The sequence below is a fragment of the Pongo pygmaeus genome, chromosome 21, assembly GCF_028885625.2.
Source record: "Pongo pygmaeus isolate AG05252 chromosome 21, NHGRI_mPonPyg2-v2.0_pri, whole genome shotgun sequence".
In the NCBI taxonomy this organism is placed as follows: Eukaryota; Metazoa; Chordata; class Mammalia; order Primates; family Hominidae; genus Pongo; species Pongo pygmaeus.
This window is the reverse complement of record NC_072394.2, coordinates 46,839,673-46,965,321: the sequence shown is the minus strand read 5'-3', so window position 1 is coordinate 46,965,321 and position 125,649 is coordinate 46,839,673. Positions and strand designations below refer to the sequence as shown.

Genomic DNA, 125,649 nt, shown 5'->3' with positions numbered 1-125,649 from the left:
AACTCCATTTCAAAAGAAAAGAAAAGAAAACACTGCCCATTTCTGATCTCACAGGCCTGTAGCTCAGCAGTCCAGATGTGGCGTGATTAGGTTCCCTGCTCGGGTTCTTAAACGACTGGGCTGTGTACCTACCTGAGGGCTCTAGGAAAGGATCCAAGCTTGTTCATGTTGTTGCCTGCATTCAGTTCCTCATGGTCATTGGACTGTCACCCTGTCACCATTTTCTTGCTGGTTGTCAGCCAGGGGTCTGTCAGTTTCTAGAGGCCACTTGCATCCCTTGCCAAGTGGCCCCCTTTGTCTGCAAAGCCAGCAACAGAGACTCTCTCTTATGTGGAATCCTTCTCACGTTTCTAATTTCATAGAAAGAGCCCAGCTCCCTTTATGGCCACACCTGATTAGGCCAGGCCCACCAAAGAATATCTCTCTATCAAAAAGTCAAGTGGTTTGGGACTTAAATTACATCTGCAAAATCTCTTCACAGGAGCACATAGATTCATGTCTAATTGAATAACTGAAAGAAGGTGTGTATGCACCAAAGGCAGCCGTCTTGAGAGGCATTTAAAAAATTTGCCCACTCCACAACCCTAGACCATGCTGCCATCATCTTTCACCTGGACCACTGCCCAGGCCACCTGTGGGCCTCTCTGCTTCCACTGTTTTTCCACATAGGCCATTCTCTATTCAGCAGAGAGTGGCCTTTTAAGAACATCAAGCGGATCATATCACTTCTCTATTCAAAAATGAAGAGCTTCCCACTATACCAACAAGAAAATCCAGGATCTTTCTCATGGCCTAGAAGGCTACCTCTGGTCTCACCCCTGCCTACCTCTCAGACTCAGAAAAATGTTCAACAGATAGCCACTCACTAAATATTTGTTGAATGAACGAATGAATGAATGAATGAAGGTCTCTTGGATTGGTGCTTTTCTCTACTTCACTGCCACCATCATGGTATGGACATTACTACCTCTCATCTGATTCAGTACACTTTGTCTTCATTGGTCTCCCGGCTTACAGTTGCACCCCTTCCATTTGTCTGCCACAAAGCAGCCAGGTGATGTTTTAAAGCTACAGGTCTGGCCGGGTGCAGTGGCTCACGCCTGTAATCCCAACACTTTGTGAGGCCGAGGCGGGCGGACTGCTTGAGCTCAGGAGTTCACAACAAGCCTGGACAGCATGGCAAGACCCCGTCTCTACTAAAAATACAAAAAAAATAGTTGTGCTTGCCTGTGGTCCCAGCTATTCAGGAAGCTAAGGTAGGAGGATCACTTGAGCCCAGGGGGCAGAGGTTGCAGTGAGCTGTGATTGCGCCACTGCACTCCAGACTGGGTGACAGAGGGAGACCCTGTCTCAAAATATATATATATATATACACACACATATATGTATAAATATATATATACATATATAAGTATATATATACGTATATATTTATATATACGTATATATATATATTTATATATACGTATATATATACGTATATATTTATATATACTTTATATATATATTTATATATATGTATGTATATTTATATACATATACACAGATCTGCCTACAACCTTCACTGCTCTCAAACCTCCAGTGGGCTGGGTGCGGCGGCTCATGCCTGTAATCCTAGCACATCGGGAGGCCAAGGCGGGTGGATCACTTGAGGTCAGGGGTTCAAAACCAGCCTGGCCAACATGGCGAAACCCCATCTCTACTAAAAATACAAAAATTAGCTGGGTGTGGTTGTGGGCTCCTGTAATCTCAGCTACTTGGGAGGCTGAGACAGGAGACTTGCTAGAACCTGGGAGACAGAGGTTGCAGTGAGCCGAGATTGCGCCATTGCACTCCAGCCTGGGTGACAGAGCGAGAACCCCTCTCAAAAAAACAAACAAACAGAAACCTCTAGTGGTTTCCTTTTCCCCGGAAGAAATTCCAGACTCCTCTGTCCAGTATTTGAGGTCCCCACTACTTGTGTGCGAACCGGCTGTCCTAGTGAGCGAGCTTCCAGAAGTGGGATGAGGGCCTCCAGTGGAACTGGGGGAAGTTTTAGAAACATACTGGAAGGTATTAAGTGATATTGTCCCCAAAGTCTGTCCTTTACAGGCCTCTGAAAGCTTTAAGGAGAAAGTCTCCATTGGGTACGTGTATGCCCTTAACATCTCTGTAATATTTGTCAGTTTTCCTTTTTAATACGAAAGCAAGAGCAGAGCTTTCCCTGGGGCGATTCCACCTGGCTGCAGCTGAAAAACATTGTTTTCTTTTCACTAATTTTGCAATCACCTCTTATTTACGGCAAATGATGCTGGTTTCCTATTTATGTCAGTGACCTGAAGTTTAAAGGGAATCATGATGAACTGATTTAACGAAAAATAAGTAATGGAAGTTACAGCGGTCCTTGGGCATAGAGAGGTCAAGGTGGCATGTGCACGAAGGTTGGAAAATGCCAGCCCTCGTCCTGCCCCCATGCACTGAGTTCCCGCTGCCTCCTCCCACTTGCTGCTCACGCCTCAGCCTCCAGCGCACTTCTGTCTTGCCTCATTATTGCCTCTGAATCGTCCTTCAAAGCATACACCACTCCCTTTCCCATAGTGCAGTCACCTCTCCCTCCCTACCACCTCACCTGCTGTCACGTTCACCCCTTTGGCTCTTGTCGTCAACTGCTTCTAATTTTCCCCTGTCTGTATGAAAACTGAAAGCTCTAGGAGGGAGGCGCCTCATGCTATTGCTTCTCCATAATCCCAGGGTGCCCAGCACAGGGCTCTGCCCATCAACATTTGTCATGAGATGAGCTTTCCACCATTCACACTACTTCTGTGCCCACCACACGGTGACGGAGTCACCAGTGTCTTCCTCAAGGCCTCATGTTGGCCCCTGGAGTCAGACAATGAGCATCAGATCAGCAGCCACACCAGCTATGGAGTGGTGACCAGCTGTGTGTGGACCTCGGACAAGTCCCTTCCTCTCTCCTCCTGAGCCTGTTTCCTCTTTGTTGTTGTTGTTGTTGTTGTTGTTGTTGTTGTGGCAGGGTCTCATGCTTTTGCCCACGCTGGAGTGCAGTGGCATGATCTTGGCTCACTGGAACCTCTGTCTCCTGGGTTCAAGCGATTCTCCTGTCTCAGCCTCCCGAGTAGCCGGGACTACTGGCACATGCCAACACGCCTGGCTATTTTTTTTTGTTTTTTTTTGTATTTTTAATGGAGATGAGGTTTCAGCATGTTGGCTAGGCTGGTCTCAAACTCTTGACCTCAGGTGATCCACCTGCCTCGGCCTCCCAAAGTGCTGAGATTACAGGCGTGATCCACCATGACCGGCCTTGTTTCCTCATTTGTGAAACAGAACCACAAGAATGACAGCCTCAGAGGTTGTGGGAATTAAATTATGTCCAGCCATGTTTGGCAAAGAGGAAGAGCCCAGTAAATGTCCTTGGCATCATGATTTGGTGTCTAACTCCACCATCGTCAAACAGCTGCCTGGGATCCTGTGATTCAGGCCTCTGAGATCACCTCCTGGAATTTACATATGATACGTGGATTTGAGAAGTGCAGATCAAAGGTTATCTGGTTTCCACAAATGAGGAAGTAGGACGATTTCACCAATTTGGGATGACGGGCCATTCACACTGCATGAAACTTTCTTTGGATCTTCAAGCAGCCTGTCACCCAGGGTCCCTTCTACTTCTGGTCCCCACTCTGAGCAGTGATGGAACAATGGAATAAGAAGCTTCTAGTAGCATGGCTTGGGGAAACAACTTTTCAGAGGAGCTAAAAATAGGTCAGCCTGGGCAACATAGCAAGACCTCATCTTTACTAAAAAGAAAAGAAAAAATTAGCCAGGTGTGCTGGCACACTGTACCCCAGCTACTCAAAAGGCTGGGGCAGGAGGATTGCTTGAACTCTGGAGGCAGAGGTTGCACAGAGCTATGATGGCGCCACTACATTCTAGCCTGGGTGACAGAGTGAGACCCTGACTCAAAAAAAAAAAGAGGCGCCTTAGAAATTCCAGTTTTTTTCCATTGTTTTGTAGCAGAGAAAGAGGTTTAATTGTAGGGCCACCAAACAAGGATATGAGAGGAAACCTCAAATCTGTCTCCCCGAGAAGCTTGAGAATTGAGAATTCTTTTTTTTTGAGATGGAGTCTCGCTCTGTCACCCAGGCTGGAGTGCAGTGGCACGATCTCGGCTCACTGCAACCTCCGCCTCCTAGGTTCAAGCAACTCTCCTGGCTCAGCCTCCCGAGTAGCTGGGATTACAGGTGTGCACCAGCATGCCCGGCCAATTTTTGTATTTTTAGTAGAGACGGGGTTTCACCATGTTGGCCAGGCTAGTCTTGAACTCTTAATCTCAGGTGATCCGCCCACCTTGGCCTCCCAAAGTGGTGGGATTACAGGCGTGAACCACCATGCTCAGCCAAGAATTCCCATTTCTTAATCAGGCTACCTGGGTGGTGGAAGCATGGGCTCAGGTCTCGGCTGGGGTCTCTAGCTGTGTGACCCTGGACAAGTTTCTTCACCTTTCTGAACCTCAGTTTCATCATCTCTAAAATGGGAATCTTGCTGTCTGCCACCTGAGCTGATGCTGTTTAGCAACTGAAATAGAAACCAAACCTGAAGCTCTGGCTGCCTGTACTGAGATTTGAGATTAACCAGGGCAAAGGGCTGATGAGGTGGAGGAACCAAGGGTAGAGGAATTTATGGCAGCCAAGGGTTTATGGTTTTGATATGGGTTTATTAAGCACAATTTAGGACTGAAATAGTCTCCTCTGGCCCCCATCCCCCATGTCCCCGATGGCGGCAGCATGAACAAGGGCTCCGTTGCAACGTTATCGAAAACATTTCCTGGTGCTGACTAGTGGAGGGAAGGCACAGGGGAAGGTGGGAGCGGCCCTGGAGATCAGGTAGACAGCGAATGGGTGCGCTGAAGCTGGAGAGTTTAATGGTTAACCTCTCGCTAGAAAGGGGCGCATGAAGAGTTCACTTGTACTCCTCATGTAATGGGAGCTCTCACAGTTACTGTGATCTCATCCCATTGAATCCTGACATCTGCCCTGGAGGGAGATATCATTCCCACTTTACAGATGAAGCTCGGAGTGGTGGAGTGACCTGCCCAAGGTTACACTGATCAGCAAAACGTGTGCTTCCCAGACCAGAACTTTTGTCCCCTCCCTTAAGGAAGAGGTGAAAGGATCACCCTGCTCTACCCTCATCCCCAAGGAGGATGTCCCCATATGTCGGTATCCCATGGTCCAGCCATCGCCGAATGCTGTGGTGTGCTGGTGAATGTTAACAACGGGCTCTCCAAGAGCAAAAGCCCTGATTTGTAGAGTTTGCTAGTCCTTGTGATGTAAACACTCCAGGAATAACCAATTTCAAGCTATCAGTGTGGCACTGGCAAACATGGAGTTGAGAAGAGAAGCTAACAGTCAGTTCTCACAAGCCAGCTCCAGCACAACCCCGAGTGAATGGAACGCTGTGGTCTGTGGTGACCGAGACACAAGGCCACCCTCCTATAATAGTTTAGCCTTGGAGAGAACCCCAGTGGCTACAGATCTGGCTGGAGATTCTCAAGTGCATCTCTTGCTTTTATTCTTTTTACTTATTATTTATGTTTTGAGACAGGGTCTTGTTCTTTCATCCAGGCTGTAGTGCAGTGTTGCATTCATAGCTCACTGCATCCTCGAACTCCTGGGCTGAAGCAATCTTCCCACCTCAGCCTTCAGAGTAGCTGGTACTATAGGCACACACCATTATACCTGGCTAATTTTTAAATTTTTTGTAGAGATGGGGTCTCCTTATATTGCTCCGGCTGGTCTCGAACTCCTGAGCTCAAGTGATCCTCCCGCCTCAGCCTCCCAAAGTGCTGGGATTACAGAGGTGAGCCACTGTGCACAGCCCTGCTCTAGAAAAAAAACAAAAAACAAAACAAAACAAAAAAACCACTTGCTTTTATGAAATGTCCCCACAGCTACTCATCTTCTGTTGCTGGCAGATTGAGGTGACCCAGCAAAAGGCTCTGTCTTGAACCTTGGTGAAGGATGACAGACCCTTGGACCCTCTTGCCATTCTTCCAGATCTTTCCATTGCACTCTCCCCTCATCACTCCCCTCTTCAAGAAGGGGCATCAACTTTCACTCTCTCCATATACTAAGTACTTGGAATCAAGAGACCAGGGTTAGATGTCCACCTCTGCCTCCCAAGAGATGTCAATTTCCCCAAGCCTCAGTCTCCTCATCTGGAAAGTGGGAGTAATCATGTCTAACTGCTTACCTCTTGATGTGAAGACTGAAAAATTATAATGGATACAAAAACATTCTGCACATCACAAAGAACTATAAAACTATTCTCATTCTTCCCTTAAAAAATTTTTTTTAACTCCCAAGTAGAACCAGAAGATTCAGTCTTATTTCTGATACCTGAAAGAAAAGATACTCATCCAAGGACTTAGAAAACATATGCGCCATTTATTTTGTTTTATAAACTTTTGTTAAAACACACAAGAGTAAGAAATGTTTTTTGTTTCTTTGCCCCATCAGGCGGCAGTGATGGGGGCTCAGGGGTCAGCGCAGGACCTAGTGACATTCACACCCACAGAAAGATGTGGGTCGTTCTGATGGGACCCAGCCCGCTTTGATAATTGCTTGGTGTAAATTTCACAATTCATCTTAATCGGGGCAGATCACAGAAAAATTTGGCAAAAGTAATTGGCTTGGTAATGACAAGAAATAGAAGAGCGTTCATTTCTGACCCTCTCCTCTCCTCTGTCCACTCTCAGGAGAGCCATGCGGATTTTTAGAAGCTCCTGAGACCTGCCTGAAGATCAGGGTGTCTTGGTGGGGAAATTGTGCCCACGCTTGTCCCCCCAGCAACCCTCTGTTTCTCCATCAGATTTTATGCTTTAGGACCACAACTCAAGTAGCCAAAAAAAAAAAAAGAGAGCGAGAGAGAGATTTTCTAATATCATGTCAGCTTAGAGTCAAAAAAGTAAACTTTGTTTTGTGTTTCTCACATTACAATAAAGTTATTAAGGTGGAATGGGTTTCTCCTCCAGAAAGGGGTACATTCCCAGCAGAGAACTGACCCCTGGCTCCAATAGATTGTTCCCATGAAGGGCCACTGTTGCCCACGGCACTCCATGGGACATTCTTATCTCAACCTTTCTCCCAAGATGGAGGTCTGAGCAATGCTGGGGGAGGAGGTGGAGGAACAAAGCAGGAATGATCACAATGCCCAGAAATGGTTCCAGCCTCCCTGTCTTACCACAGACCAGGCTGAGCCATCTGGCAGGGATTTCAGGGGCACTTGAGTGAGGTGGTGGGGGAAGGCTTGGGAGATCTGAGCAGGGCGCAGTCTCCTCTGGGATTGGGGGCTTGGCTGGGACTGCCGTAGGGATGTGGTGATTCCTCCCTGACACATTGCCCCAATACTTCTCCATGCCTCTTTCTCATAAAAAACAGTCACTAATGGTGGGGTTTCTGGGCACTGGGTCACCACCTCCAACCACTCAGAGGGGTCAGTGTTGAGTGGGAGGCAGGAGTCGGTCCAACAGTTTCCCTCCTACCTAATCACACCTCCAGCCCCATAACACATCCCTTTTGTTCACACTGGTCAGTGGCATTTTCCAGAATGTCCTCAAAGCCACCAAGATTCCACATGGATGACATGCTGGTTGCTCCATCCTGGGGTCTAATGCTTCCAGAATGCACCTGGAGTGACGGTCTCCAGAGCAGGCCTCAAACCCAGGCCTGCTTAGCCCTCCCCTGCCCCGACACTGTGCACACTGTCCCATCCCCACGCCAACAGGCCAGATGAGCCTGACTCCCAGGAAACAGACCCCTGCCACCCCTCCCCTAGACTTGGGGAGTGAAGAGAGAAAAGCTGTCAAGAGTCATGAATTCTCCTTAATATTTATCAGCAAACAGGATGCTCGACCCTAAGTGAATTTTAGTGCAGCCTCAGGCCAATCTTGGTCCTGGGAGTGGGCAGGGTTCCCAGAAGAACGAGTCTTGTTTCTGAGGCTGGAGAAGGGAGCCGGAAGCCCCTCAACTTGATCACGGTGAGAACACAGGGAGCCTTTGGAGAAGCTATTCAGCCACTGTGGTGGCTCCTGTTCTGATCCAGGGAGACCTGGGTTCAAGTCCTGACTCAGCCACTTCCCAGTTGTGTGAGTTTCAGAAAAAAAATCACTTCACCTCTTAGAATGCAATTTCTTCTTCTGTAACAATCTCTAGGTTAGGAGGGGGTGGGGCGGGTGAGGGTGGGGAGGGAGGAGGAGAATAAAAAACAAAAACAATCTCTAGGTTAATAGGGAGGAAGGGAGGATTAAATGAGATGATGCATGTCAGATGCCTTAAGACAGTGCCTGGGAGTAAGGAAGAGCTTGAGACAGGCCCTGGGAGATCATTCCTCCTGGATGTCACTCTGATGTGAGGGTTTACCCATCTTGTCCTCTCCAGCCCCAAGCCTCATTACTCTCACCTGCATTATATCATCCACCCCACCTGACCTCCCAGCTCCCAGCCTCCCATCCTCTGCAGAACTGCTGTGTTCATTTTCTGGAAGCCCCGTTCCCTGCATACTCCTTGAAGCTGATCAGGACCTCAGCCTGGCATTCCAGACCCTATGCTCTCCAGCAGGCCCTCTCTCTCTTCATCATCCCTCTCCCACACCATTCTTCCTCAGTTCTTGCTAGATTCTTCCTACCACGAGGCCTTGGCTCAGGCCGTTCTTTGGAATGTCCCGTCTCACCTGCTCTACCAGCCAGAACTCTACCCTTTCTCAAAGGCCTGGTGGATGGTCTGCCTCTTTCTGATGCTTTTTCTCTCCACTCCAAGTTCCTGTTGCAGTTGCCAACCTGGGCTTGTTTTCTCCGGTTGAAGGGCTGCAGGGATCCTCACCCTGAATACCCACCCAAGTCCCTGAAGAAGGAGGATGCGGTGGGGTTGGAGGAGAAAGGCGTCTTCCCTCACCACAGCCTTCGAGACCCTACCTGGTGCCTGGCCCCAGTCAGTGCTTACAACATGTTCCCAGAATGACTGGGGGAATCGTTTCCAAGGCCTCCTTGGCCTCTGGAGAGGTGGTGTTGGAGAAGACGGGATGGCTGAGCAAGGCAACAGCAGAGGGAAAGAGGTGGGGGCAGCAGCAGAAGGAGGAGCGAGGTGCCCCAAGTGCCGCAATTGGACCCAGCCTCACAGGGCTCTGTCTGGACACAGGGCTGTGTTTGGACACCATGACCGGGGCTAGGAGAGGAGAAGCACCAGGCTAGGGAAGAAGGGAGCTGGGTTTAAGTAAGGCCTCAAGTCATTTCCAGACGGCTGTCCTTTGGGGTGAAGGCGGGGGTTGGACATGGATGAAGGTGAAGGTGAAGGTGAAGGCAGTGGCTTCAACATGAGAAAAGTTGTCCAGGGCAGTAGAGGTCTCCCCAAGTCAAAGTCTCGTTATCCAGAGCAGAGCGTCAAGGGTGGCAGTGGGATGTGGCCCTTAGGCCATGTTCTCCGGCCCTTCATCCTTCCCATTCCTGCTCTGGGACCGGTCCTGGCATCACGTCTTCCTTTGCCGTGACCACGTGATCACCAGGCGCTCTCTTAGGGGGCTGGGGGGAGCCAGTGGAGCCCCCAAGCCCCAGCGGCTTGCTAGATAACTTCCTGCTTGGTGATGGTCGGCTGGGGGATGGCAGAGAGGGGCTTGACAATTGTGGCGACGGCTCCCGGTAGGAGCTTATAGGGCTCAGACCCTGAGCCACCTGGCGGTGAGGGCTGTGGGGTCTCAGGGGTGGCTGGAAGGACAAACAGACAGATAGGGGCTGCTCAAAATTCCAGCCTTTGTGGGAGTAAATGAAGAGCCCTGGGAAAGTTCTCCCCTCCCACCCCACCCCGCCTTGACTTAAGTTCTTCCTCTATAAAATGAGAGAATTAATTAAACCAGATAATCCCTAAGGTCTTTTATGGCTCAACCTTCTGTGAGTCCCAGATCATAAAGCCTAAGTTTTATGAGGTCTGGAAGGTCCTACCACCCATCTCCTCCATCATTTATTTGATATGCAGACTTGGACTTCTCCCAAACCAAGGCCCAGACCTGGCTGTCCCCAACGGCAATGGGATGGGTGACAGGGATATTCTTTCCTGGGAGAAGGAGCAGCAGTTGATGAAACCCCAGGCCAACTGGCTCAAAAAATACGATTTCTTGGATATTTAGGAGATGAGTAATAGAAACTAATTGGCTCACTCTCATGGCAGGTTTGGAGAGCAAATTTGACCCAATTGGTCATCTTTGTTCAATGGAAAACTTTCCCTGAGAACAATGTCAGTAAAATATCATCTCATCTCAGTAGATCACTTCATCCCATTGATAATCTTATCCTTTGAAGAACTTTGCCCAATGACAAGTTTATACTTTGGAGGTTTCAGAGGATGGTCTAGCCCAGCAGACATCCTGACCCAATGGATAGTCTCATCTAATTGTCTAATGGATAGCCTTACCCAATTGAGCAGCCTTACTTCAATGACCACTTTTACCTAACGGACAATGTCAACTAATGGAATTCTCACCCAAGAACATCTTCACCCAATGGATTTCCTCATCCAGTGGATTGCCTCATCTCAACAATGGCTTCATTCAGTAAAGGCTGTCAGTCACCTTACTGAATAAACAGCCTCAACAAATGGACAATCTTGCCCTTTATTCCCTACCCTGGAACCCAGAAAACTGTTGCATCCTGGTTCTACCTTCTAGACTCCACCTTCTCCTGCCTCCTCTCTTAAGCCCCATCCTCACCCTTTGCAGGGTAAAACCCCAGAGTTTGCCCACCTGCCTGTCCCCTGGGTCGGGGCCACTCACACATCTGTCCGTTGCTGAGGTGAGTGGGCATTGTGTTGGCAACGATGACGTTGGTTCCCATGTGTTCCTGCATCAGGTGAGGGTGCAGGGGGTGGTGGGCATGGGGTGCATCGCTGGAGGACCCTGCAGGTAGAGAAGTTCGATCAGGATGGAGAGTCTGGGATGCAGACCTCAGGCCTTGGGACGCCATCTTCCTCAGGCGTGACCAATCAACCTGCCCATCCAATATTGGCAGTGCCTGTTGGGTACCTATTTCTGGGTTAGTAAACTAGGGTGTACCATTCCCATCTGTAGACTTCATGAGGGTGTTAAGAGGACCCCAAAAAACCAAGAGAACAAAAGTGAGTTGAAAGGAACAAGGTGCATATAAGGAAGCTCTGAGATCACGTAAATGTTCTAATGAGTAGTGTATTGGTCGCATAGTAACATAATGGATGTAATCAATGGCTCTCAAAGCTCCCTGGAGTGCAGGTCCTTCAACCATTTGGTCCCGCCTCACCTTTCAGCCTCATCCCCCACATCTCTGCTGCAGCCAACCGACCTACTTATAGCATCTATGTGTCCCCTGTGTTTTCCTATCTCTATGCTTCTGCTCACATTGTTGCTTCCATCAGAGATGTTTTTTCTACCCCAAACCCGTTCCATGTCCATAAGCCCAAATCCCAGCTCATATATTTCCTCTCTTTAGAAGCCTCTCCTGATTCTCCTTCCTTGGATTTCTCATAGTAATTTGTCTGTAACACAACTTTTAGGAACAACCACTTCTGTCTATGAGCATTACAATTTCGGATGTATTTTTCTCTTTCTTTGAGGGCCTAGCAGATTGTCTGGAACACAGTAACCACTTCCAACATATGTCAGAGAGTAAAAATACCACATGGGGTATGGTTTAATAATAGCCTATGGTGAGTAATATGACGATGATGGAATTTCAACCCTTGCAAGAGATCTCTACAGTCCATCTATTTCAGTGATAAATAACAATTGTTGATAATTAACAATTATCATGTGCCAGGTACTGTTGTATAGCACTTTCCATGTTTCACATAATTTAATCCTCACAGCAATCCTATAGGATGGATACTATTATTAGCCCACTCTACAGATGAGACAACTGCGCCCAGAGAGCTCTTACTTAATTATCTGGCAACAGACCACAGGCTCCTGATCCTGATCTCAATGACACCTGATTCATAATAACCCCATGTTCACAGGGTCAAAGTGAGAATGAAATGAGCTATCACATAACAGTGATTCCCAACTGGGGATGATTTTGGCCCATCAGGAGACATTTGACAATATCCGAAGACATTTTTGGTTGTCACCACTGGAGAAGTGCTACTGGCACCTTATGGGTACAGGACAGAGATGCAGCTGAACAATGCACAGGACAGCCCCTCACAACAAAGAATCATCCAGTTCCAAGTATCAATAGTACCAATGTTGAGAAACCTCGCCCTTGCCTTGTCATCTCCAGTCACTGAAACACCTCCAAAATCTTGAATTCAACATCCCCACTTTGACTTCACTTCATGTCCTTCCACCTCCCGTAATCTAATACCACCACTGCAAAAATTCTTCAGCCCTACTGAGACTGTCAATTCACTGACACTCTCTTTTCACTATCACCCCATCGTTTTGTTGTTGTTGAGACAGAGCCTTGTTCTGTCGCCCACACTGGAGTGCAATGTCATGATCTCAGCTCACTTCAACCTCCGTCTCCCGGGTTCAAGTGATTGTCCTGCCTCAGTCTCCCGAGTAGCTGGGATTACAGGCGCATGCCACCATGTCTGGCTAATTTTTTTTTGTATTTTTAGTAGAGATGGTGTTTTGCTGTGTTGCCAGGTTGGTCTTGAACTCCTAGCCTCAAGTGATCCACCTGCCTCGGCCTCCCAAACTGCTAGGATTACAGGTATGAGCCACCGTGCCCGGCCTCTATCTTTATTTCTCTTTGAGTGCAGCCCAGACTCCATGACCTATCATTCTAATCACGCCCTTGCAGTCATCCTAACTCTTTCATACTCCCCTTCATAGTCAAACCATTTCAAAGGATTATCTACTCTATCTCCACCTTCCCACTCACTCTCTTTGGAGCACTCTCCAATCTGGTTTCCACTCTCCCAGCTCTCTGACATTGCTTTCAACACAATTGCCAAGAGCCTCCAGCTGTCAATCCAATGGACTCTTTCCTCTCTCTTCCCCTCCTCTCTTCACCTCTCCTTTCCTCCCTGCTTCTTTCTGTCTCTCTGTAGAGTTCAACACCATTAAACACTCTGTCCTTCAAACACGCTCTTCTCTTAGATTCTGGAATTGCCCTGGTTTTCTCCTACCCCTCTGGCCAGTCTTCTTTCCTTCCCTCCATGCTCCATCTTCCCCCTGATTCCACAGAGCTGCCTTTAATCTTGTGCTTGAGCAACAGACTCATACATTCAACTGCCTCCTTGATAACTTGGATTTGTAATAGTCATCTCATGATTAATGAAAGTCCACAATGAGGCTGGGCATGGTGACTCACACCTGGAATGGTGACAGAGAGAGATCTCATCTCAAAAAAAAAAAAAAAAAAAAAAAAGGAAAAAAGAAAAGAGAGTCCACGATGGATCTCTGAGGTCACCCCTCACTACCACCCCCAGACCAAGTGTCTTGTTGTTTATTCTGTCCTCCTCATCTCAGTAAATTACTCCATCATCATGTCTGCTACTCAAAGCAAAAATGTGGACTTTGTCCTTGACTCTTCCTCTTTCTCTCACTCCCTACATCTGATCAATCGGCAAATCCTGTGGGTGTGGGCTCTTCCTCCAAATAGATGATCAGGTTTATCTCCACTGCTCCATTGCCATGGTCCAAGCCTCCATCATCCATCACATGATTGGAGACAGTGACATTCTCGGGTATCTCTGCAATTCACTCTCTACCCAACAGAGTGGTTTGTTTGAAGCATTAGTCTGGGATGGGCGTGGCGGCTCACACCTGTCATTCCAGCACTTTGGGAGACTGAGGTGGGTGATCACTTGAGGTCAGGAGTTTGAGACCATCTTGGCCAATAGGGTGAAACCCTGTCTTTACTAAAAATATTAAAAAATGAGCCAGGCGTGGTGGCAGGCACCTGTAATCCCAGCTACTCAGGAGGCTGTGGCAGGAGAATTGCTTGAACTTGGGAGGTGGAGGTTGCAGTCAGCCAAGATTGTGCCACTGCACTCCAGCCTGGATGATTGAGGGAGACTGTCTCAAAGGATAAAATAATTAGTCTGGTTTTCACTCTCCTTACAATAGTTGCAATGAGAACAAAATCCAAATTTCTGGAAAGGCTGACAAAGCCATGTTTATGATTTGGTTTCTGCCCAATCTCCATCTTCACCTCCTACACGTCCTCCATCTCACAACCTTGCCCTTCTTTCTCAAACACACAACTCTCTCCTATCCGGGGCCCTTGAAGTAGTCCCTTCTTCTTGGAATATTCCTCTCTTGTCTTTTAAGCCTTCCAATTCCTTTCAGCCATTAGGGTCTTAGCACAAGAGTCACCACTTCAGAGAGGTCTCCTGTGGCCTCCCCTATCTAAAGAGGATTCCTTTTCAGTTAAACTCTATCATATTACCTGTTTATTTCAAAATCATAAAATGTGAGCCTTTATACACATATGCACGCGCATACGGGCATATACACAGATATCCACGCATCCATACATACTCACACACACACAGCCTCCCCGAGGGCAAAGATCTTGTTCTTTGCTGAATTGCCAGCACTTAGAACAGTGACTGGCACATGCTAGGCTCTCGGTGCCTGAACAAAGAGACCATTGCCTTGTTCCCATTTTTCTGGTGAGGAAACTGAGGCACAGACAGGTTAAGCAACTTGCCCAAAGCCGCACAGTGGGGAAGCCAAGGAGCTGAGGGGTGAGCTCAGGTCTGTGTGAGGCCTGTCTCTTGGAGAGTCCCCGCTCCAACCCCGCCCCTCCTGGGCCTGGCACGGACCTCCCAGCAGCATCTCCTGCAACAGGTTGTCAATCTTGGCCATGCCAAAGAGCTTGATGAACTGGATCTGCTCGATCATCTGCCAGGTGATGCTCTGCAGAGTGGGCAGCAGCAGCAGCAGTTCTCCAAAACGGCCACGCGAATCATACTGGCGGTCGTTGATGTAGTCCTCCAAGCTCACCTGCACCTGGGAACGCAGCCGCTTGATCTTCCCTGGATCGCTCAGCCCCTTGGCATCTACAATGGAAGAGGGTGGGCAAGGGAGGGCATCAGGGTCCAGCTGGAGCATCTGGGGAGTCAAGACCCAGATGTCCCCTGACTTGTGTCACACAAGGAGTCTTCAGCAGTGTGGGCACAGGGATTCAGGGACCTCAACAACCAGGGTACGCCAGCATGAATTATGATTTCCTAGACACAGGCAGAAAAAGATTTCTGCCACATTTCCTAAGGCACTAAACCAGAAGAGTGGGGAATAGGAGATGGAGGGCGGGACTTGAGGAATGCATCCAATAAGCATCTAGCAACCGCCTCATCTTACACACGGGGAAACCCAGACACAGTGCAAAGATAGGACTTGTCCTGGGTTGCACAGCCAGCTGTTGGCAGAGCCACAATGGGAACTTGGGGTTTTGGGCCACAGTTGAGGTCCCCTCATCCAGATCTCAGCACTTGCTGCTTCTACTGTGTTAGAATAGGCTCCCCTTCCCTGGTTCCTGCTTCCTATCACCTTAGGGACTCAGGTTAAGTTTCACCTCCTCCAGGAAGTCGGCCTTCTACCCTCCTATGTCTGCATCTTCCTATGTCTGTCCCTCCTGTTTCCAAATCTCTGTGGCCCCTCCATCACTGCTGACCACACAGGATGTAATTGTGCCATCCAACTGTGAGTTCGGCAGGGGCAGGCATATGTCTTATTTGCCATTTTTATTTTATTTTATTTTATATTTTATTTTGAGACTGAGTCTCCCTCTGACCCCCAGCCTGGAGTGCAGTGGCGTGATCTCGGCTCACTGCAACCTCTGCCTCCTGGGTTCAAGCGATTCTCCTGCCTCAGCCTCCCGAGTAGCTGGGATTACAGGCACATACCACCACACCCAGCTAATTTTTGTATTTTAGTAGAGACGGGATTTCACCATGCTGGCCAGGCTCGTCTCAAACTTCTGACCTCAAGTAATCTGCCTGCCTCAGCCTCCCAAAGTGTTGGGATTACAGGCGTGAGCCACTGCACCCGGCCTTTGCCATTTCAAACCCACCACCTAGCACCATGCATAGTCAATATTTATTGAATAGGGCCAGGTGTGGTGGCTCATGCCTGTAAGCCCAGCACTGTCGGAGGCTGAGGCAGGGGGATTACTTGAGGTCAGGAGTTTGAGACCAGCCTGGCCAATATGGTGAAACCCCATCTCTACTAATAATACAAAAATTCACCTGGCGTGGTGACATATGCCTGTAATCCCAGCTACTCAGGGGGTGAGGCAGGATAATCGCTTGAAACTGGGAGGCGGAGGTCACAGTGAGCCGAGATGGTGCCACTGCACTCCAGCCTGGGTGACAGACTATATATATATTTTAAATATATATATTTATATATAAATATATATTTATTTATAACTATATGTGTATTTTTTGTTAGATGGCTGGATGAATGAATGAAAAAAAAATCAGTGAATAAATTCTAGATCCTTAGCCTAGAAGGGAACTTAAGTGGTCATACAATATTTAATCTCAACCTTCATGGAGGTAATGCATTTATTTCCTCTTTCATGGACAAAGGAAGTGGCAGAAGAACATTCACCCACATTTCTACTGGGCTGTCTCCACTGAATCATGCTTGTTCATTAGTTCATTCAGTCCACACATGTTTATTGAGCACCTCCTGCATGCCAGGTCTTGAACTAGGTCCCCCGCCTCTTCAAATTGCTGGAGGCTGCTGCCTCTGACTCAGCATCAGTGATACTGCCCATTTTGCAGAACAATTCTGCCAGTCCAGCCTCATGCTGAGCGCTACAGAGGATACAGGCTGGGCCAGGCTGTGGAGGGAACTAGAACTAGAAATCTCACCCTCTGGGAAGGGATAGCAGGTGGTAGGTAAGAATGTGGGCTTGAGAGAGAGAGAAATTGGGATTGACAGGTGGTCTGAAGTTCAAATCCAAGCTCTGCCATTTTCTGGCTGTGTGATCTTGGGCAAGTTAATCATGCCTCAGTTTCCTTATCTGTAAAATGGAGATAATAATAATTCCTACTTCACAGGTACCATGTTGGTAAGTAAGACAATCCACACAAAGTGTTTAAAAACAGCTCTTTAGGGAGCATTCAATACATGGGGCTTACCTTCCACTTCATCACCATATATATATATATATATATATATATAAATATATATATATTTATTTATTTGTATATATATACACACACACACACATATATATATTTTTTTGAGACGAAGTTTTGCTCTTGTTGCCCAGGCTGGAGTGCAATGGCATGATCTTGGCTCACTGCAACCCCCGCCTCCTGGGTTCAAGCGATTCTCCTGCCTCAGCCTCCCAAGTAGCTGGGATTACAGGCATGGACCATCACACACAGCTAATTTTTGTAATTTTAGAAGAGATGGGGTTTCACCATGTTGGCCAGGCTGATCTTGAACTCCTGATGTCAAGTAATCTGCCTGCCTCGGTCTCCCAAAGTGCTGGGATTACAGGCGTGAGCCACCGCACCCAGCCTTTTCTTTACTATTATTACTAGAGGTAATCTATCTGCAGTGTGAAGGACAGTGCCTGGCACACAGTAGGTCCCCTCTAACATGTAAGCAGGGAAGGCAAGGAAGCCTCCGGAGTTCAGGCACTTTTGACGCTGGGAAACAAAAGCAAGTTTTGTACGAAGACTGATGACAAATGCATTCTGTATAAATGCAGGTGCAAAAGTCAGTGGACAGAATGGGGAGAGGACAGCCAAGAGCCACAGGACAGGGTAGGAATGCTTTTTCTTCATCCTGCAATGTGAAGGGTTGGGAGATACCATCTACAGTTGATAGAACAAGAAAGGAAAGATAAAAGCACATAACTTGCAACAGAGAACACAAAAATAGCAATAAAAATGTTTTGGGAAAAATGGAGAAGAAAAGATGGGAATGGTGATGGAGAAAAGCAAAATCCTCCGCCATCCTAGGAGGAATATTATGATCCAAAATGGATGCATCATCAAATATAAGGCTTAGTCTTTCATTTAGAATTGTTGAGGAAACTGCCAGAAGAAACAATTAAAAGAATCAGACATGCTTCTCTTGGGGAGTAGACTTAGAGCTGGAAAAGTAGGATGGGGAGAAGTATTTGCATTTTAAGTATTTTAAATAAATCTAATTTATTTATTTATTTATTTATTTATTTATTTATTTATTATTTTTTTTTAGATGAGGTCTTGCTTTGTCATCCAGACTGGAGTGTGCAATCACAGCTCACAGCAGCCTCGACCTCCTGGGCTCATGAGATCCTCCCACCTTGGCCTCCCGAGTAGCTGGGACTGCAGGTGCTCACCACTATCCCTGGCTAATTTTTTTTAGTTTCTATAGAGATGAGGTCTTGTTATGTTGGCCAGGCTGGCCTTGAACTCCTGGCCTGAAGTGATCCTCCTGCCTCTGCCTCCCAAAGTGCTGGGATGACAGATGTGAGCCACCACATCCGGTTCTAGATATTATTTTGATAAAATTTTTTGAGGAAAAGAAGCAAATATGAAAGAAAACAGGAAGATGGGAAGTAAGGAGAAAGAAGGATGGAGCGAAGAAGTAAAAGAAGGGAAAGCCCAGGCCTTTGGAGTCAGGGTGCCCTGTTGAGTCATATCCTCCCTTTGTTTTTATTTTTTTGAGATGGAGTCTCACTCTGTCACCCAGGCTGGAATGCAGTGGCACGATCTTGGCTCACTGCAACCTCCGCCTTCCAGGTTCAAGTGATTCTCCTGCCTCAGCCTCTCGAGTAGCTGGGATTACAGGCATGCACCACCATGCCTGGCTAATTTTTGTATTTTTAGTAGAGATGGGGTTTCGCCATGTTAGCCAAGCTCGTCTTGAACCCCTCACCTCAGGTGATCCGCCCGCCTCAGCCTCCCAAAGTGCTGGGATTACAGGTGTGAGCCACCGCACCCAGCCATATCCTCCCTTCAAATCTTGACTTGCCTCATCTGTTAAATGAAAACGGCCTCTCCTGGCTGTCGTTAACATGAGATGAGGTTGTGAACTCAGTGTACATAACCCAATAGGAGAAGTCTGGCAGAGCGTTCTGGAGAGAGAGTCAGGGATGGCTTAGGAGGTGTGCACTGTACCTGGGTCAAAGAAGATGATGGCTTTGAGGTAGGCATACTCATTGTCATCGATCTGCAGCTCCTGGAAGGGCAGCACCAGCTCGTCAAGGATGCGTATGGACACCCGGCTCATCTCCGCCAGCTCCGGGCAGTGCCGAGGGACAATGTAGTCATTGCCTGGAAGGGTTGGGAGGGAGGGAGGATGGGAAGTCACCTTGGGTTGACCCCTCTCCTCTAGTTTTGGCTTTTAAGTTGGCAAGATAGCTGGTGCCTGTGGGAGGAGGACCTGCAGGGATGGTCACTCCCATTTCACAAGTAAGGAAGCTGAGGCCCAGATTCAGAAGATGAGTTGCCTCGAGTCATCTGGCTGAGCTTGGAACTTGGCTTTCTAGGACCCCTTTCACATGACCCAAGCTCCATTTACCAACATGACTCACAAGATTGATGACATTCAAAGGCCACCTGGTAGGCACCAAAGCATCAAGGTTAAAGGACCAGATTCTGGAACTGCACTGCCCTGCTTAAATGGCTCTGCCCCTGATAGCCGTTTATAGTTAGATAAGTTACTTAACCTCTCTGTGCCTCAGTTTTCTCATCTATAAGATGAGGATAAATAATTGAGCTTCCCTCATAGCATTGTTGTATTAAAATAGGTAGTGTTTGCAAAGCAGTGAGCACAGTCCCTGGCACATAGTGTGTGCTGTACAAGCGTTTAAAATAATAAATATGCCATGAAGGCACAGGTGACACGGGCTGGGGCTTTGTGCCGTTCTTAACCACCTCTTGCTCCTACTCCTGAAAGAACATCAGAATGCACAGGTAGGCCGGGTGTAGTGGCTCACACCTGTAATCCCAGCACTTTGGGAGACTGAGGCAGGTGGATCATTTGAGGCCAGGAGTTTGAGACCAGCCCGGTCAACATGGTGAAACCCTGTCTCTACTAAAAATACAAAAATTAGCTGGGTGTGGTGGTCACGCCTGTGGTCCCAGCTACTCTGGAGGGTGAGGCAGGAGAATTGCTTGAACCTGGCGGGCGGAGGCTGAAGTGGGCCGAGATCGCACCATTGCACTCCAGCCTGAGCGACAGAGCAAGACTCTGTCAAAAGAAAAAAGGATGCACAGGTAATTCCAGGGATAACCCTGATTGTGCTCTGACTTTAATGCTGGGAATCTGATGCCTTGCATCCACATTTCCTTGCATCTGAGTGGGGTACCCAGTTGAGAACTGAGTCCTGGAGCCCTCCAATGAAAGCCTGAGGACAGGGCCACTCCTGACTAGTCCCCCTCGCCCTTGCATGGCACCATGTGAATCTCCTTGCCTGGGTGAGTGCCATGCTAGGCATGCCATCCCTGGAGCCCTGGCCAGGGCAGGCAGCCACCTCACCTAGGAGCAGCACGTCCTTGAACACCATGGATCGCTTGGTGGCTCCGAGCAGCAGGTGCTCGCCAGCATGGGCTCTGAGCAGGGCCACCTGAAAGAGAGAAGGAACAGTGTTTGCCATCTGTACCCTTGGGAAGGCTGCCCGTAGCCAACTCAGTGACGCTGGGCAAGTCAGCTTAATGCTCCCCTCTGCCTCTACCTGCCTGAACCGTGAAATGGGCATCGTAAAACTACTACTCATAAAACTAGAAACCTGGAAGGGGAAAGAACACGCGCTCAGAGCTGAGAGACCTCGCGCCGACTCTGTCCTTGAACTGCTGTGTCCTTGGGCAAGAAGCTGCTTCGTCCTGGGCCTCTTCTGTTGCCTGATGAAACTGTAAGCAACATTCTGTGTGCTTTTTTTTTTCTTTTTTGAGATTCTCAAAAAGGTCTATGATCCCAAAAAGTTCCAAAACTGTGGGTCCCAAATTCCCACCCATGGACCAGCTATGGAGAATTATGAAGGGTGCTTTGTAAAAATACAGATTCTATTTTTTCTTTTTTTTTTAGACAGAGTCTCACTCTGTCGCCCAGGCTGGAGTGCAGTGGCATGATCTCGGCTCACTGCAGCTTCCGCCTCCCAGGTTCAAGTGATTCTCGTGCCTCAGCCTCCAGAGTAGCTGAGACTACAGGCATGCACCACCATGCCTGGATAATTTTATTTTTAGTAGAGATGGGGTTTCACCATATTGGCCAGGCTGATCTCGAACTCCTGACCTCAGGTGATCAGCCCAACTTGGCCTCCCAAAGTGCTGGGATTACAGGCGTGAACCACTGCGCCCAGCCTGAAAATACAGATTCTTAGGCCCTGAGATTCTGATCCTGATTCTGTAAGTTTAGGGTGGGCCATGGATCTGTGTTTAAAAAGCCCCACAGTTGACTCTGAAGTGCAATTCTGTTTGGGAAATCATTGGTCTGGCAGATCCCTCCAGGGATCGACATTGCAGGACTCCAGGATTCTGAGAGGGCATTACGAGAACTTGGATGTGGATGTTAGGTCTCAGGGCTGGTCCTTCTCAAAGCAAAGGTATGAGCACTGGCCCCTGGCAGAGAATCAGCTTGATGAAACCCTTCTCTGCAGGGGGTACAAGGCAAGACTTCTAAGACTGGAATCATAGGTAGTGGCCCAGCAAGCTCACAGAAGGACACAGCCAGCCCACTGAGAGCCATCTGCTTTAGTGCTTGCCTGAGGACCAAAGGATGGCCTGCACAAAACAGCACCATGCTGGTAGCCTCAAGGATCTCATCTTCAACGTTGGGTTAGGGAGTTTGGAGGTTCTCTAGCAAGCCAAACTAGAAGGTTAAAATGCCTTTGTTTGTTCATTAATTTGATTGTTCATTCTTTCAGTTATCAAATCCTAAATGCCTACTAAATGCCAGATACTTTTTAAGACAATGGAGGCACAATGTTTAAAAACGAGAGACAAGGTCTCTAATCTCATTGAACTAACATTTATAGGAGAGAGGATGGAACAGATAGTAGAGAACAAATAAGTACACAGGACACAGGGTGATCACAGCATAAAGGAAAGAAGGAAGGAGAAAAGTTGGGAGGAAGGGAAGAAGGGAGGGAGGGGAGTGGAAAGGATGGTGAGAGCAATGGGGCAAGAATGGCTACATTAGATGGGGAGGTCAGAGAAGGCCTCTAAGGAGGTGAAATTGTTGTTAGAGGAAAAAAGACATTAGCCTGAAGATGTTTGGCACAAAATAAGCCTTCAATAAATATTTGAATGAAGGAAGGAAGGAAAGGGGAAATGAATGAATGAATGAATGAGCAAACATCTTGACTTCCTCTCTAGTTCTAGCTGCTCCTGGGCAGCCACTTGTCCTTGCCCCTTCTATTCCCCATGGATAGAACCTTGTGAGGAAAACAGAAAAAGAGGAAACTGCCTGGGAGGGGAAATCCACTTTCCATGACCAGTATGGAGGGAGGCCGAGGATGCTGATTGCCGAGCGCCTCCTGCGTGCCAGGCACTGTGCAAGTCTTTCATCAGTCACCCCAGTGGCCTTCACACCGCGAAGCAGAAGACCTGGATTTGAATCCCATTTCTGTGACTAACTTGCTCTGTGACTTCAGGTAAACTGCTGTCTCTCTCTACGCCCCAATCTCTTTCTCCAATTGTATCCAGGCCCAAGAAGCACACCAACTGGGAATCTAGTTTCTGGGGCAATGTCAACAAAATTGGGGAGCCCTTTGGAGGACAATGGCCCCGACTTTCCCAGGGATGCCCCACCTGCATTGGGCAAGCTGGGCTCCTCATACACCAGGAATGGGGAGCTGGGAACACTTCTGATCCCAGGTTCAACCCCCCGATATGGCAGCTGTTCTGGGGGGTGGGCCGGGAGGTCGGGGTGGTGTGTTAATGATTGTCCTGTGTTATTGGCCACCCATCATTGCTCTCTGAGAATGCTCTGAGCCCCAGCCAGGGAGGTTTGGGTGGGAAATCGAGGTTAACAATTGCTCAGGTTGGGGGTATCTTGTTGCCCTGCTAAGCCCCTGGGAAGGAACAGGAGGGATTAAACATTAATGTAGAGACTCCAGCAGAGGGGACTGGGGCCAGAGCACAAGGAACAGGGGAGAGGGTAGGGGCGGATTGTCCAAGATCCTTGCCCTGTCGACTCTGCTAACAGAGGGAGGAACCATGGAAGAGGGCCCTGGGTCCAGCCCCTGTATGAGGCTGGGGACCAGCCAAGCCAGTGTTTCACAGTGTCCCAATGTGCAGTATTAATAGGTGTTCCAGGAGACTCTTGGGGCCAAAGGAGTTTGAGAAGCCTTGGCCTCTGCGAAGTCAAACAACTGCCTGGACGAGACTTCTCAGAAGCTTTCACAGACTCACATGCATTGTCAGTGTCTTATGCAAAGGTGTGAAACAGGTAAGCGAATGCACCAGAGTCTGTCTCCGAAGCTGAGGAGGTGGCCCAGCCCAGCTCCTCTTCCCCAGACGGGGAACATCTCTTTGGAGGCCCAGGGGTGCTCTGGGCAGGAGCTTCATAGGTGGCATCTCAGAAATTCATCTGTCCTCAGACACACGCCACCTTCCTTCAACCCTTTCTTCCCGCTAGGGACATTTTAGTATTCCAAAAAAAATGTATGGTGGGAAATATGATGCTGAGTTCAATTGTTTTGGTGGGAAATACGATGCTGAGTTCAATTGTTTTGGTGGGAAACAAGGAAGAGACTAATGTTTAGGGAGACCAGCTCTGGTCTGGCCACTATGCAGCTTGCCCCATCACCTGATTTTTGCACTTTTCAGACACCAATGTCCTCAATCCTCCCAACCACACTCTAAAGAGGATATTATCATTTCCACTCTACAGATAAGAGAACACTGAGGCTCAGAGAGAGGAACTCATTTGCCCAGGATTAGGCAGACAATCAGTCATAGAGCCATAGCTTAAGCCAAAATCTCCTGATCCCTGTCCTAGGGTCCCGGTCAACATCCCCCTGGGAGAGCCGCAGGTACAATGGTTAGGAGCTTGGACTTTGGAGCTTCTCTGCCAGGTTCTAATCCCAGCTATGCTGGATAACAGCTATGTGACCTTGAGCAGGTTACTTAACCTCTCTGTGCCCCAATTTCCTCACCTATGAGATGGCAGTAATAATAGTACATTAGTACCTACCTCATAGAGTTGTTGGAGGAGCTGAGTTAATATTTGTAAGGTGATTTAAAGTTTCAGACACGTGTGTGCACTACATATTTTCTTAAATAAAATAAAATCAAGCCAGTCCACGGCTATATCCCAGGTGGGCCAGTAGGCCCCTGGCTGCCCTGCCCACTGCCCACTACTGCCCACCATCCACACCCATCCTCACCTGGTCGTCCAGGGGTAGCTCGCAGAAAGCCGGGATGTACTTGGCCCACTCAACGAGAACCAGCAGCTGCTCCTTCATGGACTCACACACGTCTGCGATGCTGGCGATCTTCTTCGCCCGAATGTCGCCGTTGATCCCGGAGACGGGGGAGGTGATCTTCGAGAGATACCGGGAAGAAAATGCTGGAGATGTCCGGGACCTCCTGCACTCTCTGTCCCTTGCACAGAGCCCCCTCCCTGGAATCAGTTGTGGGGGGGGAGGCTGGATAGTGGGTGCCCTCCAGCTCTGAAGGAAGCTCAGGGGAAAAACGGAGGGAGGGAGGAGGCAGGGTTGAGGGAGAAGGGCTCCCTCTGGGCCTTCACCTGTTACCTGCCCCCTGCCTCCTCCTCTATCAGCTTTAGAGCCCCAAGGAGTCTGTCAGCCTTAGAGGAGAAGCAGGGCAAAAAGTCATCATCCTTTTCTGACAGTGAGGGAACCATGGCTCAGAGAGGTGCTGTGACTTGCCCAAGGTCACTCAGCAAGGGATGGGCTGGGCCCCACTTTGCCACCTCTGTCCACAGAGCCACTGCTCTGTTCTCTTGGGGCTGAGCTGATTGCAGGCCGTCAGTGAAGGCGAAGACTCTGCTTGGCCTGTGGGATGCAGGCAGTAGGATGAATTAGAAAGTGCCCCAGGGCGCCAGGTTCGATTTCTGCCCTTGCTGCTAACTGGGCCATGTGACACTGGACTCAGTGTCCCTTCTGTAGATATCTGAGGCCCCTCCTGTCAGCTGCTCCAGGGCCTGGCTGGGGAGAGTGGAGGTGAAGGAGGTGAGCTCCTCTGCAGTGTGGGGGATCCCTGGGTGGGTGGCAGGATCACCCCGGTACCTGTCGGGACAGGACCTCCGCCTGCAGGAGCGCATTGATGGAGGGCAGGCTGCTGTCCTCATAGCTTGACCTTCGAGTGCTGATCCGGTCCCGCTCATTTTGGACGGCTGTGAGGAGGCACAGAGAGGTGAGGAGGGAGAGCAGGGATGGAGTGAGGGGGTGGGGGTGTCCGTGACTGATGAGGAGTGGGAGCAGGAGGTGGGGGGTGTCCAGAGAACAGGCCCTCATCAGCATGTGGAATGAGGGGAGATGGCCTCTAACTCAGCTGGTGGAAAAACTTTCCACATATCAGAACTGCCCCCAACACAATGGAGAGGCTATAAGAGTGATCCACCCATCACCAGGGGCGTGCAAGACAGTGAAGACTCGGCTATGGGCTTAAAATGGGTCTTGAGCATTGAGGAGGGGATCTGACTAGATTAAAGATGTTCAAGCTCTGGTCTACAAAAGGGTCCCTTTCTTTCCAAATGAAAGTGAGTAAAGCAAGCAAAACAAATTACTCTGGTTGACATGGAGATGGCCTGGGGATTCCTGAACAAGGGGATCTGGGGTCTCCAACTGACTTGATGGTTTTGTCCACCAGCAGGAGCTGCAAGTACTCCAGACTAACCTCAGCGTAAGCAAGGCCAGGTGCTGTCTCCCACCCTCTCACTGCTGCTCTGTTCCAGGCACTGAGGGATCTGGAGCCTCCACCCACCGGGACCCCAGGCTCCACTGCCCGCTCCCATCTAGGTCAGTCCTGGCCTGAGATAGAAGATGATCCTTCCACCGTCCTGACAGTGGATGGGATAGCCCTTGGAGTCCAAGAGGCCTCACTGTGGAATGAGGCTTGGCTGGTTTGGAAAGGAGGGAGGATGAAGCTGCACCAGACCCGGCTTCCTGTCTGGAACCTGCCACTCTGTGTGCCGGTGGCAATCGCAGCCTCTCTCTGGGGCTCAGTTTCCGTACCCATGGGCATTTCCCTGCCAGCCGGCTCCCTGCACTCTTTCTCGTCTCAGGGACTGGCATCAAGCCTGGGCACCTTTCTTGGCTTCCCCTCACACCCCAGTGCTGTCGTGATCCTGACAAATAGACCCGCTGCTCCCTCCCTGCTCCCAGGCCCGCTGTCTCTCCTGGATTAGATCAGCCTCCTCCTGGGCTCTGCTTCTGCCTTGCGCCTGCAGTCTGTGTTCCTCTCAGAGACAGAGGGATCCGTTCAAGTCATGTCCCCTGCTGCTCAAAACCAGTGCCTTCCAACCTCACAAGTCCCCAAGGCCCTTCCTCTCCTCTCGGATCACACCTTTTACCGGCTTCCCGCTACCCACTCTGTCCACAAAAACCCGCCTCCCCACCTGGACGCATCTGCACACTTGCAGGCTGCTATGGTCACTGCCTGGGGTTCCCTTTCCCGCACAGCGCAGCAGCGTCTTCATTTCACTCCTGCCTCTGCACAAATGTCGCCTTTCAGACACCCTCTCCAGCCACCCTGTCTAACACAGCATGACCCCCACCCTGGCCCTGCCCCACGTGCTTTATTTTTCTTCAAGGCACTTATTGTAGAATTATTAGTTACTTCCTTTACTATCTGTCTCTCTCTGAGAAGGAAAGCTTCAGAAGGCCAAAACTCCATCCCTCTAGTTCACGGCTGTAGTCCCAGCCACCAGAACAGAGCCTGGTTCACAGTAGGTACTCAATAAATATTTGTGCAGTAAGAGAAAGAAGGCATTGGAGGAGACAAGCTCTAATTCTTTTTCTTTTTTTTCGAGATGGGGTCTCATTTTGTTGCCCAGGCTGGACTACAGTGGTGCAATCATAGCTCACTGCAGCCTCAACCTCCTGGGCTCAAGCGATCCTCCTGCCTCAGCCTCCCGAATAGCTGGGATTATAGGCATGTGCCACCACGCCTGGCTAATTTTTTTTTTTTTTTTTTGAGAGACAGGGTCTCATTAGGTTGCCCAGGCTGGTCTCAAAAACCTGGCTTTAAGTGATCCACTCAGCCTCACAAAATGCTGGGATTACAGGTGCGAGGCACCACACCTGGTCATAAACTCTAATTCTTATAAGAACCCTATTTCTCCAGGGAACATTGACACCCCAGCTATTCAACTTTCTCTTGAGGTTGACACATTGTTAAAATCAGAGAATAAAAGTCAAATCCTTTGCACTGAGCCGGGGAGTCAGTGGATAGAACAGAAGTCCAGAGGCAAGCAACCTCCTCTCAGACCCACCACGTGGACGGGGCCAGCTCAGAGCATGGCTTCCCTGCCCGGGCCATCCGCCCCACCCGCCCACACCCCTCCCACGGCAGCCTCCTGCCAGCACCCGCACCCACCCACCAGGGCGCCGAGTGGTCGGCGGGCGGAATGAAAGGGCTGCTGTCAGCAGCTGCGGATAGGGCTCCTCAAGGTTAGGCGGGCGTTATCAGTGCCCGGCGCGAGCTCAGTCACGGAATGATGTTTTCCAAATGTTTGCTCAGTATTAGCAGGGTCGGGGACCTAATGTAACTTCTATTGAATATTAACCGACCTGGGCAGAGGCGGAGAGGTGATGAGCCTGTCTTCCCAGAGAACTCCTGGGTAGGGGGCTGTGGGGAGCAGGGCAGGGGCTTCCGAGGAAGGTCCCATCAGATGGCCCCTGGCCCATCACCTACGCTCACCTCCTGCAACTCTGGGTCCGCTTTCTGGCCTGGGTTTTTGATGCCAGGAGCCGGATATTTGTCCTGGGCCTGACAGCTTAGGCCCAGGCAGGTGTCTGTCTCCCTGGCTTTGGGTTACAGGAAAGAATTCGTGGCCTGCTGTTGGCCCATTGACCCCCAGGGTTCTCCCTGGATTCCTTGTCCTTCCAGGGAGCCGCTTCCAGCCACTGTGGACTATCCTGTGGCAGAGACTTATAGGCCCACGAGACCTGAAGCCCCTCTCTGTGGTCGAGAGAAAGTTTCAGCCATGTAGATCAAGAAATGTGCCTCCCAAACTGATCACTGCAAGTTTCACTCCAGGGAGCTTGGTGTCTGCTCAGCTCTGGGGAGCCTGAGTTCTAGACCCGACTCCACCCCTGACCCATCACATCACCTCTCTAGCCTCAGTGTCCTCTTCTGTAAAGTGGGGAGCAGGTAGATTTGATGACCTCTTATAGACTCAGCTGGTCTTGAAATCCTACCTTTCCAGCTCACACTTTCTGGTTCTCAGGGACTATTCTAGGGTTTCAGTCCTCAATTTCTCCTAAGATCATCAAGAAAAAGAAATAAAAACTTGTCCCAACTCTCCTGGCCACTGAGACTTCCATCGAGACTTTCTTTTGGCTTTGGGAGCTTCCCAGCAGGCTGAGGAGGGGTGGTGGGGCCTAGAAGACAGGCACAGCTAGGAATACCCTCATTTCCTATGGCTTGACCACAGTGGCAACTGAACACTTTGTCACTCTGGCCCGTTCTCAAAACAACCAAGTGACTGCATGTGTCATGATCTTCCAGGTAACCCAGGCATGTAAACAAACACTAGCATCGACTAACCCACGCTCACTTGCCATCAGCCAACTCTCCTATCCTCCAGGCAGCATGTCCGTTTCCCTGGGCCAGGAAGCAAGCAGCTATTTTCAAGGCTGAGCTAAGGCTGAATGGTCTGGGGCTCTCATCCCCCTTCCAGGAACCTAGTAAGGGGTTTGCTGGCTTTGCAGCAGCTCAAGAGAGGGCCAGGGGCTGGGCGCGGTGGCTCATGCCTGTAATCCCAGCACTTTGGGAGGCCGAGGCGGATCACCTGAGGTCAGGGCTTCGAGACCAGCCTGGCCAATATGGTGAAACCCCGTCTCTACTAAAAATACAAAATTAGCCAGGTGTGGTGGCACACGCCTGTAATCCCAGCTACTTGGGAGGCTGAGGCAGGAGAATCACTTGAACCCAGGAGGTGGAGGTTGCAGTGAGCCGAGATTGTGCCATTGCACTCCAGCCTGGGCAACAAGAGCGAAATTCCATCTAAAAAAAAAAAAAAAAGAGCGGACCAGGGAACAAACACACCCATCCTAGTGGCAGTGTGACTTGTGCAGTTAGGTCAGGGAGTGAGGAGCGAGACTCATAGGGCTGAATGGTTCATTATCCAATGTCCTCATTTTATAGATGGGAAAACTAGAGCCCAGAAGGGACAGAAATGTCCCTCAATTACACAAGTGAAAATGATTCTGGATGTCTAATAAAAGACATTTATAACAACTGACCACACGAAGGACCAGGCCACACGCAGTGAAGGGGGTAGCCATCCACTCAGGAGGGCTGCCAACCCCTCTCCCATCTGCCTGTCACAGACCTGAACTTTCACTGTGAGAGAGCCATTCTCTCAAACACACTGCCCTCTGGATGACACCTATGAGCAATTGTAGTGCCTAAAATCTTAGGCTTTTGGGATAATGGAATCACTGACTAATACAATCACAGAAATGTTGGAACCTTAGACTATAGTTCTCAATCTTTTTCTTGCCTCCAACTGTTCACACATGCATCAGGTTCCCATTCATAATCTTTCTCAGTCCACAAAATGGAAGTTGAAGTGGATGAGACAGGCTCAACCCCATTGAAAACTGGGTTTGGGAGAGGAGGGAGTATTTGCAGCTTAAAAAGCCCCTCTTGCCCTTGGAGAACCACTGATGTCTAGATGTTAGAACTGCAGCGTTCAGAGCAGGCCTTGGGGACCACCCACTCCTGCATCGGGATCAGCAAGCCCAGATTTTCCAAGACAGCTCATGAGCTCAGACTAAGGTCCCGTAAGGATGAGACATAGAAGATATTTTCAAGGGAGGGGGCAGAGAAAACAGGGGGCCAGGAGCAGATACAGGGGAAAGAGCGTCTACCAAAGCCTCCCCTCCCCTCCTTCTCAGTGGGCCCTGGAGCAAGCTGGGTCCTGGAGCAAGCTGGGTCCTACGTTCCTGCTTCTGGGGTGTGCTGGGGTGATGGAGGTGAGGGGTGTTTGTACCGAACTAGCAGGACTAGACCAAGGTTTGGCTGGTACGGCACAACTGTGGGCTAGAAGGGAAGGTCTGGGACTAGTCGCAGAGCTGGGAAATGTTGAGTTTAGAGGAGCAGGAAATGAAGAGATTCGAAAATGAACTCAAGTTACTTTTTTATTTTTTGAGAGAGAGTCTCGCTGTCTTGCCCAGTCTGGAGTGCAGTGGCATGATCTCGGCTCACTGCAACCGCCTCCTCCTGGGTTCAAGCAATTCTCCTGCCTTAGCCTCCCGAGTAGCTGGGACTACAGGCATGCACCACCACACCCAGCTAATTTTTTTGTATTTTTAGTAGAGACGGGGTTTTACCATGTTGGTCAGGATGGTCTCGAACTCTTGACCTCAAATGATTTGCCCGCCTCGGCCTCCCAAAGTGCTGGGATTACAGGCATGATTCACTGTGCCTGGCCTCAAGTTACTTTAAAGCAGTTAAAAGATTTTTGCTTCCCTTGCTTGGGCTGAAAACAATTTTAAATGTCCCTGGTATCTGGAGAGCATAAAATAATAGACAGTGCTGAAGTGTGGTCCAAATAGCAGAAGCTCTGGGACTTCAGATCTTCCAAGGATCAGTTGTGGGGCCCTAGGCAAGTTGCTTAACCATTGTGGGCCTCAGCTCCTTCATCCATAAAAAGGGAGGAATTGTAATAGGTTCAATGGGCTGGGCTCATTTCATTTTCACGACATTTTCCCATATAGGGTTGTCATGAAAATGAAATGAACCCAACCCATTGAAGTGTGGAAAAAGCACAGCCCAGTGACTGATACCTGCTGGTAGCAGGAAGCCTGGCAAGACCTTAATAAATGTTGTGCTCTGGTCTTCTCCTCCTTTGTCCAGGATGGGCCTGGGGTCTTGTTCCCACTTGCTAGAATGTGAAGACTTTGGAGGTCACCTGATACCCACGAATGAATACTAAGGGAACTGGGGCATTTGTCCCTGGGACCGGAAGCTCAGGCATCGGGCTCCCCTGGCTGTCCCCTTTGTAAAGCTGGGGTAGTGAGTACTCAGATGTTTGTAATATCATTCTCTATGCTTGTCCTAATGTTCGAAATATTATATTAAGCACACACACACATACATACACAACGTGGCTGCTTTGTGGTGGCGCAGACAGGCAGGCAGGGGTGGTGGTTGCTGGGAGCCTGAGGAGCCAAGAGTGGGAGCTTATCTCTCTGAATCTTTCTCAAGACCAAGCCCAGCCGCTCCCTATGGTCAGATTTCCAGGCCCTCCCTCTTCTCAGCCATTAGCCAGTCACTCTGGGGCCTGCCACTGAGTCATAAAGTGTGGCTACAGTTGTAAATGACTGTCGGGGAGCTGTGGGTGCAGGTGGGGCAGTGGTGGTGGGGTGGGGAGGGCCGAGGCTCACCTTCCTTCTTCATGCCAGCCCGGAAGCATTTCTTGAGCCTGCAGTAGCGGCACTGGTTCCTCTTGTCTTTGTCCACCACGCACTGCCGGCTAAATCTGGGGAGGGCTTTGGATGGTTGGATGGAGAAGACACAACTTCCTCCTCTTAGGACAGAACTAGGGCCCTGGCTATCCAGTTGACCCCCCAACCTCAGTGCTCTCATCTCTTCATCCCAGGAGTTCTCTCTTGAACCCACCAGGAGCTGGAGAGGTGCTATGAACTCTCTAAGAGCCCAGTCCTGTCCTGCTAAACATGGGGAAGCTGAGGCTCAGAGAGGCAACATGTGGTCCTGGGTCGCTCTGCTGGTTGGTGTTAGAGCTGAGTTGGGAACCTCGACCTCTCGAGTACCAGAGCCCTGCTATTTCCACATTCTATAAAAGCTCAGAACCCACAGCAGGCTCCTGGTTATGGCTCAGAGTTAATACTTGGTTCACATAAGCCTCTCTCTGGAGGGGGATAGGAAGTAGAGGCAGTGCCACACCGTGGTGATGGGTGGGGCCCTGAGTGTTAACCCTGGCTCTGCCAGTGATTCAAGCTGGTTGACCTTGGGCAAATGCCTAGCCCTCCAAGCCACAGCTTCCTCCTCTATAAAATGGGAATAACAACAGTAACCATCTCACAGGGGTGTTGACAGGTGAAATGAAGTCATGAACTGATGGGGTACAGTCTTTGTACATGACAAGTGCTCACAATTGACAGCTGCTATGATTTTATTATTGTCGTTACCCAGAAAAGGAGATGCTTTCGAAAGAGGGCTCTCCAAGGCCTTGGGAAGACTTTGGGGTTGGTGGAAGCCCTTGGGGTAGGTGGAATGGCCTGGGGTCAATCTCCTATTTGTCCCAAAAAAAGCACCAGACTGGAAGACGGGCTCATCTACTGAGGCTTCAGGAGAGGGCTCATGGAATGGGAAAAAGAGCAATGGGCTCAGGGGGATGGTTAAATACACACAAAGACTTAGTATGGTGCCTAGAATATGATAAGAGCTCAAAAAACGGCAGCCAGTAGCTTGATGATCAGTAAATGTGGTTCCTAGAATAGATGCTCTTCTTGGATTCACAAAGTCTTTTACAAAACTGGAAGAACCTTGAAGGCCCTGAAGGGCAGCTGTCTCTGGGACCCACCCACTCAGGGAGAAGACAGACCTTGGGGCCATGTGCCCAAGTGTGCCCATTTCCCAGCTGAAGAAATTGAGGCTCCTTACCTGCAGGAGTACATGTGGTTCTTCCGCACGCTCCTCCGGAAGAAGCCCTTGCAGCCGTCACAGCTCGAGGCGCCGTAGTGTTTGCCTGTGGCCCGGTCCCCGCAGATGGCACACAGGGCGCTGACACCCAGGCTGTTGGGCGCGTTGAGGTTGGTGCCTTCTGACGGGGACGTGTCTGCGCCAGGAGAGAAGGGAGTGAGGCTTCAGGAAGAACAGAAAGTCAGACATCTAAGGGAGCCTTGCGGGGATCTCTCCAGGGCTTCGGCCTCAGCCAGATCTGGGGGCTGTTCCCACTCCATCACTCAGTGACCTCCCCACTCAGTGAACTCCTGACTTTTTGGAGCTTCAGTTTCACATCTGTAAACTGGGGCTGGTTGTGACTTCACAGAGTTGTTTCTGAGGGTCTGCGTCTCCCTGTGGTGGAGGCCATGAGCCCCAGCTTTCTCTAGGAAGGCATGAAAACCTGGCCACCTTCTGGGGTGGGAGCCTGCCTCCTAACTGGGGAGGGGGCTGTGGAACGGAGAAACATTCCCCTGCATTCTCCCCAGAACCAGGTCCTGTCCCTCAGTTCTTACCAAGGGACCAGGGCTGGGTGGATCTCAGCTTGCATGCCCAGGGGCCCCGCAAATTCTCTGAGGAACGAGAAAGACTTGGGCCAAGAACAGTCACATTCATGTGGCCTCCTAGGAGGGTCTGGACACATCGCCCGTCCCTCCCATCCCACAGGCAAAAGCTACTGCATCTACACAAATGTGAGGCGGGCCGTAGAGGTAGGTGGAAGGAGGATCTCGGGCTGGGTGCCAGGAGTCCTGGGCATTAGTGCTGATGCTGCCACTAACTCGCCTGTAAACTTGGGCAACTTCCTTTTCCTTGCTTCAATTTCTTCTGGTCCTCAGTTTCTCTAACCATAAAAAGGAGCAGTTTGACTGGTCTGATTGTTTCCAAATTAAAAAAAATAGCAGCAGCTGAACCCCCTTTTTTTGTCAGCAAATCTTTCAGCAAAGATAGACCCCTTTGAAGATGACAAATGCAATGGGTCAGCCCCTGGAAAACGCAAGCGTGTGTGCCACACAGTCCACACACACACACACACACGCCACACACAAGCACACACACACGCACCACACAGTCCACACACACTCACACAGACATGCTCCACACAGTCCACACACGCACACACACATGCATCACACAGTCCACACACGCACACACACACCACAATCCACACACACCACACAGTCCACACACAAGCACACACACACGCACCACACAGTCCACACACACGCACACACCACACACAAGCACACACGCATCACACACACCACACAGTCCACACGCACCACACAGTCCACACACAAGCACACACACACACCATACAGACACACACACACACGTGTGCACACACCACACAGTCCACACAGTCCACACACAAGCACCACACAGTCCACACACACGCACACACACCACACAAGCACACACACGCACCACACACACAACAGTCCACACACACCACACAGTCCACACACATGCACACACACACCACACAGTCACGCACACACACCATAGTCCACACACCACACAGTCCACACACAAGCACACACACACACCACACAGTCCTCACACGCACACACATACATCGCACAGACACACACACGTGCACACACTCACTACAGTCCACACACACGCGCACACACACCACACAGTTCACACATGCACACACATCAAACATAAGCACACACGCACCACACAGCCCACACACGTGCACAAAGACACACTCCACACAGTCACACACACACACACCCCCCACACAGTCCACACACATACACATGCACCACACAGTCCACACACACACGTGCACACACACACACACCATCCACGCACACACAGCAGTCCACACAGGCACACACAGACACACCACAGTCTCACACACACACACACACACTCTTACATACACACACACAGTCCACACATGAACACACACACACACAGTCCACACATACACGCAGTTCACACACATGCACACATACACGCACATCAACAAACACACACATACATACACACAGTACACACATAAGCACACACGCTCCACACAATGCACACACGTGTGCACACACATACACACACTTCACACATAAGCACACACACTCCACACACATGCACACACGTGTGCACACGCATACACACAGTCCACACATGCACATACATACGCACACACATGCACACACACACATTGCACACACTTGCACACAGTCCACACACACGCACACACCACACACAAGCACACACACACCACACACCACAGTCCACACACACGCACACACCACACACAAGCACACACACGCACACACCACACACAAGCACACACGCACCACCCACACCACACAGTCCACACGCACCACACAGTCCACACACAAGCACACACACACCACACAGACACACACACATGTGCACACACACCACACAGTCCACACACAAGCACCACACAGTCCACACACACGCACACACACCACACACAAGCACACACACGCACCACACACACAACAGTCCACACACACCACACAGTCCACACACATGCACACACACACCACACAGTCACGCACACACACCACAGTCCACACACCACACAGTCCACACACAAGCACGCACACACACCACACAGTCCTCACATGCACACACATACATCATACAGACACACACACATGCACACACACACTACAGTCCACACACACGCACACACACACCACACAGTTCACACATGCACACACATCAAACATAAGCACGCATGCACCACACAGCCCACACACGTGCACACAGACACACTCCACACAGTCACACACACGCACACACACACCACACAGTCCACACACACACGTGCACACACACACACCACACCGTCCACGCACACACAGCAGTCCACACAGGCACAGACACACCACAGTCACACACACACACACACACACACACACTTACATACACACACACAGTCCACACATGAACACATACACACACAGTCCACACATACACATAATTCACACACATGCACACATACACACGCATCAACAAACACACACATACACACACAGTACACACACGAACATACACACAGTTCACACATAAGCGCACACACACTCCACACACATGCACACACGTGTGCACACACATACACACAGTCCACACATGCACATACATACGCACACACATGCACACACAGTCCACACACATTGCACACACTTGCACACAGTCCACACACATGCACACAAACACATCAGTACACACATATACAAATGTGTGCACACATACAGTCCACTCATATACATACACATACACACAGTCCATACACACATGCTCACAAGCACAAATACACACACACACACACACACACACACACGTGTACTCATAGAAATCCTGAATCCGACCTTGGATTCCTCAGGAGCATCCAGTTAAGACCCGGAGAGGGCCATGCACTGTAGGTAACAGCACAGCCTCTGAAGTCCTTCTGCCCAGGGTTCAATCCCAGCTTGCCCACTTTTTAGCCGTGTGACATTGGCTGTGTTTGTTTACTTCTCTATGCTTTTGTTTCCTCACTTGTAAAATGGGGAACATGATATTCCCCTAGGTTTGTTATGGGGATTTGGTGAATTCTCATATGTGGTATGTGAAGTGCTTGGCACATAATAAGCACTATATCAGTGTTCATGAAATAAAAACTTTTCCGCATAGGAAAACTTTCGGAGCAGAGGACTTCCAGGCTCCTTGCACAAGCAGACACTGCCGCATCTCATTTCTGCCATCGCAGACTCCCAGGTGTCCCCAGGAGTGCGGCCCCCTCCACTTGGTGAATTATTCCTGGAGATGGGAATAATTGTTAAGCCACGTGGGTGCCCTTTCTCTTTCGGCCTCTCCTCCCCCGACCCCTGGGGAGAGCTGACCCCACAGCTCCTGGCCATTCAGCAGGAGGCTGGGGAAGTAGCTCCCACCTCTGGGGAAGGATGGGCTGGTGGCTGTCAGCTCTATCATCTCCCCTCTGAGGTCAGCCGAGCACCTCCATTCCACAGGTGAGGACACTGAGGCTTAGAGAGGACAAGTGGCTTCCTGGTGTCATCGCACTGCTTGCTGTGAAGCAGAGCCATGGGTTTATGGTCCAGGCTTGCTGGGCTACTCCGGCCAGTGCCGCACGTGTTGAGGTGTCTGCTGGGGCCTCTAATGAACAAGGAGCCCCCAGGGCTGCTGCTCCATTGGGGTGGGGAGTGGACGGGGGAGAAATATCCTTGGAGCCTTTGATCCACCAGCCCAGGATATACTCAAAACATTTCAGAGCACAACTTCACATAACCTCAATTCAGACCACTTCAAACTCCAGTGAGGAAAGTGGGGACCCTGCTTACAGATGCTCAGAGCCCTTGAGACAACCCATGTTGGGGCCAGGCCCTTTACCAGGGCTAAGCACCCGGGCACCTTATCTTGTTTATCCTCTGGCCAGCCCTGGAAGGCAGACACTATTATTTATTCCCATTTTATAGATAAGGAAACTGAGGCTCAGAGAGGAAATTGCCTTGCCATGTTCACACAGGTTGGAAGGATCTATGCTGGATTTGAGCCCAGATCTTTCTGGTTCCAGAGCTGGAGCTGGTCTTGTCTTTGGGACTCCCTGTTCAGGGGCTTGGCCTCTGCCTCAGGAGCACACAGTTCTTGGGCCTGGAAAAAGTGATGGGGGTGGGGAGCAGCCCAGGGCAGGGCAGTGGTCGTCGTGGGGCCACACAACACTCCACCTAGTGCAGCAGCAACTTGTTTGCTATCTCTGGTGTGTTTTTGCCTTGCGCTCCTCGCATGGTCCTCAGACAGGCCTAAAAGCCGGCCAGCCGGCAGGCCTGGGGGAATGAAGTCTGTTTTGTAGAAGATATAGAAGCCAGGAGAGGGGAGGTGACATGCCCAAGGTCACACAGTGACTGGACGGCAGGGGCAGGCGAGCACCTGCTGAGCTGACAACAGGCAGTGCCCAGCAGCTGCCTCCTTGCTCTAGCTGAGCTGACCACAAGATTCCAGACCTCAGCTGGAGCTGCAGCCTGGTACTGGCTGAGTGGCTCCAAGACACAGAAGGAAGCAGGGTGGCAGGCTGACCTCAGCCAGCTGCCTGCCCCCTCTCCTCTGAGGCTGGCCTGGGACCGATGGGGCTCTTCCTTCCAGGAGGGGTTTCCGGGCCTCCTCTTTTCCCCTACCTCCCTGTGGAGAACTGTCCACCCTTCCAGATACGCTCCAGTGATGTCGGAGGGGATGCCTAAATCTGGAGAGACGCACCGGCAACAAAATCTGCTCAGAGACAAACGGACATGTTGCTGATGTGAATCTCACTTGGAGAGTGGCAACAACAGAGTCCTGTACTTGGGTCTGTGCAAACGTGCACACCAGAGACCGCTGACCCCTGCCCGCAGCACAGGGGACTGCGTATCTACACAGCAGGTACAAATATGGGCACATGACAAAACACCCATCCAGGATAAAGATGCAGGAAGAACAGGGCACTCCAACAGGTCCGCATGCACAAACACATGTGCTCTATGACCTGCACACACAGCACACATGTACAAACATCCACAGACACACATACACACATAGTCACTTACATACATAAGCAAGATCAACACGGGCACCTCCTAAGACACAAACACAGACCCACTCAATGAATACAAAGGAAAATAGACCCAGAACTCACACACAGAGACAAATGAACACACATAGGCAAATGGGTTCCTGAAGGCATCACCCCACCCATACAACCTACATGGAAACTCACGATCACACACGAACGCACACACAACACACACAGTGCTGAGTTGGCTTCGTAGTTAGCAAAACTTCCCTGAGAGCTCCATTTTCCCTAAGTGCCAATTTCCCTAGGAAAGTCCCAAAGACACCGAGAAATGCAGTTATGTCTCCAACCACCATCTCCAGGGATACAACATCCCTTGCTGTCTCTCTGAACCTAGGCCCAAGGGGTTCACGAAGGGGCCATGCTGTGCTGAATCTCTGGAGCTGGGCACCAAGGGAGAGCTCACCATCACATCACTATGCCAAGCGCCAAGCAGAGCCACTGTGAGGCAGTGAGGACTGGAAGGGCCTGGGAGGAATAGCCGGGATCGACTTTTGCTGGAAATTGGCTCTTGCAGGCCTCCCTTCACCCGGAATGCCTGTGATCACTGTACCTGGGCACATGGGCTTCACTTGGCAACACCTGTGCTGGCCTGTAGGACCAACCTACCATTTTCTATCATTCTCCTCTCACCCCAAAGTTGAGTGCCAAAGATCTGCCCCTGGACCCAGGCACACCTGCCCCCACTGGCACACCTGGGCACACCTGCCCCCACCTACCATTGCCCATCGTCAACACCTGCACATTCTCAAATTCCAGGGTGGTGTAGGCTGGGTCCAGTGCAGCACTGTAGTCGGCCATGTCCATGTCGACGAGGGTTTTGGAGAGTCGCATTCTCCCTGCCTCCACGCCGCGGCCACCTGCCCTGCCCTGGGCGCCCACCCCGAAGGCCCCCGCCCTCCGCCCTCCCACTGCCTCCTCCCAGTGCCCTCTCTGCCTTCCTTTCAAACCGTCCTCTGGGAAGATCTGCTGGGAGTCTTGGCCTAGCCTCTGCGAAGGGGTGGAGGCTCTGCCGGGGAGGGGTGGGGGTTAATGGTTAATCGGTCCCCCGCCAGTGGATAGGCTGGGCGGGGCTGCAGGGATTTGGCTGTTTGTTGGTTTCTGGCTGACACCCGGGGTGCTAATTACAACTGCTGGGGCCCTAACTCACGGATGTTCAGTTATCAATTGTACAAGGCAGGCATCATGACTCACGGGCACTCATCTGACCCTTGACTCACCCACCCCTCCAAGCCATTGTCACCCCAAGTCAGGCATTCTAACTGATACTATCAGGCACTGACAGCCTACCTCCAAGATCCCCTAATTCAATAACTTCCCAAATCATTGACTTCTACCCTCAATGCTTTTGCAGAGATAAGGCTGCCCCATGGCCCATGATTTAGAAACCTAAATCCCAGGCCCCAGATGCCAATCTTCTGGATCCTTGTTCTGGGAGCTCCCTTCCAGTTCCCCCGCAGTTTCCTGGTTCCCCTGGGAGCAGAATGGACTGGAAGTTTGGGAGGGCCAGATTCACCTCCAATTCCCCGCTCCTGCTCCCTGTGATCCCACCCTGCCCTTCACCATCTCCCACAGCTCCCAGTGTTTCTGGCCCAGGCCGGCTCCATCTCGGATTTTCCCATCACATTCTCCTGTTTCCGTCACCCCCACCCCCTCCCAGAGCAGGCAGAGACCTGGATTTACATTCAGGCGCCTACCGTCTACTAACTGGGACCTTGGGTAAATGATTCTCCTCTCTGAGCCTCAGTTTCCTTCTCCGTAAAATGTACAATCAACCTCAAAGGGTGGTTTGAGAAGGAAATGAGATGGCATAAATCAAGCACCAAGTGGGGCCTGGTAGACGTCCATCCTCTTCCTCCTCCCTCTCCCTGCTTTGTATCCCCCTTTCCATCCCCCTGTTTCTCTCCACCCGTCCCTACCTTCAGAGTGGGCTTTGTGGGGGTATCGCCAGTGTAGTCACAGGCAGCCCAACCCTTAGAAAGTTCTGGTGCCTGGTTCAGTGCTCTGCTGTGGTTGTCTTAAAATTCATCATGACTTTTGAACAAGGGATTGTGCATTTTTGTTTTGGACGGGGCCCTGAAAATTATACAGCTGGTCCTGGCTGTCTGAAGCTCATGGTGCACTCTGTTCTTCTCACTCCCTCCAGCCCTCATTGCCTTCCGTGCAGACATTTTCAAGGGCTGCCAATCAATCTGGGGAAGTAAAGTCTTGATGTAGAAGGCAGAGAGTGAGGGCAGAGGAAGGAAAGCCTGAGACTTGGGAGGCCTGGGAGCCTGTCCTCCGCTGCTGGCTGGAAGGGCAGGTTGGAGGGACTCGGTGACACCTGTGAGCAAGAGTGGGTGAATTAGTGGGAGCACCAATTAATGAGTGAGTGTGTGGGGGAATTGATGAGTGGGTGAATTAGGAGTGAGTGAATTAGAGACAGGGTGAATTAATGACTGAGTTGAGTGAATGCATGAATTGAGTGAGTGAATGAACGAATGAGAGGGTAAATTACTGAGTAAGTGAGCAAATGGGTGGGTGAATTAATGAGTGAATGGGTGAGTGAATTAATGAGTGAGTGAATGAGCAAATGGGTGAGAGAATTAATGAGTGGGTGAATTAATGAGTGAGTGAATGAGTGAATGTGTGGGTGAATTAATGAGTGAGCAAATCGAGAGTCAGAGCATGTGTGTTTGAGTGGTATGAGGAGGCATCTCCATGTTCTTCCCACTGCTAGAAGCCCCTTTCTCTGCCCTGCTTAGCTTTATTCTGCCCACTTGATCTGACCTCTGAAGCTGAGATGACTGGGGAGTGCTATTGCCTGCAGGGAAAGGGGAGAGGGAGCAACTGTTGTGGAGGACAAGAGAGGCTAGATTTGGTGTCAGGAGACCTGGGTTTAGGAACTAGCTCAGTCACTATTCTGATAACTTTATTTACATCATCTCTTCTCAGGGCTTCAATTTCTCCCTCTGTAAAGTGGAAAGATGATCCTGGCTCAGTTTTCTGTTGGCCAGGACAAGACTCTGAGGGAGGGAGCAAGAGGCAGCCCCCTGCAACCCACACTTTGAGATTTGATAAGGGGCTGAAAGAGACCAAATACCGGTGGGTTCCTCCCATGCTTACCCCAGGAGTATCTGATCTGGCTCCACCGGCCTTGGGGGCAGTGCAGAGGTGGACAGAAACAGAAGATCTGACTAAGGGGTAAACACAGAAGAGACGTGGAGGGCAGCTCCGGGAGGAGCCTCCAAGGGCTGAGCCCAGGCCTCTGCCACCTGCCTGGCACCTATGGCAGGCCACAGGCACAGCTACTCCCCACACAACCCAGCAATACATGGCCTCTTCCACTCTGAGGCACAGTTCCACATTGCTTAAAGGGGAATGTGATCAATGTCATGTCAGAATTTCATTGGCAACAAAAATAAAAATGCATTTTTCTATAGATAACATCTTAGATTCAATTAAATAAGGTCTACGATCAACCAAGATCAACCACACCATGCCACAGCCATAACCCGTTCTATCCAAGAGCTACTAGGTGGACAGCCTGCAAATGAAGAGCTATTAGATACACAAACCACGACATACCTGACTTACCAAATGCACAATCTGCATGACTGCCTGGAAGGCACGTTCTAGATTCACACCCCACCACATTATAACCTACCCCATAAGTAAATCTATCCACTCATCACTGTAAATTGCATAATCTATTACATACATGATTCATTCCACCCTTAGCCAACGCCAAACAGTATCTTCTAGATACAGATTCCTCATATAAATGACGCACCACCTATAAGATCTGCTGGCTCTGTGACCTCAGGCAAGCTATTATTTCTTTTGTTCTTGTTGTTCATTGTTACTACATAGTTTATTTAAACCAAGCTATGATAATACAGCTGCCCAGAATCTTTGTGGATTACAGATGCAAAGTAACCGGAGACATGTCCTTGCACCTATAGTTCAGTAATAGACAGACAAGTCAGTTACATTTACCAAGTACAGAGAACTGAATACACATGACATTGTACATCCATCTTTTTGCTTTGTATTTCCATTTTAAACATATGCATGTTACAACTTTACATTTTAAATATGACTCCATGTATTTTGTGACAATGGCTAAGAACGCAATGATCCCATGCCCCTGAAATAAGCACACAGAATGTTTTCATTGGGGTATCAAACAAACCCCTAACACATAACAGACAAAAAATCTTAAAAATCAGATTTAATACAATGTTCTTCATGTTAGATAAGGAGAAGAATGGGAGGTGGAAAAGGAAGACATTGGGGTGCTTTAAATGTACAGTGTCTTGAGATCTTGAAAGTTTCAGGCCGGGCACAGTGGCTCACACCTGTAATCCTAGCATCGTGGGAGGCCGAGGCAGGCGGATCACCTGAGGTCAGGCGTTCAAGACCAGCCTGGCCAACATGGAGAAACCCTGTCTCTACTAAAAATACAAAAAACAAAAATTAGCCAGGCATGGTGACATGTCCCTGCAGTCCAGGCTACTCGGGAGGCTGAGGCAGGAGAATCGCTTGAACCTGGGCGGTGGAAGCTGCAGTGAGCCGAGATTGTGCCACTGCACCTGGGTGACAGAGCAAGACTCTGTCTAAAAAAAAAGAATGTTTTATTCAAGGGATGAAGAGACTTTGGTTCATGGGTACAAAAATAAGTGAGATAGAAGGAATAAGATCTAGTTCTTATAGCACAGTAGAGCGATTATAGTTAACAATCATTTATTGTATATTTCAAAATAGCCAGAAGAGAAGATCTGAAATGTACCCAACACAAAGAAATGATAAATGTTTGAGGTGATGGATATCCTAAATACTCTGCATTGTATGCATGTATCAAAATACATGTGCTCCATACATATGTACAATTATTATGTATCAGTTATAAAAAGTTTCATTCCTTTCCTCCAAGGGAATGTTTTTTAACTAATGGAAAAAAGAAAGCAACTTCATAATGCCCTTCAATGAGGAAGAACACTATCCTGACAATGCTTAGGTGCTTTCATATGAGCACATAATAAATACAGGAAGTCACAGGGCAAATGTCACAGTATTGGTTTGGGTTTTATTTCTATGCTTATAAAAAATATTAAGCTTCTTTCTGTGGACTGAGTGGGTGTTAGGCTGTGGGTGTTGGTCTCTGGTGCCTGCATACCAGTGACTATTTATATTCCAAGCCCAGGGCCAGCTGTCTGCACAAGGCAAGTTTTTATTTCAAAGCCTTGGTTACTCCTTCTGTAAAATGGGTCTAACTTGTCATTTGTCGTGAAGATTAAATGAGGGAGTAGATAAAGTTCTTAGCCTCCCTTCCCCCGACCTCTCTTTAGGGGAATAAACCACAGACCTTGTAGTCAGATAGATCTGGGTTAAAATCCAGGCAGTGCCAATGTACCAAACTCTGTGACCTCAACTTCTACTTTTCTCAGCCTTAGTTTCAGCATCAGAAAAATTGGGTTAATACCTTCTTTGTAGGGATGGTTCAAGCATTAAATGACCAGGTGTAGGCACACATTACAACAGTAGCAATTACTGTCGTTGGTCATTGACTCCATGACACACTGGCCACATAATCAGTCAGAATCAGGACCCCTGCTCAGGACAGCTCCAGGTACCGCACATCCAGCCATGAACAAGCACTGGTCTCAATGCCATCAATTTAGCAGCCGTTCTTTACCTCTGCTCACCTGCTGTCAGGCCCCAGCTCAAGAGGCAGCAGATTCCAGGGGATAGCAGAGGACCTCAGAGCCCACAGAGAGACCCAGTTGAGACGGGAAGGGATTGCCCTGGGCAGCCTGCAGTCAGGGAGGCACGTATAGGGAGCTTGCGCCTCTGCTGTGGACGGTGGTAAGGGAGCTGGCACTACGAACCACATTGTTTCTTTTTTACATTATAAAATTTGGTGCTAGCCCTGGTGCTAAAAACCTTCTAGTCTTCTCATATTATCTGCCTGTTGAGATAGGGGCTATTGTCATCCCCATTTTAAAGATGACGAAATTGAGGCTCAGAGAGGTGAAGTGACTTGCCCAAAGCCACACAGCTCATAAGGGAGGGGCTGTTGTTTGAACCCGAGTCTGCCTCCAGAACTTGAGGGCTTCACCCCTCTACGCACTGCCTGGATCATGACTCCCGGAATCCCAGAAAGGACTTCGGAATTCTAAGGCACCGGAGCTAGTGGTTTCACTGCCTCAGTCTTGCAGGGGAACTCAAGGACCTGAGAAGTAAAGCACCTTATCCCGGGGCATAGGCAAGTTCAGGGGCATCCTCCACACGCCTTGCCACCCCAGGGCTGCCTGGCATCTTTGCTTCCCCTTGGTGCTCACCACACCATTATCTCCTATCTTTTCTTCCCCACCCACCACTCCGGGAGCGGTGCAGAGAAAACTGGGACTTATCAAGACAAAGAACAAAAGTCGTGGAGGAAAGAAGCCAAGAGCCATCTCTACTCTGGGGTAGGGCCCTTCAGTTTTGCCCCTTTGAAATTTCAAATTCCAGTTTGTGGACAAAGTCCTAACTATCTCACAATATAGGTCCCCAACCACTGACCAAACTCCAGTCCAGGCAGCCACCAGCTGGCCTGGTCTTGCTGCTTCCTTTAGCGGCTTCCAAGGTCCAGGGACAGGGGGTCTGGGCCACCAAGAGGCTCTGCCAGGCCATCCCTGCAGCCACAACCACCCCACAGGACCCCTGCCTCCCATCTGAGAGAACAGCCCTCTTCCTGGAGCTGGGATCTGACGCTTGCTGATACCAATGGCAGATACCAGGTAGGTCCCCTCCCTTTCTCTTCCTTGGGCTCCTAAAATGCCACTCATACCACCCTCTGCACTCGGCGCAGGCCACTGTGGCTTAATCAAATCAGGCCCAAAAAGCTTCAAGACTGGAAAAGATGCCATGGCTAACCCACCCATTTAGTGGACGGAAACACTGAGGCTGTCAGGGGAGTGGCAGCTGGCCACAGACTGAACCATAGACTTGGGGCCCAGACCTGGGGCCCCTCACGGAGGCTCAGAAGGTGAAAGGGACTTGCTCAAGGCCACACAGCGGTGGTGGGTGAGCTTTGTCTCAACAACGAGCACTTTCTACTTCATCACAGACCAGGAGTGGCATTGTGTTTGTTCGCCCAATGATGGGTGGCCACTGGCTTGTTCACCCGATGATGGGTGGCCACTGGCTTGTCACAGGAGTATTTCCAAGAGGAAGATGAGGGAGCTTGGGGCTGAAGGCCAGTGGGTTTGGAAGGAAGCAACATTCATGTGGTTAACTGATAACTGGGCCCCATCCCTGGGCCTCCTTCCTCCCTCCCTGTCCTCAGCCTGATTAAGACCAACTTACCCAGCTGCTAATCATTGCTGAGCCTGTTGATTTTGCCTTAAAAAATTAACTGGGCATGAGTTTGCGGTTTTCCTCACCCCTAACCCTGAAAAGGCCTCGGTGGGCAGGAGGCCTCCAGGGTTATGCAAGAGGCCGCTGGCCTCCCAACGCATAGCCCACGGCCACCTCGGCTGCTCTCCAAAGAAGAGGCTTTGCTCAAGAGTCAACAGTCTGCTTGTTCCCCCTGTGCTGGGTCCTGAGCAAATTTGCTCTGTTACCAAAGAGAGATAAAGGCAGCTGGGGGAGAGCTTTCCAAACAGGGATGGGAAGCGGCGGCTTTGAGCTTGGGGTTCTAGAACTCTGCAGTGTCAGAGCCAGGAGAATCTTTACGAGGATGTGGGCTGGGGCTTTCCAAGCTGGGTTCCGAGGTTCCCAGGAGCCGAGGGTATGCAACCACAGGCCCAGCTTCAACCGGCGACTCCCTTTTACATGTAATCTTAATATTTTATTTGAGGGTTGGAAAACCACTGATCCAGCCCCATCTCCTCATTGCACAGATGGGGAGACGGAGATCAGAGGGGGAAGTGACTTGTCCAAGGACAGAAGGTCACCTCGGGTATTCAGGGGCTCCAGCCAGCATGGGAATGAATGGTGGGCTCTCTATGGACCCGAGCAATGTCTTGAAGGACACTGGTGAACAAGGCAGCTCTGCAAACTCCTTGCCGTGCCGTTCTCCCCCTCCTCCCCAGGCTGGCTGGAAGCAGACAGGTGCCTGAGAGCCATTGGAAGACCCAAGTCAGGGGAATGCACCTGGCTCTGTGTCCCATGGGCCCTGTGAGGATGTGACCAGCAGCCATGCACTCCACACCAGAGGCTACATTATAATCCATCTCAGTCATGTCCTGTCTCTGGAGGCATCAGCACTTTGGGAGGCTGAGATGGGAGAATTACTTGAGCCCAGAAGTTTGAGACCAGCCTGGGCAACATAGTGAGACCTTGTGCCTATTTTTTAAAAAGATTTTTTAAAATTAAAGACAGATACCCAGTCCCTATCACAAAAAAGGTGCAGAGCCCTGCCCTGACTCTCTCCACCTCTCCGAGCCTCAGTTTCTTCACCTGTAAGTTGGGAATTATAATACTTAACTTCCAGGGTTGTCATGAAAATGAAATGGAGCAAAATATACACATTGATCATCATGGCCACTGGATATGCAGCTGTTTTAGGAGCTTTGCATGTGTTACTTCCTTGATCCTCCCAGCCACTCTGGGAGGTAGGCAATGTTTTCACCATCATTTTACACACCAGAGGCACAGGGAGCTTGAGCCATATACCCATGCTCACACAGCTGATGAGAAACAAGAAGTAGAATTGGAACTTGGGCAGTCTGTCTCTAAAGTCTGTGCCTCTAACTCCAGGGCTACCCTTCCCTTCCAGGGATGCCAGTGAGAGATGGCCAGGAGAAGGGCAGAGAGCAGGGCACCGTGGGAGATGCTGACTGTAAGGCTCCGGAGGTAGGGCAGAGAGTGTGGTCTGGAGAATGATCAGGAAGGAAGCCAGGAGGACTTGGATCTGTGTGGGTGGGGCCTCTCTGCAGGCTGCCTCTTGCCAGGTGGCTTATGACATCTGGGGCGAGGGTGTTGCTGTCCTCCTGTTTATGTTCATCCCTCCTGTTTATGTTCCTGAATTTATCTGCAGGGGTGACCTTGGGAATTAGATGCATCCTTCCCGGCCCCTGTGGGGCCTGAAGGCTGATGGGAGCCCCTGCCTGACCCAGACTCTGGTTTGGGGAGTGAGGGCTGAGCCCACATCCCAGAAGCCACCCTTGCTTTCCCCATACTCTTGTTCTGAGGGGCCCCAGGGATTTGCCAGGTCACTAAGGTGAAGTGTTTGGAAGTCCTGAGGCTCAGGCCAGAGTTACTGCCCTGTACAGTTGTGCAGGTTGCTCACTGCACAAAGGTTCTCCAGCCAAGAGAGCAAGTAGGGATGGAAATCCAGCCCTTGTTCCACTTGCCAAGCAAAGCACCCATGGAGCTCTGCCTGCCGAGAGTGGGGTGCCTTTTTCTTATTTGCCCTAGGGGTTCATGTGAGCTGCTGGGTGCCCTGCCCCAGCTCTGGTTCCAGCCACTGTGTGTCCTTGGGCAAGGTCATTTCCCTCCCTGGCCTTGGTTTCCCATTGGAGAAGTTTTGTCTAACGAAGCAAAGACTCAACTCTGAAGATGAAATAGAATCATCTGAAACCTTTAAAATATACAGATGTTGGCCGAACATGGTGGCTTACATCTGTAATCCTAGCACTTTGGGAGGCTGAGATGGGAGGATTACTTGAGCCCAGGAGTTTGAGACCAGCCTGGGCAATATAGTGAGACCCTGTGTCTATTTTTTAAAAAGATTTTTTTAAATTAAAGACAGATGCCCAGTCCCTATCACAGACCAATGATCGAATCTTGGGGTAGGGGTGGGGAGGTGCCAGGCATCTATATTTTTGTGCAGCCAGTATTGAGACCCACTGTAGGGGGGCTTCAAATTTGAAGCTGGAAAGCCTTCGATGGCATCCAAGTTATATCACTTACTACAACTTACTAGTCAAAACCTCAGCGAGGTTCAGTTTTCCCATCTGTAAAGTGGGAATGATGATCGTTTCCTCACAAAATCAAAATGCCAGTTAAATGAGACAATGTTCAGACAGTGCTTGGCACCGTGTTCCCCAGGTAGGGAGCTCCTGATTCTTGCTACCAAGACTATTATTGTTGTTATTGGCAATTTGACGTTGACAAAATAAAGGGCCTTTCTAGGTCAAGGATTCGGTGACTTGAAGACAGGCCTCTTCTGTTCCTTTGAGTCAATTTCTAGTACCTGGGTCTAAATCTTGGCTGCACACCGGTCATATTATTGAGGTATGTGTTATTATTATTATTTAATATTTTACTTAATTTGTGAACATCTTTACATTTAGTTTTGAATTGGTGCTACATTCACACGGTTCAGAATCAAAACATAAAAGGTGTAAACTGAGAAGTCTTACTTCCAGCTGTCTCCTGCTCACCTGTTCTCCCTGACTTCCTCACTATGGGGGACCACATCCCTTACAGATGTATCTGCCAAGGTTTCTTTATACAGACCAGACAGCACGTAAGATCATACATGAGTAGCCTCTGCTCTTACACTGTTCTGTATCATGTTTGGTTCATTTAATATCACAACCTGGAGATGTTTCCATAGCAGCTGAGAGCAAGCTTTGAGGAAGGAGGGGTTATTGTCTCCCATCACAGGTGAGGCAACTGAGGCTTAGAGAAGGAACATCATTTTCCCAGTGAGCCAAGGCAGTGGTGCTAGAACCATCTCTACCTGGCTCCAGAGCTGGTGTTTATGTCCCTGCACTGATACGGCCTTCCACGAAGCTCGGCCCAGAAAGCTTTGGAGTCTGGTTACATCTCTCCCACGCAGGCCTGGCCTTCTCAGGACAAAAGGTGAGGAGGGGGGCTGTCAGGGTCCTCACTGTGTTTGGACCCAGAAATCCCAAAGAGAGGATGAAGTGTGGAACAAAGACTGTCCCAAATCATCCAGATAGGGACCCAGTGGGAAGGTGTCCCCTGGATGGAACAGTGGGGGCCTGGTGGCTGTGCCCGTCAGCACTGGAGAACCTGCCAGGAACTCTCTGCCAGCCTCAGGTGGTGCGGGTGGCAGGGGAAGTCAGGAGGAGGATGAGAGGCAGGGAGGGAAGCATGGCTGACGAGACAAGCTCTGGGTGAGGGGATGGAGGGGACCCCATGCCTGGAGCTCAGGAAGGAGGATTTGGAGTTCAAGGCGGTAGTGGCAATGAGATTTTAACCGATTGCTTTCTGCTCAGGGAACTTCAGCGTTCCTTCTGGATTCTTGACCTGCTTCAGTTTGCTGACTCACTGGCTTTGGGCAAGTCATTTTCCCTCTCCGTGCCTCAGTTTCCCCAACTGCCAAATGGGAGAGATAAGAGATCTGGTCTTTAGGTAGCCTTGGAGTACCCCTAATACTCTACGGGGCTCCTCTCACCTTGTTGAGCTCGTCTGGATCCTCCTTCTCTGATTGGAACGTCATTCACCCATCGGGGCCCTGGACGTTCCTGGGTTAGGGGATGAGGGTACAAATCCTCCACACTGCTCCCAGTCTGGAATCCTCCCCCTTGGTCCTGTGTCTGTCTCCTACCATCCCATCCTTCCTTCCAGGCAGATGTGGAGTCAGGACCATACCTGGTGGGTCCCGGGGGAAGCCCTGGCCCCAGTCCGACATCCTCCTCCTGCTGCTATGGGGTCCCGCACAGTGCACAACCTCTTCATCCTTGAGGGAGCTCCTGCTGGCCCCCCTCGGCACCCCAGACCCTGCGAGGGCCGCTGGGCAGAGTTAATCCCTTAATACTGGTCACAATGAGATTTCAGGGATGGTGAGAGGCGGTCTCCATGGAAACTGCAGACCTGTCCAGGATCCATGCAAGGAATTAGCCCCAGGGCTCTGCAAGGGGCTCCTAGAGAGCCAACCCCAACAGGAATGGGAGACACAGTGGTCTGGACTCCTGGGTCCTGCTCTGGCCCTCCTGTTGTCTCTCTGGAGGGCTTGGAAAAAACCTGACTCTTGCATTGCTTCAGTATTCTGCTCAACTGGACAGAGCCGTATTCACAGGGAGAGCCCTATCACCTTTCTGAGCCTGTTTCTCCCTCCCCCATTGGCGTTGTAATCCTTAACCCAGTGGCTTTTCTAGAAGACTGCAGGCTTCAGAATCTGCCAGACCTGAGCTTGAAGCTCAGCTTTTCCCTCTAAGACTGTAAACTTAGCCGAGGCATTTCACTTCTCTGAGCCTCGGCTTCCTCATCTGTATGATGGGCACAATAATAGCAACATGGCATCCCTCTTGTGCTGGCTGGTGGGTGGTAACACCCAGTGAATGCGAGTCTCCTCCTCACCTCTTCCTGACTGCCCCGCCCACACTGCACTTTTGCCCTCCCCAGCCACCTGCAGCTTCCAGAACCCCGTGGTCTCAAGCAGAGAGCTGTCGCACTTCTTTCTTTGCTTTCTCATCCTCCAAGTCCCATCTTAGTCATCTTCCTCCGGGAAACAGAACGCCAGGGTCCTCCTCTGTCCCCCCATAGCCCCCAAAGCTTTACATCATCATAGTTTAGTCAGATGGTAGTTAGACTGGTTGTCTGCCTCCTCCATTGGACTGTGTCCTGTCTACCGTTGTATTCCCAGGACCCACTTGATATAAATAGGCTGGATGAATAACTAAGTGAATGAAGGAAGGAAATCGTCCATCGAAACATTCAACATTTATTCAGCACCTTCCACGTGCATCGTTATGGGCGGTAGAGATGCAGCAGGGAAGACCACGGGCAAAATATTCCCCTCAGAGGGTTGCAGATGAGTAAATAAAAACACACGATGCCCAGTCAAATGTGAATTTAAGATGCATAAGGAATACTTTGTTAGTATGAGCGTGTCCCAAATAATGCATAGAACCTACTTACACTGTTAAAATGTGCTGTCCATCTCACACTCAGATGAAACTGGGTGTCTTGTGTTGTGTCGGGCAACCCTACACCCTCCCTCACAGAGCTTGCATTTTGGTGGAGAGGCGGGTTGCAGACATAAGCAAGTAAATAAATGAAAAACGAAATCAATTACAAACAGTGGTTAAGTGCAGTGAAGACGCACAGCGCGATGTGATAGCACCTGGGGATGGGCAGGGGGCGATCCCCTGAGCTAGTGGCCTTTGCCTGCACAGGTCATTTTAGCTCCAATGAGATGCCACTTTGCAAAAGTTCTTTGAGGCTCTTAAAGGGCACGGTGGAGGCTGCTAAACTTGAGAGAAGGACTCTGAGGAGGGCAAGGGGCACACCTGAGGGAGTGGGGCTGCTAAGTCTCACTTGATAGACTCCACAGTTTTGCAACTTGGATCTGGGCCTTCACAAACCTTCGCGAACCCGCAGCCCCACCCCTCGGGTCAGCCAATGTCTTCTGTGGGGCTGAGAGCCAGGGGAAGAGGCCAAAGGAACTGTGCAGAGAAGCGTGGCCACCCGGGCCGCAGCTGGGAGCCCTGACACCCTTTGCCGCCCCACCTCATCCCGCGGTTGCCCCAGGGAGCAGGGCAGGGCAGGCACCGCGCTAGGCCGGAGGGCGTCCCGGAGGAGGAGGCCAAGCCTCTCCGCGGTGCTGCGCTTTGCGCTTCCCGGGCTCCTCCTCGTGGCCAATGCAGGAACTGGTGTTCAGAAACTTAAATAGCCTTAGGGACTTCACCAATCACAGCAATCCCGCCAATCACAGGCCCAGACGCACTATGTCTCTCCAAATCCAGAGGGGGCCTGCTGGGTTCGATCACCAATCACAGCTCGTTGGATTTAGTTACCTAGAAGAACATCTCCCCATCACACACCAGCACATGGCCACGGCAGCAATCAGAACGTAAGATTTTAAAACCAGTTCCCAGGGTAGCAGCTGCTGCCCTTCCACCACCTACTAAACTTCTGTTCCCAGCACCTTGTTCCAATGTACAGGGGTCTTTGAGGAAGGTTCCAGGCTTTGTGCTGCTTCTATGTGGAAGCAGATGTTAGCATGTATGGGGCATTTATAATAATATTACTATCATTAAATGTCATCCCCATTATGAAAATTAAGATAGGCAGGGCGTGATGGTGCATGCCTGTAACTCCAGCTTTAGGAGGCCAAGATGGGAGGATCGCTGGAGCCCAGGAGTTGGAGGCTGCATGAGCCACGATCGCGCCACTGCACTCCAGCCTGGGTGATAGAGTGAGACTCTGTCTCAATTTTTAAAAAAAATTAATGTGTGGATATAGGAGTGTGGAAAAATTATAACCTTTGGGTTAGACACACCTGGAGCCCATATACTATCTTTGTGAAGTAGGACGACTCACCTCCCCTTCCTCAGTCGTCAAAACAGAATGATAGTCATATCTACATGTCATATATCATCACCCACCTTCTCTCAATTATTCAAACCAACATCTTGCAAGTCACAATCTTTGTGTTGTGTTTCTCATGCCTTCCAGTTCATCAGAAAATCCAGTTCTTGCCACCCTCCAAACAGAATCTAGATTTTTCATCTTTCCACCTTCACCCCAGCCAACCTTATGCATAATCTCTGGAGGTCTGCAAAAGTCTTTTCACTTCTTCCCTTTTTTTTTTTTTTAAACCTGCCAGGGTTGGGGAAGGGATCTCCCCCCACTTCATCCCCCGCCTCCCCCCCCCCACCTGCCTCCGCCCCACCCCTTCACTTCTTTTTCTCCTGTGTCTTCCCTACCCCCTACTCTTCACTCAGGGGCCAAGGGTGACCTTGTACAAATGTACATTGGCTCAGATCCTCTTCTACTTAAATTTTTATGACTTCCTATGCATTTGTAACAAAACTCATACAACTCCCACTTTACACTGTGAGGCCATGCACGCCCTTGTTTTTATATCTCTCCGTCTCCAACCTCATTTCATGCCACTTGCCCCCACCCCTATCAGCAGCAGGCATACTAGCCATTTTAAAGTTTTTCTTTCCTGTCTTGGGGGCCTTTGCACATACTTTCTCCTCTGCCTGGAATACTTCTTTTTTTTTTTTTAAGATGAAGTTTCGCTCTTGTCACTCAGGCTGGAGAGCAATGGCAAGATCTCGGCTTGCTGCAACCTCCGCCTCCCAGGTTCAAGCAATTCTCCTGCCTCAGTCTTCTGAGTAGCTGGGATCCATGCCCAGCTAATTTTTTAATTTTTAGTAGAGACGGGGTTTCGCCATGTTGGCCAGGCTGATCTCAAACTCCTGACCTCAGGCGATCCACCCACCTCAGCCTCCCAAAGCGCTGGGATTACAGGCATGAGCCACCACACCCGGCCTGGAATACATTTTAGTAAGTGTTTAATGGATATTTGTTGGATGAATGACTGAAAAAGTCTTTCAAGAGGAACTGATAGTGATGTAAACTTCAAGTGCTCGGTGCATAACAGGTATTCAATGAAAAGGATTCTATGCATATAGTAGAAATTTTGGAAAGTAAAATAAAAATTGAAGATTTAAAAATTATATGTGCTCCAGCATTTAGAAAGGTTCAAACTCTTAATTGCTAACTAGGGTTTCTTGACCTCAGCACTAATGACATTTGGGCTAGAGAATTCTTTGTCATGGGGACTGTCCCGTGCATTGTCCCTGGCAGCATGTCTGGCCTCTAGCCACTAGATGTCAGCAGCACTTTCCCCTACCCTCAAGGCGTGATAACCAAAACTATCTCCAGACATTTATAAATGTCCCTTGGGGGTTGAAATTATCTCCACTGAGAACCACTGTGCTGGGCTTCTATCCATACAATAAATTTTCTCTCAGTCATTCAATGCTTCTCAAATCTTGATGTCCATAAGAATCATCTGGGGCTATTATTAAAAATTCAGATGCCAGCTGGGCGAAGTGGCTCACACCTGTAATCCCAGCACTTTGGGAGGCCGAGGCAGGCGGACCACTTGAGGTCAGGAGTTCAAGACCAGCCTGACCCACATGGTGAAACCTCGTCTCTACTAAAAATACAAAATTAGCCGAGCATGATAGTACATGCCTGTAATCCCAGCTACTTGGGAAGCTGAGACAGGAGAATCACTTAAACCCATGAGGCAGAGGTTGTGGTGAGCCGGGATCGTGCCATTGCACTCCAGCCTGGTTAACAAGAGCAAAACTCCGTCTCAAAAAAAAAAAAAAAAAAAAAATCAGATGGCGGCTGGGCACGGTGGCTCACGCCTGTAATCCCAGCACTTTGGGAGGCAGGTGGATCACCTGGTTCAGGAGTTCAAGACCAGCCTGGCCAACATGGTAAAACCCTGTCTCTACTAAAAAAAAAAAAAAAAAAAAAAAAAAAATTAGCCAGGCATGATGGTGCGTGCCTGTAATCCCAGCTACTCGGTAGGCTGAGGCAGGAGAATCACTTGAACTTGGGAGGTAGAGGTTCCAGTGAGTGAAGATCGTGCCACTGCACTCCAGCCTGGGCACCAGAGCGAGACCCTGCCTTAAAAAAACAACAAAAAAAATCAGATGCCTGGGGGTCCTACCTCCAGGTGCCAGGACCAACAGTGGGCCTAGTCATCAGATTAAAAAAAAAAAATTTAATTAATAGAGGTGGGGCATGGTGGCTCACGCCTGTAATCCCAACACTTTGGGAGGCCAAGGCAGGCAGATCACTGGAGACCAAGAGTTCAAGACCAGCCTGGCCAACATGGTGAAACCTCATCTCTACTAAAAGTACAAAAACTAGCTGGGTGTGGTGGTGCATGCCTGTAATTTCAGCTACTTGGGAGGCCGGGGCAGGAGAATTGCTTGAACCTGGGAGGCAGAGGTTGCAGTGAGAAGAGATCAGGCCACTGCACTCCAGCCTGGGCGACAGAGTGAGAATCCATAAATAAATAAATAAACAAACAAACAAATTAATTAATTAAAAAATAGAGACGGGGAGGGTCTTGCTATGTTGTCCAGGCTGGTCTTGAACCCCAGCCTCAAGCAAATCCTCCCACTTCAGCCTCCCAAAGTGCTGGGATTAAAGGCAGGAGCCACAGGGCACCTGGCCCAAGTGTTTAATGAGCTTCTGGGTACTTCTGATACCAGGTGCCCTGAGACTGCACTTCGAAAACTCCTCAAGGAGGCCTCCCAATCAACTCATCACCAAGCCCTGTGTAAGGCTCCCTACCCACCTAGACCCTCTCCTTGAATTCCTCTCCTTTCCAATTACCCTTCCCTAGATAGCTTTTCAAAGTAGTGACAGAACCAAACCCTGGCTCAGTCAAAGCCCAAATTGCCTCATCTCCCTTCAGGGAATAGGCAAAAAAAAAAAAAAAAAAAAAAAAAAGGCAGATCACAGAGTTCAGCTGAAACCACTTAGGAAATACCAGCATCTCCACCTCCCCACCCAAAAGGACTCCTGAGTTGCAGCCTGAGAGATGTCTGCTCATCAGAATAATGTTGTCAGACTGTGTTCTTTCTGGGGGATCATCACACTCCCTTTTCTGGGAACAAATGTTGGCCACTTGGTGGGGTGGGCCATCATGATCTAAGTCAGACAAATTCAATGAGTCATGACTCAGCCTATCTCTCTAGACCTGTCTTTTACACTCCCTTACTTATAGTCTCTCTCAGGGCTGTTCTCAACTATTCTATTTCTCTCCTTTCCGGCACATGATGGGATTACATTTTCTTGCTTCCTTTGAAATGAGATGTGACCATGTGACTTGTTTCGGGTAATGAGATGTGAGCAAAAACAACCTGTGTCACACCTGGGCACAAGCCTTAAAGGCCAGTGCTGCCCTTGTTGGGGAAAAAGTGTAGATATGAATCGTTCCGCGACGCGGAGCGCCCCCTGCCGACCCATGCTGAGCGTGTACTGTAAGTGAGCAATTAACTTCTGCTGTTCAAACCACTGCGACTTAGGGGTTTTTTGTGGTTGCACCCTAACTTCACTTCACTTGACTGAACACAGTCTTTCCAAAGTTTCACTAATTTTTTAATGACCATTATGATTTTTTCATATCTGTAACGTTTTTCTTACATCAACTCACTTCTTTTTACTTCAATTTATTTTAGAAAGAAATACTATTCCTACCAAATGAAACAGTATCATAAGTAGAAAGCAAAGAGAAAATAAACAGAATGAAGGAAATCCTTATATCAAATCCTGACTTAATACTCTTTGCCTTTTAAAGCCTCTGGACCTTTGGTCTTTCTTTATTTAAAAAAAGGAGCCAGGGGCCAGGCGTGGTGGCTCATGCCTGTAATCCCAGCAGTTTGGGAGGCCGAGGTGGGCGGATCACCTGAGTCAGGAGTTCAAGACCAGCCTGACCAATATGAGGAAACCCCATCTCTACTAAAAATACAAAAATTAGCTGGGTGTGGTGGCATGCACCTGTAATCCCAGCTACTCAGGAGGCTGAGACAGGAGAATCTCCTGAACCTGGGAGGTGGAGGTTGCAGTGAGCCGAGATCGCTCCATTGCACTCCAGCCTAGGCAACAAGAGTGAAACTCCATCTTAAAAAAAAAGGGAGCCAGGTGTGGTGGCTCATGCCTGTAATCCCAGCACTTTGGGGAGCTGAGGTGGGCAGATCACTTGAGGTCAGGAGTTCAAGACCACCCTAGCCAACATGGTGATATCCTGTCTCTACTTAAAATACAAAAATTAGCTTGGCATGATGGCACGCGCCTGTAATATCCCAGCTACTTGGGAGGCTGAGGCAGGAGAATCACTTGAACCCAGGAGGCAGAGGTTGCAGTGAGCTGAGATTGTACCACTGCACTCCAGCCTGAGGGAGAGAGTTGAGACTCCATATAAAAAAAAAAAGGAGGTCCTCAAGAGTACTTCTCAATCTTTTGGATCCCCAAAGCTGTCTAAGATTGTCAGAATATATGAAGGCAGCACAGTATTGAGGATGAGTGTACAAATTCTGGAACCTGATATCCTGGGCTTAAATTCTGGTTCAGTCATAGATTAGCTGTGTGACCCTGGACAAGTTACTGAACTGCTCTGTGACTGTTTTCTTATTTGCAAAATAGTGACCATAATGATGTGTATGGCATTAGGTCCTGGTGGGGATTATTTGTGTTAATGTATAAAAAGGGCTTAGAAGTGTGCCTGGCACTTAGTGAGTGCTATGGAGGTATTACCTATAAAATGATGGCAGGACCCAGATCCAAATAGATTTGGTGAATTATTGTTTGTTTTTTTGAGACAGGGTCTCTGTCACTCAGGCTGGAGTGCTGTGGTGCCGTCACAGCTCACTGCAGCCTCCAAGTCTCCAGGCTCAGATGATCTTCCTACCTCAGCCTCCAGAGTAGCTGGGACTACATGTGTGGACCACCACCCCTCGCTAATTTTTCTATATTTTGTAGATAGGGGATTTCACCATGTTGCCCAGGCTGGTCTGGAACTCTTGGGTTCAAGCAATCTGCCCCTCCTTGGTCTTCAAAGTGCTGGGATTACAGATGTGAGTCACCCCGCCCAGCCTGGAGAAATGTTTGAACTCCATGGAGAGAAATGAAAAATCGTCTGCATTGGTTAAAAATAAATCACCTGGATGATTTATTTATTTAGTGTAGATGGGAAAAGCTACCTTAGCAGAAAGTGACATAGCAAAGTTCTAGAGGTTTTACTTGGTGGCAGCTGCCCAAACCTCTAACCCAGTCATATGTGTCATTAGAGAGAATGTAGTTCCCAGGTCAGAGGAGCTAAGAGGTCCTTGGCATTCTACTCCTAAGGACCATATATGGACAATTGTGTTTAGTTTTCATTTTAATAGGAATACTTAAAATTTTCCTAGGATGGCAGAGGATGAGAAAGCTATGCCCCTTAGGCCGGGCGTGGTGGCATGGCTCATGCCTGTAATCCCAACACTTTGGGAGGCCAAGGTGGGCGTATCATGAGGTTAAGAGATCGAGATCATGCTGGCCAACATGGTGAAACTCCGTCTCTACTAAAAAAATACAAAAATTAGCCGGGCGTGGTGGTACGCCCCTGTAGTCCCAGCTACTTGGGAGGCTGAGGCAGGAGAATCGCTTGAACCTGGGAGGCGGAGGTTACAGTGAGCCGAGATCTCGCCACTGCACTCCAGCCTGGCGGCAGGGTGAGACTCTGTCTCAAAAAAAAAGAAAAGAAAGCTATGGCCCTCAAAGAATAATCGAAGATCCAAAAGAGTTCTGGGCTGCGTATTGGAAAAGAGGAGAGAGAGGTCCTGTAGCAGAGTGGTCAGGGCCATTGCCTTTGAAATATGAGATATCAGTGGTGCCATTTACATAGCTGTTGGACCTTGCTAAAATCATAAGCTCTTCAAGCCTTATTTGCTTCACCTATAAAATAGGAATCAATGATAGGACCTTTTCATAGATTGCTCTGTGGAGTGAATGTGTTAAACCTTATAAACCTGGCAGGTAGCTGCCCAGCATATAGTTGTGTTATTTACTCAATTCAAAGTACTTTCCTGCCGGGCGCGGTGGCTCAGGCCTGTAATCCCAGCACTTTGGGAGGCTGAGGTGGGTGGATCACTTGAGGTCAGGAGTTCCAGACCAGCCTGACCAACATGGTGAATCCCTGTCTCTACTAAAAACACAAAAATTAGCTGGGCGTGGTGGCAGGCACCTGTAATCCCAGCTACTTGGGAGGCTGAGGCACAAGAATCACTTGAACCTGGGAGGCAGAGGTTGCAATGAGCTGAGATCGTGCCACTGCACTCCATCCTGGGTGATAGATTGAGACTCAGTCTCAAAAAAAAAAAAAAAGGCAACAAAGTACTTTCCTTTGGAAAAGAGCGCCCACTGGCTCACGCCTGTAATCTCAGCACTTTGTGGGGCTGAGGCAGGCGGATCAGTTGAAGCCAAGAGTTTGAGACCAGTTTCACCTGGCCAACATGGTGAAACCCCGTCTCTACTAAAAATACAAAAATAAGCCAGATGCGATGTCATGTGCCTGTAGTCCCAGCTACTCAGGAGAGTGAGGCAGGAGAATCCTTTGAACCCTGGAGTTGGAGGTTGCAGTGAGCAGAGATCGTGCCACAGCACTCCAGTCTGGGTGACAGAGTAAAACTCTGTCTCAAAAAAAAAAAAAAAAAGTGCTCACTGATTCCTACAGCTTCAGAGAATGAACCAAGACCAAAATGTGGATGCTACAGGGAGGAAACTTGAGGCTCAAAATGGAGATCTTTCTATAAAATACAATTGTTCTACCATAGGAAAAGCTGCTTTATTAAGTGGTGGTATTCCGTCATTGGAAGTATTAAGCCCAAGCCAAATAGTCAACTGTCAGGGAAGGATGGTGAGAAGATTCCAGTGGGTTAGAGGTCAAATCAAAGAGCGTCTACCAGGTGCAAAAGTCTTAATTAATAAAGTACTATCAAAACCAAATTCATGTTTGGGAAACTGTATATCCACATGCAAAAGAATGAAATCAGACTCTTTCCTTACACCATATATGAAAATTAACTAAAAATGAGTTCGACGGAAAAGTATAAAACCTTTAGAATAAAACATAAGGGAAAAGCTTCATGATATTAGATTTGGTGATGATTTCTTGGATATGACACCAAAAGCACAGGAAATTTTTAAAAATTAGATAAATTGCACTACATCAAAATTAGAAAAATTTGTGCACCAAAGGACACCGGACTGAGTGAAAGAGCAACTTACAGAATGGGAGAAAATATTTGCCAATCATATATTTGATAAGGGGTTAATGTCCAAAATATATAAAGAACTTTTACAACTCAATAACAACAACCAAAAACTTTAAAAATGGACAAAGAGGCCAGGTGTGGTGGCTCAAGCCTGTAATCTCACCACTTTGTGAGGCAGAGGCAGGAGGATTGCTTGAGCTCAGGAGTTTAAGACCAGCCTGGGCAACATAGTGAGACTTTGTCTCTACAAAAAAATTTAAAAATTAGCCAGGCATGCTGCCCACCTGTAGTCCCAGCTACTTGGGAGGCCGAGGTGGGAGGATCACTTGAGTCAAGGAGTTTGAAGCTGTGGTGAGCCACGATCCTGCTGCTGCACTCTAGCCCGGGTGACAGAGCAAAACCCTGTCTCAAGAAAACAAAAAAATTGGCAAAGGACTTGAATAGGCATTTCCCCAAGGAAGATATACAAACAACCATTAAGCATATAAAAAGACACTTAACATCACTAATCATTAGGGAAGTGCAAATCAAAACTGCAATAAGAGGCTGGGCACAGTGGCTCATGCCTGTAATCTCAGCACTTTGGGAGGCCGAGGCAAGTGGATCACTTGAGGTCAGGAGTTCAAGACCAGCCTGGCCAACATGGCAAAATCCCATCTCTACTAAACAATATAAAAATTATCTGGGTGTGGGCCAGGCACAGTGGCTCATGCCTGTAATCCCAGCACTTTGGGAGGCTGAGGCGGGTGGATCACGAGGTCAGGAGTTCAAGACCAGCCTGGCCAGCATGGTGAAACCCCATCTATACTAAAAATACAAAAATTAGCCGGGCATGGTGGCATGCATCTGTAATCCCAGCTACTCGGGAGGCTGAGGTATGAGAATCGCTTGAACCTGGGAGGCAGAGATTGCAGTGAGCCGAGATCACGCCACTGCACTCCAGTCTGGGCCACGCAGTGAGACTCTGTCTCAAATAAAAAAAAAAAAAAGAAAGAAATTATCCGGGTGTGATGGCACATGCCTGTAATCTCAGCTACCTGGGAGACTGAAGCAGGAGATTCGCTTGAACCCCGGAGGAGAAGTTTGCAGTGAGCTGAGACTGCACTACTGCACTCCAGCCTGGGCAACAGAGCAAGACTATGTCTCCAAAAAAAACCAAAACAAACAGACAAAGCACACAATAAGAGACCACCTCACACCCATTAGGATGGATATTATAAAACAACAACAAAACGGACAATAGCAAGTGTTAGTGAAGATGTGGAGAAATTGTAACCCTTTTGCGTTCCTATCACTGCTGGTGGGAACGTAAAATAGTGCAGCTTCTGTGGGAAGCAGTATGGCGGCTTCCTAAAAAATGAAAAACAGAACTATCATATGATCCAGCAATTGTACTTCTGAGTATATACCCAAAAGAACTAAAAGTAGCATCTGGAAGAGAGATTTGTATACTCAAGTTCATAGCAGCATTATTCATAATAGCCAAAAGGTAGAGGCAACCCAAGTGTCAATCAATGGATGAATGGATCAATAAAATGTGTTATATGCATACAATGGAATATTATTCAGCCTTAAAAAGGATGGAAATTTTGACACATGCTACAACATGGATGGATCTTGAGGGCATTATGCTAGGGAAAAAGCTAGTCACAAAGAACAAATACTGTATGATTCCACTAGCCTGAAGGAAAGTAGTCAAATTCATAGAGACAGAAAGTAGAAGGGGTTTGCCAGGGGCTGGGAAGAAAGAGGAACTATTTTCTTTTTTTTCTTTTTTTTTGAGACGGGGTCCCTCTCTGTGGTCCAGGCTGGAGTGCAGTGGTGCGATCTCGGCTCACTGCAACCTCCGCCTCCCGGGTTCAAGTGAGTCTCCTGCCTCAGCCTCCTGAGTACCTGCGATTACAGGCGCTCGCCACCACAACTGGCTAATTTTTTGTATTTTTAGTAGAGACGAGGTTTCTCCATGTTGGCCTCCCAAGGGGAGCTATTTTCTAACGGGTACAGTTTCAGTGTGGGAAGATGAAAAAAGTTCAGGTGATGGACGGTGGTGATGGTTGTATTACAATGTGAATATATTTAATGTCTCCGAACTGTACATTTAAAAATGGTCAGCAGGGCGCGGTGGCTCACACCTGTAATCCCAGCACTTTGGGAGGCAGAGGCGGGTGGATCACCTGAGGTCAGGTGTTCAAGACCAGCCTGGGTAACATAGTGAAGCCCTGTCTCTACTAAAAATACAAAAATCAGCTGGGTGCAGTGGTGCATGCCTGTAACTCCAGCTACTCGGGAGGCTGAGGCAGAAAAATCACTTAAACCTGGGAGGTGGATGTTGTAATGAGCCGAGATCTTGCCACTGCACTCCAGCCTGGGTGACAGAGTCAGACTCTGTCTCAAAAAAAAAAAAAAAAATACATGCATAAAAGATGTTTCTAAGAGTGCTAAAAAAATGCCTACAAATTGATAGGGAAAAGTAAATAATACAATAGATAAAAGGTCAAAGGATACGAACAAGCACACTCATAATGGAGGAAACTCAAATGGCAAAAGAGCCTCTCCCTCTCTAGTAATAGAGGAAATGTAAATTTGAAAGTGAAGCATAATTTTACATTCAGTATCTTACAAAATCAAGTGCTGGTGAGGTTGTAGAGCAACCAAAACTCTGTAACTATTGTTTGAAGTGGAAGTTGGCAGTCAAAAATGAACAATTTAGCAACATCTCTTAAAAGTGTTGATACCCACTGTCTAAGATACAGAAATTCCATCTCTACATGTTACCTAGAGAAACTCTCATCCACAGGTATAAGAATAGTCTCTGGAGCATCATTTGAGACAGTGAGCCAAGATCGTGCAACGGCAATCCAGCCTGAGTAACAGAGTGAGACTCCATCTCAAAATGAACAAACAAAACAGAATAAATATACTCAGGATATTTACAGACACTTTTATTTTATTTTTTGTTATTTCAACTTTGTTTTTTAACTGCCTCCCAGGTTTAAGCGATTCTCATGCCTCAGCCTCCCAAGTGGCTGGGATTACAGGCGCCTGCCACCATGCCTGGTTAATTTTTATATTTTCAATAGAGATAGGGTTTCACCATGTTGGCCAGGCTGGTCTCGAACTCCTGATCTCAAGTGATCCACCCGCCTCGGCCTACCAAAGTGCTTGGATTACAGGCATGAGCCACCGCGCCTGGCTGCATGTGTTTTTAAACATTGCCCGGCCTGTTATTTCAACTTTTATTTTCGAATCAGGAGGTACATGTATAGGTTTGTTACAAAGGTATATTGCATGATGCTGGGGTTTCCAGTATGAATGAATTCATCACCTAGGTAATGAGAACAGTAGCCAATAGGTAGTTTTTCAACATTTGCCCCCTCCCTTCCTAACCCCTTTGGTTTCCCCAGTGCCTATTGTTCCCATCTTTATGTCCATGTGTACCCAAGGTTTAGCCCCCACGTATAGGTGAGAACATATGTTATTTGGTTTTCTGTTTCTGCATTAGTTTGCTTAGGATAATGGTTTCCAGCCATATCCATGTTGCTGCAGAGGACATGATTTCATTCTTTTTTACGACTGCATAGTACTTCATGGATACACAACATTTTATTTATTTTATTTCTTTTTTATTTTATTTTTTGATAGAGACAGGGTTTCACTATGTTGCCCAGGCTGGTCTTGAACTCCTGGGCTCAAGTGATCCACTCGCCTCGGCCTCCCAAAGTGCTGGAATTATAGGCGTGAGCCACTGCACCTGGCCTACACAGCATTTTAAATGAGTGATCTGGTGCAACTTGTATCATCATGAAAAGATCCAGAAACCTATTATGAGGAGTAATAAAAGGAAGTTGCTGCAGGATATGTACTGTATATCATTTAAATAAATTTTCCAGATAAGCAAAATATTTTACTTTGCTTATATAGCCGCGTATGGTAGAATTGTGAAAATGTGTCTGGTAATGACACATTACCAGATAAATACCAAATACACATGATAAATACCAAATGGTGACCATGATCACCACTGATGAGGGTGGCAGGGTGATGGGATCAAGAAGACAAGGGGCTTCAACTCTTAAGTGTAATGTTTAATTTGTCATTAAAACAAACAAACAAACAAACAACATCCAAAGAAAATATGGTCATGTGGTAAGATTTGACAAAATTGAGTGGTGGATACATCAATGTTCATAATATTATTCTCTATACTTTTCTGCACGTTTGTAATATTTCTTACTTTAAAAAAAGGAGAAATGAGATTATAAAAAAAGTCAACCATCTTCCTACATACCAGCGACAGACAATTCAGTAGTATAATTTAAAAAATCATACAATTTGCACAATGACAACAATTTGCACAATGACAAGCAATTGTGGGAAAAAATCTAGAAACCTATATATATATTTTTTTCTTTGAGACAGAGTCTCAATCTGTTGCCCAGGCTGGAGTGCAGTGGCATGATCTCGGCTCACTGCAACCTCTGCCTCCCGGGTTGAAGCAATTCTCCTGCCTCAGCCTCCTGAGTAGCTAGGATTACAGGTGCATGCCACCACGTCTGGCTAATTTTTTTTTTTGTATTTTTAGTAGAGACAGGGTTTCATCATGTTGGTCAGGCTGGTCTCTTTTTTTTTTTTTTTTTTTTGAGACGGAGTCTTGCTCAGTCGCCCAGGCTGGAGTGCAGTGGCATGATCTCGGCTCACCGCAAGCTCCGTCTCCCAGGTTCATGCCATTCTCCTGCCTCAGCCTCCCGAGTAGCTGGGACTACAAGCGCCCGCCACCATGCCTGGCTAATTTTTTTTTGTATTTTTAATAGAGACGGGATTTCACCATGTTAGCCAGGATGGTCTCGATCTCCTGACCTCGTGATCCGCCCGCCTTGGCCTCCCAGAATGCTGGGATTACAGGCGTGAGCCACCTCACCCAGCCAGGTCAGGCTGGTCTCAAACTCCTAACCTCGTGATCTGCCTGCCTCAGCCTCCCAAAGTGCTGGGACTACAGGCATGAGCCACCACACCCAGCCCTAGAAAACTATTTTTTAAAAGCAACTAGGAGTATATCTAAGATATAGCATTTCTCTGTCTGAGAGCAGGGACAGCTTGCATAGGTGTCAATGTCCTTCAAGGGACTCTTGAAACTAATTCAGGGCCCTATACACTGCAGGAGTTTCTTGGGGTGGCCAAGGCATTGTCATGTGTTAAGAATTCTGAGAAGTTCTCGGATAATGAAATTTGTGCAGCTTTCTTTAATTCAGCACTTTTCAAATATCTAACAATAGAATCCTTCTTGTCTGAGGGGCCTCGCCTTAGCAAAGGCTGCCCTAACAACCACAAAGTTCCCTTCCAACTCCCACAGTCCACCATTCTAGTCTTGGCTCTGCCACTAACTTACTATATGACTTTGGCCGAATCACCTTTCCTCTTGGGGTCTCAGTTTGTTAAGTTATTAACACCCTGGGTGACAGAGCAAGACCCTGTCTCAAAAAAAAAAAAAAATTTCCCTGGCAAAAAATTTATGACTAAATCCTCCAAAGCAATCGTGACACAACCAAAAATTGACAGTGACACCTAATTCAAGTAAAGAGCCTCTACACAGCAAAAGAAACTATCAACAGAGTAAACAGGCAACCTACAGAACGGGAGAAAATATTTACAAACTAGGAATACAACAAAGGTCTACAAGGAACTTAACAATTCTACAAGAAACTAGAATCTACCAGAATCTACAAGGAACTTAAACAATTCAACAAGCAAAAAACAAAGAATCCAACAAAAAGTGGGTAGAGCACATGAACAGACACTTCTCAAAAGAAGATGTACAAGCGGCCAACAAAGATGAAAAAATGTTCGACATCACTAATCATAAGAAAAATGCAAATGAAATCATGAGATACCATCACACACTAGTCAAAATGATTATTGTTTCTTTTTTTGTCCCCACCCTTGATATCTGAAGAATGGCCGTCATTAAAAAGTCAAAAAGATAACATGTTGGCAAGGCTGTGGAAAAAAGGGAACACTTATACACTGTTGGTGGCAATGTAAATTAGTTCAGCCATTGTGGAAAGCTATTTGGAGATTTCTCAAAGAACTTAGAACCACCATTCAATTTAGCAATTTCATTATTTGGTATATAACCAAAGGAAAATGAATTCTTCTACCAAAAAGACACATGCACTCATATGTTCTACACAGCACTATTCACAATAGAAAGACATCAGCCAAGCACAGTGGCTCACGCCTGTAATCTCAGCACTTTGGGAGGCCGAGGTGGGTGGATCACCTGAGGTCAGGAGTTCGAGACCAACCTGGCCAACATGGTAAAACTGTGTCTCTACTAAAAATACAAAAATTAGCCAGGCATGGTGGCACATGCCTGTAATCCCAGCTACTTGGGAGGCTGAAACAGGAGAATCGCTTGAACCCAGGAGGTGGAGGTTGCAGTGAGCTGAGATCACGCCACCGCACTCCAGCCTGGGCGACAGAGTGAGACTCCGTCTCAAACAAAACAAAACAATAGAAAGACATGGAATCAACCTAAGTGCCCATCAACAGTGGAATGGATAATGAAAATGTGGTACATATACACTATGGAATACTATGCAGCCATAAAAGAGAACAAAACCTCAACCAAGTTCAAGGATAGTGTCAAAAACATAAAAAATAAAAAAGAGAACAAAATCGTGTCCTTTGCCACACCATGGATGGAGCTGGAGGACATCATCCTAAGTGAATTAACACAGAAACAAAAAACCAAATACTGCATGTCATCACTTGTAAAAGAAAGCTAAACATTGGGTACACATGGACATCAAGAGAGGAACAATAGACACTGCAGACTTCTAGAGGAAGGGCAAGGGCTAAAAAACTGCCTGTTGGGTACTATGCTCACTACTTGGGTGATGAGCTCAATCATAGCCTAAACTTCAGTGTCACACAACATACCCATGTAACAAACCTGTACATGTACCCCCTGAATCTAAATTAAAAGTTTAATTAAAGCCTGGCGCAGTGGCTCACACCTGTAATCCCAGCACTTTGGGAGGCTGAGGTGGGTGGATCACCAGACGTCAGGAGTTTGAGACCAGCCTGGCCAACATGGTGAAACCCCACCTCTACTAAAAATACAAAAAGAAGCCACGCATGGTGGTGCGTGCCTGTAGTTCCAGCTACTCAGGAGGCTGAGGCAGGAGAATTGCTTGAACTCAGGAGGCAGAAGTTGCAGTGAGCTGAGATCATGCCATTATTCTAGCCTGGGCAACAGAGCAAGACTGTCTCTAAAAAAATTAAAAAGTTTAATTAAAAAAAAAATGGGTGTGTATAGTTTGATCTCTTACCTTTTCCCAGCTGTAACACCTCATGTTGGACCCCACATTTAGGGGTTTATTAGGGGTTTTTTAGGGGTTTGATTTTATTTCTCCTCCCCCAGTTAACTGTTTTTTACTTAACTAAAGCAGGTTCATGGCAGAGGAATTACAAAAACGCAGAGAAGGATGATTAAAAAAGAATTAAACTAGGCTGAGTGTGGTGGCTAACACCTGTAATCCCAGTGATTTGGGAGGCTGAGTTGGAAGGATCATTTCAGGCTAGGAGTTTGAGACCAGCCTGGGCAACACAGTGAGACCCCATCTCTACAGAAAATTTTAAAACTTAAAAAATTTAAAAAGTAAACATTAGCCAGGCATGGTGGTGTGTGTCTGTAGTCCCAGCTACTTGTGAGGCTTAGGCAAGAGGATGGCTTGAGCTCAGGAATTTGAGGCTGTAGTGGGTTTTGACTATGTCACTGCACTCCAGTCCGGGTAACACAGCAAAACCCTATCTCTTAAAAACAAATCAAATTTACTCCAAATGCCACTTTGGGCTCTTTATGATGATAGCTGACATTTATAGAGCCTTTATGTGCAAAGCGCAGTGCTAGGATATCTCATTTAACTTCTCGTTAAAGTGGAAGTCAAGTCTATTCTTATCCTCATTTTATAGATGAGGAGACTGAGGATCAGAGAGATAAAGTCACCTGTCCAAGGTCATACTGTGGATGTAGCTCTAACCCAAGCCCTCCTGACTGCAGCACAAATTCTCAGCCACTACCATATTACCCCTTCATTTGAAGGTGTCTTTGTCATTGCCAAGATTCCTTTTCCTCCCGGCCCCCTAAGTCTTCAGGATTCTCTCATCTCATCTCCCCAGAGGAGCCATGACACCATCTCCTCCAAAAACAAAGTCAGAGCCTTCACTGTAGACAGACCTGTGTCCTTCCCCCAAACTCAGTCCACCTCATCTCCAGAAAAACTATATGACTCGCCCTGGAGAAGGGGGGAAAAAAAAGCCTCTTCCCACCAACTCCACCCCCCAAATTACTGGATTTGGGGTAAATTTACAGGCTGGAGACAGAAGAATGGATGTGTATTTAGCTTCCAAATTGACTATTGTTTTATGTGAATGTCTGATAAACAAAACACAATGGATGCCAGATGGGGGCTGGGAGTGAGATTACCCATGTGGAGAATTCTAGAAGACGTGCCCGGAGTTCTGGAGCCTGGGTCCTCTGGACAGACAGGTGGCCAGGCAACCAAGGTGGAGACACCAAAGATAACTGTGGGGTGGGGAGAAGACACCAGCCCAAGAGATTTGACTGGGATTGGTCTACGCAAGAATGGAAAATGGAGGCAGAATGAGTTAGCAGCAAGCACTTGTACACTGCTATAGAATCTGAGGGACCCGGCCAGTGCTGGCCAATAGAAATAGAATGTGAGCCGAAGACATAAACTTTTCTTGTAGTTGCTTAAAAACATGGTAAATCTGTGAAATAGACGATTGCTCGTGCAAATAAATGAACTCCGCTTTGGTCTCAGTGATCAGGGGTCCCACACTCAAGTGCCCTCAATACCCAGAGAAGTAACTGAAATAAATGGAACAGATAGGGTGTGAGCAAAGTTCACACGTTCCTCTAAGAAAAACAATACAGCAAACATGGTGATTTATGTTCATTAATAAGTTTCCGTATGGGGACACTAAGGAATAGTGGGGACTACGGCAAATTAGAGGAAGCATGAGAATCTAAAGTCGCTCCAGGAGACGTTGTCTCATAGGTATCAGTGTTGCTAGACCTTCACTTTTTTTAAAGGAGGTGAAAGTTGGGATTTTTTTAATTTATTTTTTTGACGAGGTCTTGCTCTGTCGCCCAGGCTGGAGTGCAGTGGCGATCTTGGCTCACGGCAATCTCCACCTCCTGGGTTCAAGAGATTCTCCTTCCCCAGCCTCCTGAGTAGCTGGAATTACAGGCGTGCTCCAGCATGCCTGGCTAATTTTTGCATTTTTAGTAGAGATGGGATTTCCCACTGTTGGCCAAGCCGATCTCGAATTCCTGACCTCAAGTGATCTGCCCACCTCCACCTCCCAAAGTGCTGGGATTACAGGTGTGAGCCACCAGGCCCAGCCTCTAATTTTTGCATTTTTTGTAGAGATAGAATCTTGCTGTGTTCAAGACCAGCCTGGCCAACATGGTGAAATCCCGTCTCTATTAAAAATACAAAAATTAGCTGGGCGGTAGTGGCACGCGCCTGTAATCCCAGCTACTCCAGAAGCTGAGGCAGGAGAATTACTTGAACCTGGGAGGCGGAGGTTGCAGTGAGCCAAGATCAAACCATTGCATTCCAGCCTGGGTGACAAGATTGAGACTCCGTCTCAAAAACCAAAAGCAACAACAAAAAAAATTGTTTGAAAGCCACTAATCTGCCCATAGCCTCTTAACTTACAAGTAAGGAAGCTAAGGCCTACAAATGGCAAGTACCTGAGATCCTGTGTATGTCAGGACTAGAGCTGGGACCACAACCTGCTCCCAGCGCTGAGCCCTGCAGGCAGCTGAACCCTGCAGGCAGCTGGGTTTGCCTGGGAAGCTGCCCAGGGGAGCACCCAGGCCTCCCTCCAGCTTCTCTGGCTCTGCCCAGGGCAGGGCCGCCTGCTCTCTCCCTGTCTCTCCACCTCCTCTGCCCTTCCTCATGCTTGTTTGGACAGCTTTCTGACCTGCTCTTTCACAAACTCTCCTGGAGGTATGGCTGCCTCCACTGCTCGTCCCAGAGAATACAGAGGCGTTGGCAGTTTGGCAGCCCGGGCTCAGCCAGGCCCATGGCAGACAGTCGTCAAACAGTGGCTGTCTGGGGAGAGGGAGGTCTGTTTACCCAGGGCAAGGCCCAGGCAGAGGCTGCCGTTTCCTCCCTCCACCACTGGCCCGTCCAGCTGCTCACCCTACTGACTCAGCTGTCCCCATCTGTATTTGCTCATTCGGCAAATATTTATGGAGCGCCTACTGTGTGCCAAGCACTGTTCTACATGCTGGGGATACAGCAGGGGACAAGACAGCGTAACTCCCTGCTGTCATGGAACTTCTGTGAAGGAGACAGATGATAAACAGATCAAGGAATGCGTAATTTCAGTGCTGTAGAGGATAATGGAATTGCTGGCAAGGGATGGAGGTGGGGCAGGCTTAGATTTGGGTGTTCAAGGGAGGCTGCTCTGAGTGGAGGACATTTGAACTAAGGCCCCGACTATGAGAAGAAATCAGCTATGCAAAGATCTGGGGAAAAGGCATTCCTGGCAGAGAGAACAGCAAGTACAAAGGCCCAATGGCAGGAGTGTGCTTGGCGTGATTGAAGGATTGTCAAAAGGCCAGTGTGGCTGACTGCAGTGAGCAAAGGGAGAAAGATGAGAGACTATCAGACAACAGTCAGAGCCTGTGGGGGCCTTTTGGTCAAAGAAAAGAGCCCAGGGCCGGGCGCGGTGGCTCACGGGAGGCCAAGGTGGACAAATCGCTTGAGGTCAGGAGTTCAAGACCAGCCTGGCAACATGGTAAAACCCTGTCTCTACTAATAATATCAAAAAAATTAGCCAGGCATAGTGGCAGGCACCTGTAATCCCTGCTACTCTGGAGGCTGAGGCAGGAGAATCTCTTGAATGTGGGAGGTGGAGGTTGCAGTGAGCTGAGATCACGCCACTGCACTCTAGCCTGGGCGACAGAGTGAGACTCCATCTCAGAAAAACAAAAAAAGAAAGAAAGAAAGAAAGAAAAAGAGCTCAGGTTGCATTTGAAGGGCGATACAAAGCTGTTGGAGTAGTTTCAGCTGGGATGTGAAACATGGCTGTACTCTGACCTTCTCTAACTCTGCCCATTCCCTTCATGACTTCCTGTCCCAACTGTTTCCAGGTGCATTTGAGATTGTTTGAAATTGCGTTTAAATATTCTCTTTTCCTTTTAAATTTTCATTTATTTATTTATTTTCCTTTCTCTTTTTTTGAGGCAGGGTCTCAGTCTATCATCCAAGCTGGAGTGCAGTGGCATGATGTTTGTTCACTACAGCCTCGACCTCCTGGGTTCAAATGATCCCCCCACTCAGCCTCCCAAAATGCTGGGATTACAGCATTTTGAGCACCTGTGGCCAGCCCAATTTTTTTTTTTTTTTTTTTTTTGAGATGGAGTTTTGCTCTTGTTGCCCAGGCTAGAATGCAATGGCGTGATCTCAGCTCACTGCAACCTCCACCTCCCACATTCAAGAGATTCTCCTGCCTCAGCCTCCAGAGTAGCAGGGATTACAGGTGCCTGCCACTATGCCTGGCTAATTTTTTTGATATTATTAGTAGAGACAGGGTTTCACCATGTTGGCCAGGCTGGTCTCGAACTCCTGACCTTGTGATCTGCCCGCCTCGGCCTCCCAAAGTGCTGGGATTACAGGCGTGAGCCACCGTGCCCAGCCTCTTGGTTGTATTTCTAAACATCATGGTTATACTGACTTCTCAAGAAATCAAGACTTCTTGATTTTTTAGTTATAGACGTAATGTGTTAACTTGCTAGTAAGAAAGATCCTATATAACTATATCCCAATTTGGAGATAAATCAATATTTTCAATTGCATAACCACATTACTATTATGGCTATTACTCACAGCTGACTTTGTCTGTATGTGAACCAAGGCCTTTCCATGCACTGTTTCAGTTAATCTTCACTGTAACATGGTAATGTAGCTTTGGTCAATATCATTAACAATACATACTAACATTTTACATTCAAGGAACTTTTTGCAGTTTGCAGGACACTCTTGCCTCTATCCCCTTGAGCAGCAGAGCTACCCTGAGGGGTAAATAGAACTAGCATTATTAACCCCATTTTCAGAGGAGGATGTGGATCCCAGGATGATACAGAAAATTCTACCCATCCCAGTAGGGCCCAGTGGTTCAAATAAAACCCATCTTCCTGGCAGGGCCCGGTGGCTCACACTTATAATCCCAGCACTTTGGGAGGCCAAGGCAGGCGGATCACTTGAGGTCATGAGTTCGACAGCAGCCTGGCCAACATGGAGAAACCCCATCTCTACTAAAAATATAAAAATTAGCTGGGCGTGGTGATGCAAACCTGTAATCCCAGCCACTCCAGAAGCTGAGGCACGAGAATAGTTGAACCCAGGAGGTGGAGGTTGCGGTGAGCCAAGATGGTACCACTGCACTCCAGCCTGGGTCACAGAGTGAGACCCTGTCTCAAAAAAAAAAAATATATATATATATATATATGTATGCACACACACACACATATGTACACACACACACACACGTGCACACACACACACATATATATATATTTATGTCTCAAAAAAAAAAAAGCCCATCTTCCACCTAGGGAGGAAGGAGTGGGGGATCCTGGACAACTGTGTGAAGGAGAGATAAACTCTCCTCTCGTGTTTTGGGTTGATCAGCTGGTATTGCCTTTTCTAATACAATCCTTGATATTGAATTCTAGCTCTGCCTCTCATGCGCTGCGTGGTTTTGAGTAAGCTATTTAATCTCTCTGAGACTTTGTTTTCTCAGTAATGGGTATGATGACAGTACCTACCTCAATAGACGGTTGTGAGGATTAAAGGAGTTATTTATTTATTTATTTATTTTCTCACTTTGTAGCTCAGGCTGGTCTTGAACTCCTAACCTTAAGTAAGCCTCTTGCCTCAGCCTCCCAAAGTGCTGGGATTTAAGTGTGCGCCACCATGTCTGGCCAAGGAGTTAATTTTTTTTTTTTTTTGAGACGGAGTGTTGCTCTGTTGCCAGGCTGGAGTGCAGTGGTGTGATCTTGGCTCACTGCAACCTCTGCCTCCTGGGTTCAAGCGATTTTCCTGTCTCAGCCTCCTGAGTAGCTGGGACTACAGCCATGTGCCACACCCAGCTAATTTTTGTAATTTTAGTAGAGACGGCATTTCACCATGTTGGCCAGGATGGTCTCAATCTCTTGACCTCATGATCCTCCTGCCTTGGCCTCTCAAAGTGCTGGGATTACAGGTGTTAGCCACTGTGCCAAGCCAAGAAGTTAATTTTTTTTTTTTTTTTTGAGACAGAGTTTCGCTGTTGTTGCCCAGGCTGGAGTGCAATGGTGCAATCTCGGCTCACCACAACCTCCGCCTCCTGGGTTCAAGTGATTCTCCTGCCTCAGCCTCCCGAGTAGCTGGGATTACAGGCATGCACCACCACTCCTAGCTAATATTGTATTTTTGGTAGAGATGGGGTTTCTCCATGTTGGTCAGGCTGGTCTTGAACTCCTGACCTCAGGTGATCCACCCACCTTGGCCTCCCAAAGTGCTGGGATTACAGGCGTGAGCCACCGTGCCCGGCCAGGAGTTAATTTTTATAAAGTGCTTAGAATAGTGCCTGGGCCATGGTGTTATACAAGGATGAAAAACAACCTAGAGCTAGAAAACAAATGAGCCGGGTCCCAGATCTGGGCCTTCTGATGCCAGGTTTAGTGTGTGGCCCCCAAGCCCTAGACACTTGTATTCCTCTTCATACAATTGTTACCACATCTGCCTTTTACCTGTACTTTATTTATCTATAATTGTTTACTTGATGTTTTCCTTTCTTTTGAAGATATACATTAATTTTTAAAAGATATTTTATATTAATACTTTAATATGCTATGTATAAATTTTTCTAACATACAATAAATGCACAAAGATTTAAAAGTGTTTGTCTGTGGACTACCTAAAATCGGCCCCTGTACTTTGTGGGTTCACTTAATACAAAGTATGCTGGTTTTTTTGTTTTTTGGTTTTTTTCTTTTTGAGACAGGGTCTCGCTCTGTTGCCCAGGCTGGAGTACAGTGGCGTGATCTTGGCTCACTGCAATCTCCACCTCCTGGGTTTAAGAGATTCTCCAGCCTCAGCCTCCTGAGTAGCTGGGATTACAGGTGCACGCCACCATGCCCAGCTAATTTTTGAATTTTTAGTAGAGACGGGATTTCACCATATTGGCCAGGCTGGTCTTGAACTCCTGACCTCAAGTGATCCACCCACCTCGGGCTCCCAAAGTGCAAGGATTACAGGCGTGTGCCACCGCGCCCAGCCCATAGGGACATTTTGAGAATTAGGAGTTAAGATGTGTAAAACCCTAGTAAGTACTCAATAAATTTTTGCTATTATCACAACATCAAGCACAAATCCATAAATATACATAAATAAAACAAAAGTTTGAAAAACATACATATCTTACTCTTACTACATGAAATGCTCTATGATATTTTCTATTTTAATTTCATTCTTTTGTTAAAATGTGAAATTTCATAAAGCGATACATTGATGATTTGTGCCTTTTTCTGTTTTGAATGTTATACTTCAGTAAAAATATTTTTTAAGTCCAGGTGTGGGCAATTTTTCTGCCTTGACCTCCCAAAGCACTGGGATTACGCTCTGTCACCCAGGCTGGAGTGTGGTGTTGTAATCTCGGCTCACAGCAACCTTCACCTCCTGGGCTCAAGCAATCCTCTTGCCTCAGCCTCCCGAGTAGGTGGGACTACAGGTGTGTACTACCATGCCCAGCTAATTTTTGTGTTTTTTGTAGAGGTGGGTTTTTGCCATATTGCCCAGGCTGGTCTTGAACCCCTGGGGTCAAGTGATTCACCCACCTCAGCCTCCCAAAGTGCTGGGATTACAGGCATGAGCCACTGCGTCCGGCCAAATCTTACTTTAGTTATAACTTATTGTTTTATTCTACTTATAGGTCTAGCAAATTTTAAGAATTTCGTTTTCTCCAATATTTTACTTTGAAAAATTTCAAACTTTAAAGTTTGAAAGACTAGTATAGTGAGCACTGATGTATCCTTTCGCCTAAATTCACCAACTGGGTGCATTCTGTCACATTTGCTTTATTGCTATCTCTGTATCTATCTATGCACTTTTTTATTGAAACACTTTATGTAAAAAAGATTGTAAAAGCCAGGTGCAGTGGCTCCCACCTGTAATCCTGGCATTTTGGGAGGCCGATGCAGGAAGATTGCTTGAGGACAGGAGTAGGAGACCAGCCTGTGCAACACAGCAAGACCTGTCACTACAAAAAAATAAAAATAAAAAATTAGCTGGGCATGGCGGCATGCACCTGTGGTCCCAGTTACTTGGGAGGCTTAGGTGGAAGGATTGCTTGAGCTTGGAAGGTTGAGGCTGCAATGAACCATGATTGTGGCTCACTCTAGCCCACATGACAGAGCAAGACCCTGCTTGAAAAACAACAACAAAACAAAAACAAGCCAAAAAAGATAATTTTTAAAATTGTGTATTTACACTTGTTATACATATTTAACGTGTGTGTGTGGAGGGACGTGTGAGCGTGACCCTACTGCAGAGACGATCAACTGTGTACCAACTAATTCATGCTCCCCTTTCCAAACTTTAGGGCTAGTCCCGCCCCGCTAGGGACCACATCTTCCAGACCCCTTTGCATTTGGCGAGGGCCATGTGACTAGTTCTCACCAATGGAATGTGAGTAGAAGTGAAAGTGTCTCTCTGGGCTAGGGTGACCTTAGGGGTCCCTGGATGACCATGCCACAGAGGTCAATAAACTTCTAACTTAAAGTCTGCATTTGCTTGTTACATAAGCTAGATTGTCTGAACTAATACAATCCCAATAAATTGAAGGACTGGCCAGGCACGGTGGCTCACACCTGTAACCCCAGCACTTTGGGAGGTTGAGGCAGGTGGATCACGAGGTCAGGAGTTCAAGACCAGCCTGGCCAAGATGGTGAAAGTCCGTCTCTAGTAAAAATACAAAAAGTAGCTGGGCGTGGTGGTAGGCACCTGTAATCCCAGCTACTCAGGAAGCTGAGGCAGAGAATTGCTTGAACCCAGGAGGCGGAGGTTGCAGTGAGCCAAGATCGTGCCACTGCACTCCAGCCTGGGTGACAGAGCAAGACTCCATCTAGAAAAAAAAGAAAAAAAAAATTGCATGACCTATTCCTGGGTTAAGATTGCAGTTTGAAACACACTGGTGTGGTCTTCTGATTTTCCAAATATTTTTGAACTGTGGAGACCCTCCATTAAATATTTCATTTAAAAGTCAAAACAGAGTGTGGGTGCAGTGGCATGAGCATGTAATCCCAGGGGCTGGGAGGCTGAGGCGGGAGGATTGCTTGAGCCCAGGAGTTTGAGGCTAGCCTGGGCAACATAGCAAGACCCCTGTCTCTAAAATAAAATAAAAAGAAATATACAAAAGTCAAAAAGAAGTGTCTCTGATGGAGCTAGAGGTTGAAGGGTGGGGGCAGGCTAAGCCCTAGTCCATTTGAACACGTCCCTACCCACATTACCCTCGAAGGGAACCCTGCAGCGTCTTTCCTGACTCTTAGGACCCAGGGAATACTGTGTGACAACCGCTGAGCCAGGTGGTCGTCATACCTCCATTTCTCAAAAGAGGAAATGGAGGCTGGGTGCTGTGGCTCACACCTGTAATCCCAGCACTTTGGGAGGCCGAGGTGGGAGGATCACAAGAGGCCAGGAGTCCAGCCTGGCCAACATGGTGAAACCCCATCTCTACCAAAACTACAAAAATTTGTCAGGTATGGTGGCACGCACGTGCAATCCCAGCTACTTGGGAGGCTGAGGCATGAGAATTGCTTGAACCCAGGAGGTAGAGGTTGCAGTGAGCAGAGATAGAGCCACTGGGTGACATTGAGACTCTGTCTCAAAAAAAAAAAAAAGAGGAGATGGAGAAACAGCAGGAGAAGGACTTGAGTGAGGTCACAAACAGCCACCCAGGGCCAGGGCCAGAGCCATCTCCCAGGTCTCTGATGAGGATATATTCTGTCTCCTCCCTTTCTATGCCTCTCACCTGCCTCCTCCTCTGTGAAGGAGCCACACAGGCCCACATCTATGAACCAGCACCCCCGGGAGGAGACCCTGGGCATCCCAGGGCCCCAGAAGGCTTGCAACAAAGCCTTGTCCTTACTCTCTAGCCAGAGACAGTTGCATCCTGGGACCAGTTATCTATTCCTTATTCATCTCTGTTGTTTCTACAACAGCCAAAACGATGCTAACACCTAGTAAGCGTCCAGTCCTTTGCATATAGTAGATGCACACTCTATAGGTATAATAATAATAATCATAATAGTTCAAATTCACATAGCACTTTCTATGTGCTAGACACTCAGCACTTTACAAATATTGACTTTATTTCTCACAACAACCCTATGAAGTAAATGGTATTATCATCAGCCCCATCTGACAGATGAGGAAACTGAGGCAAAAAAGATTGAGTCGGCTGGGCGCAGCGGCTCAGGCCTGTAATCCCAGCACTTTGGGAGGCCAAGGTGGGCAGATCACTTGAGGTCAGGAGTTCAAAACTAGCCTGGTGAACATGGTGAAACCCCATCTCTACTAAAAATACAAAAAATTAGCCAGGCATGGTGGCAGGCGCTTGTAATCCCAGCTATAATCCCAGCTACTCGGGAGGCTGAGGCAGGAGAATTGTTTGAACCCAGGAGGCGGAGGTTGCAGTGAGCCAGGATCGTACCATTGCACTCCAGCCTGGGCAGCAGAGCAAGACCCCATCTCAAAAAAAAAAAAAAAAAAAAAAGAGAATTGATTCATTTACTCAAGATCACACAGCTAGTAGGTGGTAGAAGGTGGTAACCTTCTTGGATGCTATTATGACGTAATAGCTGAAAGAATGAAGATTTGGTGTCAGACTAGATTTTAATCACCTATTTGCAAGGCGATGCAGGGAAACGTGACTTAACAACTCTGAATCTCAATTTCTTTGTTTATAAAATGGAGATAATATTTCCTACTTGGATGGGTTATTGCAAGGCTTAAAAGGGAGAAAACATATCAAATAGCCAGCATCTTGCCCATTACATAAAAGGGGCTTAAATGAAAACAAATTTCTTTCCTTATCATTGACCCATCCTTATGCTACTGGCATATGAGTTAGGAAAAATGGAAGGCACAATTCCTTCACTTAAGCATCTCAGCATGCTTTTTTTTTTTTTTTTTTTTTAAGACAAGTTTCCCTCTGTTGCCCAGGTTGGAGTGCAGTGGTACAACCTCGGCTCACTGCAACCTCCACCACCTGGGTTCAAGTGATTCTCCTGCCTCAGCCTCCCGAGTAGCTGGGATTACAGGTGCCTGGCACCATGTTCAGCTAATTTTTGTATGTTTAGTAGAGACAGGGTTTCACCATGTTGGCTAGGCTGGTCTCGAACTCCTGACCTCAAGTGATCCACTCGCCTTAGCCTACCAAAGTGCTGGGATTACAGGCGTGTAATCCACCATAAGCCACCATGCCTAGCCTCAGCATGCTTTTAGGAATAAAATTAATCAATCATGAAACAACCAGACAAGTCTCAAGATACTTTCAGTAAAGCATGGAATTAATTGCAGTCAAATATAAGTAAAATCAGAGCAGTGTGTGGCCAGGCTCCAGGCCTTTTCATATGCTGTTCTCTCAGCTGGGAACACTCTTCCCCACCACCTCTTCTCCCAGCTGACTCCTGCTAAACCAAGGTTCCAGCTTAGATATCAGTCTACTCCTCCAAGGTCAAGAAGTCTGTGACCCCTTCCCCTTCTCCTAAGTCCCTCTGTATCCCACAGTGCCTTTGCTGTCCTTATCATGGCACTCTGTCTTTGGTTGCTGCTGGCTTGTCTGTCCTCCTGCCAAACTGAGCACTGTTTAAGATCTGAAGCAAAGTTGTTTTTTTGGTTTTGTTTTGTTTTGGTTTGGTTTTGAGACAGAGTCTGACTCTTGTCGCCAGGCTAGAGTGCAGTGGCGTGATCTTGGCTCACCACAACCTCCGCCTGTACCTGGTCTCTAACTCCTAACCTCAGGTGATCCACCCACCTTGGCCTCCCAAAGTGCTGGGATTACAGGCATGAGCTACCACGTGAAGCAAAGTTTTATCCTCTTGTGTTTCCCCAGTGCCTTACAAAATGTCTTAAATACCATAAGGCTCCAGTGGAAGATTGTTGAAGAAATGAACAAATGAACAATGAATTAATGAATACGGGAGGCTTCTGGGTTGAGGCAAGATGCACTCTGGATATTTAGTTCCTCTGTTTACTAAATGGGACAAAGTAAGGCAATGGTTTCCATACCTCAGCGGAACTGCATACCCTAAATCACATAAGGAGCTCAAAAAATTACACATTCTTGGAATTCACCCCAGGAGACTCTGATTCACTGGGTCTGGAGTGGAGCCCCAAAATTGTTTTAAAAAGTTTCCTATGTGCAACCAGGTTTGTGAATCATAGGGGCTGAAGACTGAATTGAGGTAGGATGGGAAGGTGATGTGGGAGGGGAGATAGGGGAAGGGCTGGAGAGGGGCCATATTTTGAGAATGAAGGGTGGGAACAGCCATAGCCTGATATTGGACACAGTCCCACAGCCAGCCAGCATCTGGGGTCCTACTTGATTTTGGGCCTATCCACCCTTCACAAGGACACGGCATGTTCGTTATAGCTTCTATTACCTTTTCTCTTTCATTAGCGCATGGGATCTTCACAACAACCAAGGCTCATTTGATGGGTGAAGAAACTGAGGAACAGAGAACTGAAGCAAAGCACCATCATCACAGAGCTTCAAGGGGCAGAGCCACGTCACCAGACTGCCTCTGACAATGGCCTCTGATCTGTCTTCAAGCTGATGCTATTGGTCAAAGGGACTAGGCCTACATAGCTAGGAAAAATTAGGCTCACCTGGCACTTAAAAACAGATATACAGTATTGCCTTGATGGAAGATTGTTGACATCCCCTATCTCTTCACTTGTCCTGTCTAGAGCACTTGAAGATGCTGCTATTCCAGGCCACCTCAGCCCACCCCTTCTTATCCATCCATCCATCCATCTTTTCATCTATCCACTCATCACATCATTTGTCCATCCATCCTTCCCCTAACCACCTACCCATCTATCCAGCTACTTATTCATCCATTTATCACATGCACCTACATATCTTTCCATCCATCTCATCCATCTACTTACCCATCCATGCATCATCCTCCACACCCACCCATCCACCCATAACATCTTTTTATTAATCCATCCACCCATCTATCCACCCAGCCATCTCCCCAGTTACTCATTCATTTGTTTCATCCATCCATTTCTCCATCTATTCCATTCATGCATCCCTCCACCCATCTATCACATTCATTCATCACATCACATTCATTCATCAGTCCATTCACCTGTCCACCCACCCAAACATACATTCATCCATCCATCCATCTTCCCATTCATTTATCCACTCAATTAACCTTCAATCAAGGTCTACATGGGATCAGGCCCTGTGGAAGGCTGGACTATAACAAAAAGAATGAGATAGATACAGACCTTTCCTTCAAGGAGATTTGAGGTACTTACAGAAATGAGCAACTACCAAAGCAGCAAAATAAATAATCAAGAGAAACTTGTTGAAAGGAAAATAAGGGTAGAAAAGTAATAAGGCCAGGAGTCAGGTTAGCACACAGATATGCATGCTTAGCATCTCATCCTCACAGTTACTCAGGGTAGTCCCAGATTGGCACTGAGTAAGATCCTGGCACTCAAAGCAGAACAACACAAGAGTCACAGTCTACTCTACTCCATTGTGGTAGATACTCCCCAGAACTACCTTGTTCTCCTATAACACAGTGGGGTTATATGTGCCCCAGGGTACATTTGGCTTTCTGGAGACATTTTTCATTGGCAAAACTGATGGGAAAAGATGTTACTGGCATCTGGGTAGTAAAGTAAAGGCCAGGGATGGTTCTTAACATCCTACAATGCACAGGACAGCCCCTCCCCACAAAGAATTTTCCAGGCCAGAAAGTTAACAGTGCTGAGGCTGAGAAACTCATTTATACCAGAGCCTCAGTTCTGTTTGGAGCAGGAGTGTGCCACACCCTAAGAGAAAAATCACTGGTCTAGGCCCGTCTTGGCTTTCCCATCTCTTTCCACCACATACTTGTCTTCCTAGCTTTCCTTGAAATAGGGGAGTCTGCCAGGAGGTTTTTGGGGAAGTTTTGCTTTTGGATAAAAGAAACAAGGGCACTGAGGAAAACCTCTCCTCCTGCCTCCAGCTTCAGACACATAAGTGCAGACATGACAACTGAAGCTGGGACAGCCAGTTTGGGTTATAATGGGGCAAATACAAAGACCAAAGCCAACTCAGTGAGGAGGGCAGAGAGGAAGGAAGGGAAGAGAGTGGGATCTGGCTGACACTGATGATCATCGTTGTAGCACTGTTTTAAGCCCATCATTTCACTCATCCAACAAATGCTTATTGAGCATTTCTTCTGTGCCAGTCACCATGTGAGACACTGTGAGACAAACAAGGCTGAACAAACCACCCAGGTCCCAGAGATCACAGAGTTTATAGTCTGGTGGGGGAGCCAGACACCACAATTCACACCAACAACTATCTGATCAGAGCAATGACGAGAACTGCAAAGCCAAATCCAGTGTGCCGTGGAAGCACCAGAAGTCCAGGAAGGGCCAAGTCCACCCAGCATCACCACACCAAAGAGCAGCTCTTCAGAGTCCTGCTAAAGCTCAAAAACATGAAACCACAACGAGGATTTCTTGCGTGCTTGCTCTGGACCCAGCACTGTTCTAAGCGCTCATGGATCCTTCCATTTGATCCTCACAACAGCCATGTCTTCCTCTGCCTCTAACTGAGGCTCTGCTATGTGCCATGTCTCTGACCCACCAATGCACCTCTGCTATAGTCATCTTAGGAGATGATTAATGTTATCCCCATTAGAGAACCCCGGAAGAAGGTTTTTTGTTTTTTTGTTTTGTTTTTTTGAGATAGAGAGTCTTGTTCTGTTGCCCAAGCTGGAGTGGCAGTGGCATGATCTCAGCTTAATGCAACCTCCACCTCCCAGGTTCAAGCGAGTCTCACGCCTCAGCCTCCCAAGTAGCTGGAATTACAGGCGCGTGCCATCATGCCTGGCTAATTTTTGTATTTTTAGTAGAGATGGAGTTTTGCCACATTGGCCAGGCTGGTCTCGAACTCCTAACCTCAAGTTATCTGCCTGCCTCAGCCTCCCAAAGTGCTGGGATTACAGGCGTGAGCCACTGCACCCAGCCTGGGGGACGGGTTTTGTTTCCTCGGAGCACTTGTTTCTTTTCTCAGAAAGCAAATTTTTCTTTTCTTTTCTTTTCTTTTTTTTTCTGGAGCCTCCCAGCAGACTTCACTAGCTCATTTTACAGATAAAACATGTGAAGCTCAGAGAGCGGTAATGATTTGACTCACAAGACCACACAGCTTTTTTTTTTTTTTTTTTTTTTTTTTTTTTTTTTTTTTAAAGAAAGGTAGATCTAGGATGCTAACCCAGATGTATTTTATCAAAAATATCAAATCAGGGTCTTTCAGCCACTGTCTCACACACACACACAGGCACACATACACTGCAGTGAATGTTCCACTGCCCCAGGACAAAAGTGCTCATGTTTTGTGGATGTACTGCAAGGTCATTGGAGTTCTCCTTTCTCTGTCCAGCCACATCTGTGGCCTAGAGCAGAGGGCCAGCAACAGCTGGATTGTGTCAAGTCTCGAGTCAGATGACATTTTTTGTTTGTTGGTGTTTTTTTTTTTTTTAATCTTGAGCCTTAGTTTTCTCTTCTGTCCTTGGAGATTACAATATTATTTACCTCAGACAGCTGTTTGGAAAACGAAACAGCTGTCTGAGAGATAATAGTAGAACATTCACTAACCCATTCATCCATCCATTCACCCACCTACCCGTCGATAGAAGCAACCATTCTAATAATTGCCGAATGCTTGCTATATAATGAGTACGACACAGGGGCATGAGATGAAGAGACGATGAAGAGACATGAGGACATCCTACAAGGTGCAGAGACTTGGGAGACAGTGAAAGGCTGTCAGGTTAGATTATTGCATCATCCTTTAAGAGACACTGTGGGGCCTTCTGTTCACCCCTAGCTTAGCCTTATGACCTGGGCTGTCCTTCCCCAGAAGCTGTCTGGCCCCTTTGAGAGACAATGTCTTCCTCTGGCCACAGGTTCAACCAAGTCATCCATTGGCATCTTTACTCCAGGTCTTAAAATTGTAGATTAAGAGTGGCCTCGCCCTTTAGCTATGCTATCTCCTCTAATCTCCCCGCCCTCTGGGAGATAGTTCCTGTTGTTATCTTCATTTTACAGATGAGGAAGTAGGTTCAGAGAGGGGAAATGTCTTGGCCAAGGTCACACAGCTGGTGTGTGGGATGGGTTCCCAGGCTGTTGGTTTCTTCAGCCTCTGCCATTTCCAGTGCATCACATATTCCTGTTTGATGGGGGTCAAAGCAAAGAAGATTCTCCCTGACTAGACTCAGAAGATCAGGCCCTGATTCTGTCATTCACTGGCCCCCTGTCCTCAGCAATTGATGACATACATGTTGATTGCGTCTTTGCAATGCACGTGGCTTTACACCCTTGCTCCCCACAGCATCCACCGTGATCTTAAGACACATCCTAGTCCTGTCTCCACTTCAGAAAGAAAGCAAGAGGCATGCGAATGTTGAGTCGTGCGACAGAGTCAGAACTAGACCCGAGGTCTACTGGATTCCAGAGGCCAAGTTCTGTGGGGGTGTGCGATTTGAACAGGTTTATAAAAGGCACCCAACTTTTAAAAAATCCAAAATGTGTCCCCAAAAGATAAAACAAACATTCTCTTGAATTTCCCTCCTCAGAAACAAACCTGTCACTAATTTTATCGTGTCATTCCACGAATTTTCTATGCGTGGAATGTACATGTATACACTTGTGTACATATATACAACTATAACGTGTGTGTACATACATACATCTATATCCGTTTCGCTATCAGCAACTATACAGTTCTTCAGTGTACCGTTTTCACTTAATTTAACTGAGAGGTTCTTCCCTGTCACACACAGATGTGCGTTGTTTCCTTGAACAGTGGGATAGCATTCCACTGTAAAGACGTCTCACGCTTTATTTACCCGTCTTCCCTCTCCTGAGGGACATTGGGTTACTTCCAACGTGGGGGTCACCCTAAGGAGTGAGCCGGAGCCTTTCACTCTCAGTAACACATGCTTTCTAGCCCTGCATCTGAGTTTCGCACGTCCGCAGAAGATATTCTCATTTTCCACCGCTCCACCCTGCACGGCGCTTTCTACCTCCTCCCCATTATCCAGAGCCAACGGAGGTGCGGAGCCACCGAGCCGCCTGGTCCCACGCCCAGCTTGATAATGCACCAGCAACGTGACCTAGGCCCAGCGAGGCTCTCTTGGTGAACCTCAATTTGCCCCGCATCGAAACAGGACGGTGCTTCCAAGCCCCACCCTCTGTGGGGTTTTGGAAAGACCCCTGAGATGCATTCCCAGGAAGGCCTCTGGACAGACAAAATGAGCCAAGCCACTGCCCCAGGGCTTCTCGGCCCCTCCCAGCACTTCTCGCACCAAGCAGGCCGTGCTCCGGCTTGAGAGCTTAGGGAAGCAGTCACATTGCCTCCATGGGGCTTCCTGCCCTTCCAGAGGAGCTCCAGGAGGGGCTTTGGGCCCGTAAGAAACACACGGGGAGGTGTCCCATGGCCTCCCAAAGCTGACCGCCGCCCCGCCCTGTCCAGTCTTCCCCCAGCCCCACTTACCATAAGAACTCTCCACTGGAGCCCCGAGGGGCGCGTTCACACTGACCATGGCCAAGCCCACCCAGCCGGAGACCCGGGGGCATGGAGGAGCAGGGGCCCGCTCACAGCAGCAGCAGAGCCACCAGGAGCCAGTCCACCAGGAAAGCGGTGAGTGCGGCCAGCTGCCACCGCCCGGTTATCTTATTGATTCTTCTAATCACCCAAGGTGGGTGGATACGTTAAAGAGTAACCAGTCACTTAGGGAACCTGCGGCTGGGGACTGTTGCTGTCTCCATGGCAATGGCGACCTGGCCAGACCTGAGGTCCACTCGGGTCCCAGTCCTGCACTCTGGGGTTAGGGGAACCCAGAGGCAGGTGTATGGGGACATCAGCCCCCCAGTTTTGAGGACAGGGCCTGAGCAGAAGGGGCTGGAGAGGTAAGAGTCCAACCTGGGTTGGGTTTTATGGCTCCAGACTATGGGTGTGTCACCATGCAGGAAGCAGTGGGAAAACCGAGGGAGGGGCAGAGGAAAAAAGGAAGGTGGAGAACTGTGTTTAGTGAGTGCCTACTGGATGCTGGGAGTTGCATACAGGCGTTACCATATTTAAATTAAACCTTGAGATGAAGAGACTGAAGGACAGAAAGAAATTGCATGCTGGAGTCTCACTGCTAATACATAGAGGTATTATCTTCCTTTCATCTAACATTTATTGAGCACCTACTGTGTGCCAGGCCTTGTGCTAGACTCTGGTGATATGGAAATGAGCAAAGTAGATGTACCCCCAAAACTTGTGGACTAATGGAGGAGACGGACCTTAATCAGATCATCATTCAAAGATACTATCACAAACTGGTGGGTGATATGAGGGGTGGAGAAACATGGGTCTGCCTCCAGGCCAATGGGACAAAGTCATCCTGTCTGGCGTCTCCTCTGGTCTCCTTCCCCATTCTAAATTCAACCTGCTGCTGAAACTTGCACACCCTGTTTTAGCTCCCTGGCATGTTAGACACCTGCCACCTAGCTTTTTTTTGGAACAGCCCCGTTTCTTTTGTCTCAATTTTGGATCTCACCACCTGCTTGGGGATTCTGAAATCAAGGTCATTCATCCTGTTAGAGAAAGCTGAAATGAGAACAGTGAAACAAATTCTAGACTCAGAAAAATCAGAAAACTCCAGCTCTGCTATTTTCTTGCTGTATGTTTTTTAGTAAATTATTTCATTTCCTTATAGAAATACCTAGCTCATAGTTTGCCCTGCCTCTAAAATAGCTAATTGATATATTCCTTTTCTCTCCGCATAGTCTCTTTTTTCAGCTTTATCAATCACACCAGAGGGACCTTCAGCCCCTATGGATGGGCACGGGTTGCATTAAAATGTCCTTTCTTTTGTAAAACAACAGTGATAACAAATGTTAGATTTTGGGGCCGTGCGCAGTGGCTCATGCCTGTAATCCCAGCACTTTGGGAGGCCGAGGCGAGCCGATCACAAGGTCAGGAGTTTGAGGCCAGCCTGACCAACATGGTGAAACCCCGTCTCTACTAAAAATTAAAAAAATTAGCTGGGCATGGTGGCAAATGGGAGGCTGAGGCAAGAGAATCGTTTGAACCAGGGAGACAGAGGTTGCAGTGAGCCAAGATCGTGCCATGGCACTCCAGCCTGGGCAACAGAGCGAGACTCCATCTCAAAATAAATAAATACATAAATAACTGTTCGATGTTTTTTAAAAAAAGTATTAATATTCTTGGTCAGGCGTAGTGGCTCATGCCTGTAATCCCAGCACTTTGGGAGGCTTGAGGCAGGTGGATCACTTGAGGTCAGGAGTTCGAGACCAGGTTGGCCAAAATGGTGTAATCCCATCGCTACTAAAAATACAAAAAATTAGCTGGGTGTGGTGGCGAGCAACTGTAATCCCAGCTACTCGGGAGGCTGAAGGAGGAGAATTGTTTGAACCCAGGAGGCAAATGTTGCAGTGAGCCGAGATTGCACTACTGCACTGCAGCCTGGGCGACAGAGCCAGACTCCATCTCAAAAAAAAAAAAAAAAGTATTAATATTTTTATACGGGGGTGGGGAGGTTTGCTAACCCTATGTCAATTTCCCAAAATGTTCTGGAGATTTAAGTGGTATGTGACCCCCTGCATGAAGTGGCATCATGAGGTCACATAACTAGGAAGGAGCCGACACAGAACTGGAATTCAGCATCATCTGACCCCAAAGCCCATGCTATTTCAACAGGTCTCACATTGCCTTCCTGAGCACCAGGATAATGAGAATGACAACCACTGGCATTTATGAACTGTTTAGTTTGTCAGCATTGTATGTTCTTAATGTCATTGAATTGTCACAGTCAATATTCCCATTTTACAGATGTAAAAACTGAGACTCAAGAAGCTTCACTAAATCTGTTCTTTTTTTTTTTTTTTTTTTTCTGATACAGAGTTTTGCTCTTGTTGCCCGGGTTTGAGTGCAATGGCGCCATCTTGGCTCACTTTAACCTCCGCCTCCTGGGTTCAAGCGATTCTTCTGCCTCAGCCTCCCAAGTAGCTGGGATTACAGGCACACACTATGACGCCTGGCTAATTTTGTATTTGTAGTAGAGACGGGGTTTCACCATGTTGGTCAGGCTGGTCTGGAACTCCTGAACTCAGGTGATCCCCCTTCCTCGGCCTCCCAAAGTGCTGGGATTACAGGTGTGAGCCACCACGCCAGGGAAGAGACAAGCAAAAAGTGCCACTGTAAGGTGGGAATTCCATGCGATCTCCTGGGTTTTCCATTTCTGATACTGCCTTCAAGAGCCCATTCCAAAAAATAAAGTAGGAAAGATATAGTCTAAGAACAATGAACTCACAACAGTGTCCTTAATTCTCTCTCTCTTTTTTTTTTTTTTTTTTTTTTTTGAGACACAGACTTGCTCTGTCACCCAGGCTGGAGTGCAGTGATGCAGTCTTGGCTCACTGCAACCTTCACTTCCTGGGTTCAAGCAATTCTGGTGTCTCAGCCTCCTGAGTAGCTGGGATTACAGGCGTGCCCCACCATGCTTGGCTAATTTTTGTAATTTTAGTAGAGACAGGGTTTCACTGTGTTGCCCAGACTGGTCTTGAACTCCTGGCCTCAAGCTCTCTGCCGCCTTGGCCTCCCAAAGTGCTGGGATTACAGGCATGAGCCACCACCCCCGACCTCTTAATTCTCTTATTTCACTCATTTCCAGCATTTAGAAATTAGTACTCACCCCACACCTCATTTATCTCATCTGTAAAGTGGAGCAATAGTATACGTGCATGCACTTGTGCATTGATCTAGCCTTCTGCAGAGCGGGGCCCAAAGCGCTGTTCCTTCCCCTGGTCTTCCAGTTGAGCTGGTTTTCCTCTCACCCATCTTCCCCCACCCAGTTCCTGTTCCTTGTCTTTTGACCCTCTTGGGAGCCGAGAGAGGGAGGGACCAGAAAGAGCCACTACACTGGATCTCAAAAGACTTTACTGGGGGTGGAATGGGAGGGGGTGACATGCACAGGATGAGAAAACTCATTCTATCCAGGACAACGCAGGGACTCCACGGAAAAGGGCCTGTTTTCCATCCCGGGTCTTCAAAGGAGGAGCTCTCCAGCCAGGCAGGGAGTGGGCCCCAGCTGCAGGGCAAGGTCTGAGGGAGGAGATTTTACTATCTCTGGCGACAAAAGGACTTTTGTGTGCTATGATCCCTGGGTGGGATGGGGGGGAGAGGGGAAATGGTTTATTGGAATGAGAGTAAAGATTATATGGGAGAAAAAGAATCAGAGATGCAGAGACCAAAACAAAAACAGGCAGAGATAGAACGGACAGTAGACAAAAGAGAGAGACCGAGGCAGAGATAGAGAGAGAAAAAAAGGCCCAGAGAGAGTCCCCTCAGGCCAACTTTGGTTTTCACTTCTCAGTTCTGAGAGCCGAGGAAGCAGGAAGGAGCTGTGAGAGACTGAGCTCTAACCTTGGCCATCAAAGACAAGCTGTGCAGTTCTGGGTAAGTTACACCCTGCTCTGAGCCTCAGCGTACCCATCTGTAAAAAGGGGGTCCTGGACTCTGTCGTGGCTCCAATACCATGCAGTGGGGGTGGGGGGCGGATGTCCACAAGCCAATTTCAATGTTTTTTAAAATCATGGGCCTGAAATGTGCCCAACTCAGGGAGCGAATCACAATTCCTCAAAGGCTGCCCAGAAACTGGTTGACTGTTATGGGATGAATGAAAGTGGGTTTCCTTTCTTTCTTTTTTTTTTTTTTTAGAGACAGTCTCGCTCTGTCCCCAGGCTGGAGTGCAGTGGCTGGATCTCTGCTCACTGCAACCTCCACCTCCCAGGTTCAAGCGATTCTCCTGCCTCAGCCTCCCTAGTAGCTGGGATTATAGGCGCGAGCCACCACTCCTGGCTAATTTTTGTATATTTAGTAGAGACACAGTCTCACCGTGTTGGCCAGGCTGGTCTCGAACTGTTGACCTCAGGTGATCCACCTGCCTCAGCCTTCCAAAATGCTGGGATTACAGGTGTTAGCCGCCATGCCCGGTGGAATTCCTTTCATTGGATGGACAAAGTCATTTGGGTTTGACAAAGCCTGAGAGTTACAAAACCGAGGTGCCAGGTTTTTTGTTTGTTTGTTTGTTTGTTTCTAAATAGAGATGGGGTATTGCCATGCTTTCCAGGCTGTTCTCCAACTCCAGGACTCAAGTGATTCTCCCACCTCAGCCTCCCAAAATGCTGGGATTATAGGTGTGAGCCATTATGCCTGGTCCTAAGGTGCCAGTTCTATGCCTTCCAGCCTTGGTTCTCTGAGAACTGAATTAATGAAAGATGCAGGGCTCTTTTCCGGAGGCCCAAGAAAAGAAAGATGCAACTAGGAAGGAAGGAAGGCAAGGAGGTCATTTTCTTTTGACCCATATTGGACATTTAAGAAAGGAAATCTAGGAGGAAAAATTCAATAGGGGGTGATTGTAACTCATATCCTTTAAAGAAACAATTATTTCTCCACCCAGTTTTTTGAGGGCAGGACTTGGAGGGTCAGGCCCAGCTGGAGGCGCACCAAAGCCCAGAGAAAATTCAGAACCACATGAGCTTGTTGGATTTCAGCCCCCTGAAGCACATGTTGCTATTGCAGCTGCCTTGGTAACTGGGGGGACAGGCGGAGCAGGGCCTTCCCACCTTGTACCGGGCCTCGCCAATCCAGTTGCCCCTGGAAGAGAAAAGGTCCCAGGGAGACAGAGGAGGGTTAGGTGAGTAACCTTCACACAGATGTCCAGATCTCAGTGCTGCCACTGACCAGCCCTGGGGACCTGGGGCAAGTCACATCTGCAAGCCTTGGTTTCTTTTTTTTCTTTCCTTTTTTAATTTTTATTTATTTATTTATTTGAGACAGGGTTTTGCTCTGTCACCCATAGCTCACTGCAGCCTTGATATCCTGGGCTCAAGCAATCCTCTCAACTCAGCCTTCTGAGTAGCTAAGACTACAGGCACATGCCACCATGCCCAGCTAATTTTTTAATTATTTGCTGAGATGGGGGTCTCCCTATATGGCTCAGGCTGGTCTCAAGCCTCTGGACTCAAGCAGTCCTCCTGCCTCAGCCTCCCAAAGTGCTGAGATTACAGGCATGAGCCACTGTGCCCAACCTGTAAGCCTTGGTTTCTCCTGTAAAACCAAGAGAAGAGCCTCCTCTCTCTCTAAGGGATTCAGCAAAGATCACATGTATGTATGCACCTAGCACTGTGCCTGGTCAATTAGTGGCTCCCTTGTAAGGGTTGATTTTTTCTTATTCTTTTTGTTTGTTTTGTTTTGAGAGGGATTCTTGCTCTGTCACCCAGTCTGGAACGCAATGGTGCGATCTTGGCTCACTGCAGCCTTTGCCTCCTGGGTTCAAGCAATTCTCATGCCTCAGCCTCCCGAGTAGCTGGGATTATAGGTATGTGCCACCACACCTGGCTAATTTTTGTATTTTTAGTAGAGATGGGGTTTCACCATGTTGGCCAGGCTGGTCTCGAACTCCTGACCTCAAGTGATCTGCCCACCTCAGCCTCCCAAAGTGCTGGAATTACAGGCGTAAGCCACCGCGCCCAGCCTTTTTCTCCCTCTTTCTTCTTTCAAAGCCTAAAATTGTTCCTCCAGCTCTTGCTCATGGCTGCCTAATAATCTCACCACTGGCCTGTGGCATTCGTTATCTTTGCCAAGCCCCAGTGCCTTGTTTTCTCACACCTTAAATGAACACACCTTTGAGCAGAAATATAATCTTTTTTCTCCAAATGTGATTGTTGAGTGACCGTGAGTGAAATCAGCTGAAGTGCTCAGAAAAATACTCACTTCTGGTTTCCTAACAGGACTCATTCAATCATTTAGTCATTCAACAAACACTTCTGGAGCACCTATTGAACATCAGGATTTGTGCCAGCTGCTGTCAGTCCACAGTTCTCAAAAGGTGCTCTCAGAAGTTTGGGGGCAGGAAGAGTGAGTGGGTGGTGGTGATACCTGGGATGACATGGAGTTCTTTTTTGTTTAATTTAACCACTTAGAAAAAAGTTCTGCTTAAAAAAACAAACGGTTGCAATTGCTATAGTAGAAGGATATAGAAATGAAAATGGTCGATTTCCCACGCCCAAGAGTTTATAACTTAGTTCTAGTCATGGCCACCATTTATTTAGCATGTACTATGGGCAAGGCACCACAGAGGCTTATTTGTTTTATTTATTTTATTTTATTTTATTTTATTTTGAGATAGAGTCTCTCATTGTCTCCCAGGCTAGAGTGCAGTGGCATGATCTCGGGTCCCTGCAGCCTCTGCCTCCCGGGTTCAAGTGATTTTCCTGCCTCAGGCATGCACCGCCATGCCCGACTAATTTTTGTACTTTTAGTAGAGATGGGGTTTCCCTATGTTGGCCAGGCTGGTCTCGAACTCCTGACCTCAGGTGATCCGCTTGTCTCAGCCTCCCAAAGTGCTGGGATTACAGGCGTGAGCCACCACACCTGGCCTCACATTATATTTTAATCGTTAAATTCTGTGAGCCAGGTAGCATTAACCTTAAAGGAGCTGGGCCTGGTGGCTCGTGCCTGTAGTCCCAGCACTTTGGAAGAGTGAGGTGGGCAGATTGCTTGAGCCCAGGAGTTCCAGACTAGCCTGGGCAACATGGCGAGACCCCCATCTCTACAAAAAAACAAAAAACAAAACGTAAGCCAGGCGTGGTGGTGAACGCCTGTAGTCCCAGCTACTGGGGAGGCTGAGGTGTGAGGATTGCTCAAACCAGGAAGGTGCAGGTTGCAGAGCTGAGATTCTGCCACTGCACTCCAGCCTGGGTGACAGAGCCAGACAGAGGAAAGGAAAGGAGAAACGAAAAAGGAGAAAGGGGAAAAGGGAAAGGGGAAGGAAAGAAGGGAAGGGGAAGGGGAAGGCCTAGGCCTGTCAAGATAAAATGATGTATTCAAATGCTTAGTACATGCATTGCAGAGGGAATCAAACCTACGCCTGGTAATAGCAATAGTAACCAGTCTGTATTCCCCACTTATTATGAGCCTGGGGGCATTACCTGTGTTATCTCACTCAATTCCCTCAATTCCAAGACTGGGCACTATTTTATTCCCATTTTGCAGATGAAGAAACAGGAATAGAGAAGTTAAGTAAGATCACACATTTGAACCCTGGCAGTCTTGGCCCCAGAGGCTAAAAATCTTAACAACTATACTGATAACACTCAATGCTTCAAACATTTGATATGTCAACAAACAAACTAGAAAACTTGAGCCTGGGAGGTCGAGGCTGCAGTGAGCTGTGGCCGTGCCACTGTACTTCCGAGCCTAGGTAACACAGCAAGACCCTGTCCCCTCTCAAAAAAAAAAAAAAAAAAATTAGATGTTATTTGTAATGGAATTTGGTTTCTTGTATTTTTCTGTGACTGATAAAGCTGGGCTGTAATGTGACACATTGTCAATAGATGCCATTTCTAACAAATAACAAGTATCCTATTTTGAGAATTTGTTTCAGGCTACTAATGACTTCAAGAACATCAGAATAATACAATATAAAGAATTTGGAATTTAGAATCAAAAGACTGATTCTTCTGAACCAGCTCTACTACTTGTTGGCTTTGTGACATTTGGTAAATTACTCAACCTCCCTGAACCTCAATTTCTTAATTTGTAAAGAGAAACAATGTTCTCCTAGTGTTCCCCCCTTTTTCCTTCTTTCTTTCATCTCTTCAGTGAGATAATGGGAAAGTAGTTTGTAAATGATTAAAGGCTATGTGACAGTAAAATGTGGTTATTATATAATTTTGGAATTCTAGGACAGGCACAGTGGGTGGCTCACACCTACAATCCCAGCACTTTGGGAGGCCAAGTAGGGAGATTGCTTGAGGCCAGGAGTTCAAGACCAGCTTAGGCAACATAATGAGCCCCCCATCTCTACAAAGATGTTAAAAATTAGCCAGGTGTGGTGGTGCATGCCTGTACTCCCAGCTACTCAGGAGGGTGAGGCAGGAGGATTGCTTGAACCCAGGAGTTTGAGGCTGCAGTGAGCTATGATCTGGCTATTGCACTCCAGCCTGGGCGACAGAGCAAGACCTCGTGTCAAAAAAAAAAAAAAGAAATTCTAAATATCGTGTTTACTTAGAATTTGTTCTTGTTTTTGTTTTTTTTGTTGTTGTTTGAGATGGAATCTTGCTCTGTTGCCCAGACTGGAGTGAATTTAGAATTTGTTCTTGTTTTGTTTTTGCTGTTGTTGTTGTTTGAGACGGAGTCTTGCTCTGTTACCCAGGCTGGAGTGCAGTGGTGTGATCTCAGCTCACTGCAACCTCCACTTCTGAGGCTCAAGCAATTCTCCTGCCTCAGCCTCCTAAGTAGCTGGGATTACAGGCACGCACCACAGTTTCTCACTCTTGCACAGGCTGGAGTGAGGTAGCATGATAATGGCTCACTGCATCCTCAACCTCCTGGGCTCAAGTGACCCTCCCGCCTCACCCCTCCCCCAGTATCTAGGACTACAGATGATCACCATCACACTCAGCTAATTTTTTTTTTTTTAAGAGATGGGGTCTTGCTTTGTTCCCCAGGCTGATCTTGAACTCCTGGGCTCAAGGGATCTGCCCACCTTGGCTTCCCAAAGTGCTGGGATTTCAGGCATGAGCCACCATGCTCGGCCTTAGTAAACTCTTAAAACTACCCAAATTATATGGTATTGAGGGCACTTAGAATGAAGAAGGGATACGGTGCATATCTTTCTTTGAATTCTCAGGACCCACCCGCCTGCCCCAGGGCCCCCTTTGCCTTGGTGCAGGTACTTACTTAATGGCATAGTTGCAGACCAGATATGCCGCCCGATGCCAGGTGTTGCCCCAGACGCTGATGCTACTACATGTGTGGATGGCGCAGCCCAGCCGATTGGAGGATGCCCACACCATCTGGTGAAGGACAGAGACAGAGGAGGCTATGAGAAGGGCTCAGTGGGACCCAGGCTCCCTGGGGTTGTATAGTTGCATTAGGTGAGGTCTTCCTGGGAGAGACAGTCTGCCTGTTCCAAGGTGTTGGGGGAGGAAACGGAGGCATTTATATTGTAACATAATGTTTCTAAATCTTTTTTTTTATTACAACCAACAGTAAGGAATAATTTTTATATTGTTACAGGTGTACAACAGACACACACATACACACAATTTGAACAAGAGTTTTATGAATCAGCAGTCTTATGTTATCATGTGTGATTTGTTTTCTTTCATTTCATACTGCACTCAGTCAAGTGCAGTCGTGAGAAGGGAGTTGGATCTGTAACTGACTGTAAACAATCAATTGAGAGAACTCACTACCTTCAGACTAGCCAATATATTTTCTTTTTTTTTTTTTGACAGTCACTAATGTTTTTATTTATTTATTTATTTGGAGACAGAGTCTTGCGGTCGCCCAGGCTAGAGTGCAGTGGTGGTATCTTGGCTCATTGCAACCTCTGCCTCCCAGGTTCAAGTGATTCTCCTGCCTCAGCCTCCAGAGTAGCTGGGGCTACAGGCACGCACCACCATGCCTGGCTAATTTTTTGTATTTTTAGTAGAGATGGGGTTTTGCCATGTTGTCCAGGCTGGTCTCGAACTCCTGACCTCGGGTGACCCACCAGCCTCAGCCTCCCAAAGTGCTGGGATAACAGGTGCAAGCTACCGTTATCCCGGCCATCTAATGTTTTTAATAATTTGAAATAAAGTATCTGGGTTTCTTCTTTTTTTTTTTTTTTCTTTTTTGGATTTTTTAACTTTTAAGTTCAGGGGGACATGTTCAGGTTTGTTACATAGGTAAACTCCTGTCACGGGGGTTTGTACAGATTGTTTCATTACCCAGGAATTAGGCCTAGTACTCGTTAGTTATTTTTCCTGATGCCTTCCCCTCTTCCTGCCCTCCACCTTCTGACAGGCCCCAGTGTGTGTTTTTCCCTCCCTATGTCCATGTGTTCTCATCATTTAGCTCCCACTTATAAATGACAACATGCGGTATTTGGTTTTCTGTTCCTGCATTAGTTCGCTAAGGATAATGGCCTCCAGCTCCATCCATGTTCCTGCAAAATACATGATCTTGTTCTTTCTCATTAGCCAATATATTTTCTTTCCTTCCTTCCTTCCTTTCTTTCTTTCTCTTTCTTTCTTTCGAGTCTTGCTCTGTCACCCAGGCTGGAGTGCAGCGGCTCACTGCAACCTCTGCCTCCTGGGTTCCAGTGATTCTCCTGCCTCAGCCTCCCGAGTACCTGGAGTTACAGGCACCCACCAGCACACCTAGCTAATTTTTTGGATTTTTAGTAGAGATGGGGTTTCATCATGTTAGCCAGGCTGGTCTTGAACTCCTGACCTCAGGTGATCTGCCCACCTTGGCCTACCAAAGTGCTACAATTATAGGCGTGAGCCACTGCACCTGGCCAGCCAATATATTTTCTATACTTTTCGATTCATTTCCTTTTTAAAATATTATTATTTTTAGAGAGGTGGGTCTCACTGTCACCGAAGCTGGAGTGCAATGGTGGGATCATAGCTCACCGCAACCTCAACCTCCTGGGCTCAAGTGATCCTCCTGCCTCAGCCTCCCAAGTAGCTGGGACTAAAGGTGCGCACCACCAAGCCTCATTATTTTTTTTTTTAAGATGGAGTCTCACTCTGTTGCCCAGGCTGGAGTGCAGTAGTGCGATCTCAGCTCACTGCAACCTCCGCCTCCTGGGTTCAAGCGATTCTCCTTCCTCAGCCTCCCGAGTAGCTGAGATTACAGGCACATGCCACCACACCCAGCTAATTTTTTGTATTTTTAGTAGAGACGGGGTTTCACCATGTTAGCCAGGATGGCCTCGATCTCCTGACCTCGTGATCCACCCCCTTGGCCTCCCAAAATGCTGGGATTACAGGGGTGAGCCACCTCGCCCGGCCATGCCTCACTATTTTTAAAAAGGTTTTTAGAAATGAGGTCTTTCTATGTTGCCTAGGCTGGTCTCAAACTCCTGCGTTCAGGAAATCCTGCCATCTCAGCCTCTCGAGTTACTGGGATTACAAGCGTGAGCCACTGCACCCAGTCATTTTCTTTCTTTATATATATATATAACTTTTAATTTTTTTTTGGCGGGGGACGGAGTTTCGCTTGAACCTAGGAGGTAAAGGTTACAGTGAGCCGAGATCTCGCCACTACACTCCAGCCTCGGCAACAGAGTGAGACTCTGTCTCAAAAAACAAACAAAAAACAAAAACAAAAAAGATTCACCTCAATTCATTGTGCACACAACTTTCCAGGAATATGCTTCTTTGGTGAAAAGAAGCTCATAAAGGTCTTTGTTTGCATTCTCATTTCTGCTCCACACATTCCTTTTCTTCTAAGGCACCAGGATGTGTTATCCCGGGGCCCTCAGCCTTGACGGAGGAGTACCTGGGTATAATGGGAGCAGGTGGGGCCATTGCAGCGCCAGGGGCAGTGTGGGTTACAGTCCCTCGGGGCCGGAAACAAGTAATGTCGCTTCTCCTCAGACCAGGACTTCATGAGATCCACCACGGACCGGTACCTGGGGAGGTGGGGGACATGGAAGAAGCGGGGTGAGAGGATGGAAAAGTGGCTCGGCTGCCAACTTGCTGGTGACCTTGGGTGATCACTTTGCTTCCTTTCCCCCATCTCAGTTTCCTATCTGTGAGCAGGAGGGCGGTGGCCCTGCCTCACAGGCACGTTCTGAACCCATGTGAAGTGCCTCCCTGTACCTAGTACGTGGTAAGTCCTCAAAAAAGGATACGTGTTACTGTTATACAGAGGGCCGGGCAGGAGGTGCATCTCAGACGGGGGAGCTTGCATTTTCAGGAAGGGAAGGGCTCCTCGGACCATCTCTTAGGCCTCTGAGATGTAAGGAGAAGGCAGATACTGGTGTGTCACCCTGAGATAACCTCTGCAGTCTGAAAAGCCATCTAGGGGGACCTGAGGGCTTTTTCTTTTTTTTTTTTTGAGACGCAGTCTCGCTCTGTTGCCCAGGCTGGAGTGCAGTGGTGTGATCTCAGCTCACTATAGCCTCTGCCTTCTGGGTGCAAGCAATTCTTGTGCCTCAGCCTCCCAAGTAGCTGGGACTGCAGGTATGCACCACCACGCCTGGCTAATTTTTGTATTTTTAGTACAGACGAGGTTTCACTATGTTGGCCAGGCTGGTCTCGAACTCCTGACCTCAGGTGATCCGCTCGCTTCTGCATCCCAAAGTGCTGGGATTACAGGCATGAGCCACCGCACCCGGCCTTTGAGGGCTTTTTCTATCACACATATTTGACAGGGGCACAAATATATAAAAATATACATAAATGACTAAAGAGGGAGAAAATCTGGAAGAATGCACATTCATAATTTATGACAGCATAGGTTCGTCTCTAACACTGCTTTCTTTCTCTCTGTGAGCCTCTCAAATGGTGGCCATGGGTAGGGGTGGAGTCTGGCAGGAAGAGTTCAGTGGCAGGAGAGGGGGAAATGAAATGGAGGCAGGACTGAATCACCCGATGTCTGCTCTGTAGGGCTCTGAGTGACCATTCACGGCTGTCAGAGGCTGGTGCTGGTTGTGACCAGTGAAGGACATGAAAAAATGCAGACAGGGCCCTGAATTTCCACTGAGCTCACTTGAAAGGACTGGCCTTAATTCTTTCCCACTCTCCCCGGGCTGATGGCAGAATGGCGAGGATGGGAAGGTAGTTGTTTTTCTAACATCCTTATTTGGCAAAATAAAAATCTGACAATCGTGTGGCAGTCTCACAGATTTCTTTTTGCAATTTTATAGGCCTGTGAAATCCACAAGTCTGGAAAGAACTGAGCTAGGCTAACAAATTTGTTTTACAAACAGGGACACCAAGGTTTAGAAAGTTTAGAAAGTGGAAATAACTTCCCAAGGTCACCCAGATCAGAAGGTCCCCGGATTCTGACTCGAGAGTCAGAATGGCGGCGAGAAGATCAGGCCAGAAGGGTGGGTTTGCCATTCTCAGACTTACCTTTATTTTATTTTATCCCCTTATCTTTATTTTATTTTATTGACTTATTATTATTTTTGAGACACAGTCTCACTCTGTCACTCAGGCTAGAGTGCAGTGGCGCAATCTCAGCTCACTGCAACCTCCACCTCCCGGGTTCAAGCGATTCTCCTGCCTCAGCCTCCCGAGTAGCTGGGATTACAGGCATGCGCCATCACGCTGGGCTAATTTTTGTATTTTTAGTAGAGACAGGGTTTCACCATGCTGTCCAGACTGGTCTTGAACTACTGACCTGAAGTGATCTGCCCGCCTCAGCCTCCCAAAGTGCTGGGATTACAGGTGTGAGCCACCGTGCCCGTACCCCCTATCCTATTTTCTGAGTCTTCCAATCCCTCCTCACTTTCCACCACAATCTGTGCACTTGTTCTCAAAACAAAACAAGACTTGCCTCAATTCAATGTATACACAACTTTGTTAGGGTTTTGCCTGCCCCTTCTAACTAGAATGCAGGCTCCCTGCAGGTGGAGAGCTTGTCTGCCTTGCTCACCACTGTATCCCAGTGTCAAGTGCAGCACCTGGTACAAAGTAAGTGTTCAACGAGTGTTTGTTGAATGACTGAGTGAAGGAAGGGCAGAGGGTCACTCACTGGCCAGAATGGATGGAGAGGTTCTGGCCCACGTATCTCATCAGCTGTGAAGGCCCATGTGCCCAGATGCACTGGGTGGCCCAGGCCTCGGCAGCCCTGGCCAGCCGCTTGTCCCAGACCTGGGGAAAGAAAGGCAATGAAATTCCCTAGGGGAATAGCCACCATCATCACAACCGTGTCCAGAGATGCACATTTACCTGGTGCCATTTCTACCCCATCTCCCTGGAACCCTACAACAAACCCACATGACAAAGTAGAAGACTGAGGCTCAGCTCGCTGATGACTTGGAGGGTAACCATGAGTCCACACCAGAGTTGGGGTCCACACCCAGATCTCTTGACTCTGAGCTTGGGCTTTGCTCTGAGCAGGTCCCAGGGTGTTCGTAAAGGAGTTCTCAGCAGTCCCTAGAAGTGACTGAACCCAGAAGGATGAGAAAATAACTAATTCTTAAATTGTACTTATAGTATTTTCTTTTTCTTTCTTTCTTTTTTTCTTTTCTTTTCTTTTTTAAGACAGGATCTCACTCTGTCACCCAAGCTGGAGTGCAGTGGTGCGATCGCAGCTCACTGCAACCTCTGCCTCCTGGTTCAAGCGATCCTCCCACCTCAGCCTCCTGAGTAGCTGGGACTGTGGGCGTGTGCCACCACGCCTGGCTAATTTTTGTAGAGACAGGGTTTTGCCATGTTGCCCAGGCTGGTCTCCAACTCCTGGCCTCAAACAATTCACCTGCTTCAGCCTCCCAAAGTGCTGGGATTACAGGGCACTTCGGGAGGCTGAAGCAGGTGGATCACACCCGGCCTTGTAGTATTTTCTAAATGTGTTTATTTTAATATTAAAAATGTTTAATTCAAAAGCTGTTTTAAGTCGTGAAAATATGCATGATTTTAATATGTAAGATATCCGCCTGGGCACAGTGGCTCAAGCCTGTAATCTCAGCACTTTTGGGAGGCCGAGGCAGGCAGATCACTTGAGGTCAGGAGTTCGAGACCATCCTGGCCAACATGGAGAAACCCCCTCTCTACTAAAAATACAAAAATTAGGCCGGGCATGGTGGCTCACATCTGTAATCCCAGCACTTTGGGAGGCCTAGATGGGCGGATCACCTGAGGTCAGGAGTTCGAGACTAGCCTGGCCAACATGGTGAAACCCTGTCTCTACTAAAAATATAAAAATTAGCCGGGTGTGGTGGCAGGCACTATAATCCCAGCTATTCGGGAGGCTGAGGCAGGAGAATCGCTTGAACCTGGGAGACCGAGGTTGCAGTGAGCCGAGACCACACCATTGTACTCCATCCTGGGCAACAACAGTGAAACTCTGTCTCCAAAAATAATAATAATAATACAAAAATTAGTCAGGCTTGGTGGTGTGTACCTGTGGTCCCAGCTACTCGGGAGGCTGAGGCACGAGAATTGCTTGAACTCAGGAGGCAGAGGTTGTAGTGAGCCGAGATCGTGCCACTGCACTCCAGCTTGGGCAACAGAGGGAGATTTTGTGTCAACAACAACAAAAATAGATAACCAAGGAGGAGCAGTAGAAAGTCTCATCACTCCCCTATACTTCTCCGCCAACCCCACCACCCTGCACGCCATCCCAAGAGGCAGTCACCACTGCTTCTTGTGTCCTCTGTATACAGGTATATATTCTATACCTGTACAAGCAGCTCTGTCTATACACACACACACACACACACACATATATATTTTGGCAAATGGCAGCATTCTATTCTGCACCTTGCTCTTTTGTCTTAGTGATTATTCCCCATCACTACATGGTGAATGCCCTCCTCATCCTCCTTAACAGTTTTGTAATTTTCCAACGTATGAATTCCCCAAGTTTTATAACCAGAAAATATGTCAATAAAATACTAGTTCCCTTCCATCTCTGACTTCCTGGGATTCTCTGAGATAGGATTTGTTCATTCATCAAATATCAAACAACATCTCTAGGCACTGAGGACTCAGGGTAGCAAGGCAACAAGGCCTTCAACAAGTCATTGATTATTACAGTCCTGGTCAGTGTGAGAGTGAGAAATGGGAGCCAAACTTTCTTGGGGCAGTGAGAGAAGGGCTGCTAGGGCAAAGGCTGTTGAGTTGGACAGTCTGTTCTGTGAGTAGAAGTCAGCTAGGGAGGGAGAAATGGGGCATCCAAAGAGGGGTCCAGGTATCTTCCCAGGGTTGTCTGGCCCAATTTTTTTTTTTTTTTTAGATAGAGTTTCACTCTTGTCATCCAGGCTGGCAGGATCTCGGCTCACTGCAACCTCTGCCTCCCAGGTTCAAGCGATTCTCCTGCCTCCGCCTCTCGAGTAGCTTGGGATTACAGGCACCCATCACCACACCCAGCTAATTTTTGTATTTTTAGTACAGACTGGGTTTCACCATGTTGGCCAGGCTGGTCTGGAACTCCTGACTTCAGGTGATCCACCCACCTCAGCCTCCCAAAGTGCTGGGATTACAGGTGTGAGCCACTGCGCCCGGCTGTCTGGCTCAGTCTTTTAGGGAGAGCAGAGGAACGCTTCCCTCATACTACAAAGGGGTAAACTGAGGGAAGGAGCAGGCTAAACATCAAACCTACATGTTCAGGCCCTCCTTGGAGTCCCTGGTGAGATATCTAACCCTCTCTGCTCCATGCCGCCTGCAATCATTAAACACCTGTTGGGGCAGGTGCACACACACAAACAACGGGTGCTCAATAAATGTGCCATTTGTTTGAAAAATGGAGGGCATTCTAGGTGCTAACGAATGAATGAACGAGTCAATGACTCCCCTGCGCTCTAGCGGCCTGCCGTCCCGGCTCCTATTCCCACCCCTCCCAACACTGTATTGCCTCCTCACGTTATCTTATATACATTAATATCTTGTTGTTCATGCTTGTTTTCTCTTATTCCCACTAAAATGTCAGCTTCATGAAGGAAGGGGCCTTGTCCATTCTGTTCCCAGCAGTATCCACAAGGCTTAGCACAGTGCCTGGTTCCAAGTGTACTCCAAGTATAAGTCAATGGATACGATGAAAAAGTTAAGTTTTCAGGCTATCAAGTGGCATGTGTTGGTCTTTCAGGGGGCAGACTGGCAAACTCTTTCCCTAAAGACATATTTGGGTGGGCTGGAAACCCATCCCTCTAGGCTGGTTTTGGACAGTGGCCCTGGGGGAGGAGCTGTAAGCAAAAGATTTGTGTCCTCCTCTGACTTCTTGGGGGCTAGAGTGAGAGCCACCAGCCCTGCCTCTTTGGGAGACATCCCAGCTTCCTCTGCTGGTCAGCTGCTGGTTTTCCTCAGCCTGAGATTCCCCAGTACCTGTCCCCACTGCTCCAAGCCTGCCTCCAGGGGCTTGTGGAGGATGGTTGGGTGTGTCAGTCAAAACCTTAGGGTAAAGAGACAATAGCATAGAAAGCACCAGCCACGCAACCCATGCAGGTCCCCAGTGTGGGGAGCCAAAATTCTTGGGTAGGGGATTGTGATGGTTACAGTTGTGATGGTGCCAGGTGGCAGCAGACAGACCTGGATTGAAATCCTGGCTGGGTGACCTTGGGCAAATTAATTCTCTGAGTCTCAATTTCTTCCTCTGGAAAATGGAGATGATACTCACATGCAGTGCCTGGCGCACAGAGGCGTTCCTTACATAGTAGTCCCATGCCTGACTCACCGGAAGAGCTGTGCAACCTTCTTGGTTTCCTCAGCTGTAAAATGGGCAGATTAACTCCTGCCCTTTCTACAGGTCGACACCCAGATACTGGCTAGTGGGGCCAGGCAGGCAAGCGGTCCAGCTCTTCAAAACCAGTCATTCTAGGCCAAGATGAGTCTGGTTGCGTTTGCCGGAAGGGACATTGCGGGGGGTGGGGGACTCACCATGTATTCCATGTTGGCGGCAGGTGGGTACGCGCTGGCCCGGATGTGGTTGTGATAATCCAGTAAGGCATTCATGTCTCTCCCAGAGATGTGGCGCTTCCAGCGGTACCTGGGCACCTCCAGGCCACTCAGGAGCCGCACAGCTGTGCAGCCGGGGCTGGGGTAGCATTAGGCATTATCAAGGCGTTCACTGCCTGGCCAGCCCAGAAGAGCAGGCCTGCCAGGCCCACAGTGCTGGGCAGCAGGGGCATAGCTGGATGGAGGAGTCACAGGTCTGCCTTGTGCAATCAGAGCCGGCTGCCTGGAAGGGGCAGGCACGAGAGCACCAGACCCTGAGCGTTCTCCAGCAGTGCCGACCCAGAGGATGCTGCCTCCTGGGAACTTGGCAAAGACCTCCAGATGCAGCTGTGGTCCAGATGCCCAGCACCCCTTCCTTTCCACTCCAGGGGACTGAGTGGGTTGGGCAAGGGGAAGAAATGCCCAGATGGTGGCTAATCCAGACATGGCCCTGGGGTGAGATGGTGCCACCACTTCAAAGCCAGGGCTCTGTCTCTCCAGCCCAGGAGACAGACAGCAGCCTCTCCAGCCTAGACATCCTCTTCACCAATCCTGCTTGAGCGGTCTCAGTCAATGCCCTCGGAGGGCAGGACCCACCTTACCCCAAGGCATATTGCAGGGTCCTTTTGTCCCTGCTTTGCTGCAATTGAGGAATTGAGAATGGACACAGAGAAAACCCAATGGCAGAGAATGAAAGAGGCAGAGAAAAAAGAGAGACCGAAAAGGGGACAGAAAAAAAGAGTTACAGTGAAAAAAGAATGAGAAATAGAAAGGTAAAGAGATAAGAGAGAATGAGAGAGAGGCAACGATGTGGGTGGGGGAGGACAGAAATAGACAGAGAGGGGGCAGAAACAGAAGAAAGAGCGAGAAATCGACTTAGAGAAGAGACAGAGAAGCATGAGAGACCAGGCAGGAGGCTCCAACGGTGCGCACCCAGGACGGGCAGCCCAAGCTGCGGCAGGCGGCAGCCTAGGAGGCTGGGGACCTCTGCAGACACCCTGGCCCACCTGGCGGCGCAGCGACTTTAACGGTCCCCTTGGTGCTGTTGGCATCTGACGTCCCGGGCCCCACAGCCCCCTCCCCTTCCAGCCAGGCCAGACTTCTGCAGGGAGGCTCCGTCTGCTGCTTGATGGGCTTTTCTCTCTTGCCCCTCTCTCTCTGCTTTCACCTGAAGCGTGTAAGCCTGGGCTGGGCGAATGGTCAGGATAGTGATGTGGCAACAGGGCAGGGATTCCAGGAAAAAATACTCATCCCCTACGGGAGATCCCAGACCCTGAAGCTTCTCTCTGCCTTCCACATCCTGACATATTAAGGCCACCTTGCATCTGGAGAGTATTTTCTGACTGTTTTCCTTACAACACCATCCAGCCTTGGAGTAGACAGTTTATATGGCCCATCTAGTGAGCCCCTGCTATGTGCCAGGCCCAGGGTTGAGTGCTTTACACACAAGCTCAGCCAACCCTCAGAAGCAGGTACTATAGCTCCCCATTTCACAGATGAGGAAACTGAGCCCCAGAGAGGAGAAAGAACAAGCCCAAAGTCAAGCCAGCCAGTCTGCAATCACGCCAGGATTTAAATCCAGATCTGACCCCAGGCCTGGTTAGTATCTAAAAAGGATGCCTTTTCCTCTCCTCTTCTCTTCTCTTCTCTTCTCTTCTATTCTCTTCTCTTCTCTTCTCCCCTCCCCTCCCCTCTGCTCCCCTCCCCTCCCCTTCCCTCCCCCCTCCCCCCTCCCCTCCCCCTCCCCTCCCTTTCTGTCCCCTCCCCTCCCCTCCCCTTCCCTTCCTTTCCTTTCCTTTTTTTATTTTCTTTCTTTTCATTTTTTGTCTCACTTTGTTGCCCAGGCTGGAGTGCAGTGGCGTGATCTCAGCTCACTGCAACCTCAATTCTCCTGCCTCAGCCTCCTAAGTAGCTGGAGCTACAGGTGCGCACCACCACACCTGGCTAATTTTTGTACTTTTTAGTAGGGATGGGATTTCACCGTATTGGACAGGCTGTCTTTCTTTTTTTTTCTTTTGAGACAGAGTCTCGTTCTGTCGTCCAGGCTGGAGTGCAGTGGCACAATCTTGGCTCACTGCAACCTCCACCTCCCAGGCTCAGGTGACCCTCCTACCTCAGCCTCCTGAATAGCTGGGACCACAGGCATGCACCACCACACTTGGCTAATTTTTTTGTATTAGCCAAAGATGCCATTTTCTAACCAAACCAAATATAGATGCATAAGGAAAAAAGCCTATGGTGATGTTCGTCATGATGCCATTCAAACACAGCCTATTCATTAGCAAATGAATTAAGCCCACGAATCTGGGTTCAAATCTCCATTATCCCACCCCCTCACTAACTAGGTGTTGGGCACGTTACTCAACCATTGTGTGCCTCATCTGTAAAATGGGAGAAATAACAGTGCCTACCTTGTAGCATTGCTGCGAAGATGAAATGAGTGAACATTTGTGGAGCCTTAGTACAGTGGCTGGCACACAGTATACACTCTAGGAATGTGTGTGTGAATGTGTTTGTGTGTACATGTGTGTACTTGTGAGAGTATGTATGCACTTGTGTATGTGTGTGCAAGTATACTTACATGCGTGTGTGTTTGAGTGTTCTTGGGTCACATGTGTCCCCAGGTAAATGTATGAGTATGTAGATAATGGATGTGTGTGTGTGTGTGTGTTTAAAGTCTTGTTGGTCTCTGAGTTGCTGAAGTCTTAGGTTAAGAAAGAGTTCAATTTTCTCCTGTTTCACTACGTGTATTCCCCAAAAATAACAAGCATTACTTTTGCAATAGAAGGGGATAGACTTACAAAAGAAAGGTGTTATATAAAAAACACAGGTGAAGAATTTGCAATCCTCAGACTATTCTTCTAGCAAGCTCTGAGGATTCCCAGGCTGAACCTAGTCTCGGGGCAGCAGGCCAAACCCCGGGCCAGCTGGTGAAGCAGGGCTGGGGGCTGGGACTGGGCTACTCCAGACGGGTCCTCTCCAGACATGTGGAATTCCCACCACAGGCAGCCCAGACAGTGCGGCTGCCAAAGCACACACCTTCCTGCTGGAGCAGTGACCTTCCTGCTGGATGCTGGGGAAGGTGGGGAGGGCAGAGCAGTGAGGGGTGAGGGCTGCGACCCCTGACCCCTATGGGGGCTCTCCCACTATGCCAGAAGGACAAGAGAGACTGGTTCGATCTAGCCCCATCTCTGCCTCCAGTGTGCTGGGTGTCTTGAGGCAAGTTCTTATCCTTCTTTGGGCCTTGGATGCCCCACTGAAGAAAATGAATTGAAACTGCTGCCCCCATTAAAGAAGGCTGTTCCCAGTTTCGCTTTGGTAGGTTTCCAATTCTGGCTCTTCTGACTACAACAGGCTGGGATCTTCGATATACCAGGGCAAATTCTGCAGCCCAGGGAAGGCAGACACAAACAGCCTTGGCACTTAGGAACCCAGGAGTGTTAACAAGTAAGCCCGGCTCTCTCAGAATGCATAGCACAAGCCACTCCTATGTAACTGGCACTTCGCACTGGCTCAGAACTTCACATCCTCAATTCACCTGGGCCTCACAGCTCCCTTTGGGGTAGTGACTCCACCCATTGTATAGATGAAGGTACCGAGGCATATGTGAGCCTCAGTGACTTGTCCTAGGGATGGAGACTGTGTGGTAACCTGGGTCCTAGCAGTGAACATCCTTGCACATGTGCAGAAGGTGCATGCATCTGCTGTACACACAACACACACGTATGTGTGCACACACACACACACACATGTTTGTGCACACACTCATATAAGCACATCCCTCCCACAAATCACAGAGAGCTCGTCCCCGCCAGGCCCTCATATCCTCTCCATTGTACACCACAGGTATCCTGTATAAATATACAGAAACCCACAGGTTACACACTTAAGCATGTCTACTACACGTAAGCTGATGGTATTAGCTACTTTCTCATAAGTGGCCAGAACTGTTTTAAGCACATTACATGTGCAATCTCATTTTAATCTTCAGAATAACCTGTTATAATCATCATCCACATTTTTATATACATGAAGAAACTAAGGCACAAAGAGGTGAGTCATTTGCCCCGGGTCACACATGCTGTGGGTGGGAGAGGTGGGACAGGCAACCCCATACTGCCTCTCCACAGTGTTGAGAGACAGACATCAAGGAAGACCCCGCAGTCCAGCCACGCAGACAAGACCACCATCGCCTACTCCACACATTCATGCGTCCACAGAAACCCAGAAACTCACTCTGGTAGCAAACACACAGCAACTTCCCAATCAGACCCTCTCTGCTGCCCCCATTGAAGAAAGCTGGTCCCAGTTGCACTTTGGCAGGTTTTCAGTGGGTAAAATATTAGGGGTGGGGCCAGGAAATAATCAGGGGTGGCCCAACTTATTATTATTTATTTATTTTTATTTTATTTCATTTTGAGATAGAGTTTCACTCTTGTTGCCTAGGCTGGAGTGCCGTGGCACAATCTCAGCTCACTGAAGCCTCTGCCTCCCAGGTTCAAGAAATTCTCCTTCCTCAGCTCCCAAGTAGCTGGGATTACAGGCACCCACCACCATGGCCTGGCTAATTTTTTGTGTTTTTAGTAGAGATGGGGTTTCACCATGTTGGCCAGGCTGGTCTCAAACTCCCTCCCAAAGTGTTGGGATTACAGGTATGAGCCGCTGCGCCCGGCCTATTTTTATTTTTATTTTAGTTTTGAGACAGGGTCTTGCTCTGTCGGCCAGGCTGGGGTGCAGTGGCACGATTATGACTGAGTGCAGCCTCGATCTCCCAGGTTCAAATGATCCTCTCGCCTCAGCTTCCCCGAGCAGCTGGGACTATAGGCACATGCTACCACGTGGCTGATTTTTAAACTGTTTAGTGAAGACAAGGTCTCACTATGTTGACTAGGCTAGTCTGGAACTCCTAAGCTCAAGCAATCCTCTTACCTTGGCCTCCCAAAGTGCTGGGATTACCTGTGTAGGCCACTGCACTTGGGCCAGCTCAAGTTAATGCCCCGGACATTTATCTCGCGTTAGGGTAAGAACGTCTTTCTCACCCTTGGATTTGACCAACTGGATTCAGCTACTGCTCCATCCTCACCCCTACTGGAATTCTCTCTGGGCTTGGACAAGCAAAGAGAACATTCTTCCAGAAAGTAGTAGTATTTGAGACAGTGCAGCTTGGTGGGTAATAGGGCAGGCTCTGCATCCAGACAGCCTGGGTTCATGGATCAATTCCATGGCTTTTTAGCTGTGTGACCATTAGCAATTTACTTAACCCTTCTGTGCCTCAGTTTCCTCATCTATAAGATGGGGCTATCTCATAGCATGGCTGTGAGGATTAAATGAGTTAGTACATCTTAAGACACTTGACACAATGCCTGGCACAGAGCAAGCAGTCAATAAATAATAAATAATAATAGCTAATAACAATAACTGTCAACATTTCTGTAGCACATACTAGATGCCAGACACTAAATGTCTTAGGGACATGACTTTGGGTAAGCCTCATTCCAGTTTCATGGGTTGGGTGTCAGGATCCCCATTCTATAGACAAGGAAGTGGGAACTCAGAGAGGTTAAGTAACTTGCTCAAGTTCACACAGCTAGTTCCAGTGGAAACTAGATTCCAAGGTCAGGTCTCTCTGACTCTTACCCAGTGTTCTTTTCACCCAGTCAAGTTGTTTTTGGCCGAGTGCGGTAGCTCACGCCTGTAATCCCAGCATTTTGGGAGGCTGAGGCGGGTGGATCACTTGAGGCCAGGAATTCGAGACCAGCCTGACCAACATGGCGAAACCCCATCTCTACCAAAAAATACAAGAAATTAGCTGGGCGTGGTGGCTCATGTCTGTAGTCCCAGCTACTAGGGAGGCTGAGGCACGAGAATTGCTTGAACCCAGGAGGCGGAGATTGCAATGAGCCAAGATTTTGCCACTGCACACCAGCCTGGGTGACAGAGCAAGACTGTCTCAAAACAAACAAACAAAAAAGTTGTTTTTGAGAAGAGACTGTGGGGCAAGAGCCTGGTGCTTGAGAGAGGAGACTGAGAAAGAGGGAAGGCCCTTAGAGATGATCTAGGTCATGTACCCATTTGTCAGTTGAAGAAAGAGGTTCAGAGAGGTTAAGTGATTTGTTCAAAGTCACACAGGAACAGGTAGACTCAGGACTGCAACCCAGATCTACGTTACTCCAAATCCAAGCAGGAGGAGGGAGGAAGCCAGAGAGAAGAGTGCATGAGTGGAAAACAGCAGCGAGGATCCAGGCTCTGAGGAAACTCTTTTTATTTTTATTATTTTTTTGAGACAGAGTTTCGCTTTTGTTGCCCAGGCTGGAGTGCAATGGTGCGATTTCGGCTCACCAGAACCTCCGCCTCACGGGTTCAAGCAATTCTCCTGCCTCAGCCTCCCGAGTAGCTGAGATTACAGGCACGCGCCACCACACCCGGGTAATTTTTTGTATTTTTAGTAAAGACAGGGTTTCTCCATGTTGGTCAGCTTGGTTTTGAACTCCTGACCTCAGGTGATCCACCTGCCTTGTGCTCCCAAAGCGCTGGAATTACAGGCATGAGCCACCATGCCCAGCCCTGTGGAAACTCTTAAAATCCAATGCCCCAGGTGCTTCAAAAGACAAACTATAAGGAAACAAAGGGGATGGGAGGCAAATTACTATAGACTTAAAGGCTATACATTTGGGTGTAAAACTGTAAAGAAACAAAGAAATACTATAAAGACAGGCTGGGGTGGGGCATTTGAGGGGCATATATATATATATATATATATATATATATATATATATATACGCATATATATATATATATATATATATACACATATATATATATATTATTTTTTGAGATGGAGTTTTGCTCTTTTTGCCCAGGCTGGAGTGCAATGGCACTATCTCGGCTCACTGCAACCTCCTCTTCCCAGGTTCAAGCGATTCTCCTGCCTCAGCCTCCTGAGTAGCTGGGATTACAGGTGCCCGCCACCATGCTCAGCTAATTTTTTGTATTTTTAGTAGAGACGGGGTTTCACCATGTCGGCCAGGCTGGTCTCAAACTCCTGAGCTCATGTGATCCACCCGCCTTGCCACCCATCCCAGCACCTATCCTCCCAAAGTGCTGGGATTACAGGCATGAGCTACTGCGCCCAGCGGGGCTTCTATTTCTTGATCTGGCCTGTGGTTACAAGCTGTTTACCTCATAATAACCTAGTAGGTTCCTTGTTTGTTTTATGTGACTTTCAATATTTGTGTTTTAATTAAAAATAAAAGTTTTTTTTTTAAAGAAAATAACAGTAGCAATTTATACAGTGACACCTTCCATCTGTTACCCCTTAACCAAGCAGGAGAAATTTAACCTCCTTTTAACAGCTGAGGACACAGAGGTTCAAAGACAGAGGCAACTTCCCCAAAGTTGTACAACAAATAAGTCTGGGAGCTGGGACTTGACCCCCATAGGTTGATGAGTCTCCACAGCAAAGTGGTGGTTAGGCTGCTGAGTCCCTGACCCAGCAAGGTGCGGTTGGAGAGGCCTCACAACAGATTCTGAGAAACTGACTTGGGGAATAAATCACACACAGAAGCATCTCTGAGCTCCAGGCTGTCTTCTGCTCTCTGCACTCAGATAGCAGTGCCCCTCTTCTGCAGATCACCCCAAGGGAGGCAGGACCGTCTAATGAGCATGGACCAGAGCTGTGGATTCTGATAACTCTTGAGTGACCTGGAACAAGTCATGGGCCTTCTCTGAGCATTTGCTCATCTGTAAAATGGGAACAATTAATAGGTGCTGGCCAGGCATGGTGGCTTACACCTATAATCCCAGCACTTTGGGAGGCCGAGGCGGGAGGATCACTTGAGCCTAAGAGATTGAGAGCAGCCTGGGCAACATTGTGAGACTCCATCTTAAAAAAAAAAGAAAAAGTACAAAAATTAGCCAGGCCTCGTGGTATGTGCCTGTAGTTCTAGCTACTCAGGAGGCTGAAGAGGGAGGATTGCTTGAGCCCAGGAGGTTGAGGGTACAGTGAGCTGTGATCATGCCACTGCACTCCAGCCTGGGTGACAGAGAGAGGTCTGTCTCTAATAAATAAATAAATAAACAAACAAACAAAAAACAAACAAGTGCTAGCTGATTTGGCTATTATGAGAAATTCGGTGAGATATGGAAAGTTTTTAGCACACAAAGCAAAGTTAGTTCAGTATCAGCTATTAACCTCCCCAAAGAGAAATGCTGTGTGATTCCATTGACAAGATACTCAAGAACAGGCAAACCTAACCTAGGGTAATGGAAGTCAGAACAGTGGCTGCTTTTGTGAGGAGTTGGGGGGTACTGGCTCAGAGGAGGCATGAGGGAGTTCCTACAGGGGTGTTTTACATGTTTTATATCTGCTTTTGTTGTTGTTGTTATTGTTGTTGTTTTTTTTGTTTTTTTCTTTTAGAGACGGGATTTTGCCATGTTGCCCAGGCTGGTATCTAACTCCTAGGCTCAAGCAATCCTCCTGCCTTGGCCTCCCAAAGTGCTGGGATTACAAGCATGAGCCACTGCTCCTAGCCATTTGTTCAATTTAAAAGAGCAGTTTCAACAGGTATAAAAGTAAAATCGTACAGAAGAAAAAACACACACACCAACAGAAATATCTTGTTCTTGTTCCCCCAACACATACTTCCTACCCAATACACATAAATACCCTCCCCAATATAACCACTAGCCCCCCAACACTACACACATTGCTAATGACCTTGACACCAATGCAAGTAGAAGCTACCTTCCAATAAAGCAGACATGCCTACACTCCCCTTCAACCTCATCTATCTTTAAATAGAGATGCTTTTCCACTCTGGGTACATGGAAACATACCCTACCTGCAAACACACAGACACACACACAAACCAAACCCATGGACTGAATCGACTGAATAGGCAGATTCTTGAGCCAAACAGACATAGGTGGGGTCTTGGCCCCACCTCTTCCTTACCATAGGACCCAGAGCCAGTCATATCAACTCACGAGCCTCAGTTTCTTCATCTGTAAAATGGACCCAATAAGATCTTCTCTTACAAAATAAAATAAAGTAAAATACAATAGGAAGAGTATAAATAAGCTCTTTGAAGGAAGGAGCTGTGTCTAATTTGTATCGTCACTGACTCATGTCATCATTTTGGTAAACCTATGTGTTGTCAGTTCACTCCAGATTAATCTATAGATTTGATACAATCCCAATCAAAATTCCAACAAGGTTTCTAGAGGAAGCTGGAGGGCTGATTCTAACCTTCCTGTAGAAGAACTACGGTTCAAGGATTTTCAAAACACTTCGTTCATCACAATGTTAGTGACAGGTGACGACTAAGCAGAAAACAGAAAAATAAGTGGAGGTCAGATGAAGAAAACCGGAAGCTGGAATGTGGAGGGGGGGGAAGATGGCAGAGCAAGGAGAGGGAACCACCTGGGTCCACCCTCTGAAGCTAGAGGGAATCAGGTTCATTTTAAAAACTGAAGAAAGGCCCGGTGGGTGGCTCACGCCTGTAATTCCAGCACTTTAAGAGGCCGAGGCAGGTGGATCACCTAGCAACCAGCCAGCCTGGGCAACATGGTGAAACCCCACCTCTACTGAAAATACAAAAATTAGCCAGGCATGGTGGTGCCTGCACCTGTAATCCCAGCTACCTGGGAGGCTGAGGCAGGAGAATCGCTTGAATCCAGGAGGCGGAGGTTGCAGTGAGCCGAGATGGCACCGCTGCATTCCAGCCTAGGTGATAGAGTGAGACTCTGTGTCCAAAAAAAAAAAGAACTGAAGAAGGTCAGCACTTTGGGAGGCCAAGGTGTGCGGATTGCCTGAGCTCAGGAGTTCAAGACCAGCCTGGCCAACATAGGGAAACCCTGTCTCTACTAAAAATACAAAAAAATTAGCCAGGAGTGGTGGTGCGCACCTGTGATCCCAGCTACTCAGGAGTCTGAGGCACGAGTATGGCTTGAACCTGGGAAGCAGAGGTTGCAGTGAGCTGAGATCGCCCCACTGCACTCCAGTCTGGGCAATAGGGCAAGACCCTGTCTCAAAACGAAAACAAAAACAAACAAAAAAGGCCCTAAAACAAAAAAGAACAACAAAAAAGAACTGAAGAAGGTCAGGTTAGGGAGGACCTAGAGGGTCAAGAGTGTAAGAGGTGGATGGAGAGATGGGCTCAGAGGTAAACAGAGGCCAGTTTTTGCAGGGCTGGAGGCCTTGCCCTGTGCCGGGTCCTGGAGCCCTATGGGGCTTGGGGGATGGGGGTGGGAAGGAGGTAGGGAGAGCTTAGCCCTTCGGGGAATGGGGGCCCCTCATCCCAGTCCATCTTCCTAGGACTGATTTCCCATGGACCCCCAGAACGCAGAACCGAAGAGGGCCCCTGAGCTGCCCCTCCTCATCCTTGTCCTCCCATTAAGTAAGGGGTTATCAAGGGCTGAGTGAGGGAGCCCCTCACCCTCCTGGGTGCTGGAAAGGACTAGCGCCCTTTGAAAAGGTGGGGAGGAGGTTCCTGGAAGGTGGAGCTGGCAAGGCCACGCAGGCCGGGACCACCTTCAGAGGCAGAGCTGCCTCCACACCCGGTGCCAGGGGGTTGGGGTTGGCAGCGGGGAGGGCGACGGCTGGCCTAGCGCGCTTAACCCCAGGGGGCGCCCCCAGCTCCTGTGCCGCGCGGGGCCCCGCAGTCCCGGGGTCAAGGCCGTGCCCTGGGGGGCTGGCGACCGGAGGACTGGGAAATCCACACAGCCAGATGCGCCCTCGGAATTTGCTGTGTCGCCGGCCGGCGCAGCTGGAGCGGAAAAGCCTCGGCGTCAGCGCCCCTCCCCACACACCCCCCCGCACCCGCGCCTTGCCACCGGCCCGTGCCACATTCCTGAGCGGGCCGGGAGTTAGGGCCCCGCGGCCATGTCCTGGCGCCAGACCCTAAGAATTCAACAGGGCCAGGGCGGGAAGGGACTTGAGAGATCCTTAGGGCCTCCTTGCCCTTCTGTGGCCTCAAAACTGAGCCAACCTTCCCATCTGTTAAATGGGGATGGTGACACTGCCTGACCTATCTCTCAAGCCACTAGGAGCAGCTAAAGAATCTTTTTTATTTTATTTTATTTGTTTTGTTTTGTTTTGTGTCAGGGTCTCTCTCACCTTGTCACCCAGGCTGGAGTGCAGTGTCCCAATCCTGCTCACTGCAGCCTGGAACTCCTGCGATCCTCCCGCCTCAGCCTCCTCAATATCTGGGACTACAGCCACACCACCACTTCGGGCTAATTTTTAAAAATTTACTTTTTGTTGAGACAGGGGTCTCACTATGTTGCCCAGGCTGGTCTGAACTCCTGAGCCCAAGTCATCCTGCCTCAGCCTCTGAAAGTGTTTGGATTACAGGTCTGAGCCACCATGCCCAGCCTATTTCATTTTATTTAAAAAATTTATTTATTTATTTTTTGTAATTTTATTTTTTGTTTTTTTGAGACAGAGTCTTGCTCTGTTGCACACGCTGGATTGCAGAGGTGCAATCTCCACTGACTTCAGCCTCTGCCTTCCCCAGGTTCAAGTGATTCTCCTGCCTTAGCCTCCCAAGTAGCTGGGATTACAGGCACCTGCCACCACGCCCGGCTAATTTTTGTATTTTGAGTAGAGACGAGGTTTCACCATGTTGGCCAGGCTGGTCTCAAACTCCTGGCCTCGAGTGATTCACCCGCCTTGGCTTCCCAAAGTGCTGGGATTATAGGCGTGAACCACTGTGCCCAGCCAAAAATGTATTTATTTTTGAGACAGAGTCTTATTCTGTTACCCAGGCAGGAGTGCAGTGGTGCCATCACGGCTCACTGCAGCCTAGAACCCCTGGCCTCAAGCCATCCTCCCACCTGTCTCTTGAGTAGCTGGGACTACAAGCGCATGCCACCATGCCTGGCTAATTTTTGTATTTTTTGGTAGAGACGAGGTTTTGCATGTTGCCCAGGCTGGTCTCAAACTCCTGGACTCAAGCAATCCGCCCATCTCGGCCTCCCAAAGTGCTGGATTACAGGCCTGAGCCACCTCACTCTGTTGCCTAGGCTAGAGTGCAGTGGCGTGATAATGGCTCACAGCAGCCTCAAGCTCTGGGGCTCAAGAGATCCTCCTGCCTCAACCTCCCAAGTAGCTGGGATTACAGGAGTGCATCACCATGCCCAGCTTGTTTTTTATTTTATTTTATTTTTGAGACAGAGTCTTACTCTGTTGCCCAGGCTGGAGTGCAGTGGCATGATCTTGGCTCACTGCCACTTCCGCCTCCCAGGTTCAAGCAATTCTCGTGCCTCAGCCTCCCGAGTAGCTGGGATTACAGGCGCACACCCACCACACCTGGCTAATTTTTGTATTTTTAGTAGAGACTGGGTTTTGCCAAGTTGGCCAGGCTGGTCTCAAACTCCTGACTTCAAGACATCCACCTGCCTCGGCCTCCCAAATTGTTGGTATTACAGGCTTGAGCCACTGCACCCGGCTGAGCCCAGCTAATTAAAAAAAATTTTTTTTGTAGAGCTAGGATCTCTCTGTTGCCCAGGCTAGTCTGGAACTCCTGGGCTCAAGTGATCCTCCCACCTCAGCCTCCCAAAGTGCTGGGTTACAAGCATAAGCCACCTTGCCTGACCTACCATTGGTCTTTCAGGTAACAAAAGCTTCCCTCTCCTCCCTGGCCATGACCTTTCTAAGGTAGGGTACTGGAGTCTGCAGGAGACAGTGACCAGAGGAGGAAGCTGGAGGGTCTTCAAGACTGCCAGGGATGTGTAGGGTCCCAGGAACCCCCCTGCCACTCAGCCTGCAACTGAGTAAAGCCACCAGCCCTGCTGACCCTGACCCATCTGGGGATGGGCCCAGGTGATGGGTAGCCTGGGCTTGTGTGTGTTTCAGGGAACAGTCAGTGGAGACAAGCCCTTCCCAATTGGGCAGTCAGGCAGCCTGGCCTCTGGCAGACACCAGCTGTGCTCAGCTGCCTCACCCCAGGGAGTGGCTAGTCGTCCCTTCCTGGCAGAAGGAGAGGTGGCTAGAGGTTAGTAATGTGAGGAGGCATTGCAGAGGAGAGCTCAGAAGGAAGGAGATGGTGCTGGAGATGAATCCTCCTGCTCACTGGCCAGTAGCTATGGACAAAGAGGGCCTCCCACTGGGAGAATTACTGGGCTGCTGCCCCTGACTCCCAACCCAGAGTGAATTATTTCATGCACATCAGGCAACAAAAGGGCACCTGCTGGTTGCTTTTCCTGGAATGACTGCTTCCCACTGTTCCTCTGGCCAATCCTTCAGATCTCGACTTAGATAAAAATCATCCCTTCCAAGAACTCTTCCCTGACCCCAAGCACCCTCTACTTAAACCATTGTCATTTTATCACAGCATCTTTCAGACTTGATAGACCAGAAAATCCCTTTCACAGAGATGTATAATCTTGGGAACTCCTTAAGATTAAAACAATGATAATTTCTTTTTTTTTCTTTGCATCACTCCAAAATAATAATTTCATAATTTTTATTATTTTCCATTGTTTCTCTTCTGGTTGTAAAGAAGCAATTTAAATTTAAAAATGATTTCCTGGCCGGGCACGGTGGCTCATGCCTGTAATCCCAGCACTTTGGGAGGCCAAGGCGGGTGGATCACGAGGTCAGGAGATTGAGACTATTCTGGCTAACATGGTGAAACCCCATTTCTACTAAAAATACAAACAATTAGCCGGGCGTGGTGGCGGGCGCCTGTAGTCCCAGCTACTTGGGAGGCTGAGGCAGGAGAATGGCGTGAACCCAGGAGGCGGAGCTTGCAGTGAGCCGAGATTGCGCCACTGCACTTCAGCCTGGGCAACACAGCAAGACTCCATCTTAAAAAAAAAAAAAATTTCCTTTAGATCACTGTGTTAATAATGATTGTTTAATTTATTCAACCACAAACTTGTAGAACACAGTTCTAGACACTTGGGATGCATGAATGAGCAAGACAGATAAAGTTACCTACCCTCTGGAGCTGACATTCCAGGGGAGACAGAAAATAAACACACAAATAAGTAAATTATAAAGTATATTCTAAATGGAATCTTTGATGGATACTCCTAACCCATAAAGACCTCCTACATTTTGCCATTTAACCAAGTGACACAAGCCTGTTTATTTATTTATGTGTTTATTTATGTATTTTAGAGACAGGGTCTTGCGTTATTGCCCAGGCAGGAGTGCAGTGGTGAAATCATAGCTCCCTGTAACCAACTTACTTGATTTTTTTATTCTTGAGACAAGAGTCTCGCTCTGTCGCCCAGCCTGGAGTGCAGTGGTGCAGTCTCGGCTTACTGCAAACTCTGCCTCCCAGGTTCAAGTGATTCTCGTTGCCTAAGCCTCCCTAGTAGCTGGGACTACAGGCACACGTCACCATGCCCAGCTAATTTTTGTATTTTTAGTAGAGATCGGGTTTCACTATGTTGGCCAGGCTGGTCTCGAACTCCTGACCTCAAGTGATCTGCCCACCTCAGCCTCCCAAAGTGCTGGGATTATAGGCGTGAGCCACCTTGCTCGGCCACCAATTTACTTTAAAATGGAAATAAACACTCTCACTTTTTAGTATTCTACCCCAGCAGAATTTAATCCCCTTATGAATCACTGGCATTTTAACTTAATATGGTTATAAAGAACCGTTGGTTTTTTTTGAGACAGGGTCTCACTTTGTCATCCACACAAGAGTTCAGTGGCACAATCACAGCTCACTGCAGCCTGGACTCCCCAGGCTCAAGTGATCCTCCAGTCTCAGCCTCCCAAATGGCTAGGCATATGACACCACTTTGACAAATTTTTTTGTTGTTGTTGTCTTGTTTTGTTTTGTTTTTGAGACAAAATCTTGCTTTGTCGCCCAGGCTGGAGTACAGTGGTGCGATCTCAGCTCACTGCAACCTCTGCCTCCCGGGTTCAAGTGATTCTCATGCCTCAGCCTCCCGAGTAGCTGGGCCTATAGGCGTGCCCCACCACGCCCAGCTAATTTTTGTATTTTTAGTGGAGATGGGGTTTCACCATGTTGGCCATGCTGGTCTCGAATTCCTGACCTCAAGTGATCTGCTGCCTCAGCCTCCCAAAATGTTGGTATTACAGGTGTGAGCTACTGAACCCAGCCTAATTTTTCTTTGTTTGTTTGTTTGAAGAGATGAGGTCTAGCTATGTTGCCCAGGCTGGTCTCGAATTCCTAGGCTCAAGCAATCCTCCCACTTTGGCCTCCCAAAGTGCTGGGGTTACTGGTGTGGCCACCACACCCAGCCCAAAAATTCTTTATGATATACTCCTTTGGGTTAAGGGAAAAAAAGAGAAAAATTCTTTTTTTTTTTTTTTTGAGACGGAGTCTTTCTCCGTCGCCCAGGCTGGAGTGCAGTGGCGCGATCTCGGCTCACTGCAAGCTCCACCTCCTGGGTTCATGCGATTCTCCTGCCTCAGCCTCCCGAGTAGCTGGGACTACAGGCGCCCACCACCACGCCGGGCTAATTTTTTGTATTTTTAGTAGAGACGGGGTTTCACCATGTTAGCCAGGATGGTCTCGATCTCCTGACCTCGTGATCCACCTGCCTCAGCCTCCCAAAGTGCTGGGATTATAGGCATGAGCCACCGCACCCGGCCGAGAAAAATTCTTTGTGAGAAGCATTTTAAACTTAAATTTCCTTTTACTTTAATCTTTATATATACACATACTAATTAATATATAATATATATTAATATATTAATAATACATAATATTATATATATATATATAAATGTCCAAACTGGCCAAAGCACAATCATAACCTCAGATGATTTTCATGTAACAATTCCACAAATTTAGTGATTTTATGTTTTTCAAAAACTCAAAGTGCCATCAAAATAAAAAGACAAGTAAAAGTGATTTTTTAAAAACTCAAAAAGTTTTATTTGCCTAAGAGAGACTCAGAGTCTACTCTTGCCAAAATAGTGACATATATATCGAGTTTGAAATTACAGTTGGCAATAAGAAAATGTTGCTTTTTTGAGGCAGATGTATTTTTGGTTATAGTTCATTTCCACAGTAAACGTGAAGCCATGTGCTTCTGCAAAATCCGACTCTAAGAAGCCTAAAATATAAAATTCTGAGCAAAGGTCAAAATTCTGATGATTTGATTTTAAAATTTAAAACTTATAAGGTGAATTTTTAGAGATTTAAAGTGCTGCTGATATTTATTTTATTAAATTTTTCTCGGCCAGGTGCAGTGGCTTGTACCTGTAATCCCAATATTTTGGGAGGCTGGGCAAGAGGATTGCTTGAGCCTGGAAGTTCCAGACCAGCCTGGATAACATAGTGAGACCTTGTCTCTACAAAAAAAAAAAAAAAAAAAAAAAAAAAAAGCTTTAAAAATTGGCCAAGCATGGTGGCACACGGTGGTGGGAGGATCATTTGAGCCCAGGAGGTGGAGGTTTCAGTAAGCCAAGATCTCACCACTGCACTCCAGCCTGGGTGACAGAGCAAGACCCTGTCTCAAAACAAAACAAAAAAAACACAAAAACAAAAAAAAAATTTTCTGTTTATGAATATCTGCAACTCACACTTCTTTAGCGAATGTGACTCACCAGTATCGCAAATTTAAATTTTTACTTGCATGTTACATATGGTGATATTCTAATTCTATCATTCCTTCTTCATTTATTGAGATATTCCTTTTTTTCTTTTTTTTTTTTTTTTTTCCGACAGAGTCTTGCTGTGTCACCTAGGCTGGAGTGGCGCTAACTTGGCTCACTGCAACCTCTGCCTCCCAGGTTCAAGTGATTCTCCTGCCTCAGCCTCCCAGGTAGCTGGAATTACAGACACATGCCACCAAGCTTGGCTGATTTTTGTATTCTTAGTAGAGATGGGGTTTCACCATGTTGGCCAGGGGTTTCATCATGTTGGCCAGGCTGATCTTGAACTCTTGACCTTGTGATCCACCCGCCTTGGCCTCCCAAAGTGCTGGGATTACAGGTGTGAGCCACCATGCCCAGCCATTTATTGAGATATTTCTATAAAAAGAAGCTCACCTACTGTTTGGCTGCTCAGTGGTTCAATTCACATAGGAAAGACAGAAAAAATTTACTTGATTCTTTACTTTTGTTTACTAGTTTTCAAAATAATGAGTTGGTTCCTCTGAAAGTGGGCATTAGTTTTTAAAATACAATTATGAACCCATGGATTTAAACCTATTTGTGTGTTTCCATTCATTGCAATTATTATTTATGCTCAAGTTGCCCATCTTTGGCCTGTGGGAGGGTTTTCTATTGATTCCTGTGTTCTCCTGACCTTAGCAGTCTTAGAGAGCTTACGGCAACTGTTAAAATAAAAACTTTAGACAAAATAAATTTAACAGGCTTTCTTTGAGCAAAGAATGCTTCATGAAATGGGCAGCACTCAAAACTGGAAGAGGTTCAGAGAGCTTCACTCTACTAGCTGTGTGAGCAGCAAGCTTTTACAGGCTGACCACAGAAGCAAAAAAGCAGAAATCACCTAATTGGCTACAACTAGGCATTTGTCTTATTTGGGTATGGTGTGATGGGAAGACCCTAGTTACACAACCAATCAGCTGGTTGACTGTTTGTGATTGACTGAGGCTGTTTTGTTTTATTTTGGTTTTATGTCAGTTACAAGAAATGCCTCCCAGTTTTGGTTTGTTTACATAAGAGCTCTAGGCACAGAGATAACTTCAGCCTAATGATCTCCTTATTTGCTTTAACATTTCCTTGCTTTTGGTTGACAAGATGATCCAGCCTCATCTTGAATATTCTGCCTCAAACCTGGGATACTATGTTCCTAAAGGGTGATAAATCTGTGGTTATTAAAGAAACTCACCTATCTAAGACATTAGAAGTCCCAACATCTAGCCCAATGCTTGGTGCAGAGTAAGTAGCTAATAAATGTTAGTTGATTGAATAACTTAATGATTATCACTTTCACTAGATTTTAAGTTCCTTGAGGTCAGAGACCATGTACTTCTTTTTTTAAAAAAAAAGTTTATTGTAAATTGACAAATTATAGTTGTATATATTTATGGGATACAAAGTGGTGTTACGATTTATGAATACAATATGGAATAACTAAATCAAGCTAATTTACATATTCTTTATCTCAAATACTTATCATCTTTCATAGCAAGAACATTTGAAATTTACTTTTAATGATTTTGAAATGTACAGTACACTATTATGCACTATATTCACCATGCCATGCAATAGCCCTCAAAAAAAAAAAATCAACTTATTCCTTCTGTCTATCTAAGGCTTTGTACCCTTTTACCATCATCTCCTCATTCCTGCTTCACCCCCTAGCCTTTGGTAACCATCATTCTGTTCTTTGCTTCTATGTGTTCGATTGTTTTATTGTTTTAATTTTTTTTTTTTTTTTTTTTTTGGAGGCAGAGTCTCGCTCTGTCGCCCAGGCTGGAGTGCAGTGGCACGATCTCGGCTCACTGCAACCTCCACCTCCCACGTTCAAGTGATTCTCCTGCCTCAGCCTCCTGAGTAGCTGGGATTACAGGCAGCTGCCACCACGCTGGGCTAATTTTTGTATTTTTAGTAGAGACGGGGTTTCGCCATGTTGGTCAGGCTGGTCTTGAACTCCTGATCTTGGGTGATCTGCCTGCCTCGGCCTCCCAAAGTGTTGGGATTACAGGCGTGAGCCACCATGCCCAACCGTGTTGGATTGTTTTAGATTCCACATATAAGTATTGTCTTTGTCCACATGGTATTTGTCTTTGTGTGCCTAGCTTATTTAAATATGTATAACGTTCTCCAATTCCACCTGCATTGCCACAAATGACAGAATTTCTTCCCTTTTTTAAAGGCTGAATAGTATTTCAGTGGGTATGTATACATACATTTTCTTTATCCATTCATCCACTCAGTGATGGACACTTAGGCTGATTCTGTAACTTGGCTGTTGTGAACAGTGCTACAATGTACTTGGGAGTGCAGGCATCTCTTTGACATACTGATTTCAACTCTTGTGGGTGAATACCCGGAGTGGGATTGCTGGATCATATGGTAATCCTGTTTTTAGTTTTTGAGGAACCTCCATACAGTTTTTCATAATGCTGGTACTAATTTATATTCCCACCAACAGTGTACAAGTGCTGTCTTTTCTTCACATCCTCATCAACACTTATCTTTTGTCTTTTTTATAATAGCCTAATTGCCTTTCTAACAGGTATAAGGTGATATTGCATTGTGGTTTTAATTTGCATTTTCCTAATGATTAGTTATGTTGATGAGCATTTTTTCATATATCTGTTGGCCATTTCTATGTTGTCTTGTTTTGAGCAATAGCTATTCAGATCGTTTGCCTTTTCTTTTTTCTCTGTTTTTTTAGAGACAGGGTTTCACTCTGTTGCCCAGGATGGAGTGTAGTGGAGTGATCATAACTCGCTACAGCCTCGAACTCCTTGGCTCAAGCCATCTCCCCACCTTAGCCTTCCAAGTAGCTGAGACTATAAGTGGAAGCTACCCACACCCAGCCATTTGCCCATTTTAAAATAAGATTATTTGTTTTCTTTCTATAGAGTTGTTTAAGTTCTTTCTATATTTTGGACATTAATCCCTTATAAGACTTACAGTTTGCAAATATTTTCTCCCAATATGTGCATTGTCTCTTTACTCTGTTAATTATTTCCTTTGCTGTGCACAAACTATTTATTTATTTATACAGAGTTTCACTCTGTCACCCAGGCTGGAGTGAAGTGGCACAATCTTGGCTCATTGCAACCTCTGCCTCCCAGGTTCAAGTGATTTTCCTGCCTTGGCCTCCTGAGTAGCCAGGATTACAGGTGCCCATCACCATGCCCAGATAATTTTTGTGTTTTTAGTAGAGATGGGGTTTCACCATGTTGGCCTGGCTGGTCTCAAACTTCTGACCTCAGGTGATCCACCTGCGTTGGCCTCCCAAAGTGCTGGGATTACAGGCGTGAGCCACCGCTCCTTGCCTGCTTTTTATTTTTATGTAATCCCCTTTGTCTGTTTTTGCTTCTCTTGCCTGTACTTTCAGGGTCAAATTATCTTTGCCTAAACCAATGTTGCGTAGCTTTTCCCATATGTTTTCTTCTAGTAGTTTTATAATTTCTTGTATTATATTAAGTCTCTATTCCATTTTCAGTTAATTTTTGTCCATAGTGTGAGATAAGGGTCCAGTTTCATTCTTCTGCATATGGATATCCAGTTTTCCCCAACATCATTTATTGAAGAGACTGTCCTTTTCCTGTTGTGTATCCATGGCATCTTTGTCAAAAGTCAATTGACCATATATGCATGGGTTCATTTCTGGGCTCTCTACTCTGTTCCATTGGTTGATATGTCTATTTTTATGACATTACTATGCTGTTTTAATTACTGTTGTTTTGTGGTATAGTTTTAAATCAAGTAGTAAGATGCCTCCAGCTTTGTTTTTTTACTCATTATTGCCTTGGCTATTTGGGTTTTTTGTGGTTCCATATGAATTTTAGGAAGGTATTTTTCTATTTCTATGAAAAAGGACATTGGAATTTTGGTAGGGATTGCAATGAATCTATAGCTCACTTTGGGCAGTATGGGCACTTTAACAATATTAATTCTTCCAGTCCATGAACACTGGATATCTTTTCATTTATTTGTGCAGATACCATATACTTCTAATAAGTATTTGTAGAATAGACAAATGAAAGGTGAAAACCAACAATTAGGTGGTCCCACTGAAGTCTTAGGCAGGGCAGAACCCTGAAACTTGTGGTCTTCTATTATCCTCTGGTGGGAAGTGTAGGAGCATTGTTTTCTAATGCCTCAAACTCTTTTAATGCAGTGTTTTCCAAACTACAGGTTTTTACCCTTTAGTGAGTTATAAAATCATTTCAGTGGGTCATGACCAGCATTTTAAAAAATTGAATTAAATTTCTGGGTAGAAAACATCAGAGTACTTCACACATGGTAGAGGCAAATTCTGCCATAATTGTCATAAAACTATTTCTTTTTTTCCTTTCTTTTTCCTTTTTCTTTTTCTTTTTTTTTTTTTTTTTGAGACGGAGTCTCACCCTGTCACCCAGGCTGGAGTGCAGTGGTGCAATCTCAGCTCACTGCAACCTCTACCTCCCGGGTTCAAGTGATTCTCCTGCCTCAGCCTGCTGAGTAGCTGGGACTACAGGCGTGTGCCACCACACCCAGCTCATTTTTGTATTTTTAGTAGAGTCAGGGTTTTACCATGTTGGCCAGGCTGGTCTCAAACTCCTGACCTCAGGTGATCCGCCAGCCTCCGCCTCTCAAAGTGCTGGGATTATAGGTGTGAGCCACTGTGCCCAGCCGTAAAACTATTTCTATATTCCTATTAGCATATATATTTGCTTATACACTATATAAATTTTTATGTGTGTACTAGGCCACAACCAGTGATTTGTTGATAAAAGTTTAACTATTGTCCAGGCGCGGTGGCTCACGCCTATAATCCCAGCACTTTGGGAGGCTGAGGCGGGCAGATCACGAGGTCAGGAGATCGAGACCATCCTGGCTAACACGGTGAAACCCCGTCTCTACTAAAAATACAAAAAATCAGCCGGGAGTGGTGGCAGGCGCCTGTAGCCCCAGCTGCTCAGAGGCTGAGGCAGGAGAATGGCGTGAACCCGGGAGGTGGAGCTTGCAGAGAGCCGAGATCGCCGCCACTGTACTCCAGCCTGGGCAACAGAGGGAGACTCTGTCTCAAAAAAAAAAAGTTTAACTATTAAGGCCAGGCGTGGTGGCTCACACCTGCCAACATGGTAAAACCCCATCCGTACTAAAAATACAAAAATTAGCCAGGTGTGGTGGTGCATATCTGTAATCCCAGCTACTTAGGAGGCTGAGGCAGGAGAATCGCCTGAACCTGGGAGGTGGAGGTTGCAGTGAGCCGAGATCATGCCACTGCACTCCAGCCTGGGAGACAAAGCAAGACTCTGTCTCAAAAAAATAAAAAATAAAAAATAAAAAGGTTTAACTATTGGCTCTCTAGGGAAACATGTATAAGCATATACCTACCTATGTTTATTATAAATGTTTCTTAATGTGTAGCACATTATTTACAAATAATAAAACATATGGCCAGTCTTGGTGGCTTATACCTGTAATCCCAGCACTTTAGGAGGCTGAGATGTGCAGATTGCTTGAGCCCAGGAGTTTGAGACCAGCCTGGGCAACATGGCAAAACCCCATCTGTACCAAAAAATGTACAAAAATTAGCCAGAGGTGATGGCTGATTTAGTCTGCCTGTAGTCCCAGCTACTCGGGATGCTGAGGTGGGAGGATCACTTGAGCCCAGGAGGTTAAGGCTGCAGTGAGCCATAATCACGCCACTGCACTCCAGCCTGGGCAACAGAGTGAGAACTTGTCTCAAAAAAAAAAAAAAAAAAAAGAAAAAAAAAAGAAAAGAAATATATAAATACTCTTTGTTATAACTATAGCTAATTGATTCTTACAGAATGCTTTTATTGATTTTTGTTGGATTCTTGTAACCATAGTCAACCTGTGGTTTCAATTCAACCATATTTTGACAAATGGAGTTGACTCTCAACGTAGACAAACCAAATAAATCCCTGATTTGTAGCACTTGCCAATTTCCATAGTGTAAAGACTCCCCCTGTGGCTGATTTCAAGCTCCCAATGTGACATCACTGAACAGATTTGGGAAGAGTTGTGCAGGAGCTTACCATACAGGAACAATAGATGTAAGTTACCCCAAGAGCATAGATAATAATAAAACATAGTAAAATAATTAGTAACTAATGAGTTTTGAGTATTTTCAGTTTGTTTTTTTATATATGTAACTTTTTTTTTGAGAGAGAGGATTTTGCTCTGTTACTCAGGCTAGAGAGCAGTGGCATGATCACAGCTTATGTGGCCTCAGTCTCCTGGGCTCAAGCTATCCTCCCACCTCAGCCTCCTGAGTAGCTGGGACTGCAGGCACACACCACCATGCTTGGCTAATTTTCATATTTTTTGTAGAGATGGGATCTCCCTATGTTACCCAGGCTGGTCT

At 47.7% G+C, this 125,649-nt stretch overlaps 2 protein-coding genes and 1 long non-coding RNA gene across 6 annotated transcripts; 1 reads left to right on the top strand and 2 right to left on the bottom strand.

The window, feature by feature from the left end:
* Window positions 1-4,690: 4,690 nt before the first annotated feature.
* HNF4A (hepatocyte nuclear factor 4 alpha) lies at window positions 4,691-85,729 on the bottom strand. 4 transcript variants are annotated; one of them, XM_063659595.1, is made up of 10 exons: window positions 84,732-85,729; window positions 32,745-32,919; window positions 31,505-31,599; window positions 25,175-25,281; window positions 24,311-24,466; window positions 20,461-20,548; window positions 19,098-19,253; window positions 14,790-15,026; window positions 10,816-10,938; window positions 4,691-9,754 (listed from the first exon to the last, which is right to left on the bottom strand). In XM_063659595.1, exons 1-10 carry the CDS (start codon window positions 84,778-84,780, stop codon window positions 9,612-9,614), a joined length of 1,329 nt encoding a protein of 442 aa, XP_063515665.1. In that variant the 5' UTR covers window positions 84,781-85,729; the 3' UTR covers window positions 4,691-9,611. The 4 variants fall into 4 exon arrangements, with proteins under 4 accessions (XP_063515665.1, XP_063515664.1, XP_054323593.1 ...); XM_063659594.1 differs by having other exon boundaries at window positions 10,786-10,938; window positions 84,732-84,893; XM_054467618.1 differs by lacking the exon at window positions 84,732-85,729 and adding an exon at window positions 39,111-39,359 and having other exon boundaries at window positions 10,786-10,938.
* On the top strand, window positions 84,815-97,923 carry LOC134738931 (uncharacterized). The gene is made up of 4 exons (XR_010125222.1): window positions 84,815-84,878; window positions 88,621-88,703; window positions 92,695-94,189; window positions 96,833-97,923. It is a non-coding gene; the product is annotated as an uncharacterized LOC134738931 (long non-coding RNA).
* Window positions 88,697-102,885, bottom strand: R3HDML (R3H domain containing like). Its single transcript, XM_054467617.2, is given in 6 exon segments — window positions 88,697-89,903; window positions 93,993-94,108; window positions 96,588-96,720; window positions 98,793-98,911; window positions 102,635-102,783; window positions 102,786-102,885. Coding segments are annotated over 6 exon segments (750 nt in total). The 3' UTR covers window positions 88,697-89,770.
* Window positions 102,886-125,649: the final 22,764 nt, after the last annotated feature.

Excerpts from the sequence above, each read along its gene's own strand:
- HNF4A (XM_054467618.1), bottom strand. The coding sequence starts at position 39,225 with ATGCGACTCTCCAAAACCCTCGTCGACATGGACATGGCCGACTACAGT. Across the intron at positions 20,549-24,310 it reads AGCTACCCCTGGACGACCAG|GTGGCCCTGCTCAGAGCCCA; the intron begins GTGAGGATGGGT and ends TCTCTCTTTCAG. Across the intron at positions 19,254-20,460 it reads CAAGGACGTGCTGCTCCTAG|GCAATGACTACATTGTCCCT; the intron begins GTGAGGTGGCTG and ends CAACCCTTCCAG.